Source organism: Dromiciops gliroides, chromosome 2 (assembly GCF_019393635.1).
Source record: "Dromiciops gliroides isolate mDroGli1 chromosome 2, mDroGli1.pri, whole genome shotgun sequence".
Taxonomy (NCBI): domain Eukaryota; kingdom Metazoa; phylum Chordata; class Mammalia; order Microbiotheria; family Microbiotheriidae; genus Dromiciops; species Dromiciops gliroides.
This window is the reverse complement of record NC_057862.1, coordinates 407,581,798-407,725,976: the sequence shown is the minus strand read 5'-3', so window position 1 is coordinate 407,725,976 and position 144,179 is coordinate 407,581,798.

Here is a 144,179-nt window from a genome sequence, read left to right as displayed (position 1 = left end):
CTCTAAAAAAATCAGTTTTAATTTCTAATGTAATAAATATTGATGGATATAATACAAATAAACAAAAGCTCTTAAAATAGTTCTCTGTTATATGGCAGTAAAAATACTTCCAGGAATGCCATCCTTGGGTGTTATGAGGTTAAAGAAATATATAACAATTACAGAGAAAGTATTCTTCATTGTATTTTTTATTTTGAGCATATCCTGAGGCTCTGAGTTGTGGATGGACTGGAAGTGGTGGTGGTTCTTGATAAAAGGTTTGAGAATTGCTGCTGTAGCTGAACCCAGACCTGCCTGCCTCTTAGCCCCATACTCTATCCATTACACCACCTTGGCTATGCACTTTCCAAAAGTCACTTAACCTCTGTCTACCTCAGTTACCTCATCTGTAAGATGGGCACAAAAATAGCACTTACCTCCTAGGGTTATTGTGAGGTTAAATGAGATATTTGTCATGCACCATGTGAACTTCAAAATGTTGTATAAATTCCCGTTATAATAATAATAATAATAATAAACACCATCATAATCATATCTGTGTGCTTGTTTTATTTCTTTTACTTGATTGCAAATTCTATGAGAACAGTGACCACATCTATCAATTCAACAGGAATATGTTAAATATTATCTGTCACTCACGGCAGTAGGTCCTTGACATTCAACCCCCAAAAGAAACAGTTCTGTATTCTCGTTTCATGCAGTCTATATGACTATTCATCTTAGATGAATAGGTTTTTTTTTTTAACTCAGGGTTTGGGAACCTTAAAAATACATATATTTTGGGGCAGCTAGGTGGCGTGGTTGATAGAGCACCGGTCCTCCTGGATTCAAGAGGATGTGAGTTCAAATCCGGCCTCAGACACTTACTAGCTGTGTGACCCTGGGCAAGTCACTTAACCCCAATTGCCCTGATAGATATATATAAATATATATATATATACACACACATATACATATATTTTGATAACTATTTTAATATAATTGGTTTCTTTTGTAATCATGTGTGTGCATTTAAAATTGTTATTCTGAAAAGGTACAGATAGACTTCCTGAGACTTCCAAAGAGTTATTACATTAAAAAAAGAGGTCAAGAACTTCTGAGTACAATCCCTTACATTGTAATAGGTAGTGAATAAAATGTTTTTTTGAATGCAAGTCTCTAGGAGACCCTGAGACATTATTCTAATGCTGAGAATTTCAGGCTCTCTGATTGGGTCGGGGAAATAGTCTAGTCAGGGATTATCCCATGGCCTCTAAAATCAAATAATGTATGTAGCCACTTTTGCTGCCTGCCTTAAGGTTAGTCTTGAGGACCAAGAAGCTGGGAGTGTCGGGGATCCCAAGGTATCCAGTACATGCCAATCTGCTGAAGTAGTTAGAAATGGAGGTGGGGCAGAAAGGGGCAGGTGGCCTGGAGGAAATTGTGTGGTTTCACCAAGCACAGCACCTGTCATATCTCGTCTTCTTTTCATAACTTCAAAGATATGAAAGTCATAAAACTAAACCCGAGTGGGGTCAGAAGTCGCTGGCTCTTTGGATTGATGTTTAGTCATGTTTTGCTTCATTACCCTCGCACACATCTCTTTGGCCCCATTGGAGCTCTCCCCAAATTAATATTATTCAAATGAGACAAATGAGACAGAGCTGGAAGAGATGACAACTGGCAGTCCTCTCGCCCACAGCTCAGAGCCTCAGGACACACTCAAAATAAAAAGTACAATGGAGATTACCTTCTCTGTAATTGTTATATATTTCTTTGGCCTCACAATAGCAGAAGAAGGCATTCCTGGAAATATTTTTTTTACTGCCATGTACCAGAGAACTGTTTTAATGAACACCACAGGGTTTACTGATCACTCTTAATGAGTGAGGACCAAGTGTCCTGCAGGTAAATTGCTACCTATCTTTAGGAACAAGCCGATGGATGATGGTGAGGTGGGGAATGATGGAGGTATATGTACTTCTGCAAACTAGAGAACAAATATATCAATGTCCTTAATGTTATCTATAATGGACACTTCAGGAGCCGGCCAAGACTCTGCTGTACCACTGTTTCAGTTCTTTCCAATCAATAACCTCAGTTACACTGAGATTTACTGGCTCCTATAAACAGTTGCAGGAGCAATATTCAAAGAAACTAATGTCATCTCAGCAAACAAAACAAAACAAAACCAGAAAAGTAACGCTCCCTCCCCCCCCAGTTGTGCACACTTTCAATTTCTCCTGGCTTCTTTCTCTAGGACATTATGACGCAACTTGTTTGAGATGTTGCAATGTTCCATCTCAGTGTATGTATGTGTGACCTTATACATATGTATTTTTGTGTACACACACACACACACACACACACACACATACACTGAACACACACTGTAAATTGGGAATGAGGAACTATTTTTTAAAAATCAAGGACCAGTGACCCAAGGGAAAAATTAAAGACTAGTAGGCTAATAATAATAACAATAACAACAACAATAGGTCTGCAAAGTGCTTTGTACCTATTATCTCATTTGAACCTCACAACATTCCTGCTATTTTTCAACCCTTGTATTTCTGATTACTAGACATGTTTCTGAAGAAAATGTTTGTGTTTTTGTCATTAGAATTTTGTCTTTGACATATTCCTTTTGTCTTAGCCTGACTTTCCCCATAGTCTTTTAGGCCATGTTATTCTACCTGACCTTTCTTCTAAATTCTTTATAATTTGCTCTTCCAAAAGCTATTGTGTATTATAGACTATTATCATTTTTCCTTTCCTGAATCACAAATTCTGAGGTGGTATGGTCCCCAAATTTCTTTTCATTTCTCTTTTAGAAAGTATTACTTCCTCAACAGGGCAGCTAGATGGTATAGTGGCTAGAGTATGGGGCCTGAAGCCAGGAAAATTCATCTTCCTGAGTTCAAATCCAGCCTCAGGCACTACCTGTGTGACTGACCCTGGGCAAGTCACTTAACCCTGTTTGCCTCAGTTTCTTCATCTGTAAAATGAGCTGGATTCGGAAATGGCAAACCACTCCAGTATCTCTGCCAAGAAAACCCCAAATGGGGTCACAAGGAGTCAGGCACACAACTGAAATGACTACACAAAAGTAACAACAACAAATTCTTCAATGGACAGAATCATCATGGAAGGGTAGTTGCTCTCATCATTTTCTTTACATTTTGAAGAATAAAATTCTTTTTAAAGGAAAGTAAAAAAAAATTACTATCTTCTTTGTCTTAGTAGAGAGAATTTTAGCATATATGTCCAGCTAGTTGAATCCCCCATTACTATTGTATCATGTTTCAGTACAAGATTTGTGCTCTATTTTGTGCTGGTTAGGTAGACAGAATCACACAGATGGAGTGTGGGAAGGAGGGAGCTCAAAGACCATGTAGTTCAAGTTATAATGGGCAAATAATCCCCTTTAAAACATCACTAACAAGTAGTCATTCAGAGAACCTAGGGTATAGGGAAACCTCCTACCTCCAGAGGCCGACCATTCAGCTTTGGAATAGTTTGAATTGTTAGTTAGTTTTTCCTTACCTCAAGTCTAAATTTCTTGTATGTGTCTTTAAGACCATTATTTCTTTTTCTCCCTCTCTTAACATACTCAAACGCCCTTTATCAAATTCAAGTTGTATATTTCCTCACATGAATATGTCTTCTTGATACGCAATGCTACTCAAATTCTCCTTTAATTTAATCTGTGCCTTTAAGAAAAAATGCCTTGTTTCAAACAAAATACCTTTCCATAGCCATATGTTCATCAAGAATCACATCTGGGGCAGCTAGGTGGCGCAGTAGATAGAGCACCGGCCCTGGAGTCAGGACTGTACCTGGGTTCAAATCCATCCTCAGACACTTAACACTTACTAGCTGTGTGACCCTGGGCAAGTCACTTAATCCCAATTGCCTCACTAAAAAAAAAAAAAAAAAAAAAGAATCACATCTTATCACATTTCAACAAAACCTATGAAACCTCTAGTTCACTTTGTTTATTACCTATGATTTACAATTTGTGTATTTCTATCTGAAGTCATGAATTCATTACAGCTTCTCTTCTTGGATATTGAGCAACCACAGGATCATAGATCTAGAACTGAATGGAACTTCGGTGACCTTCTTATCTAACACACTAATTTTACAGATGAAGAAAATAAAGGAGAAACTTCCCAAATGTCACACAGATAGTATCACAGATGGGGTTTGAACCCAGGCACTGTGAATCAAGTGCTTTTCCCATTGCCTCCCATTCTTCTTGTGAATTACTGGATGATCTTTTTCCTTTGTCATACCTTCCAATCTTTATGGTACTTGGCCTGATTGGCAAATGTGTAGTTTTCTCCATCCCCACTATTCTCGGTTTAAGGCCCTCTTCAGCAGATTCACAAGTCTCCAGACAATTATATTAAATTAAACAATGATTTATTACACATCTACTATGCAACAAGTTCAAGGGGATACAAAGAAAAGATGGAAGAGGGACTTCCCTCAATAAGCTTATATTTTATTGGGGGAAAACATGGTAATGGATAAGAAACTATTATATATGTATATGTGTATGTGTATGTGTGTATATATATATATATATATGTATATATGAAATACAAAATAATTTTGGAAGGGGGCAAGGGACACTAAAACCTGAGAGAAGCAGGAAAGTTCCTATATAGGAAGTGACACTTATTGTTGTTGTTTGTCCTTTGTTCCAAAGAGGACCATGACATCAGGGTGATATTATGACTTGCAATGAATTGGATTTAAGTGAGGGAGGACTATGCAAGGTCACCAACCATACTTTCTACTCTAGAGCCATCTGGGTGCAGTGGTGACATATACATATACATTACACAAACATGTAAAAATACACACACACATATATACACACATGCACATATGTGTATATATGAATACATGTTATATGTGTGTATAAATGCATATGTTTATATATCAGGATGACTGGAGATGGCCCTAGATGTTTAAGGCAATTGGAGTTAAGTGACTTGCCCAGGGTAATGCAGCTAGTAAGTGTCCCAAGTGAGATTTGAGCTCAGGTCCTCCCAACTTCAGTGCCAGTCAGTGCTCTATCTATTTTGCCACCTAACTGGCCCACAAGTGACCCTTAAGTTTGTCCTTGAAGGAACATGGCAGATGGTCTGGGCAAATGAGTGGAGACAGGAGATGGAATGTCACATATAGAGACTAGAAAACAAGTCAGAACCTAAAATGAATAAAGTGGACCGTCAGACAGTCAGCCTGAAAAGATATGGTGGAGACATATTTTGGAGAGCGTTAAATGTTAAAGGGAGTAGTTTGCATTTTATCCTAAAGGCAATGAGGAACCACTGAAATTTTTTGAGCTGGGAAGTGATATGGTCAGACTCTGTGCTTCAGAGATGGCCATCTGACAGCTGTACAGAGGATAGATTAGAGAAGGGAGAGGCCAGATGTGAGGAATCTAAATAAGAGACTATTGCAGTCCTTGAAGTGAGAGTTGATGAGGTCTTGAACTAAGATCTTTTGATATTTCTTTGTATTATTCATACTTATGGGTCTTAATTTCATCATATTATTCACTTTCATAAATGTACCTAAATATACTTAAGCATTCCTCTGTTGTTTAACATTTAGCTTGCTTTTCAGGTTTCTTTGGTTTTGTTCTGTTTTTTTTTCCAATTGTTAAGTAATGCTTTTTTTGGTGAAAATCTCTGAATAAATATCTCATTTTTATTTTTTGTGGGGCAATGAGGGTTAAGTGACTTGCCCAGGGTCACATAGCTAGTAAGTGTCAAGTGCCTGAGGTCAGATTTGAACTCAGGTCCTCCTGAATCCAGGGCTGGTGCTTTATCCACTGCACCACCTAGCTGCCCCCAAGAATATATATTTTTTAAACCAGACCTCATTAGCTATAGCCCACCTCGGCCAAGAGCCCACCATACCTATATCTCAAGCTATGGTCTTAGGTAGCCTTCACTTTTTTTTGAGCATTGGAATGAAATTATGAAAGCAATAGTTTTGGGAAATTAATCTGGCTATGATGAATAGAATAGAGTGGAGAGAGGAAATTCTGGAGTCAAGGAGATCAGTGATAAATCTATATTGAGATGTCCATCAAGTAGTTGGAAATGCAGGCTTGGAACTCAGGGGAGAGATTAGGGTTGGATATATAGATTTGGTGGGCAATTGAGTGGTGGAGTGGATAGAGCACTGGGCCTGGAGTTAGGAAGAATCATCTTCCCGTGTTCAAATCTAGCCTTAGACACTTACCCTGGGCAAATCACTTAGCCCTCTTTGCCTCAGTTTCCTCATCTGTACAATGAGCTAGAGAAGGAACTGTATATAAAACTACTTCAGTATTAATTCCCAAAATTTCATGGTCAGACATGACTGAACAACAATCAAATATGGATTTGGAAGTAATGTACATTTTGAGGTAATAATTGAAATCTTGGGAGTAGATAAGATCACGAAAGGGGAGAATGTAGAAAAAGAAGAGGGTAGGACTGAGGATGAATCTTGGGGATACCAACACCAAGGAGGAAGAACAGGACTTCTTACCTGTTTTTGTGTCATGGACCCCTTTGGCAGTCTGGTTAAGGCTATGGATTCTTTAGAATAATGTTTTAGATGCATAAAACCACAAAGGATTACAAAAGAAACCAAAGATTAGTGAAAATAAAAAAGGTAATTTTTTCTTCATCCAAATTAATGGACTCCATGAAATCTACCCACATTAAACATCCTGAGGTAGAGGATGATGAATAAGGGAAGATTAGAAGGCACAGTGAGAAAGGTTTGGGGGTGGGGTGGAGAACCAGCAGTGAGGGGTGGGGTGATCAATAGTATTATGTCCTGTAAGAAGGTTAAGGAGGAGAAGAAAGGAGAAGAGGTCATTGGTCTTAGCAATTAAGAAGACATTGGTGACCTTGAAAAGATGAATTTCAGTAGAGTGTTGGGGTCAGAAGTAGGTGACTACTGGGGATCTCTAGGAGGAAGGAGGTAGGGAAGAAGTGTATGCACTAAGTGTAGATTAATCTTTCCAGAAATCTAGCAGTAAAGGGAAGATAGGAGAGACACAGCAATAGCTCAAGGGTATGACAGGTTCAAGAGAAGGTCTTGTTTGTTTGTTTTACGGAAAGAAGAGATAGAGCATGTTTGTGGGCATTGGGGAAAGAGCCAGTAGAAAGGGAGAGATTAATGATGAGAGAGGAAAAACAGAAACAGAGAATGATTGACAGAACAAAGTCTTAGGGAAGGAGGAGACAACAAAAGCAATAATAATAATAATGGATGTTTGCATACTGTTTTAAAGTTTGCAAAGTGCTTGACATAATTACCTTATTATCTTCTTGAACATCCTAACAACCTTATAAAGCAGGTATCACAGGCATTCTTTTTCTCATTTTACACAAGAGGAAAGTAAGATTGAGAGATGTTAAAAGACCTCTTGGTCATATGATGATCAAGCCCAGTATTTTATCTACTGTGCCACACTGTCTGGAATGGTCAGTCTTGTCATTTGCTGAGATTGGATCAAAGTAAGAGAATATATGCAAGGGTAGGGGAAATTGTTAAGGGATGAGCGATATGTTCAGAGGGAGCTCAGAGCAGATAACTGAAAACTACTAAATTAGTTAAAATATGAAGTTAGCCAATTCTCTGAGACAGACTGGTATGAGAGTAGAAGTGGAGACCTGAGAAATTTTGGAAAAACTACCATGAAGAATATGATAGAGTCAATCAGAAATTACAAAGTAATATAATTCAATGAAGGTCATTTTTAGTGGATCTACTTAACACTGTTTTATTATTTCCTTCAACAGTACTCAGCAGTTAGGGAATAAGAAGGAAGGTTGATGGTGGAGGGACTCAAAATGAGCAGGGGAAGAAGAGCAAAAGGATAAGGGAGTCACAGGTGAAGGACAACTCCATACTGAAATATCTAAGAAGGGGGTCAAGATTATGAAAGAAAGGAGTAAAGGCACCACAAGGGTGATGAACTGGGAGAAAAAATCACAGACCTGGGTATCATGAAAGTGAAGAACAGGTTCAGGAGGAATGAACCATAAAGCAGAAGGACAGAGAAGGGGATTTCAGAGTTCCAACTTCAGGAGGAGCTTGGTGGACTAGCACTAGGAAGCCAGTTATTAAATAATTGTAGAAATCCTTGGGTCTCCACTTCCAGTGAAATTCTGGTACAACAGCCTCCTGGCTTCTGTCATTGGCCCCATCCCACAGCTTTCTCCAGTTATCAGGCTCAGGAAGTCAGTCCTGGACAAGACCCCACCAGACACCTCTTGGCTTTCATGGGCCCTACTGAGGGTCTTCTCTATATCTGCTAGGTAGTTAGACACCATCAGTTCTGGACCTGGCTCCTATACCTCCTCCTGCTCCTGCCTGATGTGAGGCAGGCCTCCCAGGACACAGACCACCTCCTGCCATGAAGTTGGACTTCAAGAGAGAACCTTGAACAATCTGCTCCCAACCTCATCATTCAACTGAAACTTTCTCTACCAAATTAACAATCAACTCAATTTCCAAATCTAATGGCCTTTTCTCAATCCTCATCCCCTACTGTCATGCCTCAAAGCTCTGTCCTTGGCCCTCTTCTCTTTTTCTTTATATACTCTCACTTGGTGAGCTCATTAGCTCCTATGAATTCCATGATCATATCTATCCAGATGATTCCCACATTTCTGTATCTAGCCCTAATCTCTGTCCTGAGCTAGTCATATATCACCAATTACTTTTTGTATATCTAGACCCAGATATCATATAGGCATCTCAAATTCAATATGTTTAAAACAGAACCCTTTAGTTTTCTCCCTAAACATCTCCTTTCTTTTTGTGGGGGGGGGCAGGGCAATGAGGGTTAAGTGACTTGCTCAGGGTCACACAGCTAGTAAGTTTCAAGTGTCTGAGATCGAATTTGAACTCAGGTACTCCTGAATCCAGGGCTGTGCTTTATCCACTGCGCCACCTAGCTGCCCCACAAACCCTCCTTTCTTATGAAATTTACAATTATTGATGGTCTACCATTATTCTTCAAGTACACAGACTCACAATCTTGGGAACATCTTCAACTTATTCCATACAATTTATACACTCCCAAACCTTGTCATTTCTGCCTTCACAATAGCTTTCATGCATATACAGAGAAACGTGTATATATATGCATGTAGGAATACATATAGCAATATATATATGTATGTGCATGCATGAACATATGTATATATAATATAATATGTATATATGTACTGGACACTGATGTCCTCTCTCAAGTTGAAATGCCAAGCATCCAAATTCTACTGCAGAGAGTGTGATTCCAATGGGCTGGCCACATTATTCAAATACCAAAAGTACATTTGCCTAAGAGACTATTTTATGGAGAATTCACTCAAGGCAAGTGTTCAGAGGTCAGAAGTCATACAAGGACACTATTGAGGTTTCTCTGAAGAACTTTAGTATTGACTGTGCAACATGGGAGATGCTGGCATAGGACAACTCAAAATGGCATGCCCACATCAAAGAAGGCATTGTACTGCAAAATGGCAGTAGCAAAAAGGAAACATGAGATGAACAAATCTAGAGATATCTCCATCCCAAATATTCAAATGTACTATTTATGCTCATATTGGTCTGATCAGCCATCGTCAAACACACTGTGTCTTCATCTCAAAATTGTGATGTCATTGGTTCTTGTTCAATATGAAGGACAAACGACAACATATATGTATGTAAATGTTTGAGAATATGCACACACATATGTATTTTGTCTAGATATATAGGAATATATGTCTATGTATATATGTATGTATATATATGTATTTGTGTGTATATACACACTATATATGCACAAGGGCTAATGTGAACTTAGTAGTAAGGTTTAGGAATGGATTGTGTTGAGTAAGATGTATATGTATACATGTAAATATATAAACTTCATATCCATTTTTATATCTACATCTATATCTCACAGCACAAATCAGGCTCTTATCATTTCTCATCTGGGCTGTTAAGTTTTAATTTGCCTTTTTATCTCAATATCTCAACTCTCTCCCTACTCCAATCCATCCTCCATTTAACTGCCAAAGGAATCTTCTTAAAGCACAGGCAGGTGGACAGGTAACAAGTATTTATTATGTACTTCCTATGTGCCATGCACTGTGCTTAAGCACTAGGGATGCAAATGTAGTCAGTTTGGCCATTCGCTTGTGGCAAAAACATGAATTTGTTCCAACAAAAATGATATATTAGGGAATAATTTGAGCAGAACTCTTATTCCCAAATTTACTTATGCCCAATTTCATCTGTGAGAAACCAGAAGACAATGAGCCATACCTAACCACGTCTGCTATTATAACTTTCTATCAGATTTCGGATAACCCTTCTTCCACCATTTCACATTAACTCACAAGTTATGACTTTGCTGAGGTCCACTTCTACGAGAAAATTTTAGGTTTTTTCAAGGTAAAGTGCCATATTTGTTATATATCTCCTGGGTCAGGAGCTTTGGGAGGAGGAGGCTTGGCCCATACCCATACAGTCCACCTGTTAAATCTCTGCTCCATTTTCCACCATAGTGCTTTAGTAGGAACTGGGGCATTTGCCAAGCTGTAGCCTAGGTGGTGAATTCTGCCACTACTTATTATAGTAGTTATGTATTTCTTAACCATTTAACATATATAAAATTATGTTTTCTTTTTTTGGGAGGGGCAGGGCAATGGGGATTAAGTGACTTGCCCAGGGTCACACAGCTAGTAAGTGTCAAGTGTCTGAGACTGGATTTGAATTCAGGTCATCCTGAATCCAGGGCCGGTGCTTTATCCACCATGCCACCTAGCTGCCCCCTATGTTATCATTTTAATAGGTTCCTATCTTTTAAAAATACTTTATTTTCTCCAATTACTTGTAAAAATAAATTTTAACACTTGTTTCTTAAAATTTTGAGTTCCAAATTCTCTCTCTCCCTCCTTCCCCTTTCTGCTAATTAAGAAGGCAAGCAATTTGACATAAGTTATACATGTACAGTAATGAAAAACATATTCCAATATTAGTCATGTTGTGAAAGAAAACACAAACCCCCAAAATCTAATAAAAATAAAGTGGAAAAGTATGCTTTGATCTTCATCCAAACTCCATCAGTTCTTTCTCTGGAGATGGATGACATTTTTCATCATGGGTCCTTAGGAATTGTCTTGGATCATTGTATTGCTGAGAATAGTTAAGTCATTCACAGCTGATCATTGTACAATATTGCTGTTACTATGCATAATGTCCTCTGGGTTCTGCTCATTTCCCTTTGCATCAGTTCATGTAAGTCTTCTCAGGTTTTTCTAAAAACACTCTACTCATCATTTTGTATAGCACAATAGTGTTCCATCACAATCATATACCACAACTTGGTTAGCCATTCCTCAATTGATGGGCATCTCTTCAATCTCCATTTCTTTGCCACCACTAAAAGACCTGCTATAAATATTTTTGTACAAATTGATCCTTTTCCTTTTGGTTTGTTTGGTTTTAAAAATCTCTTTGTGACATTGACCTAGTAATGGTATTTCTGGGCCAAAGAGTATGCATGGTTTTATATCTCTTTGGGCATAGTTACAAATTACTCTGCAGAATGGCTGAATCAGTTCACAACTTCACCAAGGGTGCATTAGTATCTCAATTTCCCCATATAGCTTTCAACATTTCTCATTTTCGTTTTCTGTCATATTAGCCAATCTGATAGGTATGGTATGACATCTCAGAGTTATTTTAATTTGCATTTCTCTAATGAATAGTAATTTAGAGCATTTTTTTCACATGAGTATAGATAGGTTTGATTTCTTTGTCTGAAAACTGCCTCTTCATATCCTTTGACCATTTATCAATTGGGAAATTACTTGTATTCTTATAAATTTGACTCAGTTCTCTATATATTTGAGAAATAAGGCCTTTATTAGAGATAATTGCTATAATTTTTTTCACAGTTTAGATTACTGTGTATTTCCCTACACCCTATCCCCCATTTATCCTGCTTTTTCTTTTTTCACCCTGTCTTTCCTCAAAAGTGTTTTGTTTCTGACTCCTGTTTCCCCCAATCTTCCCTCCCTTCTATCAGCACCACCCACCTTATCCTCTTCCTTTCCTACTTTCCTATAGTATAAGATAGATTTCTATGCCCAATTGAGTGTGTATATTATTCCCTCTTTGAGCCAATTCCAGTGAAAGTCAGGTTCAAATGGTCTCACCTACCTCTCCCCCTCCACTGTAAAAGCTCTTTTGTGCTTCTTTTATGTGAGATAACTTACCCCATTCTACCTCTTCCTTCGCCCTTCTCCCAGTTCATTCTTCTTTCTCACTCCTTAATTTTATTTTTTAGAGAGCACCCCATCATATTAACCTCATATCCATGCCCTCTGTTTATGTATAATACTTCTAATGGCCCAAATCATGAGAAAGTTTTTAGGAGACCCAACTATCATCTTCCTATGTAGGAATGTAAACAATTTAACTTTATTGAATTTCTTATGATTTCTCCTTTTTATGCTTCTCTTGTGCCTTTTATTTGAAAGTCAAAATGTCTATTCAGCTTTGGACTTTTCATCAGGAATGTTTGAAAGTCATCTGTTTCTTTGAATATCAATTTCCACCCTCAAGTATTAAACTCAGTTTTGCTGGGTAGGTGATTCTTGACTGTAATCCTAGCTCCTTTGCCCTTCTGAATATCATATTCCAAGCCCTCTGATCCTTTCATGTAGAAACTACTAAATTTTGTGTTATCCTGACTGCTGCTCCCAGATATTTGAATTGTTTCTTTCTGGCTGCTTGCAATATTTTCTCCTTGACCTGGAAGTTCTGGAATTTGGCTATAATATTCCTGGGAGTTTCCATTTTGGGCTCTCTTTCAGGAGTTGATCAGTGTATTTTTTTCAAAGTCTATTTTAGCTTCTTGTTCTAGAATATCAGGACAGTTTTCCTTGATACAAGATGATGTCTAGGTTCTTATTTTGATCATAGATTTGAGGCAGTACAGATACCTGCACCCAGTGCCAGCAAAGGGACCCCTATAATATGAGTGAGTAAGAGTGAGATGTTTTCAGTTGCTGAGAGAAGTTCTCCCACTAGGGGATGACAGTCTTCACTCTCTTTTCTTCTCTCCTTATCCAGTTATTTTGGCCTTCCTTCTCTGCCTCCAACACAACATTCCATTTCCCATCTCTGAGGCTATTTATTCACTGCTAGAATGCTCTCTCTTCACCCCCAAGCTTCTCTGGCTTCCATCAGGATTCAACTCAAACAACATTTTTTGACAGATTTATTTCCTTATTTCATTTTCAGTTCCAAATTCTCTTCTTCTCTACTCCCCCTCCTCCAACCATTGAGAAGGCAGAGCAATAAAACTCATTACAAACATGTATAGGCAAAACAAATTTCTACATTAGCTATCTTCCCCCCCCCAAAAAAAAAGGTAAGAAAAAGAAAGAAATAGAAGGAGATATGCTTCTGTCTGCACTCTGAGTGCACGAGTGCTCTATCTAGAGGGGAATGATATTTTTCGTTATGAGTTCTTTCAAATTATAGTGGATAATTGATCAGAGTTACTAAGTCTTTAAAAGCTGACTATCCTTACAATATTTTTATTACTGTATAAATTATTCTCCTGTGTATCTACTCCACTTTACATCAGTTCATACAAGTTTTTCTGAAATCATCCCCCTTCATCTTGTCTTAGAGCACAATATTGTTGTCACATTCATTTTCCATAACTTGTTCATTCCAATATTTTCCAATTATTTGCTACCATACTCCCCACCCCCCAAAAACCTTGTTATGATTAATTTTGTCCATATGGGTTCTTTTCCTTTTCCTTTGATTTCTTTGGGGGTATAGACCTAGTAGTGGTATCATTGCATACAGTTTAAGAACTTTTGGGGCATAGTTCTATATTGCTGTGGACCAGTTCACAGTTTTGCCAGCAGAGCACGAGTGTATTTGTTTCCTCAAATTCTTGCTCAGGCATTTGTCATTTTCTTTTTTTTAATCATCCAGACTGGTCAGTCTGATGTATATGAGGTGATACCACAGAGTTATATAATTTACGTTTCTCTGATATTAGTGACAAATACTACTTTCTACAAGAGGTCTTTCCTAGTCCTTCTTCCCATAACCCCAGTACTTTCTGTCTGAGATTATCTCCCATTTATTTTTTATATATAGTTTATGTACATAGTTATTTTCATGTTGTCTCCTCCATTAGAATGTGAGGTCTTTGAGGATAATAACAGTCTTTTTGTTCCTCCCTGTATCCCCAATACTTAGTACAGTGTCTGGCTCATAGTGCTTAATACATGCTTGTTAACTTACCTACTTATTTACCTGTAGTCTTCCTATTAGAATGTAAGGTCCTTGGGAATAGGAACTGTTTTCATCTTTTTTTTCTTATCTTTTTCTCTTTGTATACTCAACACAACATAATTGCTTAAATATGCTTTTTGGTTGACTGATTTTACCTGGATTTCCTAGGTTGTAGTTATTCCCCTTTCTTTCCTTGCATGGAAGGAAACATGTGAGTAAGGAATCTCATCCAAAAAAAGATGAACATTAACTTCCAAAGCCCAAGACATTGTGGAGGCAATTGTTGACACATCAAATTTAATGAGCTGGTGGTAGATTTTAGAATGTACTTTTATTAACACAGCCCCCTACCTCCCCTTCCCCACCCCCCACTCCTCAGACCATGTTCAGCATCCCAAGTCAATATGATTTGTTTAAGCTTGTTAAGATGACTGACAGTCTGGTTATTACTTCTGCCCTCCAGTGACTGGCCTTCAAGAGGATATTATTAGACCCTCACACTGGCTAGTTTGGGCCTGAAAAACACCCCTCCTTGAGGAAGGTTTATAGATTATGTTTTCCTTTCTGGAAATAATGGACACTTTTATTGTTTTTGAAGAAAAAAAATATCCCATAATTGGAGTGCCAATGGAATGTGCATTTGGCTTTTTAAAAGAATGTTTCTATGAAGTAAGGGGAATAATCCAGCACCTTTTAAACTGTACTTATGAATCAGACTCTGTATCAGAATCCAGAGGTTTTCACTCATGAGCAGAGTAATGGCTTCTGAAACCATGGCTTGGCTTATTCACCTAATGGTTATGGAAGCTGGAACTGCAGATTGATGCCTCACTGAGTTAAACAGCTCTTTAAATTGTGGGATGTCATCAAAATCTGGGAGTTTCTCTTAATATCATAATGCTTAACCAAAAAAAAAAAAAGCAGGAGCGGGAGGAGGGGAAGCCCTTTTACTACAAGGCAAAGTTGTGATCTGTGCAGAAAATCAAATCAAAATGGTTTTCAGAAAATTGACAAACTGAGCTAAACTTTATTTAATTTAATTTCAAAAAGGATAGCTCTGGAAATAACATTGTTGGCTATGTGTGCTGGAAAAATCAATGATACAATTTTTGCCTTCTTCCTTTTTACTCCCTTGCCATCCAGCCCCATAATAAGTCATTTTGACTGGCCAAACAACTGGCACTCCTGCTGGCCCCCTTCTGTCTTGTCAGACCTGGCCCCGGAGGTATGAGAGAAGAACCTGTAAACTCCTTCTCCTCTACTTGCTGCTGCCTTTGCTTGATTTGCCACTTTTTCTTTACAAATTTGTGACAGGCTTGTACACTTTTCCATTCCCTCCTCCAAGCTCCTTTTGGTTTGAGAGGCCCAGGCAGAAAATGTCCCATTCTTTCCTCCTTATTGGAAGAAGACACAGTCAAAACTGTTTCCTGGAAAGAAAAGTCATTAGAAAGTTAACTCCCTGAGGGCAGAGAGTGTCTGGTATGTGTAGCTCCACAACTTAGCACAGTGCCTGGTGCATAGTAAGTACTTTACCGTTCATTCATGCAATAACTCACATATCTAAAGCTCTTTAAGGTTTGTGAAGAATAAGACAATATGGTAGAGGAGTAGCTAGATGGCGCAGTGGTTAAAGCACCGGCCCTGAATTCAGGAGTACCTGAGTTCAAATCCGGCCTCAGACACTTGACACTTACTAGCTGTGTGATCCTGGGCAAGTCACTTAACCCCCATTGCCTGCAAAAAAAAAAAAAAAAAAAAAAGACAATATGGTAGAATGGATGGGGCACTGATGCTCGAGTTGGAGGACCTGGGTTCTAATCCCACACCTGAAGCTTACTATCTTTATAATTTTGATCAAATCATTTAACCTTCCTGGGCCTCAGTTTCCTCCTCTGTAAAACAAGGGCATTGTGCTTAACAACATCTGAGATCCCTTCCATCCATGCCCAGATCTGTGATTATAAATTCTTTCCTTATGATGATTCTGTGAGAAAGGCAGGATAATACTTGTGAGAAATGGGTAGTTGTCTCCTCTCAATGTGGATATAACAGTCAGTCATACTCCCCCTGACCTGTTTGTAGGACAAAGGTCTCAGATCCCCTCCTCCCCCTCAGGTGAGCAAGGTCACATGGTTCAAAGAGCCCTGGTCTCAATAAGGTCTGCTCCAGAGTTGTGTCCATATTAGGAAGTATAAGGTCCACTCCTGAGTCATGCCCATACAAGGAAGAGGGGTGGGAACCCGATTAGCTAGTTTTTGCGTGTAGATTGTAACCCTTGAGTAATTGGACCATTGATGAAAAAGGGGAGGGTCCATTCGCGTTAGGGACTAGGGTATAAAACAGGGCCTGTGAGCCCCCTTTCTGGGCACCCACTAGCTGCACACTAGGGTGCCTCCTTCTCATGAGAATGAAATAAAGAGCCTTTGTCACCTCGTTGCTGAGTTCCTGAGAATTATTGAGAAGAGGAAGGATTTTTCCCTCACAATACTTCTTTTCACAAAGGAGGAGACCAAGACAGATGGATGGGTAAAGCCCAGTGTCGAAATACTAGAAAGTTCTAGAGTTGGCATCTGATGTCACTTTTCAAACCCTGGACCAAAACCTATTGACTTAACTATAGGCTCCCAGGGTAGGTCCCATTCCATGCATGCTTTTCCACTGACCACCTCTTCCCCTCACTTGAGGCTTTGAGAGCAGGGAAAGAAAGAGGAGGCATGGTAGAAGAGGAAGGAGGAAGGTCCCTAGAGTACTTGGGGTGGGAGGCTAAACTGAACTTGCTAAAAGGAAGAGGTGACACACTCCAACCTGTCTTGCCTTCTGCCTTCATAGCCTGCCTGAAAAAGACAAGTTTGCTTGGATGTATGTGTATGTGTATGTGTATGTGTACGTGTATGTGTGTGTACATGCATGTGCTTATGCATATGTGCATGTGTGTATATGTGTATATGTATGTGTTTTGATCACAGAATATTTGATCACAGAAGGACCCTTAGAGATCTAGTAACTTAACCTCTTCATTTTGCCAGGGTGAAGGAGGGATGGGGAAGTGGGGGGAAGGAAATAAATTACAGACAAGTAAAGTGACTTGCCCAGGGTCATGGTTGAGTTGATATTCAAAGCCTAGTGCTTGGACTTGAAATCCTCCACTCAACTGTGCTGGTGAATGAAAGCCTTGTTTGTTCTGAGGGCAAAGGCAAGGAGCCTCTCTTTTTTTTCCAGAAGTAGCTACAGCCGTCCCTCTGGGAAACCCCAAGAGACTTCTCAGGTGTCCCTTTTCTCTCCTAGCCTAATGATTTCCTAGACAACTGGCCAGGAAGAGCGAGGCCTCACAGAGTAATAAGTTAACCACATTCCAAATAAAAATGGAAACCCTTCCTGAGGTAGGGCTGGGCATCTTCACTGAGAAACTTCCCAATCTCTGGCTAGAATTTTCCATGGAGACTTCCTTCTGTGAGTGTAAGGTCTCTTCTACTTCTAAATCTTCGATCTTATGATCCTTGAAGAGAGGCAACTATAGTATATTGAATGGAGATCTAGCTGTGGAGGCAGAAAGACCTGGGTTCAAGGTCTGACTCTAATACACACTGGCTCTGTGACCCTCAGCAAGTGTCCCATGAAATTCTCTAAGACTGTAAGTTGCAGAATTGAGTTTCCTTACCTGGAATTTTCTTTACTCATGAAATTGAATATCTGGGTCTTTTAATGGATAGCTGGGATTTATTCAGAAGCACAGAATCATATTGGCCAAGGGGTAGGATAGAGCATGTACCTATTAGCTTTGGCAAGTCACTTGAATTCTTGGGGGGGGGTGGTCTCACTTTCCTTACCTGTAAAATAGGAATAATACTTGAACTACTTTTCTCATAGAGCTATGGTGACAGTGCTCTGTAAAGATTAAAGCAATAAATAAATGAAAAGTATTTTTTAAAATGAGAAGGTTGAACTAAATGATCTCTTAGGTCCTGGTTGAGTCAAATCATTTGCTGCTTAGCTTGGAGATAATCTATTCTAGCCCCTTCATTTTGCAGATGAGAAGACTGAGTGAGGTCCAAAGAATTTATAGGATTTGTCCAGGGTCACATAGGTAGCAGGCCCTAAATTTAAACCCAGTTTTATTGGCTCTAAATTAAGTGACATTGATTTTTTTCCCATTTCTGCTCCATACATTTGGTGGTAGAGTGAGAAAGATGAGAAAAGTACTGTATTTGTAACAAATTGTGTCCTATGAAACAATAAAGTCTGAGAGGGGGAACCTAAGATAACTTATGGAATCTGAAAAAGCGATTTCCCTCTCCTGGCCTCAAAATATCCAAGTGTAAAATGAAGAGAACAAGCCCTGAAAATTCTTTATCTCTTAGGCATGGTAGCTAGAATGGCAATGCCCATGTTAGAAGAGAAACAAGACAAGGTAGAAAGAATGAAGATTTGAGTTAATTGTGTTCCTAAGAAACATGTGATGGAATCAATGTGGTGTACGGCAAAGAATGTTTTCTAGTGGAGTGAGTTAGATGACTTAGGCTCATTTTTCATTTACTAGTTGAGCGACCTCAGCAAATTATGGCAAGTTTATCTGTAAAATGAGGGATTTGGAAGAGGTGATCTTTAAGCTTCCTTCTGGCACCAAATTCCATGATTCTAAACAGTCAGGAAGTGTTAGAGGTTCTAGACCAAGCTGAATTCAATTCACCAAGCATTTGTTGTTGTTGTTTCAGTCACTGTGTTTGGGGTTTTCTTGGCAAATATCCCGGAGTGATTTTCCATTTCTTTCTCCAGTTCATTTAACAGATGAGCAAACTGATGCAAACAGGGTTAAATGACTTGCCTAGGGTCACACCGCTAGTATGTATCTGAGACTGGATTTGAACTCAGGAAGATGGGTCTTCTCCATTCCAGGGCTGCCACACTATCCATTGCACCACCTAGCTGCCCACCAAGCACTTATGAAGCCCAGAGAGCCCTAACCTAAAAGTCAGAAGAAACCCAGAGCTTAGCACAGTGCCTTGCACAGCTCTGGATTTCTTCTGACTCAACCTAGGGCTCTTTCCACTCTTCTCCTGAGAGCATTGCACTAGGTGATCTCTAAGGTTCTTCCCAATCCTAACAGTCCAGGTTGAATAAAACATTTCTGGAAATGTTTTGTGGAGGGAAAAAATGTAAATTGTGTATACCATGTCAATTTCTTTGTAATTTAAAAACCTTATGAGAATAAATTGAATAAATTAAAATTAAACTGTCTTTACTCAACCACACAAGACATTGTGTTGATGCTGGGAATACAAAGACAAAAATGAACAATCCCTGCTCTCAAGGAGCTTATATTGTACTTGAGATGGCTAAAGGTATGGTATGAACATAGGTAAGAATAATGCCGCCTTGTGGGGGGGGGTGTAAAAGAGAGATGAAGTCAAAGTGCTCGAGGAAAATTTGAGGAGGGAAAGAACACTTTTAGCTGGGGGAAACAGTTTTTAACCTGGGATCCATCAACCCCCAACTTTTCTGTAAACTTGGATGGGAAAATTGCATCCTTATTTCAGTGTAATTGGTTTCCTTTGTAATCCTATGCATTTTATTTGATATGTTTAAACATATTATTCTGAGAAGGGGTCTATAGGCTTCACCAGATTGCCAAAGGAGTCCATAATGCACAAAAAGTTAAGAACTTTGACAGAGGAGTGGAATCTGGGAAGATTTTGTGGAGGAACTGGCATCTGGCCTAAGCCTGGAGGGACTATCAGGATTGTGGAGATGAAGGAATTATACATTCCAAGCGTGGCCTAACTGAATGTATGGAATCAAGAGATGGCATGTTAGGTGTAGGAAATAGCTTACTAGACCAGTTTGACTGAAACAATGAATAAAGGGGAATGAGGATGATCATGATGATTATATGACATCAGCCAGAAATGGTAGTTTAAAGCCAAATTTCAGAAGACTTTTGATGTTAGATTAAGGAATTTGCATCTTATCTAAGAGATGATGGGGAGCCATCAAAGTTTTTGGAGATGTGATATGATCGAACTCAGACTGTAGCATATTATCTTGACAGCCATGCCAAATCTCCAAGTCTCCATGGATTGGAGACGGGGAAGACCAATTAGGAGGGCAGTATAATAGTCTAGATGAGAAATGATGAAGGTCGGAACTAGGCTGTTGGCAGAATCATATAATTGCATAGTTGGAAATAACTTCAGAAAATGAGTCCAACCCACTAACCTCAAAGAATCTTTTTCATAACATCACAGCTTATAAATCAGTAAGATACTAAGCTATCTTTCTTTATCTTTCACTTGAAAGTTTTGAGTTACTAAACAAACTGTATGAACCATTACACATTTTTATATATTTACAGTATCTTCTTCAAGCTTTCCAGTGAAGAGGCACTCACAGCTTCATAAGGCAGTCTATTTAATTGTAAGGAAGTATTTCTTTATATCAAGACAAAAATCTGTCTCTGAAATGTCTTTCCAGTGCTTCTAGTTCTGCCTTCTGGGATTTAAGTTTAATCTCTCTTCCATATAATGGTTTTTTAAATACTTGAAGTCAGTGATGATGTTCCATATCCATTCCACCCCTCTTTTTTCCTCTTTCCTCTTCAGTGGTTCTTCATTGCCTTCTTATTAAAATTCAAACTACTTTGCCTAGCATTCAAAGCCAAGGAAGCTTGAGAACTGTTTGTTGCTAGCTGTGTGACCCTGGGCAAGTCACTTAACCCTCATTGCCCTGCAAAAACAAACAAACAAACAAAAAACAAGAGGACACTGGTCTACAGCCAAGCCTGTAAGTCTGAGTTCATCCTGGGCCTACTGGGTGCAGGTCACCCTGCTCTCCTTCTTGGGAGTGGGTGAATTTGGGGGATGTGCGATTAAACGTTTGGAGGAGAGGAAGATGAAGTTATACCTCTAAAGTAGCCAATCAAAGGGCTTACCTTCAATGCAATCACATTTACCCTTGTCCCTAACATTGCTCCACTTGGTCCCTTCCTTCTACCATGTAAACCTATTTCCCCCTTTCTGTCTCTGGCTTCAGCTCCCCAGGGTGGTTATAATCTAAGCACTATCTGGGAATTCATAGTGATAATAGTGCAGTGGCCTTTGGGAAAATGCTTATGCCTCTCCTTCCCATCAGCAAATCTACTTCTTTCCCCCCTCAACCTCCCCAATTGGCCCCTAGCTGCCACAGGTGGTCTTCAAAATGGCAGGCCCTCCAAATAAGTAAGAATTCTCCTTTCCTCCTCTACCTTTTATTTGGAATAGGACAGAGTGAGTCTTGAAGGAGGAATATGCACGGATGGATTGTGATTTGTATTGCAGATTTCTTTTTTGCCCCCTCTTCCTCCAGAGGTGAAAAAAATGTACTTTTGAATACTCAACAGTTCTGTAAGTCAAGCAGTACAGAATGCAAAGCAAAGGCCAGAGAAATTGCCATGTTCAGACACCGGACCTTGGTTTCAATTTAGGTCAAGACTAAGCATCTCTCTCAACTTGAATCTTGGGCCCTTAAAACCAAAAAGAAAAAAAAAAGAATCACCAATGGTGTATTTGGGGGAGCTTTCAGCAAGACAATCAATGATTCCCCAGCTAGGAAGGGCACCATCCCCAAATGATTTGGGAGTGTTATGGAAGATGCCTTTCTCACTGTAATTCACAGGGAATGTGAATCACCTGAAATGCAACAGGATTGAGTAAGAGGAAGCTTGGTACAGTGAATATACAGCATTGAACTTCAGTTCAGGAAGACCTGTACTCATGTCTTGCTTCAGATACTAACTGTGTGACCTTGGGCAAGTCATCCTATCTGTGCCTTAGTCTCCTCATCATTACAGATTTCTTTACATTACCTCTACCCTCCCAATGTACCCCTCTTTTAAACTTGCTTATATACTTATATTCAGGCTCAGTGCTGGGGTGCAATATTTGACTCCTCAAATTTTAATTGTTTCTATCTCCTCAATATCTTTTACATCTTTCCCCTTCTCTCCACTCACACAGTCATCCTCCTAGTATAGAGATCATCTCTCACCTGGACTATTACTATGACCTCCTAATTGGTCTTCCTGTTTTCAATCTCTCCTCTCCAATCTATCTTCTACATGACTTTCCTAGAGTACAGGTCTGACTGTGTCACTCCCATACTCATTAAATGCCACTGGCTCCCTATTGACTCTGGGATCAAATATGATTTAACCTGTATTTTATTCTTTTTAAAATTTCCACTTTTTTTTTGCTTAAGTTGTATAATAAGATGGGGATAGGAATAATGTGATTTTATTAATATAAGGAACTCTTGGCCTTAGGAACAACCTGTCCACAATCTACCATTCTACTTTTTAGGTGTGTTATACATTTCTCCACTCCATATGCATTTCACCCACTCCCAAGGAGGAGAGTAGGGTGACCTGCACCCAGTAGGCCCAGGATGAACTTAGACTTACAGGCTTGGCTGTAGACCAGTGTCTTCTTGTTTTTTGTTTGTTTTTGCAGGGCAATGAGGGTTAAGTGACTTGCCCAGGGTCACACAGCTAGCAAGTGTTAAGTGTCTGAGGTAAAATTTGAACTCAGGTCCTCCTGAATTCATAGCCAGTGCTTTATCTACCGCACAACCTAGTTGCTCCTCCAGTGTCCTCTTTAATCAGGAGACCACTATTCATTCTTTTCCTCCAGCTCTTTACTCTCCTATACCAGCTTTCCAGGTAAAGGAGCAGACACAGACCCAGCCCCCTATGGCTTCTTCTGTTTCTCTCCATATCCCTGTAATAATGAATCACCTGCCATTTAGGACAAAACTGTCTCATTTACCCTCCTCATGTTCTCTCATCCTCATTCCCCTCAACCCAATCACATACATGTCCCAAGCCAAATCTGCCTACCACTTCCACTGGGCCCTCTGGAATTTTTATTCCATAGTAAACAAACTCCCTATTCATCATGGACCTCTTCCTCTCACACTCTCCATTTATTAGGCCTCACTGACACCTGGCTCTTTTCTGATGACAATGCATGCCCAGCTATCCTCCTCAGTACTGGTTGTACCTTCTCTTATCACCAGCCCCCTTCCTTTCAGTGGTCTCAGAAAGGCAGTTGAAATACTCTTTGCTCTCCACCATCAGTTCCAGACTTTACTTTGTCTCCTTTGCTCAGTAATCTTTCCTATTTTTAAGTTTCCATGATTTAAAAAAATTCACTTATTCAAAATTATAGTAGGTACAGTAGCATAATGTCCTACTCATCATTTTCCCTTCTTTCTTAAGGAGTTTGGTATCTAGCTTAACATCTTTCACTCTTCCATAACAAGTGCTTTTTTATTAGGGACTTTAATATCCATGCAGATGTTCCCTCAAACTCCTTAACATTGCATTTCCTCAACCTCCTTAAGTTTTATAACCTACTCCTTTACTCTACTTCAGACACACATAGGGATAGTCACATATTTAGAGCACGGCATTACCACAAGTGTTACACTTCCTTAATTAGAAACTCTGACATACCCCTATCTGACCTTTCATCATTCTACTTCTCTGTGTGTCTTCTCCTTCCTATACCTGTTCTTTGCCCTCATGGACACTTCTATTCCTTTTCTCTCACAGTCCTTTCTCAAGATATTACATCTGCTCTGATTTCTTCTTCCTTTGGAACTTCAATCCAATAGTTAGCCATTTTAATTTGACACTATCCTTTGTCCTTGATCTCTTGCTTCTCATTCTATCACTGCTCTTCTCTTGTCAAATTGTTCTCACCATCAGTTTCCTCTGCTCATATTCACAAGATGCTAAAGAAAGTTGGAAGAATTCTCACAAGTTTGCTGACTGGGTACATTACAAAATCATGTTATCCAACTTTGAGAGACTTAAGAACTCTGATTGAGACAATGATCAACCATCATTCCTTGAGAACTGTTGAAGAATGATACATACTTCCTGACAGAGGGTTAATGAACTAATTTAAAGAATGAGATACACATTTTTGGACATGGCCAATGTGGGAATTTGTTTTACTTGAATATATATATGTATATGTATATGTATGTATATATTTATGTGTATATGTAGATAGATAGATAGATAGATAGATACACACATATATCTTTGTTACTTTGTTTTTTCTTTTTTGGAAGAAGTAAGAGGAAAAAATGATGGCCAATTTTGAAAAATTCAATGAAAAAATCCCCAAATTCTTGAAATAAAACCTCAACTGGTCCTTCACTAGAGTAAGATAATTCTTTATTCCTCTCTAATGGATTCCCTATCTTACTCACCACAAAAATTATACCATGCTTCTCTTCCCTCCTCAAGCCTCCCCACATCTCTTTCTCTCACTGCTCTGTTCATCTGAGTACCTTCATACTTGCTTTACTGAAAACATTGAGGCTATTTAGCATAAGCTCTCTCTTCTTCCATTATCTTTATCTCGAAACCCCTTGATGTCATCTCCCACTCTCTCCTCCTTTCTTCTAGTCTCTGACAAAGCATTTGGCCTGGTCACTTCTTTTCTTTTCTTTTCTTTTCTTTTCTTTTCTTTTCTTTTCTTTTCTTTTCTTTTCTTTTCTTTTCTTTTCTTTCCTTTTCTTTTCTTTTCTTTTCTTTTCTTTTCTTTTCTTTTCTTTTCTTTTCTTTTCTTTTCTTTTCTTTTCTTTTCTGGAGCAATGAGGGTTAAGTGACTTGCCCAGAGTCACACAACTAGTAAATGTCAAGTGTCTGAAGCTGGATTTGAACTCAGGTCCTCCTGAATCCAGGGCCCGTGGCTGCCCCAAGTTTTGTCATTTCTAAGGCTAGACTCTCTACATGTCACTTGATCTGTCCCTTTCTATCTTCTCCAATAGATTGTGTTTTCAATTATCCTTCCTTGTTGTAGAATCGTCAGACTATCCCTATTAAAATTTTCCTTCCCTCTTGCCTTCAAACATGCCCAAGTCTTCTCCATCCTTAAGGAACTTTCACTTAACTCCATTGTCCTTTCAAGCTATCATATTATAGCTCTTCTCTCTTCTCAGCCAAACCCCTAGAAAAAACTGTTGACACTCATTGCTTTTGCTTCGTCTCTTCTTACTTACTCTGTAGCCCTTTGTAATCTACCCTTTGACTTCATCATTCAAATGAAACTGCTCTCTGCAAAGTTATCAATGATTGGTTAATTGACAAATGTAATGGTATTTCTTCAGTCTTTATCTTTCTCAATTTACCTACTGCATTTGACGCTGTTGACCACTCTCTCCTTCTGGATACTCTCTCCTCTTTTTTATGTCACTACCCTCTCCTCATTTACCTTCCACCTCTCTGACCCCTTTTCAGTTGCCTTTGCTGGCTCATCATCTACCTCACTTCCCCTAACTGGGATGTGTTACCCGAGGTTCTTTTCTGGGCTCTTTTATCTTCTCTATCTATAATCTGTCTCTTTTGGTAATGTCATCATTTCCCATGAATTAAACTATGTGTGCAGATGATATATCTAGTCACACTCTAATCCAAGCTTCAATATCAGGTCACCAATTTCCTAGTGAGCAATACAAACTAGGTGTCCTACTATGCATATTTGTTCCAAGACGTGTTTTTGTTTTTCTAAGAGAGGTGAGAGGGAGAAAAAACACATTTTTGTTAATTGAAAAAATATGTAGAAAGGAAATTAATAAAAGGCATCATTTCCTATGCGCAAAATGGATAACCCGAGGACATTTAACTTCTACATGTCTAAAAATGAACTCAATATCTTTTCCCTAAAGCCTCTACTCTTCCAAACCTCCCTATTTTTGTTGAACCAGTACCATTCGTTCAGTGCCTCAGGACTATAATCTTAGCATAATCCTGGACTCCTCATTCTGCTTCACCCCACATTTATACTCAGTTGCCATATCTTGTCCTCTCTACCATCACAGCATCTCTCCACTCACAAAGCAATCACTGTGTAATGGACTCTAGTCCATTCTACATACTGTTGCCAAAGTAATTTTCCTTAAATGCAGATCTAATCATGTGACTCCCCATCTCAATCAACTCCACTGCCTTCCTATTGACTCTAGAATAAAAGGGAAGGAAAAGAAACAAGTGTCTGTTAAGTGCCCACTACATGCCAGGCACTGTGCTAAGCAATTTACAAAATATTATTATAAAACATAAACTCCTCTGTTTACTTTTAAAGTCATACACAACTCTTCCCTAACCTATCTTTCCAGCCTTATTGGATATTATTGTCCTTGCTACACCTTGTGATCCAGCATATTGACCACCCTTCTCCTTTTGCACTCACAATACTCCATCTCTCCCTTACGAGCCTTTGTATTGACTGTCCCCCATTTCTGGAAGGCACTCCTTTCTTAACTCTGCCTCCCTTCAAGATTAAGCTCATTAATCATCTGCATAAAGCTTTTCCTGATTCTCCCAACTGCTAGAGTATTTCCAAACTACCTTATGTTGAACTACTTTGTCTATGTATGTATTGACTAACTTTGTTGTGACAAAAGCCCTTTGGTATGGGACTCTGTTCTCTTTGGTAGAGATGATGTTCTGTGCCTGTGCGAGGGGTGAGGTGGGCTTAGTGAGGGAATGAGAGGGGAGGGTGCCAGGTTCTTTGAGTCCCTTGAGTCATTTCAGCCTCTTCAAGTCTCTTTGTGCTCAGGAGCTTCTTCAGCTGCTTCTGGTTTCCTGTTTTGAGAGACTTGGGAGATGCCAACCCCTATTCAGGGTGCTGAAGAGAAAATAAGACTCTGGGAGGAGACTGACATGAAAAGAGCTGGCATTTTCCACTGTTCCTCTAGTCCCAGATTGCTACACTAAAGACTTCAGGGTATTTTCCCCTATGGGTGAGTTCTGGTACATTCTCAGTTGTGATGAGTTACCTTGTTGCCAATGTGAGAGCTCCTTCACTTTATATTGTCAGGTACATATTCTGATAGATATAGATATAGATACACATATACACACAGATATATATGTTTAAACATATACATACATGCATACACATAAACATATACATTTATGTATAAAATGTATATAGATATGCACATATATACATACATACTTTCTCTGATTTCTGTTTTACTATTCCATTGGATAAATGGTGTTTTTTGTTACTGGCTATGTGTGTTCATTGTGGAATTGGTACTTGGTAGGAAAGGGAAACCCTGGATATAAAGATTTGAATTCTGCTTCCAGCAATTAATTAAGAGTAATCAGAAACTTAGATTGAAACTGAAAACCACAAATTCTAGATCAATAACCCCCTCTTTCTGAGGAAAGCAGAGTGACCAAGCTTTTATTTCCAACCTCCTACTTCCCCTTGTGGCAGGAAATCGTCTCCCTAGAAAAAAAGGTAGAGAGAGAAGAGGCTACAGATGACTATTTTGCCTCTCTTTGACTCATACAATAACATTCCCATGCTACTACATCATATTTATGGTACATACATACTTTATATGTACTTGCTTCCCCCATTAGAATGTAAGTCCATTGTGAGTAGGAGTTATTCCATCCTTTGTATTTTTATTGCTAGTGACTAAGGATACAGGTGCCTCAAACATACTAGGCACTTAATAAGTACTTGTTGATTAATTAATTGATTCAATCCAACCCGAGGGGTTGTGTTCCTCATACACAACATTCTGCCTCCTATATCTTTGCTTCTATACTGGCTTGCCTTCATCCAAGGTACATACTCTCCACTCTTCAATGTCAGAAATCTCTTGTTTCCTTTATAGCCTTAGAGACTTACTTAGAGGACTGAGGGATTAAGTCACTTACCTGGAGTCATGTAGCCAATATGTTCCATAGGTGAAACTTGAACCCAAGTCTTGCTTCTTTTTACGTATAGCTCTCTATCTACCATGCCATGCTCTATAAAGTACATAATTATTAGTATTGTAGTTGTACATTCACATAATTTATAATCAGTATATATAAGTATACCTGAACATAATATATATAATTATATTTGTATATATACACACATATATAGAGAGAATTTGAGTATGTGGATAAATATACACACACACATGTATGTATAATGATAAAAAATAAAGTTTGGAGATCTTTGCTTTAGGTTGGTTCTGCTCCAGCTCTGATACTTCTACAACAGCAATGGATATTTTGCATCTTCAGACTTCTGTCTAGGCTCTTTTTATTGTGATGAATTCAATGATGGGATAAGAAGGTAAGAGGAAAAAAAAAGAAAAAGAACACATTTAACATTTCTCAGCATCCTTGCTTACATCCCTCATCATTGTCTGATGAGCTTTCCATCAATATCAATCCATCCTGGAACAGAATAAACATCATCAGTTAAGATTATTGATGTTTGACCCAGTTCTAATGGACAGTTTAGTGAGCCAGTAACATTGGTGAAACAAGGAGAGAGTAATATTATCTTCTGCTGACATTTTGCTGTGTCTTATAACTACAGAGGAAACTGAACTAGTACAAAACTTGTGCATATGTCCATCTATTATATCCTCTAGAGGAAATATTTTACCCATCCTTAAATTCTTATTTGGGGATAGATTTATGATAGGTACCATTAAAATATGTTTCTTGATTTCTTTTGTTTTTACATATTTTGTTTTCCATTTCTCTATATATCCTTCTACTTTGTACACCCAGAAAGGTACCTTTACAAGAAAGAATAAAAAAAGAGACAGAGAGAAATTGTAGAAAAAACTAACCAATCAACAAGTCTGACAGTATGTGCCAGCTTTTGGGTCTATGGAAGCCTGAGGGGCATATAAGTATATTTCATAGGGTCAATAAACTTGGATGGGAGAAAATCACAAATTTATTTTCACTAACCACTAACTGAAAATTAGCATTTCCTTTAATTATTAATTTTAAAAATTATTCTGAGAAAGGAGACATAGCCTTCACCAGGTTACCAAAGGGTTTCCTGACATGAAAAGGTTAAGAATCTTATGTTTATACAAATAATGCACACTTGTAATTCAGGTTCCTCCCACCTTCTGCAAAGAAGCGAGGGAGGTACATTTTCATGTCTCTTCTTTGAGGCTAAACTTGGTCATTATGGTTAAATAGTCAAAAAATATTTATTAAATACTTACTATGTTCCAAGAACTGTGCTAAGTGCCGGGGATATAAAAAGAGGCAAAAGATAGTACCTGCCCTCAAGGAGCTCATAATCTAATGGGGGAGATAATAAGCAAATATATACAACAAACTAAATATGGGATAAATGGGAAATAATGAGAAAAGGGAAGGCATTAGAAGTAAGAGGAGTTGGGAAAGTCTTCCTGTAGAAGGTGGGATTTTAGTTGGTATTTGAAAGAAGCCAGAGAAATCAGGAGGTAGAGTTAAGGGAGAATATCAAAGGCATGGGGGACAAGCAAAGCAAATGCCAGGAATGAAGAGATAAAGTCTTTATTGTGGAACACTGAGTAGGCTAATGTCATTGTATCTTAGAGCAAGGCTTCTTAAACTTTTTCTAGTCATGGCCCCCTTTTGCCCAAGAAATTTTTACATGATCCCTGGTACATAGGTATATAAAAGAGGTATACAAATAAAACATTTTTTGTGACCCATACATTCAATTATTCGACCCCATGTGGGGTTTAAGAAGCTTTTTCTTAGAGTAAGTGGTAATGAGGAAGGTGTAAGAAAACAGGAAAGGTAGGAGGGGAGTAGGTTATGAAAAATTTTTAATACCAAACAAATGATTTTGTATTTCATCCTGAAGGTGATAGGGAGACAATGGAGTTTATTGAGTAGAGTAATGACATAGTCACTACTACTTTGGTGACTGAATGGAGGATAGATAAGAAAGGAAGAGACTTGAAGTTGGCAGACCCATCAGTAGGCTAAGCATAAGGTGATGAGGTCTTGTACCAGAGTGATACCAATATCAGAGGAAAGAAGGGGGCATATTAGAATGATGTTCAAAGGTAAAATTGACAAGCTTTGGTAACAGGTCAGATATGGAGGGTAAGAGATAGGGAGGAGTCTAGGATGACACCCGGATTATAAACCAGAGAGATTAGGAGAATGATGTTGCCCTTTAAAGTAATTCAGAAGGCAGGAGGTGGGGCGGGGTTATGGAGAAAGACAATGAATTCAGGTTTTGGACATCTTGAGTTTAAGATGTCTACTGGACATCTGGTTTGAGATGTCTGAAAGGACATTGAAAATGTGAGATTGGAGGTTAGGGCAGAAGAGGTGGATTTGAGAATCCTCAGTCTAGAGAAGGTAATTAAATCTATGGGAACTAAGGGGATCACCAAGTGAAGTAGTATAGAGGGAGAAGTGAGGAGGGTCCAAGATAGACTCCCAAGGGACACCTACAGTTAGAGTAAATGACCCACATTATAAACCAGCAAAGGAGACTGAGGAAGTGATCTAATAGGTAGGAGGAGAAGCAGAAAAGAATGGTGCTGAGGGACAGCTAGGTGGCTCGGTGGATAGAGCACAGGCCCTAGAGTCAGGAGGACCTGAGTTCAAATCTGGACTCAGACACTTAAGTGACCCTGGGCAAGTCGCTTAACCCCAATTGCCTCACCAAAATAAATTAAATTAAATTAAAATTTAAGAAAAGAATGGTGACTTGAAAACCTAGAGATAAGAGGCCGATTAGCACTGTCAAAGGCTATAGAGAGGTTGAGGAGAAAGAACACTGAGAAAAGGTCCTTGAATTTGTCAATTAAGAGATCCCTGGTAACTTTGGAGAGAGGAGTTTTGGTTAAATAAAGAGCTCAAGAGCTGAATTGTAAGGGGTTAAGAAGTGAGAGAAAAGAAGAGAAATTTGAGGAACCTATTGTATGCAGATTTCTCAAGGTGTTTAACTACAAAGGGCAAGAAATATATAGGATGTTAGTGGAAATGGAAGAATCAAGTAAGGGGTTTTTTGAGAATGAGGGACATGTGGATATGTTTGTAGGCAGTAGGGAAGGAGCTGGTAGACAGGAGAGATTGAAAATAAGTGATAAAGTGAGGATGACAGGGGGGACAATATGTTGAAGGAGGTAAGATAGAATGGGATCACAGGTAGAGGGACTGGCCTTGGGAAGGAATAAGATGACCTCTTCTTCTCAGATGGGGATGAAGGAGGAGAAAGTGGCAGAAGTTATCTCAGTGATATGAGATGAGGTAGAAGGGATAAGGGGGAGGGAACTCTTGGTGAATGGCTCCAATTTTTCTTGTAAAATTGAGGCAAGTTTCTCAGCTAAAAGGGTTGGGGTGGTGGTCCATGGGAAGTTTGAAGAAGGGTGAAAAGGTTTGGAAAAGCCACTGTGGAGAGTGGGATAGTGAATTGATAAAAGAGGAGTAGATTACCTAGCAGTAGTGAGGGCCCAGTAGAAGTTGGGTGGACCCATTCAGAATGGTTTCATGATTTTCTCAATCATTACTCAGTAGCATGTGTATAAGAGTGAAGCCAAAAGTGGTGGATGGTAGAAGAGAACCAAAGCTGAGGCTTGGCAGGGAACCATTGGTAATATGATAAGGAACCAGAGGCTCAGGAGAAGAAGTCAGTGAAAACTGAACTGATTCACTAAGGGGTTCAAGAAGGGGGGTGGAGAGGAGAGAGTGGCTAGTACATAGGTGATGGACTGGAGTAGGTTTTGGTACAGGAAGACAGAGGGAAGGATGGAAAGCCAAAAGATTGTGGTAGGATGAGGGAATTTCAGAGTTCTTTAACATGGAGGTGGTGCATCTGTGAGGAATAGGATTAGATGATTTCCTATAGGAGTTCAGAATCACTGGGATGTATAGGATATTGACAAGTGTGAGAATGCTTATCAGAGAGTTAAAAATGCTACTCCTAGGGGGGCAGCTAGGTGGCACAGTGGATAAAACACCAGCCCTGGATTCAGGAGGACCTGAGTTCAAATCCAGCCTCAGACACTTGACACTTCCCAGCTGTGTGACCCTGGGCAAGTCACTTAACCCCCATTGCCTCACCGAAAAAATAAGCTACTCCTCTTCCCAAAGGAGGCCAGATATCAGGCATGAGGCAAGTAAAACAGAAAGGAAAGATACTTGGTCAGCTGGTCAGATGGGAGGACCCTTTCCCTACTCTTCTTCCCTCTGAATGCTGGAGATTAAGCACGAGACAAAAGTCCTACTCCCCACCAACTTTCCTCTTCCCCATCCCTCAGAGGACAGGAAGAAAAAAGTTCTGAGGTCAAAGATAAGGTCACTTCTCTTCCAACCTATAAGGCAGGAGTTCAGAATGGCAGTAGGAGGTGGACATTGCTTTGTGTTGGCACAGTTGGAAGTCACCCAGTCAACCTCTTGCAGCCTTTCCCTCCAGTGACATGTGCAGCAGGAAAAGGAAGGTGTGGCAGAGATCAGAGGAAGGTATCAATTCTTTTCTTATCTTAGACTGGAGATGAGGCAAGTTCAAGAGCACATGGAGGTCTCTGGCATAGGGGAAATTGGAGTTGGGGCAGTCAGCCTGGCTCCTTTCCATTTACCAGCAGGGCTCACACTCAGTAGGAGATGGAAGGTGCACTGTAGTGGTCAGAGAAACACAGAATATGAATTTTCAATTTTTTCATTCTTTCCACTTATGTTTGTATACTGTTCTTAATGGTTCTGTCTCTTCCCTTTTTTATTACTTCCTATAAATCTCCCCATTCTTCTTTGTATTCCTCACATTTCTTTTGGCATTGTTATATTTTATTACATTCATTTACTACAATTTATTTATCCATTCCTCCATCATTGGGAAACACCAGTGGTTTTGAACTCACCGGACCAGGGTTCAAATCACAATTTTAACCTTTACAAGTGAGAGAAATAATTAATAACCAATAATTTGGGGGGCAGCTAGGTGGCAAAGTGGATAGAGCACCAGTCCTGGATTCAGAAGGACCTGAGTTCAAATCTGACCTCAGATACCTGATACTTACTAGCTGTGTGACTTTGGGCAAGTCACTTAACCCTCATTGCCCTGCCTCCCCCCAAAATAACCAATAATTTGGAGGGAGATTCAGAGCTCTCTCTTTCTTCTGAAGTTCTGATTTTAAAAGTTCAGTCTCTTGAAGGACGTTGTTGATAATGAGATTGGACTAACTTTCTTGTTCAAGACTCCACCCTGGTAGTAGCTATCCTGTTCTTCTTAGGCTTGCCTAGGTAACCCAAAGCTGTGGGTGGTCTTGTATAAAGATAGTTTCTCTGTCCAAGGGTGACATGATGTCACTCTTAACCCTTCATTTTAACATAGCTCACCTTCTACTGTGTTATCCAATCAAAATTGATTGCCAGCCCTCAGGAACATCTACTCTTTGAAGGGCATGTAAACTGTGAGCCCACCACCATGATTGTCTTTGTTTTAAGAGAAACAGCCAAATTACCATCCTTTTATTAATAATGTGCAGGCCTTATTAATGATTAAATTACCCAGAAACTATGTCTCTAGCTATGTTACCTATCTGTTACCTTGGGCAAGTCACTTAACCTAGGACTGAGTTTCTCTATATGTAAAATGAAGGGTTGAACTAGAGCTCTGAAACCCCTTCCAGTATTAACTCTACCATCCGATGCCCTTATGATCCTAATTTGTTTCTATTTCTTTGAAAGTACAAAAAACAAAGTGCCGCCACAAATATTTTGGGATATATGGGGACTTTCTCTCTTTGACCTCCTCAGGGCACATAGCAGCCACATTGTTATTACCTCATTCTGAATTGCTTTGTCTCTATTGTCCAGTATCTATCCTCGTTTCTGCCCACAGAATTCACCTTCAGCAGGAATAGGGACAGAAGGAGCCCAATTCTCCTCCTTTTCTCTTCTTTCCTTCTCATTATAATCCTATCCTAATCTCTTTATGTACTCAGAACCTGAGGGAGAATCAAAACTATTGATCCATCTGATTTTTGCCTCCTGGATGTGAAGTTCTGACAATGCTCTATGCTCCTCTCCATCCACAAAGCCAGATTATTTGCAGGCAACAGCATGAAACCTCTTCTGTGTGAGAAGCCACTTTATGAACTAATACAAGGCAGGATTTTATTTAGTTTCACATTAATTTGGTGGCAGAAGAAAGGAAGTCACAATTTTTCCTGATTCACAAATATCAATAAAAACCACCTAGTGCTCTGGGAAATTTTCATCACCCAGCTTTTCAAAGGAACCAGCTAAGCTACATATATTCAGGAGAGCTGCCCTGTTACTATTATATTCTGCTATTATTGAAACAGACCAGAGACCATGTTTGCCACCACTTAAGGAGTTCCATGATGAGGTGCTAAAAATGAGAAGTAACATTTACCTTTAAGGTGATTTAAATCCATGTTAGGATAGTGTCATAAGTCTACACTGCCCTAAATGAAGGTAGTCATAAAATCGGTACCTAATTGATTTATGTCAGCCCTTGCTTTTAGGAGAAGGATGGTTCTGGGTGGAAAATACAATATGGGAAGCAGTTTAATTTTTTTTTGATTAACCTTTCTCTGGTAGCATGTAATTGTATTAGTAATCGGAGTCCTTCGAGCAGAATCTCAAACAAAGGATTAGTAAGATAGAAGATGGAAGAATGCTGACTTCACAATAACTCACTGCCTTCCTAAAGTGATTATATAAATAAATTCAAGCAATATTTTCCAAGACGCTGGAGTCTGATCGTAAAGGCGCGAGGGGGCCATGGGCCTCCACATAGTCTCTGGTTGGCCTGCAGTAACTGATTGCCTGTGGTTGAGAAGGGCAGTCCCCGGGTGGTGAAATATCCAATCTTTCTGAATTATCTGTCAATGTTCAGAAATTATTGAAGATAGGCTAGCTTCTCCAGCAGGGAGCAGGGACATATTTGCTTCATCTAGCTAAGCAGTGTGGTTAAAATGGAAACATTTCTGCTATGACCTTACACTGAAACCCAGCTGGTTTGTTTAGGTCACTTGGTGGTAAGGGACAGGGAGATATGCACAGGGCTGTCTGAAGACTGTGACAACTTCATAGGTTCTGTGGAATCATAGAAAGCAGGAATAAAGCACCAACTTTTGAACTCCTCTCTTATGGCTAGAATGGGAATCCTGCCACAATTCCTGCTTAAACTAATGAAATAGAGGCAGCGGCAACACATAATGGTGCTGGGAAAATGCCATCTGTATTGTTTTCTGGAAATCCTTTGGCTCGTCTACCAAATGCAAGAGAATATGCCCTCAAGTTAATGCCACTGGAGTTACCATAATTAGCAAGGCATGATCATTCAGCTATGGGAGCAGGATGGCTGTTGCAATTGCCAATCGCCTGAACAGGGGCATTGCCTCTCTCCCACTCTGAAGGGATGCCTGCAGACAACAGATAAAAGCAAGGATAGCCCAGGGCTCTGGATTGGTGTTTCCTTAACTGAACTCTAAGTTGGGTTTTTAAGGCTACTTGTATAGGAAGGAGGGAGGGCTGGCTTGGAAAGTAGAGTTCTCCATCACTTCCGTGGGAGCTACATGACCATTTCTTAGGAACATTGTAGAGGGGATTCTTGTTCAGATGTTGATTGGATTAGACGACTTCCAAGGTCCCTTAGAACTTGGAGAGTCTGTGATTCTGAGACCCAAGTGAGTTCTATTCATGACAGAGCAGTGTAACTCTGGGGAAGCTGGTTACCTGGTGGTTTTCACCATATGTCTCTCTGTGTAGTGTATGATCCTGGCACAAATCTGGTTTACTCTGTTGTTCTTGGAGCTTCTTGGAATTTTGGGTGCAGTATTGATCAATGATAACTCTGTGTCACAAGATCAATAGTAGCTGTGCTTTCATGAATTCCCTATTCACTTGAGTTTGCCTGGGTCAGAATTTGTGGGACCCTGGGAGTATCTGTAAAATCTGACTGAAGGAATATACTTAAGGGGAGGAATAAAAATACCAAAGCCTCATAGATACCATTGAAAAGAATCTTCCAACACTGGGTAACTTCTGGTCCAAGACTACTCCACATGAATCATGATCATGATGATAAGTAGCACTTCCACAGTGTTTTAAGGTACACAAAGCTCTTTACATATGTTTTCTCATTTGGTCTTCACAATAATTCAAGTAGGTCAACAAGCATTTATTAAGCACCTACTTTGTGACAGGCACTGTGCTAAGAACTGGGGATATAAAGAACCAGTCCCTGGCAAAAACCAGTCCCTGCTCACAAGGAGTTTGCAGTCTAATGGGAAAGACTACATGGAAACAACTATGTACAAATAAGACACATATAGGATAAATTGTAGATAATCACAGAGGGAAGGAATTAGCATTACGAGGGATTGGAGGGGTCAGCTAGGTGGCATAGTGGATAGAACACTGGCTCTGGATTCAGGAGGACCTGAGTTCAAATCTGGCTTCAGACACTTGACACTAGCTGTGTGACCCTGGGCAAGTCACTTAACCCTCATTGCCCTGCCCCCCCCCCCCCAAAAAAAAGAGGGGTTGTAAAAGACTTCTTGTAGAAGGCAGGATTTTAGCTGGGACTGGAAGGAAACTAGGGAGACCAATTGGAGGAGATGAGGAAATCCCAGGCCTGAGGGACAGCCAGGGAAAATGCAAGGAGTTGGAAAATGAGAGCCTTATGTGAAGAACATCAGGGAGAGCAGTGTCACTGGATAGCAGATTATGTGAAAGGGTTCAAGGTATAAGAAGACTAGAAAAATAGGAATAGGACAATTGATTTATTGCAATTATTCTTTTATATTTAATATTCTGTGCACTATTGTGGCAGCAGATGAATAATTGATTTTTAAAACTGAATAGAGATGTTGGATTATGTTCATCTCCTGTAGGTTCATGGAACACTTCTTTGGAACAACTCCAGAAGGGTTATAATGGGATAATAAGTGTTTCATCCTGTTCCCAAGTGGTTTGATTTCTTGCATTAGGCCTCTAAATTTTGAACACTTTTAATTTATGTAGTTTAAGGTTTATGACTAGTCAATATGGCAATACCAATGAAAAACACTGTTCTTAAAGTTTTATAGATCACTATTATATCTAGAATCCTCTGACTCCAAATCCCTTTCCAATATACTATGTTGTTATTTTTAAAAAATTACTTGGTGATTCCAAGTCATAGACAGACTAAATGCTACCTTCTCCATCAAGTCATTCCTGATCCCTCAAACAGGCCATCGACTTTCTTGGCACAGTAGCCAGGGTACTGAAGCTGGAGCCAGGAAAACGGGTTTAAATGGGCAATCGTTTTGTTCATTATGATGTTCTAGTACAGCAAAGTTTATTTGTTGAATTCTCAAGAATATCTTTGGTTCTATGTTTATAATATGAGATTTGTCATTTGTTAGTTATTAATAAAAAAGAACAAGCTTCTGGTGTATAATTCTGGTCACTTGATCATGCATTTCTAGATAATGACGATGATGAGAAAGAGGAAGAGGAAGAGGAAGAGGAGGAGTGCCAGTATTTATATAGAATTTTAAGGTTTGCAAAACATTTTACAAAAATTATCTCGGGGCAGCTAGGTGGCGCAGTGGATAGAGCACCGGCCTTGGATTCAGGAGTACCTGAGTTCAAATCCGGCCTCAGACACTTAACACTTACTAGCTGTGTGACCCTAGGCAAGTCACTTAACCACAATTGCCTCACCAAAAAAAAAAATTATCTTATTTTATGCCCACAACAACTCTGGAAGGTACGTGCTATTATGATTTCCATTTTACAAATGAGGAAATGGAAGCTCAGAGAGGTTAAGTAACTTGCCCAGGGACACAGAGCCTGTAAGGGTCTGAGATTGGATTTGGAGTAAGGTGCATCATTCTAACCACTATACCAAAGCTGCCTCTAATGTTTGGTAGATGCCAGCTTTCTGCAACCTGAAGCAATATGTTATGCACTTTCCATCATCTTGTTGTGTAAACTGAATTGATTAGTATATCCAGGCTCCTTAAAGATAAGAGGCAGTAAGTGGCACAGTAGAGAGAGTGCCGGGTCTGTGGTAAGGAAGACCTGGGTTCAAATCTGGCCTTAGACAATACCTGTGTGACCCTGGGCAAGTCACTTAACCCTCTGCTTCTATGATTTTTTTTTTGTTCACTCTTTTTTGGAGGGGTTCTGATAGAAATGGTCCTCAGATAAGTCTCTATCCTGCTATTATTTTATTTTTTTTTAGTGAGGCAATTGGGGTTAAGTGACTTGCCCAGGGTCACACAGCTAGTAAGTGTTAAGTGTCTGAGGCCAGATTTGAACTCAGGTCCTCCTGATTCCAGGGCCAGTGCTCTATCCACCGCACCACCTAGCTGTCCCCTGCTATTATTTTTAAAATTTACTCTTCTATAGACTTGTCTAAGTCAACAATAACTGATTTTTGTAGTTAAATGAAGGCATTAGGATATAAGCTCACTGAAAGCACCTTCAGTACAATTCCAGTAGCAGACAGGAGAATGGGGATATGTATTGTATCTCATCCTATTCCTACATGATATTCATTGCTTTGTAGAGGTTTCTGAGCATCTGGGATGGAAATATCCTTCTTAAATTTTTATGGATTAATTTTATGTCAGGTTTCAAAAAGACATGGAAAACCATATGAACTGATACAGAGTGAAGTAAGCAGAACCATAAAAACAAATCATCCTATAAAGTCAGTATTATAAAAAATGAACAATTTTGGAGACTTTTATAAATTGATGAAAAGTAAAATGAGTAGAACCAGGAGAACAATTAATATAGTAACAACTATACTGTGAAAACAAATTTGATGAAGACATCCAAAAAAAAAGAGAGAAAAGGACCTATTTGTACAAAGTTATTTATAGCAACTCTTTTTTGTGGTGGCTAAGAACCGAAAATCAAAGGAATGCCCATCAATTGGGAAATGGCTAAAGAAGCTGTGGCATATGATGGTGATGGAATAGTATTGTGCTATAAAAAATGGCAAGCAGGATGATTTCAGAAAGGTCTGGGAAGACATGAATTGATGTATAGTGAAGTGGCCAGAACCAGGAGAACATTGTACACAGTAACAGCTATATTGTTTGATGAAGAACTGTGAATGACCTAGCTGTTCTCAGCAATGCAAAGATCCAAGACAATCCCAAGGGACTAGTGAAGCATGCCATTTGTCAGTTTCTTTCTTTTTTTAAATTTTATTCCAGTTTTCTTATAAAAAAAAAGACTAATATGGGGCAGCTAGGTGGTGCGGTGGATAGAGCACTGGCCCTGGAGTCAGGAGGACCTGAGTTCAAATCCGGCCTCAGACACTTAACACTTACTAGCTGTGTGACCCTGGGAAAGTCATTTAACCCCAATTGCCTCACCCCCCCCCCAAAAAAAAGACTAATATGGAAATCTTCTACATAATTGCATATGTATAACCTACATCTTATTGCTTACTGTCTCAGGGAGGGTGGAGGGGAAGGAGGTATAGAATTTGAAGCTCAACGCTTTAAGTAAAAATACCTATTAAAAAACCCAATCATTTTGAGAGCTGAAAGAACTATGATTGATATAATGACCATGCGTGCTTATACAGGTCTGATAAAGTGCTATCCATGACAGAAAGATGTCATGACAGAAAGATTTAGGGGGCAGATGATACATAGTACATATACACATATGAACACACCTGTATATACATATATTCATATACAGCCATTGAGTTAATTTGTTTTGCTGGACTGTATTGTTACAAGAAATTAGTTTTTCTTTTTTCCCCAATAGAGTAGGAGGATCGGAGAGAGAAAACAGATTTGTGTCAATTAAAAGATAGAGAAATGTGGAGGGGGAGGTTTGCTACAGATATGAAATATTGCATGAACTTCCAGATGATATCAATGTATTATTAGTTTTACTAAAATGTTTTACTTTGTTATAAGAGACCTCTCATGAAGCTAGAGTAACTTGTAAATATTTCTAAAATAAAAACAAAACACATAAATAAACTTTTAAAAATTGCAATGTCTAAGTAATTGTGAGCAACACCTTGTTCTTAGGTAATGGACAAGTTTCTGTGTTTTGTTGGTTGTGTTCTCCAGGATATTTTGAGGTGTGTGTTTGTATAATTCTAGTCACCTTGTTATGTCTTGATAAATTTTGACAGGCTACAGTGATGTATTATACTCTACTAATTCCTTGAATAATCTATATTGATTACTGAGTCCAGGCTCCTTAAGGATAATTCTTCTGTAACTTTTAGTGGCAGTGACCTGGTCCCGAGTGCCATTATAAATCCTACATTTCCACAAATGAAATTTCATGACAGCCATTTTAAAAACTTTTTTTGTCAATAAGGTGGTGACTGAGTTGATATGGATGTCAACTATGAAAGGCCTTTAAATTTATTTTTTGGATTATTAGAATTTTTTAGATTTTGGGGACTTAGCCAACTTCATCCATAGGCAAACCACTTTTGGTTACAATCTATATGTCCAGTGTCATATGCCTATTATCATTGCTTGGTGAAGTGATGTCTGCTGATTTCAAAAGAATTTCTGTAGATTTTTCATCTGTGTAATATGTGTTCTAAGAGGGTATCTCAAATCTCTTCCTCGTTTTTGGCAAGAAAGTGTTAATCTTTCTACAACTGGCTTAGGGTAACAGACTTTGTGATTCATTAATATTGTATAGATTTTGTTAGGATACTTTCCAAGTCTGTTTATAGTCCATTTAACAGTTTTGCAAATGTTCATTAAGGCTGCTATTGTGTGGATGTTAATTGCTTTAAATGCATTTTTCCTATTCAGCTGTGATTTTAGGATTCCAGTAAATCTCTTACCAGATTAATCCACAAGCTTCTCTTTGATATCTTTACCCTTGATGTAACTGCACCAGAGGATAGCAAGATATTGGCAGCTTTTTTTTGTAGTATTTGTCATCTGCCTCCTCTTCTTCTTCCTCTTCCTCCTCTTTATCATCGTGTTGTCATTTCATTCTTTCCATCTTGGTTTGATAGAATTTAGATAGAAATGGTCTTGGGATAGGTCAATATCCTTCTATCATTTGTTTTGTTTTGTTTAATGTTAGGTAGACTATTTCACAGGTGGATAAAATGACTGCTTTTAAAATTGTTATTATCTCATTTCTTTTCACAGTAATTTCCATTCTTTTTTCATTTTTATACTTTCAGTTTTATTGATGTGCTCTCTTTTTACATTATAAATGTTTATAGATTAACCCCACTCTACTTTTGTGTTAGATGACTCTTGTAATAAAGTATAATAGCTAAGTAAAACTAAAAATAGTGACCTTATCTGAAAAAGTATGTAAAATTTCATATCTGAAGCATCCTCTACCTCTCCAGTTTTGAAAAGAATTAACCAAAATCTATTTTCTCTCCATCTCTCACCAAACCCACTGGAAAAAAAAGGAGGAAAGGACATTTCTTGTAACATATATGCATAGTCAAGGAAAACAAATTCTCCCAATGGTTTCACACACCCATGTGTGTATTTATATTTATATATTCCATTCTGTGCATTAAATCATCTCTGTCATGGATAGCATTTTTCATTATTAATATTCTAAAATCATGAATGGTCATTGTATTGATTGTACATCCTATAGAAAAAGAAAACTATAGCTGAATATCCTAATGAATATAAATGCAAAAATCAATTTTTACAGATTTTAAATATTTTGAATAAAATATTAGCAAAGAGGCTAAAATAGCATATCACAAAGATTATGTGCTATGACCAGGTTGTATTTATACCAAGAATTCAGGGTTGGTTTAATAGTAGGAAAATGATAAACTTACTTAAACATATTAGTAATAAACTCAACAAAAAACATTCAGTTATATCAATAGATGTAGAAAAGCTTTTCACAAATTCAACACCAACCAACAAAAACACCAGAAAAATGAGAATAAATGGACCTTTCCTTAAAGTGATAAATAATCAACATCATCATCATTAATAATTATAATGATAATCTCATTTTCATCTTTTTTATCCCTGGAGTTCAGAGTTAAATAGTCCAGGGACAAGACACTAGCCTTTTATTATTCTTTTATATTTAATGCTCTGTGGGCTCTTGCATGGGTATATAAAATAACTGCTGTTAGTAATTAAATTAAAAAAAATTAGAATGGGACATCATCTTCTCTAGAGGCTCACTAAATGCAGCTTCAGAATAACTCCAATAACAAACAGGATAACAGGAAGGGAATAAGCATTTATTAAGCACCTACTATTTGCCAGGCACTGTGCCAAGTCATTTACAAATATTATATCATTTTATTCTCACAACAGCCTTGAGAGGTAGGTGTTATTGTATATATATGCATATATACATATATATGTGTGTATATATATGTGTGTGTATATTCTAGTTAAGGAAACTGAGGCAGGCAGAGGTTAAGTGACTTACTCAGAGTCACCTAGCTAGGAAGTATCTGAGGCTAAATTTGAACCCAATTCTCTCCAACTCCAGGCCCAGTGCTCTATCCACTGTGCCACCTAGGACACATACCTCATCTTGATTCTACTTGGTTTTGCTTTCTTCTGCTCAATATCTATATTTTTCAAGCTTTTTATTCTTTGTTTCTTAGAGATGATGAGTTTTTAGTATGATAACATTTATTAAAAATGCTGTTCTTAATTTTTTTATGGATCGGTGGCATATCTAGGGACCCCAATTTTGTCTGTGACAATAGTGCAGGTTTAGTATATTTTTTGTTGACTTCTCATTGATATTTCATTGTGGTTCTTGTTGCTGCTTATTACAGTATCAAATCCACACTGGGCCTAAGGCCTGCCCATGATGGTGATGATGATGATGGTGCGCCCCCTTATTTTACCAATGATTTTAAACACTGCCTCCCCTATCCCGAGTCCACAGTCCTTTGTCCCTTGAAGCTGCCTGCTATCAGACACAGGTGAGCTATGGCTCCTCATAAGAAAAATATAGATTTTTTTTTTCAGGCTTCAGGAAACCATATCTGAATCAACGTTACAGTATTGACTCCGTGAACACCATCGCAGGCTGGGACGTGTGGTTGCCACGGGAAATGCAATCAACTTCTTGGCCAACTCTCCTTTACAGCAGATCACGCAGGCTCCATTGCTCATGGCTCTGTTCTTTTTTTTTTTTTTTACCCCTTTTGAAGACAGGAACTCCTGGAGATCATGCTGCAGATGAAGATCAGGCTGAATGTTTCAGAGTTGAATTCTGACAAGGACTGGTAAAGATACGTTTAACAGCGGAGATTATAGTGGAGCCATACTAGGGCCCCCTCTTTCTATGTCTGTAGCCCATGTTTGCCCAAGAATCTGATTTGAGGGGAACTCTCCCCCATTAAGTACTTTGTCACTTTGACTTCAGTACCTAATATTCCCACCATTAGGTGTTTTAAAAAATTACTTCGAGTTATGTTGAGACAGCATGGCATATGTGGAAAGAGCCTTGGTTAGGGAGTGACGATATCTGAGTTCCAGTTCCAGATCTCAGTTTCTTCATCTATAAAATATGGATGCTTAGGAAATAATGCCCTGGCATTCCATGTGGCTTTTTGAAAAATGCAAATATCTCAGAAAGGGAAGGTGTAACAATTATGTGGTTAAATTTTTCACACCTTACAGTCATTGACTGATATCAGATCATTTTCTTCACAGCTAAGTGGTGAGGGAAGAGAAAAGAATGGTCATTGGGAAGCATTATTTCCAAGGTCAGTCTCAGACAGCTGAGAGGCACACTATGTCCCCAGAACCCCCAATCAACAAATTCTATGTCCTAATTTCTCTTAGAGAAATATCCTAACCTCTAGATTTCAGATAAATCATAGAAATGCAAGATTTGAAAGCTGAATCTCAGAAGCCACCTAGCCTAATCCATCCCTGAAAATGAATCCTCACCATATCATACCCAATAAATGCTTGTCCAGTCTCTGTTTAAAAACCTCCAAAGGGGAAGATACGCTACCTCTCAAAGTAACCCATTAAGCTTAGCTCTAACTTGCTTCTAGATTGTTTTTCTTCTTGGCCTAGTTCCTAGGAAGAAGGTGTCAACCAGAGGTACCAGACATGCTTCTCAAATATGAACCAGATTGAAATGTAATGGGGAAATATTTAACAAAATAAATAAAAATGCAACAGAACCTAGATAATGTTAATATATGGTTTTCTCAGTCACTATGTGGCCCACAGGGATCCTTATGAATTTAACGGACCCAGTTCTATTTGAGTTCAGCACCACTGGTGCAAACACTGAGTCAATGTGGTATGATGGAAAGAGTTAGCACTGTCTCTGGAGACGAGGATGTGGACAGAGGACAATCCTTCCTCTTGGCCATAGTTTCATCAAGTGCAAAATGAGGGAATTAGAGATGGCCTTGGAGGTATGTCTCTTTCAGCTCAAGATCCGTGATCCACCCAGCTTTGCCAACTTTATCTCACATAATTTCTTGACACTTCACTGTTCTTTAATTCCATCTAAATTGGAATATATATTCTGTCTCACCAGTCACTGGACTTGAGTTTGAATCCTAACACTGTCACCACCTGTATGTCCTTGGGCAAGAATCTCTGGTCTTGGTTTCCTCACCTCTAAAACAAAGGGGTCTAACTATATGATCTATAAGGTCCCTTACAGCTTTAGATCTAGGTAGCTGTGGTTATTGTTTGGTCGTTTTCAGTCATGTCTGATTCTTTCATGACCCCATTTGGAGTTTTCTTAGCAAAGATACTAGAGTGGTTTGCCATTTCCTTCTCCAGCTTATTTTACAGATAAGGAAACTGAAGCAAATAGGGTTAAATGACTTGCCCAGGGTCATACAGATAGTAAATGTCTGAGGCTGGGTTTGAACTCAGGTCTTCCTAATTCTAGGCCCTGCCCTTTATCCACTGTGCAGCCTAGCTCCCCCCATAGCTGATCTATGATCTCATGATAAGCATGCCCTGCGCTCTCCTGACTCTGTTTATGCTAACCTTTATGATTGGAATGTTGTTCCTTTCCATCTTTACCTAGTGGATTTTTTCTTTGACCTTTAAAATCTAGCTCAAATGTCAGCTTCTCCAGGAAACTTTCCTTTGGCCCCCATTTATAATGTCCTTTCCCCTCAAATATTACAAAGTACTTTGTGTCATACCTCTCTCCTGAAATTGTCTCATAATTCTGTGCATTAAAGTTATCTATGTTTGTACTTTTATCCCCTACTAGCCTATAGAGACAAGTCTTATCTGAACTTCGCATCCTCCACCAGAACAAAGGTAAGTGCCATGTGTAAGCACTAGGTGCTTAATACATCTTGGTTGAGTTGAACTGGCTTCAGCCCAATTGAGCTTCAGCTCAGCTTCATCCACTGCAGACATAGTCTTTAATGGATTCACAGAATGTCAGAGCCTAGGAAGATTCACTGACTTGGAACTAAGCAGGATTTTAGAAATCATCTACTCCAACTCTTTTTACAAATGGGGGAACTTAGAGCCAGAGAGGGGAAGTGGCATGCTTTAATGCATGGAGCTTGTAAGTGGCAGAGCTAGAAACACTGTCCCCTAAAGTCTCTGTGCTGTGCATTCATTCAGAGTTCTGAATCTCTGGGGCTCTGAAGGACCATCCTGGGGCTTGGCCGTGGCTGTGAATGGATTGCTATTCAAACCTAGGTCACAGAACAGAAGCCATTTAAATGGGCTAACTCCAATGTTCACTTAGTGGAGATTTAAGTCCTCACCATCTCACTTTAATTAAGTGCCAAGTGATTATTAAACAATACATTTACAGAATTTTGACAACCGGGTAAGAGCTTTGCTTCTCCTACAGTGAATATTCCCCAGTAAATATGCTCATAATACTCGGCTGGCTTTTAATTAACACAACTTGCCCATAAACCTATTTATCTTTTGGGGAGAGATAGTTGTTTTGTGTGAGATGAGTGTCAATAGATAATTAAAATGTTTTTCCTTGAAAATGTGTAACTAGCTGGGATCTATGCATCTTGGAAGTGATTTTTATAAAGGACCTTATTGAGACTTAAAACTTGTTACCCTATTATTATAGAAACTCCCTATCCTTTTAATGAGGCAGCTGGGTGGTGCAATGGATAGAACATTGAACTTGGAGACAGAAAGACCTGAATTCAAATCCAGCCTCAGATAATTACTAGCTGTGTGACCTTGGGCAAGTTAGTTAACCCTGTTTGCCTTAGTTGCCTCATCTGTAAGATAAGATGGAGAAGTAAAGGTCAAACCACCCCAGTATCTTTGTCAAGAAAACCCCAAATGGGGTCATGAAGAGTTGGACACAATTGAACAAAAACATCCTTTTAATATCAAAATTAAACAAACACTGAAGATGTAATCTAAAATGTCACTGAGTCTCTTGGGTCACAATTATGTGGTGCATCTGACAAAATGCTTGCTATTTATTTGGATGACATTGACATGTCTTTCCTCCATCAGTCCTCATTAGAATGGACTGCTTTTCTCTGTTTCATTGAGGGACTCCTTGCTTTTATCTTGGGCTGAAAGATTGTTTTCCTTGGTCACCCTTTCATTCAGAAGAGACCCCAGGCAAGTGTTTTGAGGACCTTGGCCTGAATGATGATGTATGTGAAAGGGCTTCTGTGGAACTGGAGAGGACAAGAGCTTTTCTGGGGTAGAAAACAAATTGTTTCCTTTCCCTTCCCTTCCCTTCCCTTCCCTTCCCTTCCCTTCCCTTCCCTTCCCTTCCCTTCCCTTCCCTTCCCTTCCCTTCCCTTCCCTTCCCTTCCCTTCCCTTCCCTTCCCTTCCCTTCCCTTCCCTTCCCTTCCCTTCCCTTCCCTTCCCTTCCCTTCCCTTCCCTTCCCTTCCCTTCCCTTCCCTTCCCTTCCCTTCCCTTCCCTTCCCTTCCCTTCCCTTCCCTTCCCTTCCCTTCCCTTCCCTTCCCTTCCCTTCCCTTCCCTTCCCTTCCCTTCCCTTCCCTTCCCTTCCCTTCCATTTTTTCTTCTTCTCTCTCTCTTCCTTCCTTCCTTCCTTCCTTCCTTCCTTCCTTTTTTTCCTTCCTTCCTCCCTCTCCCTCTCTTTCTCTTTTTGAAGAAGAGGAAGAGGGGTTAAGAGAGTAAGGAGGAGGGAAATTACTGACTGGGAATGAAGAAAGAAAGTCTTTTGGAGCTACCCTCCTGAGTCCAGGAGAGTATGATCTCTTAAGTGAGAATCAATGGCTATCGGTCAAAGTAAAGAGAAATGCTGTCACTGAGGCCACAGATCAAAAATGGCCCTCTATATCTTGATATACCATAATAATAGCTAGTATTTCATAGTACTTTAATGTTTGCAAAGTGCTTCACATTCTATCTCATTTGATTTGCACAACGATACTGTGAAGTGGGTGCTATTATCCCCCTTTTACAGATAAGGAAACTGAGTCTGAGAAAGGTTCAAGTAACTTTCCCAGGGTCACAAAACTATTAAGTGTCTGAAGAATTGAACTCCAGTCTTCCTTATTGTAAATCTATTACTGTATCCATGATATCACTTGTTTGCTACCATAGCATACATCTTTCTCATTGCCCATGCTTGTAGGAATCCTCTTGCAAATATGAAGGGCCAGGGCCAGCAGTGCCTTGATAAACAGACTGCATGCCTGCTCTGATACTTAAATAATTGAGTAATCTCAGGCAAATCACTCCATTTTTCTTAACTTCAAATTCTTTATCTGAAAAATGGGGGAAGTGTCATTTTTTTCTCACTAGTGTCTTCCAAGTAGAGACAAAGACCTCTTTTAGAGGACATTGTATAAGGGATTCCTATTTAGGTGCAGGTTGGGTTAATTAGCTTCTGAATGAGACCCTGGGATTGGAATGGTCACACCTGTTAAGTGAAACATTGAGCTTCCAATGGTCCTTGAACGACTTACACTTTTTTTTTTGTGGTGAGGCAATTGGGGTTAAGTGACTTGCCCAGGGTCACACAGTTAGTAAGTGTCAAGTGTCTGGTGCTGGATTTGAACTCAGGTCCTTCTGAATCCAGGGCTGGTGCTTTACCCATTGTGCCACCTAGCTGCCCCAATGAATGACTTACTCTTAAAGTGTGGCTGTGGTGGGAGTACTTTGTAAATCTTACGGAAATGTGAGTTATTAAATTTTAGTACTTTGGAATTATTAACTTTCAGAGAGCCTGCCTAGATTGAGCTTCTTTTCTAGAAAATAGAGGTGGTTAGCTATATAAGACTAGGATTAGGCTAGAGATTGTGGATGTTTCTGTGCTACCCTTCTCTACCTTCTCCATTGAGAACACAGCCCCTGATGCTATGATAGTGAGTAGATGACATCCCCTTTTTAATAAAAGGACAGAATATTCCCTTGGATCTTTTCAAACAATTCTCTCTGTTGTAGGCCTTCTAGAAAGAAATCTTCTGAATTTCCTATCATCTGGGCCAACTGGTCTGGCTTTATTATGAGGTTTCAAAGAAACATGGTTCTAAAAAAAAAAGAAAAGAAACAAAAACAAAAACAAAAGAAAGAAACATCGTGCTAAATATGAAGTTAAGTCCTGGAAAGCTGCACCTGTTTGATAGAATATTCTGGTATTGCCCATGGATTCAAGTTTAAATCCATTAACCAATGTAACTGTTTACTAATCAGAGCTGTCTGAAAGTGGAGTGAGCTGTTTCAGGAAGTCGTAGATTTCCCATCAATGCAGATCTGCAATTCAGAGGCTGAATCTCTGTTTTGTGGGATGTCTTGGTGGGAAGGGGATTCTGTTCAAGTATAGCCTGGATTAGATGATCTTTTATGTCCTTCCCAACTCTAAGATTCTATGATTCAACCCCCTCTTCCCCTCATTAATCTGGTACCACTCTATCTTTCTAGCCTAATGTCCTATTATTATCCTCCATATACTTTGAACTCAGTGGAGTCCTCTTGACCTCAGCCTGGTGCCCGTATCCTTCCAGCCTTAAATGATATTACTACCCTTCACACACATTGAACCCATGTTAAAATGGGCTCTTCCCCCATCCCCAAATCTGGTGCACTGTATCTTTCCAGCCTTCTCTTTCTATACCTTAGATACATCCTATGCTCTTCCATCTTTGCACTTTAGTTTATGCTGTTCCCAGTGACTAGAATTTCCCCTTTCTCCATCTTCACCTATTGAATTCCTATCTGTTTTGTAAAGACTAACTCAGCTATCAGCTCTTTTAGAAAGTCTTCCATGATTCTCTCCCCATGTCCCTTGCTAATAACTTTTCAACCCATGGACTTCACTTTCTTTTGCACATCTCTAACCCACCTATCTTATATTATCTTCTACTACTTATGCTATTTCCCCCTTTCAACCTGAAAGTTCCAATAAGAAGTGACTATGTCTTATCTAAACTTTGTAGCTGCCCTAGTATTTAGAAGAATGCTCTATGAACAGAAGTTGTTAAGAAATATTTGTTAAATTGAATTTAATATGAGCCTCATAGACATGTAAAGGTGTGGGGAATGGGGGTAGCTAGGTAGCACAGTGGATAAAGCACCAGCCCTGGATTCAGGAGGACCTGAGTTCAAATCCGGCCTCAGACACTCTACACTTACCAGCTGTGTGACCCTGGGCAAGTCACTTAACCCTCATTGCCCCACCAAAAAAAAAAAAAAGAAAGAAAGAAGAAACTGTGAGGAAGACCCAGCTCCCTCCAGTTTCTTCCAATTCTTTACTCAAATTGAGCTTATTGGCAGAAGAATACATATTCTATTTCTTGTATTAGATAACAAGCCACTTGAGGATAAGGTACGTGTCTTTTTGCTCCTAATACCCAGCACATGGTCTTTCACAAAGAAAACACTTATTGAATTGAATGGAATCTGTCACTTCATGAGCATCCCACCAACCATGGGAAATATATGGCAGAGATGAGGGCCCTAGAAATTCTCTTTGGATGCAGGAAACCTTTCAGAACTTAGGAGGCAGACAAACTTACAAAATATGCCACGTGAAATAATGGTTTTAAGGGGGCTTGAATACATAGATCTTGAGTAAATAGATGCTGGGTGGAGAGGTGACTTGAGGAAAGTACAGAGGAGTCACTTCTTCAATCAGTCTGTTGTGCCAGGCAAATAGGGCCTGGGGATAAAAAGACAGAAGTTAACTAATCCCTGCTCTCATTTTAGTAACGGAGAGAGCATATAAAACATATGTATATTCAAAATAGATACAAGTAACTTGGGGAGGGGGCTTGAAGGCACTGGTGCCTGGGGAAGAGGAGGGCACACTCAGAAAGGCCTCAGGTATAAAGTGGCTCTTGATCTGAGCCCTGAAGAAACCAGAGATTCCAAGAAGAGAAGGTGAAGGAGGGGTGAGTTTCCAAGGTGGGGCACTGCCAGTTCAAAGATGTGGAGACAGAAAAACTCCTCCATTCCCAAACTGTAGAATTTGTGTGTGTGTGTGTGTGTGTGTGTGTGTGTGTGTGTGTGTGTGTGTATAATGTGTAATAAAACTAGAAAGGGGGGCAGCTAGGTGGCGCAGTGGATAAAGCACTGGCCCTGGATTCAGGAGGACCTGAGTTCAAATCCAGATTCAGACACCTGACACTTAGTAGCTGTGTGGCACTGGGCAAGTCATTTAACCCCCATTGCCTTGCAAAAAATAAAATAAAATAAAATAAATAAAACTAGAAAGGTAGGAAGAGACCAGATTGTGAAGAGCTTCACATGTCAAACATGCAAAGATCCCAGAAGAGATCCTATATCAAACAGATCCCAGAGGGAATAGGGAACCACTGGAGTTTCTAAAATATCAGAATGAAAGGATCAGTCCTATTCTTTAGGAAAATACCAGATGTGATGTTGGCAAGTTGGGGCACTGGGAAGTTGAGTTGGGAGGGAGGTAGAAGATGGGGCTTGGTGTCAGTTCTCTTTTAAAGGAGTGGGGCATAATTTTACATACATATACACATACATACAAACACACACACATACACACATAATACACACATACACATAATGTGCATAAACACATACACATATATACACATACGTTCATACATATGTATACATACACACATGCATGCATGCATATACACACATATACCTATTTGTCCCTAATCATATTCATCTCTAGTGTGGGGCAGGAGAAAGAAGAAAAAAAATAAAAACATTTTACATGATAATTTTGTTGTATATTTGAAAGGAATAGCAAGTCGTGCACAGTAGATTTGTAGTTTCATGTACAATCACCTTTTTCTTGCCCTACATTATGAAACTGCTTGTTTTGTTCCATAAATTAAAAAATAAAATAAAAAAATAAAGGAGTGGGACAGACTTTATTTGAGGGAGAGGAACCAAAGTGAGGGACCATTTATACGCTTAGGATGTGGTGTGATTTGTTATCGGCCAGGGAGAGAGAGCTGATTTCCAAAGGAGCTAGGGTGGGAGGCCCAAGGCCTACCTGTGATTTGGTGTCATGGTTTTTTGGAGAAAGAGCTTTAGAAGCACTCTCCCCTTCCCCCACCAGCTGCATCCTTCTCCATAAAACAAGGAAGTTGGACGAGATGGTCGCTAAGGTCCCTACCAGCTTTTGCATTTCTCAGATCTCATTGGAGGTTCTCATTGTCCCGGTGGTTGCTTTCACTTCAGGGAGAGCTAGGAGAGAGCAACACCCCCCCTTACCCGCCCCCCCCCCCCAGTGTCTGAAGAAGCAGGATTATGGAATACCTACTTTTCTTTTCTCCCCTAGTTACCATAGTATCCCGTTTCCTTGGTTACCAGTGACCAAGGAGAGGACAGGATTTTGATGGAGCTTTCTAAAGAGAGATGTCAGCGAGGACCTTGTCTCTTTTTAAAGAACACTCGTTCTGAGGAGGCTGCTGGAGAAGAGGGGGCCAGGACACTTTCTGTATGAAGATGGAATTTTAAAATTCCATCTTCATGAGCTGAACTGAAGCACTTAAAAGAAGGCCTGTGAGAAAGCAAAGCCCTGGAGCAGTAAGTAGCTAGGCGAGGGCATCACTGCAGAGCATGGATGAAGGTGAAGGCCCACATGCTAATTAAGAAATAATTTCTGAGAGTACTGTAGCCAAAAAAATATGCATCCAGCTATGCCCATTGTAGACTGCTTCAGTAATTATGGGCTATGGTTTTGTTACGGTGGGAAGACCATTAGACTTGGAAACAGACAATCGAGACTCCCATCCCAGCTCTGCTATTTGCTAGCTGTGTGACCTTGGGCAAATCGCTTCACATCTCTGAGCCCCCATGTCCTCGTCTGGAAAATCAATACAATAATGGCTTGTCATTTCCATATCACAGAGTTACTGTGAGGATAAAATGAGCACTTTCTTAGCTGAAAGGCTGTATATAAAAATATCAAATGTCATATCAAATGAGAGGGTATAGGTTAAATACTTTGTAACAATAAGGTGCTATGTTATAGCACAGTAATAATCAATACTATGTTATGACTTCAGAGATCTTTGATTTTGTGGAAGTGGCTATTCACTTCACTGACATAGATCCTAATCCTCTATGAGTTATTAGATAATCTACATTAATTTCTGTTGTCAAAATTCATCATAGCCAACTAGGCAAGAGAGTTCTTTGAATTTTACTAGGTTGACTGATGATTGGCCAACAGACACACTTCACTGGGATCATATTGGACACTTTTTTAGCTTGTTAGACCCTACCAGAGCTTGAGCTTTGCTGACATAATCTTTGAGAACCCAGATTTCCCTCTGGATCATTAGGGCTCATTGAAATAGGTCTTCATAATAGTTATATATTATCAGGGCACTGAGTTGAGTGGCCTTCATGGGGGAAAAGGTAGCTGACTCTAAGGTTTTGTTTTTCCAAACTTAGGGGCTTCTATTTTAGTGGGTTAGTGAACAAGTGAGATTAGTATAGAATAGTCAGGACTAAGTTGCACCCCTCTCTAAGATGGAAATAAATAATAATAATAATAATAATAATAATAATAATAATCCTTCAGGAATAGAAATAGGCAATATGAACCTCTAGGTACTATTCCTGAGAGTGATATCCATTGTTATTCCAGTACATTCATGCTCTGATCTTGAAGTGTCATGTCCTAGACTTTTGGGGGAACATTCTGATCATGCCTCCTGCTCTCAGGGCCTGTTTCTCTCTCTAGCTGGGTACAACAATAGCATGGACTAGACTTCAGAACTTAGAATATATAGTGACAGCTCACAGTCATATAAGTAGTTTTGTTGTCGTTTAGTCATTTTTCAGTTGTCTCTGACTCTTTCTGACCCCTTTTGGGGTTTTCTTGGCAAAGTACTGGAGTTGTTTGCAATTTCTTTTTCCAGCTCATTTTACATGTAAGAACTGAGACAAACAGGATTAAATGACTTGCCCAGGGTCACACAATTAGTGTCAGAAGCTGCAGTTTACAAAATTAGATCTCTCACAATGGAAATGGGTAATGAGAGGATTATTATCTCCATCTTCCAAGTGAGGAAACTGAGGCTCAGAACAGGAAAGACAGATAATTGGGTTATACCACTAATTAGAGGCAACTTTGATTTGGAATCAGAGCACCAATGTTCAAGTACTAACTGCTATTTACTATCCTTGTAAGTGTGAATAACTTACATTGCCTCTCTGAATCTGTTTCTTCATCTGTTCAGAGTAATTTGGACTAGCAGATCTCTAAGGTCCTTTCTAGGTCAGACATTTCCTGGCAATGGGGATGGACAAACCTCTGGGGCAGGGACAGATATTTGTTGACTGGTTTCAGTCTAAGTGACCACATGAAAACTTGGGGTAAGCCTGTGACTAAGGGATTGATTTTATGTGATACTGAAAGTCTAATTGGCTTCAAAGGAGCTCAGGGATGGCTGAGCCAGAGCTGAGTGGGTATACAAATGGGTTGATCTACCCCTTTGAAGCTCTCTTTACTTTAGGACTTTCAAGGGGGTAAGACTACTTTGAGAGCCAACTCCGAGAGCTAAGTGGAAGGAAAAATGGCTACTCTTTCTCCCATCTGCCCAGTTGTGGCCACGAGCACATAGCCTCATCTGTCTCTTTTGTGTTTGCTCCTTTGAGCAGTTGACTGATTATGTGGTGGGGAGGTCAAGAAGTCCAATCAGAGGATCCATCAGCAGCTAGAGCTAAATATTGGTGGTAGAAGTGGCCCCATAGTAGTAGTGGCTGATGGCAGTGGTTGTGGTCATATCAGGGACATAGACCCAACAACAAAGTGATATGGAGTACTAGAAGAAAGGAAGTTTCAGGGATCTTGACCCCTTGTAGTAGAGAGGACCCTTAGAACTCATTATAGAGTTACACCTAAAGGGAACTTTATTAGATTCCCAGAAGGAAGAGAAGGATTTGCAGGGCCAGAAGTTTGGAGGTGCTGCCACATGTGACTTTTGTGGCCTCAGCCCTGGCTCGGCAACTCCTGGGCCATCAGCTCTTTTGCACCTTGTCACCAGTTAGAAGACTTTTCATCATCACACAATTGCCACAGGTGTTCTCCTCGCATTAGCCTCACTACCATTGTCTTCCAAGTCTAAGCCCATTATGCTGGATAGTGCGTATTTGTGGGACAGCATCCCTCAGGTTTGGAGGAAGTGTTTTGTTCAAACTGTTCTTACTCTAGCTTCTTAGTTAATACCTTTTCTAAAAGCTAATTGAGGCTACTCATGAGTATTCATGGGGAACGCACTGATGGGAATTTTGTGAGTGACAATATTAGGAGCCTAGCCTCTTATGGAGGTGCTGGAGAAAACTTTTGAAAGTCCTCTGGACAGCAAGGAGATCAAATCAGTCAATACTTAAAGAAATGAACTTAGACTATTCACTGGAAGGTCAAATACTGAAGCTGAGGCTTAAATACTTTGGCCACTTAATAAGAAGATGGGACTCATTGGAAAAGACCCTGATATTGGGAAAGATTCAAGGCAAAAGGACAAAGGGGGCAGCAGAAGATGGGATGGATTGATAGTGCCATGGAAAAAAAAATGAACGTGAAATTGGGCAGACTTCGAGAGATAGTGGAGGATAGAAAGGCCTGGCATGCCATGGTTCATGGAGTCATGAGGAGTCAGACACAACTGAATAACTGAACAATAACACCAAGCCTCTTAGCATTGCTCCTAGAACCCTGAGAACATTATTCACCCCACTGGGGACCCAGCCTATCACTGTAATCCAAGCTGGGGCCTTAAGCCCCGGAGAAGAGGGCTATGTCTGTTCTAAGTTAAATCCCTGCTCTTGTATTCTATGTTCCAAGGTCCCTTTCAGCTCTGAATTTCTCTTTCCTAAGGTCCCTTCCAGTTTTAACTCTGATAATCCTATGACTCTTTCCCATTATATGAATCAGAAGGAAATCTGCATCTCATGCAAATGTAAATCAGGGTCTTGAAGAAAGCCCAGCCAACTTCAAGGGGGGAGGGGAGTGGAATCTGTGCTGAGAAGGGCAGTTCTCACAATTCAATCAGAGGCATTGGGAAGGGAGGGAGAGGAGGAGGAGGGGGATGATTTTATTTTGCTTCACTTGCATAACCGGTAATTTAATTTTCTGTTGTTTTGCTGTGATCTTGCTCTCTGCCCCCAACCCCCAAATGTCAGTCAGGGCTTGTTTGTTCTATTGACCTTCAGTTCAGTCATGAAGGCAGCAGCATATCATGAAATCAGCCTCTGGCTCTCCCCTTACAATAACACTACCTGGGCTGAGTCTCCGAGACCGAGCACTGTTCCGTGTGCTAGCTGAGGAGCAGGGCTAATCATTCATTGTAGAGAGCTTTAGGGTGGGGTGAGTGGGCCTTTCCCTGGGCAGTCAATGGGACACAGGGGGCAGACTGACCAGCAATATTTTCCATGCAAGACTGTGAGCTTTGTTTTCCTGAAAGCCTTTGGGAGATTAATGAAACCCAGAAAGAGACCAGCAAGGGCAGAGACAAGCCCTTCCAGGCCCAAGGGACTTAGGGGGGGGAATTCATGAGGACACAGTGTGTGAAGGGCCTCATGAACCACGAAGCTGCAGAACTCATATTATTACAGCACCTAAGGATTGGGATAACTTTAAATCTAAGTGGTTCAACTTCAGTCATCCCCAGACAAGCTCCATGGGAGATACATACCTCCTGATGTTGAATGTCAAAGATGAAATGTGACGGTCATCCCAGCAATGGTGATGGAGGACAACAACATCTACACTAGGAAGGGAAGGAGTGGCACTGATATGTTCTCTAAAGAGAGATTCTTGGGGCCAGAAACCTGGGTACTTCGATCCTAATGACTTTGAGGAACCTAAGAAGAAAGCTAGTCTGATGACTAGATGCATTTCTTCTTTTCTCTGAGAAGTATTTACAAGGATGAGCACTATCAATGATCCAGGAGAGGGCCAGTTTGTTCAGTGATTGTTTAGAACAGAATGCTTGTGAGGGCAAGGTCCCAGGTTTTAGCTTCCTAAGGCTCAGGGAGGTTTTTTTTCTCTGATCCCATAATTCCAGGATGCTTTTTTACTGATATCTACAGCTAATCACAACAGTGACAAGTTGAGAATGTGGGTAGTTGTTAGCAAATTCATCCTACCTTACTTGACATATGTTTCAGAGGTCATGCCCCTCAAATAATGGGCCAGTCAGAATATCTCTGTGTGTTATATCCAGTATAACATGGAATGCCTGTGTGGGATATGGAATTTCTGTATGTTATAGCCTATGTAATGTGGAATTCCTGGGTGGAATCCTGTCTGTGTTCATTTGCCAGGAATTGATGAAGGACCTACTTTGAAAATAGCATTTTTTTGATGACTCTCGTTCTCACCTGCTATTTTCCAGCCAAATTGGCCCACTACTAATCTCAAAACTCAGAATGCCATCTCTTGCCTTGAACACAGGCTGTCTACTATGCCTGGGATGCACTCTCCCTTCAGCTGTGCTTTAGAAGTCCCAGCTTCTTTGGAGGGAATACTCAAGTGCCCCCTTTACATGGAGTCTTTGATGATTCTCCTGGTCATTAATATTCTCTCCCTCCTCAATTTTTCTCATATTAATTTCTCTGTGCACTCTATCCTCCTCAATAGAATATAAGCTTCTTGAGGGCAGGACTGTGTCTTTTTTTTTTTTTTTGGTCTTCATCTCCTCAGTACCTTGCAAAGTGATTTACATATAGTAGCTACTTAAATATTATCCATTGAGTTAAGAGTGGGGCATGGGAGTTCTCTGTCTTTGTTAAAGGGTTGGCATACATCCTGACTTTTTTTCAGACTTGGCCTAAGTTTTTAGAGGCCTTGGTCCTGTGCTAGTTTGCATGGCTGACTTAAAGATGTGGTAACCATGGTGACAGGAACCCTGTCTGTCTATAAAGAACAAAAGGGATGGAAAAGAAGTCTCACAGGAGTCAGTGGAAGGGATTAAACTGTTAGACTGGAGAACAGGATAATAGATTAATAGAATATTCCTGAGGACCCCATATAGTATTTGGCTTGATCCTATTATAGAAAGTAAGAGGCCACATACAATGTTAGGAAGAGCAGTGGATCTGAAATCAGAAAACAAGGGTTCAAATTTTGGTTCTGCCCCTTACTACCTTTATGACCTTGGGCAAGACATTTAACTTCTTATTGATTTCAAAACTCATTAATTCTAGGATGCCCATAACCTTTCCTTTAATCTACTAACCCACAAATGCCTAAAAGGTGTTCAGTTCTATGCTTACAGGCAAGTATCATATTAACCCAAATAGAAACCTTGCATTTAAAGTGGATTTTCTTTGTGGGGCAACTAAGTGGTATAGTAGATAGAGCATCAGCCCTGGATTCCGGAAGACTTGAGTTCAAATTTGGCCTCAGAAACTTACTAGCTGTGTGATCTTGGGCAAATCACTTGACTGTGAGGGGATCTCTTTGGAAAGAAAAAAACCATGAAATTACACACTGAAAAATGATACTTGTTTTAGGCTGTGTTCATATTTTAATCAATCCAGACTTGGGGGAAATGTGTGACCTTGGTTTGGACTGATTTGGTGTGTGACATAGTCCTTTGCTGAAAGGAGCTCACTCATGTTCTAGTTGGGGAGTCAAGATACATACACACTAAAATTAGAGAACTAGGTAAGGTAGGCTCTACCCAGTGTTCCCTCACTTGGTCTGCACTGCCAACAAAGGGAAGGGAGTGAAAATACCCCCTCCTAGCATAGTCAGGGAACACTTGAAGGGAGAGATAGGCTTGCGATGAGCCCTAAAGGACAAACTGGATTTAGATAGGCAAAGAGGAGGGGAGCACACCCTTGGTGACACAAAGACATGGAGGCTGGAGCAAGTATGATGTATATGGGAGTTGTGGGGGAAAGGGGTAAGGAACAAGGGTGGAGGAGCATGGGTGGAAGGGACCTCAAAGGACATTCCAGGCAGAGACAAGAGAAAACATCATGTTTATCCTAGGATCAGAGATTCAGAGCTGAAAGGGACCTTAGTCCAGTCTTTCCCATTTACATATAAGGAACTGAGGCCCAGAGAGTTTAAATGACTTTTCTAAGGTCATAAAAATAGTAAATAACAGACTCATGTCCCTCCACTCAAAATCCAGTATTCTTTCCACCTCTTTCCATTGTGTCCCTTAGATCAGTCAGGGTCTAGTGACCACCAACTTGGGCCATGGCCAAAATATGGGAGTGTGGGTTCTCTCAGCCCATTCCCATCAACAGGGTTTGGAATTAAGGGAACTTAGTTCACATTCTGTCTCTTCTATTTGGCCCTGTGTAACCCTGGGGAAGTCACTTAACATCCGTGGGCCTCAGTTTCCTTTATCTGTTCTGGTTCTTCTTGACTCCAATAGATGGGTCTTTTGTTCTGTCTTTTCAGGAACCAGGCTTCCATACCACTGCCACTTCCTGTAGTCTTTTTTGGTCTGTTCTTACCCCACCTCCATTTTCCCATGATGTGCTGTTTTCCCCTATTAGAGTGTCAACTTTTCAAGGGCAAGGACTATGTCTCTAGTGCTTAACATAGTGCCTAGCACAGAGTAAGCATTTGATAAATGACCTATCTGTCTGTCTGTCTGTCTGCCTATCTATCTTTTATTATCTACCTATCTACCTATCTACCATCCATCCATCTACCCATCCATCCATCTATTTTTTATTATCTACTTATCTACCACCTACCTACCATCCATCCATCCATCCATCTATCTATCTATCTATCTATCTATCTATCTATCTATCTATCTATCTATCTATCTATCTATCTATCATGTATTTACCATCTAACCATCATCTATCTTCCATCCATCCATCCATCCATCTGTCCATCCATCTATCCACCTGTCTGCCTGCCCACCCATCCATCTGTCTGCCTGTCTATCTGTCATCTATTTATCTATCACCTATCTTGCTATCTATCTGTAAAATGAGGAGTTTGGGCTCCATGACCTCTAAGGTCCCCTCCAGTTCTAGATTCAACGATGCCTCACTGTGCCCCCAGTCCTTACAGAATAATAATAAAGATGTTTTTTAGAAGTACATGTCCTCCAGCTCCAAAGACTGCAGCACTAACTGCTTAGAACAGGCCAGGCGAGAAATCAGAAAAGTCACAGCAGTACGGCTGGGAAAGCTGTTGAGTCTGTCACCTCCTCGGGAGCTGAGAAGTGCCAGACCCTGTGATTGGGAACTGCAGCCACTGTTGTCTAATAAAGAATCCCTACAGACAGGCACGCCCTGCCCACACTAGGCTGGGAACAGAGGTCATCATCTCTCAAACTTGGAAAGCTTAAGGCTGCTCAGTCAGTAACCCTCTGTATTCTCCTCATGTCCTTTCACACACGTGGGCCCCAACTGAAAGACCCATCTGGAATCACTGTCCTTGAGAAGGGTTGAATTCTGGAAATCATAAATACAGAGGCTTGGGAGGGACATCAGAAGGAGTCTGGTCCCAAGAATATATCCCCGAGAAGTGATGTTCTCTGCTCGAAAACTTACATTGATGTAGCACTAACCACCTTCTCAGGTAGCCCATTCCACTGCTGGACAGCTCTAGTTGCTAAGAGGTTTATCCTTATAGCGTCAAAAAATGCTTTTCTCTAACTTCCACCCATTGATCCTACTTCTGCCCCCTGAGCTCACGAAAAATAAGTCTAATGCCTCTTCTTTCACATGACAGCCCTGCAGAGATCTAAAGGTAAGCTATCATGTCCCCCTCAAGTCTTCCTTCCTCCAGGCTAAACATCCATAATTCTTACAATTGCTCCTCATATGGCAGGGTTGGACAGCCTTTCACATTCTCAGCCATCCTTTATAGGACATTCTTGTGATTATCATTATCCTTCCTAAAAAACGGGGTGCCTAGAACTGAATACAGTGGGACTGTCACTTTGTTCCCTTTTGACATTATGCCTCTATGAATACATCCTAAAATCTTGGTAGAATTGGGGGTTTTGAGGCATATTGTCTGATCAGCAAGCATTTAGTAAGTGCTTACTAGGTGTTGGTCACAGTGCTCAGTGTTACAAAAAAAGAGGCATTGTCTGACCTCAAAAAGCTTATATTCTACTAATAATAGCTTACATTTATTTGGTGCTTAATAAACATCAACTCATTTGAGCCTCATGGCAATCTTTTTTTTAAATAAAAAATATTTATTTTTTTCTGAACTTAAGAGCTAAAACAAGCATTTCCATAACATGAGCCCCATGGCAATCTTTCAGTGTAGGTGCTATTTTTTTTGTGGGGTGGGTGAGGCAATTGGGGTTAAGTGACTTGCCCAGGGTCACACAGCTAGTAAGTGTTAAGTGTCTGAGGCCAGACTTGAACTCAGGTCCTCCTGAATCCAGGGCTGGTGCTCTATTCACTGTGCCACCTAGCTGCCCCTGGAGGTGCTATTTTTAAGCCCCATTTTACAAATGAGAAAACTGGGGGTCAGTGAAGTTAAATAATATGCCCTGGGTCCAACACCTAGTTAAGTATCTATTGAATTGTATTGAGCTTGCAGAGTTATCTTCTTTTAGTGCATAGCATACACTAAAAGCCCCAAGTCTCCTTTTCATCTTTCCTTATTCTGTAAATCTGTAACTCATTTTCTGAACCCAGATATAGGTCTTTTCATTTGTCCCTATTACATTTTTAATTTTTTTTTAATTTAAAAAATTGTTTTAAATTAAAAAAAAAAATTTGCAGGGCAATGAGGGTTAAGTGCCTTGCTTACAAGTCGCACAGCTAGTAACTGTCAAGTATGTGAGGCTGGATTTGAACTCAAGTCCTCCTGAATCCAGGGCCAGTGCTTTATCCACTGTTCCGCCTAGCTGCCCCATCCCTATTAAATTTAATCTTATTAGACTTGGTGCATTGTTATAGCCTATTTAGGGATTTTTTCCAGTCTCTATTTCATTGTCCTTCCCTGTACACAACCATTTAAAATAGATACAGCTCAAATCCCACCTCTTCCTTGAAGCTTTCTGGGAGTAACATAGACTTCCTGAACAATCCTGGAATCACCCCTCCCTTTCAACACTCTTCTGAAATTACCCTTTGCTGGGTTTGCTTCTATCCGCCCTCTCCCGACATGGTTCAATCCTGTAGTCATGTTCCCAAAAGCTCTCTGAGGGCAGGCATGAGTCAACACTCTTTGTTCCAATAATTAAAACCATTTGATAGCTCCTTGGATTAGGCAAGCATTTTTAGCTACTTATATAATTGAAATCTGTAGCTTATCTAAAATGGCCTGCTTTTGAGTCCTAGAGGGGTGGGGGAAGGGAGGTGGCAGACTCAGTTTCTTCCTGGTCTCAATCCTTCAGTTTCCTTGCTTGAGGCATATCTCAATATTATAACATGATAAGGAGTCTTGGAAACATTTTCTTCTTATAGTCTCACTTTGAGATCTTGGATAATTTTCTTCCTGTGTCTCAGCCTTAGTTTCCTCCTCTGTACAATGAGAGAGCTAGATTAAACTATTTCTAGGTTCCCTTCCAACTCCTACATATTTCGATTATCTAAAATGCTCTCCAGAGGCCTGAGAGCTAAGAAAGGGCATATTTCTTTTCTCCCTGGGATAATCCCTGCCCCAAGGCATAGGCAATCAAGGCTCTAGGAGTATGTGGAATTAAATATCACAGGGGCATGAGATACAATACAACAGAAACTTTAAGTAGTAGACGGAAAAATGTGTCAACATCTCTTTTGACAAGCTTTCAAGTGTAGGGAATTAATACCAGCACTGACATCACAGCAGGATTTTTTTTTAAAGTCACCACCTCCTCTTGTTTTATTCCAAGCAGTAGGATCTTGGGAAAGGCCAGTGTGACCTAACTGTGGGCTCTGTTTTGTTCAAATATCAGGAGGGAAGAGGATTCCTTGGTGGGGCTTCTGGTTGTTATGGCATTAGAGGACTTAGAGCAATAGTTGGCAGGTTTGCCTTCACCTAAATGAAGTTAAATAAGCATCTGCTTTTCTTATCCAATTATTTATTCTGAAACCTTCTGAGTAGACAAGAGATAAAGCCATATTGAGTGAAAGGTCCAAGTTCATGGCAAATTAATAAACTGAAGACTATTGAGGGGAAGACAAGAAGAGTAGGTAAGGACTTTAAGTCCATGCACATAAAGATTGGCTTAAAGAACTGGGGACTTTTAACTTAAAGAATAGACTTTAGGGGAATGTGACAGGGCAGCTCTAGGTGGTGCAGTGGATAGAGTGCTGGGCCTGAAGTCGGGAAGACCTGAATGCAAATCCAGTCTCAGATACTCACTGGCGGTATGGGCAAGTCACTTAACCCTGTTTGTCTCATCCGTAAAATGATCTGGAGAAGGAAATGGCAAATCACTCCAGTATCTTTGCCAAGAAAACCCCAAATGAGGTCACAAAGGGTCATATGCGACCGAAAAAATAACTCAACAACAACAACAACAACAACAACAACAACAACAACAACAACAACAACAATTACTTGTATAGTTTCTCTGTGTAGACTCATAATTTGCACTTACAAGCTGCGTTCCCTGTGGAATGACTACCTAGCTTCAAGTCACTCTATTGGTCCTTCCTTCCCAAAATGTAGCTCACAAGTCCCTAAGCGTATGCATAAATTATCCAGAAAACATAAGTAGCTCAAATCAAAGGCATTAATCGGAATAGCATAACAACAAAATATAAACCCCACAAACTTCACAAATATCCATAATATCAAGATTGGAAGGAAATGGGAAATGGTTTGGGGAACAGCTAGTAGCCCAGTTTGTCTGGAATGCACAACGCACAAAGAAGAGTTAAGTGAAATGTTTGGAGCCAGAAATATAGAGGGGTTTAGATGCCAGACTGAAGAATTTGTATTTTATCCTTGGGGCAGACAGATGAGAGAGAAAGAAAGAAAGAGAGAGAGAGAGAGAGAGAGAGACAGAGAGAGAGAGAGAGACAGAGACAGAGAGAGACAGAGACAGAGACAGAGACAGAGAGAGACAGAGAGACAGAGAGAGACAGAGACAGAGACACAGAGAGACACAGAGAGACACAGAGAGACAGAGACACAGAGACACAGAGACAGAGGCAAAGAGAGACACAGAGAGACAGAGGCAAAGACACAGAGACACAGAGGCAGAGACAGAGACAGAGAGAAACAGAAACAGAGAGAAACAGACAGAGACAGAGAAAAGCAGAGAGACAGAGACAGAGAGACAAAGAGATAGAGAGAGACAGAGACACACAGAGAAAGAGACAGAAAGACAGAGAGACAGGTAGAGACACAGAGAGACAGAGAAAGAAACAGATGTAAAGAAGAGAGGGGTAGGAGTGGAGGTCGGGACAGAGAGAAGGATAGAAATAGGAGATAGAACAGAGAGGAGAAAGATAAAGGAAACACAGAGACAGAACGCTTACTATGTGTCAGGCAGGGTGCTAAGACCTGGGTATGCAGTCCCTGTCTTTAAAGAGCTTATATTCTAATGGGGAAAGATGACACCTCTCAGGGAGCTGAAAAGCAGGGGGTGGGTGTTGGGGAAGGGATCCTGGAGGGAGAAAGGTGGAAAAGCAGCCCAGAGAGTCAGGAGCTGAGTCAGGTCAGGCACGAGCTGGCCTGGCATGGGCATTTCTTCAAACGAGGGCTCATGGAGAGAATCCATGATCAGAGGAAACAGCAGCAGGACTGAAGGCATCGCTAGAGTGAGGAGACTACCGGAATGAAGGTAGAAAAATAGTCTCAAATCAGAGGACTGAGCTGGGTTAGGAGCAGGGAACCATTGAACCTTTTTGAACAGGAGAGAGCCATGGCCAAATCTGTTCCTTAAGGAAAGAGCCAGAAGCAGGGAGTACAGCTAGTGTAGCCAAGCTTCAAACCAGGGAAAACCCCAAGGAGGAGTTTTTGCTCCTGGGGTAATAATACCTCAAATAATTCTGTGGGAAAGTGACGGAAGAGCATCCTCGTTTGAGTGTATGTGGGGGGTGGAATTGGGAGTGTGGGACATGAGGTCATCAATGGTGGGGTGGGAGCAGGCAGCTCACTGCATCCTGTCATCTGGCCGCTTACTATTTTAGCTTTTTTTTTTTTTTTTTTTTTTTTTTTTTTACTAACTAGGTGCTAAGCTCTCTTGTTTCTACACCCGCCGCTGCTGAAGGAAGAACAAGAGCTATTAATGTGCTCTAAGCTGGGCTCCCTCGTGTTCCCCAGTTGCCTTGCCCTAGTTACTGCTCTGGAACCAGGCCTTCTGACTACAAATCCAGTGTCCATCCCCTAAACGACGTAGCCTCCTAGAAAGAGAAGGCAGCTTTTGTGCTCAAGGAGCTTATGTAGACTTATTAGAGACACATGACAGATGTTGCAATACAGTAGGTGCTCAATGATATTGTGCAAAGGTACTTGGGCAAGTAATTTCTTTCTGAGCCTCAGTTTACTCAACTGTAAAATGAGGGGCAGGCTGGAGTAGACTGGTTTTGAAGGTTCCTTCTAGATCTAACATCTTGTGACCTTAAAAATTTGAGGTGGGGTTAGAGAACAGTTGGATGGGTCAGATGTGTGAGAGGTGAGTTTTGAGGGAACAGGGTCTGTGAGAAGAAGCTCATGGTCTGATGGAAGTGCAGATGGCAAGGTTTGGGGCACTGTATGCAAAGGCAGATTTATAGATGAGTGTGTGCACCCACATGAATGTCTGTGCATGTGTATATGTGTTATACATGCATATGTGTACGTGTATGTGTATGTGAATGTATATATGGGGGGGCATGTGCATATGTGTATCCATGTGTGTGCATGTGTGTAGGTAGATATTCCTGGGAGGAGTAGGAAGAGGAGCACAACAAAGAGAAGGACATCTCTGCTCTTTCTGACTCCCTTCTCTGTTCCATTGCCTTGTATTGACTTCTGCTTGAGCATTTTGCTGTTTTGATGGGAGTTCCCCAAGGCTTATTTAATGAAACCATGAGGTTGGGTGGGAGGTGGCTGCTTGAGGAAGGAGGGTGGCTGCCATTTCCAGGTGGCCCCGGGACAGGAAAATCATCAGTAGTGGGCCCACAGCACCTGTCATCTCCGCCTCCCCCTCCTTCCTCCTCCTTCCCCCTTCTCTCCCCAGCCAAGCCTGCCTGTGTGATTGGCCTCCACTAAAGGACTTGACATTTATCCAAAGCAGACTTGAGATTTCCAATTTCGGGCTCCTGGAAACTCTTTAATCCACACAGAAAACATGCAGGAAATCTTCTACAAATATACTGCCAAGGTGTATTTCTGCCCTCATTTGAACAGTCGACTGTTATTTATAGGACACTCAAGGCACTTTTCTAAGCACTCTCTCTCAGCTACCCTCTGTCTTTGTCTCTGTCTCCAGTTGGGTCTCTACAGGACTGTTGGATTAACCCACGCTGGTTAGTGAACTGTAACATTGCATGTAGCTGACCGTGGACCATGTTTGGTGACCCAGCCAACCAGCTACCATGAAAGCGGGGCCCATCCAAGCCTCTGCTACAAGTATACCCGAATCTCTCCTCTTCCCCCTTCACTACCTTGCCACCTCTCACTCTGGGAATTGCTACTGCGGCTGGGAGGGGGTATGACAAGCTGATTGCCTAGCATCTCTAGTCACCATCCCTATGACTCGCCAGACCAAAACTCCCTCCCAGGACACCACTTCCTAATAACCTCACAGGGCCATTGGGAGGAGCAAATTAGATAAAAGATGTGAAAATGCCTTGATATCTTGGGCTCCTGGACATGGTAGTTCAATAACTTATCCAAGCTAGCAGGTGCCTTCAAAGTCCAACCCCATCATTTTACCTCGGGCTTAGAGAAAAGTGAAGTGACTTGCTCAGTGCCACACAGAGTGCTGGCACTACGCATTTTGTCTCCAAATGTAACACTCCCTATGCCACCCTGAAATATAAGGGGTTATTTTATTTGCCCACTGAAGAACCTGCTAATCACTTAGTGGGGTTGTTGTTTTGTTTTTGTTTTTGACCATAACAATGAATGTTTTGGATAGCATTTGACTACAAGGGACACTGAGAGGTCATCCTATTCCTCTTCTGCCAAGTAGGACTGCATTTAATTCATACCAAGCAACCAGTTTCCAGTCCTTTTCCCTACATAAACTCCTTTGGCAAAGGGTTCTAGAATATAATAATTTTAATAATTGGGAAGTTTCTTCTAATATCATTTTCTCTAGCTGTGGTACATCCCTGCACCCCTTTTTCCTTGGTAGAAATGGAGCCCAGCCACTCACCACCAACCTGTATCTAAGCATGAGCTGGAACAGGAATAAAAGAGAACCAAAATAGCTTTTAGTCAGCAGAGTGCTGCTGAACCGCTTACAGCCAGTTTGAAGTGTTTGCCCAGAGCAATCTCTTCGTTTGAGTATCCTGCAGTGACTTGGAGACCTGAGTTGATACAGCTTCTCACATTAGCTTCCCCTTTATCCCATGTCACCAGGGGCAGGAATTGAGACCAACACAGACATTTGTTTGAAGGTTCAGAGGCTCTCTTTGGGACCCCAATGGACATTAAAAGACTTTGGGGGGAAATCATTGTCCTTCCTTCAACTGCTGGAAAAGATCCCTGAGAGGGACTTCTTCCGGGGTAACTGAATGTGGACGTTTATGAATAGTAATGCATCTTATCTTAGGTATATTTTATTGGATAGACACTTGGGCACCAACAAAGCAGACCTAGGATGGGACATATTTGCCATGAAATGGTGAAGAGAAAGGGGATGGCTGTGGATTTAGCATATTGTGCCAGATCCCAGCATATTAGATTGTAAGCTCTTTGAAGGCAGGCACTCTTTTGCCTCATTTTGTTTCCCCAGAACTTAGCACAGTGTCTGTAAATAAATGTTTATTGAATTGAATTATAAAGACTTCTCTGTAAAACCTCAGGTATCTCCTTTCTGAGGTAGGAAGACAACATGGTGTCATGGGAAGAGTTCTAGAACTGGAGCAAGAGAGCCTGGGTCTCTGTTACTACCTTCTGACATTTCTCCAAAGCAGACTTGAGATTTCCAGTTTGGGGCTCCTGGAAACTTTAAACACAGAAAACGTGGGAAAATTTCATCAAATAGAGAGGCAAGACATACTTCTCTCATGTTATTTACATAGCCCTGAAGGAGCTGTTCTAGGTATTCTCTGTCCCTACTGCCTTTTAACTCTGGCTAGGTCTACATCTATAAGGTAAGAGGGATGCTGGCCACATCCTAAGTGTTGGTTGACTAGCTGACTGACTAGATATCTATTTCAGCTATAAATCCTGTGATCATTTGCTATTGAGGTTGGTTAGGCTTTTGATATAAATGGGCTGGATCTACATATTGGACTGACTGACAGAGCATGGCCCTTCATTCCCACCAGTACAGCTGGGCATCTATGGAGTCAGACCCTCAGACCAAACCCAGGTAATCCCGGTCTCTAGCTGAATGTGGCTATGGATAGAGAATTAAAGAATCTCCATGCTGTAGGGAAACTTGAATCAGTTGGTCCAGTTTCCTTCCATCAGTCCTGTGTCTAAAACATCCTAATTAGATAGATTTTTCTCTTCTCTTCTTAGATTTACAGGGATGGAAATTGATACTCTCCCCTGCTTGTTAATTTTTGGTCTGGTTTTACCCCTTTGACATTCTGTGTGACAGACAAAAGGAAGGACCATTTCTGTCTAACCTGACACAATGCCCTCCAGAACCCTAAGGAGTTACCATCTAACTTGCCAATGAATCCTAGGGGCCAATAGGCCTTCCCATCTACCTTACAGTGACACTTTCTATATGTGTTGTCCCCCTCAATTAAATGTGAGCTCCTCTGGACTAGGAATTGCCTTAATTTTCTGTTTGTATTCTCAGTGATTAGCATGGTACATAATAAAGGCTTAGCAAATACTTTTTTTTTTTTTTTAGGCAATGGGGGTTAAGTGACTTGCCCATGGTCACACAGCTAGTAAGTGTCAAGTGTCTGAGGCCGGATTTGAACTCAGGTACTCCTGAATCCAGGGCCGGTGCTTTAACCACTGCGCCACCTAGCTGCCCCCAGCAAATACTTTTAAAATCAATTAATACAGTTCAAAGAGCTCTGGATTTGGAGTCAGAAGACCTGGGTTGGAGGCCCAGATTTGCCACATACTCACGGTGTGCTTTTGGGCAAGTCCTTTCACTTCTCTAAGCTTCAGTTTCCTTATCTGTAAAATGGGGATAATAATACCCACACTGCCTCTCTTATAGAGCTGTTATGAAGATCAAATGAAATGATGTGGGAAAGAACTTTGTAAACTTGAAAGTTCTATATCAATGTCAGCTATTATACTTCAATGGATCTTTGATCTCCTTGATGTGGGTATCCCTTCAATGATTCATCTCTGGTCACTCTGGCAAATCCCAAGTAGAGGGGTGCAGCAATTTTGGAGTCAATTCAGGTTCCCAACCTATCTTCTATCTAAATGATCCATGCAACTATAACTATATGCCTGATTGCAGTCAAATTGGAAGGAATGAGAACTGGGGTATGAGCAAACAGTTCTCAAAAGAAGAATTGCAAACTATTAACAACCATATGAAAGATCAGTCCAAATTGCTAATAAGAAAAACAAAAATCAAAACAACCCTGAGGTTTTACTGCACACCTAGTAAATTAGAGAAGATGATAAAAGAAGGGAAGAGTCAATTTGAGAGGAAAGATCGACTAATACACCATTGGTGGACCTGTAAATTGGTCCAACCATTATGGAAAGCAATTTGGAATTAAGCTAAGAAAATGATTAAAATGCTCATCACTTTTGACCCAGAGGTCCCAGTGCTAGACACAAACCCTAAGGAAGTCAAATATAGAAAGAAAGGTCCCATATACACCAAATTATTTATAGCAGCTGGAAACAAAGTAGATGCTCATCGATCAGGGGATGATTAAATAAACTGTGGCACATGAATAAATAGAATATTACTGTATCATAAGAAATGATGAATATAAAGAATATAAGGAGAAATAGGAAGCCTTATACCAAAGGGAAATAAGCAGAATTAAGAAAACAATGACTACAATAGTGTAAATGGAAGGAAGAATGGCAATAAAAATAAAAACTGAACACGTTGTAATTATAATGTCCAACCATAGCCCCTAAAGAAGAGATATAAGAATTCACCTACTTTTCATCTTTGCAGAGGTAGGGCAGAGGGAGGAGGAACTAAAAGGGTGGAATATAGTGTCAGACTATTGGGGATGGATGGTACCTCAGAGTTCATCAATCCCCTCATGTCATAGGTAAGGAAACTCATGCCCCTTGAGGGAGAGACCTTTGACTAAGGTCATATGACTAGTCTGTGACAGAGCAAAGACTTGAACCCTAGGAATCTTCAGATTTCTATGCTGGAATTCCTTTCACAGCAGTATGCTGTCTCCTAATGGAAACACTTAGGACTGATGAAATGTTTCACTCACCCATTCTTCAATATCTGGGTCAACATTCAAAGGAAGTCTGCATAAAGAGGCCCCCTGCAATAGAGTAAGGTGAATGGAGATTCCATTCAATCAGCTCTAATTCAGTTAGAATACAGATGGCTCTTCTGCAAATGAGTGCATTTTCATCCCTTCATCAACACTTCAGATCATAAGCTCTAGGTATGGAATATGAGAAAATGTTGTTTTTAAAAGCACCCCTATCCTCCTAATCCTTACAAAACTAGCCCAAAACCACAAACAGATTGGAGAGTAGGGATGGAAATTATCTTAAGTTATGTCTGTCAGGAGCTATGAAGGCTAAAGAAATTTGATGTAAGAGGGATGAGAATGACAACTCAATGACACACAGGCTGATTGGGGTGGCTACAAAGTTCCAGAAATCCTTGGAACCAAAGTTTTGTTCCATTTCTTTCTCCTTTAGGTAGACAACTCCTCCCTCTAAGCAGACAGAAGGCTCAGAGAGCTGCAGGTGTAGGGATTTGCACAAGGTTATACAAGGGGTTAGGAGCAAAGTCAAGAGTAGGCCTTTGTCTTCTGGCTCCATATCTAGTTCTTTTTTAATGTCCTCGGTTTTCTTACCCTGTCTCTTTCTGCTACCCTCCCATACACCACAGCTCCCCAGCTCTAATTCCAGTCAAAACATATATCCCTAACTAGTAGATTCAAGATAGGAACTAGATCTATGATTCCATTGGTTGGGGGGACCCCCAGATCAGGAAACCTCATCTACCAATGCTTGTAAGCATCTTCTCTGCAACTTATATTGTAGAAAGTTGCTTAGAGCACTGAAAGGTTAAGTGAATTGCCTAGGGTCACGCTGCCAGTACTTGTCAGAGGTTAGACTTGAACCCATGTCTTCTAGCCTATTCTTTAGCTTCCAGATCATGTTACTTCCAGTAAAAAATAGGAACCCAAATGCTCAAAGAGGTTGTGACTTGACCAAGGTCACACAGATAGTAAGTGAAAGAATTGAGATTAAAACTCAGGTCCCATGACTCCAAGTTCAGATGTCTATATTCAGTAATCTTTCCTTTGCATTATGCTATAGCCAATGAATATTAGAACACTAGATTCAAGTCTTGGCTGGGCCTGTGTGACTTTCACCCTCTCTGAATCTGAGTTTTGTCATCTGTAAAACGTTGAATTCAAATATCTCTAAGGCCCCTTCCTGCTGTAAATTTCATGATCCTACCAGTGGCAGAACATTTATAAATACAACAGTCATTTGGTAAGAAGCAGACAGAGAAAGGGCACCTGCATTCTGAGAGATGGAGCCTTAGCCTGCTCAGCCAGATGAATCCTTTCAGAAAACATTCCATGGATGGAATCCTAATCATTCACTAATCCTGCAGTGGACTTAAAGCACATTAAATGGCATCTTCCTTCATTGTCTGCTCCTTCCAGACTTGCCCCCCCCCCATCTCTCCCTAGTTCAACTCAGTTCATAGATCTAGAGGTAGAAAGGAAATTAAAGGCCATTTTGTTCAAGGCCTTCATTTTTCAGATGAGGAAACTGAGGCACAGAGAGGTTAGGCGACTTGCCTAAACAGCTAGTAAGAATATGAGCCAGGATCCAAAAGCAGTCCTTTCTTCTATCCAAGGTGCTACCTAGCTCCACCCAGCTTGATGAAGCTCCCCTTATACCAAATTCAGCACTCCAATTTTGGCTTCATTTCCACAGTACCATTCTGCCAAGTCAATTAGAAAAAATAACCACTAAAGGATTGCTGGAGTGCAATGTTCTATACCTAATAGGGACATGATGATGAAAAATGACATAATCCCTGCTCTCAAGTGGTTTACCCTCTATTGGGTTCAAAGAGTCCAAAATGGTCTGATGGAAGACCAACTATGGGAATCTACATGAATCACAATCCTGGTGAGAAATAGCCAATGGGAATCAGAGGCAAAGGACATTCTCTACCTCCTCTAGGCCATTGTTGGTTTGGGGAGATAATGAGCAGGTGTTAGGCTGGGCAGAGGCTGCCTGTCACTTACTATGTGTGTCACATGACCTTTCGAAACTGTCATTTCCCCATAGCTAAAATGGGGATAGTAATGTTTGTAGAAACTGCTTCACAGGATTGTTATGAGGCTTAAAGGAGATAATGTATGGGAAGCGCTTTGAAAACTTTATAGTACTATATAAATGTCAGTGATTATTTCTGTGCTGGGCTTGATTTATTTTAGGTACATGGGCTAGTGTTTATTTTCAAGGCTACAGGTTCTACAAGGACAGGAGTGGGAGGGAACTAGTGCTTCTCCCATGAGGTCTCAAAGCCTGGTTGGGGGAGAAGGAACAAAGGAGAGGGGTGGTGCTTCCAGGAGGGGAACTGGGGTAGGAGTCAGAAGACTACGATGAAAGAAAGAAGGAAAGAAGGAAGGGAGGGAGGAAAGGAAAAAGGAAGGAAGGAGGAAGGAAGGAAGGAGGGAGGGATGAAAAGAAGAATATGAATGAACCAATGTCCCTATTTCTACCATCTCAGTTTCTAGACTTCTGGCTTATAGCAAATCAGGCTAAGCCCTTTCCCACTCACACCCATTGGCCATATCTTGGCACTGAATTCAACCACCCCTAGTTTTCATTCCCCTTTCTTCTGGCAAAGAAAACAGGAGTCTGATTTTTCCACCCAGGTCACTAGCTGAGCTCCTTCTGACTCCCTGCTTCAAGCCCTTAACCTGTCTTTAAATAGCCTCTTCATTGAGGACTGCTGCTTTTCTCTAACATGTAGAGTTGCTTCAACCTGCCTTGCTAGTGTTCCTTCTAATGCAAAAACACAAAAGAAAACAAAAAAAAAACCCAACCTCTCCTTTCCTCTGCCTTTTGTAACCCATAGTTGAGTCTCTGCCCAGTGATCATAGCCTCCTTGCACATAAAGCAGATTTAGAAGTCCTGGGGAGAGGAAAAGGTGAGGTGGAAGGGGCCAACCAATTATTTCCCTCTCTTGTTCAGGCATAAATTCTTTCAAAAATACATTTTATTGATATCTTCTGTTCTTAGATCACTTGCATTTTGCACTATATCCCTCCTCTCCACAACTCACCTACTGTACCTTAAAACAAAGAATTAAAATAGAAAAAAAATCATTTGAGCAAAACCAAGCAACACAATGAAAAAAGTCTGACATTATATGTGATACTTCATACCTGTAATCCCTCACCTCTGACCACTTTGGGGAGGGGGAGGCTCAGGCATAAATTCTTCCCCAGACATTAATAAATGCCTTACTTGAGCCAATTCACTTGGTAGGTTATGGCCAAGATTCTAAGTTTGCTACCTACAACTTCATAGCTTTGTAGATCGTCACAAGAAGAAACAGGAGAGAATGCAAATGGTACCATGTAACTCATCTGCCTACATTAATAATTCAAAAGAGCTGTTATTTTATAGGGTCACAGTTTTAGGGCTAGAAGTGACCTGAGAGGACATCTAGTCCAACTCTCCTTATTTTACAGAAAAGGAAACTAAAGAACAAAGAAGTTAAGTGACTTGTCCAGGGTCACACAGTTAATGAATGTCTAAGGCAGGATATGAACCCAGGTCTACCTGGGACCAAGCCAAACCTTCTATCCACTTCAATGGGTAATTCCTCTAATGATACCCCCTTCTCACTCTTATGGATAGCCTTACTGCATGACTGTCCCCTCCCTCCCCCAATTTACCACCTGGTGGCCAGCCTTCTGATGTTGAACCTCTCTGGATCTAACTAGTACCTTGCTTTGACAACGGAGACACTTTCCATCACAAGGCCTACAACTAAATACTGTCTGGCTTGCTTGAACCTTCCCAAGTTTGTGCTTTGTTTGCATAGCCTTCTGGCAGTTGGTGATGCAGTAGAGAAAGTACTGGGCCTGGAATCGGGAAGACCTGAGTTCAAATCCTGCCTCAGACATTTACTAGCTGTGTGACCCTGGGCAAGTTACTTAACCTTTGTCTGCCTCAGTTTTTTCAGCTGTTCAATGGGGATGATAATACTAGCACCTACTTCTCACAGTCCTTATGAAGACCAAATGAGATAATATTTGTAAAACACAGTGCTTGGCACATGGCAAGCACTAAATAAATGCAAGCTATTAATATTCTAAAACCCAAAACAAAGGGTGCACTCAAGGGAGATTTTATTATACCCCAGCCCTCTATTCACTGTGCCATGCTGTCTAAAGAACATTCAGAAACAAAGCAGTAATGGCCCCTCTGGGCTCTGTCCTCATCAGAACATATTTGGAGTATTGTGTTCTATCCTTTACAGTCCAAAGATGATTTTCCTTGGCAGAGAAAAACAGAAATAAAGTAACAGTAACAGTTCAGCCTTCTCTCCATCACTGGTTATTAGTCCCACATCCATACTGAGCAGTGGGCCAATTCCTTTTCTGAGCCTCCTCTTTTCCTTTATAAGATCAAAAACATCTTTTTTTATTTCTCAATTTAGATGTCTTTGCTAGACTCAGCTGAAAGGGCAGATGTAGGCTTTATGTAAAGATGAATTTCCTGGTAATTAGGGGCATCTATCAATAATTAGAGACATCCCAAAGTAAAGTGGAGCGCCTTGGGAGGTGGTAAATTCGACCTCACCAGAGATCTTCTTCTTGTGGCCAGATGAACAGTTGTTGGAGATGCTGTTGAGAAGATTCTTGTTCAGATCTAAATTGGTCCTCTGGGGGCCTTTCTAGTTCCAAGATCCTACAAGATTCTGTGATTTTCTTTTCTTTTGGATAAGTCCTGGGATTTCATCATTTTAAGGAACTCTTAATGAGGAACACCCCTTTGCCAGTGTAGATCGGTACATACCCTGCAACTTTAGTGAATTTTAGAGTGGTCTGGGGCATTGAGTTGTTGCTCTCCCAGAGAAATATGACTAGTAGATGACAGGGGTGGTACTTGAAGGCAAGTATTCCTGACTCCAAGGCTAGCTCCCTGCTCACTACCCTGTGACACCTCTTTCTAGGATTCTTGCCCCTATTTGCTTCTTTGCTCAGCTCTAATTGCTCTCCAAGTTACAGAGACCAGACCAATTCAATTGCTAATCATTCATTATGTGGACCGTGAACATTCTTTATTCATTTGGGTTTTCCTATGTGGAATGTTAGGCTGAAGTCTTTTGACTAATCGGCAGGCTTAGGATGTCTTAGACTTTGCTGTGTACTGGTCAGAATAAATCAGTACACTGTCATCTGCCAGTGGGAACACCTAGAATACCTCATTATCTACAGGAGATTCCTCTCTCCTTTGGACTCTGTGTTGGACATCACCCATGACTTCCTCTAGTGGCAAGCACCTTTAAAGACTGTGTGCCTTTCTGTTTTCTGCAAACATCCCCATTAATGGAAAGCACCTCAAAGAAAAAACACCCAGATATTTGGTCAGGAGCATGATTTTTCTATGAGAAGGCCCAGTACCTGAGATCAAAGTTTTGCCTCTTTTTCTGTTGGGAAAACATCTTAGAACTTCTTTTCAGAAGGGGAAATGAATGAACCAAGTTTTCTTTCACACGGAAATGACTTTAGAAAGTCTTCCCCTAGGGAAGGCATTTTATTTAGCAAAGATAAAAAGCCATTAAATATTTTATAACAAATTGGGGCTCCTTCCAGCCTATATCCAAACTAGATCCCTGTAGGATAAAATGCCAGCTCTTCCAACTGGCATTTAAAACTCTCCACAATCTCATTCCAGCCTGTCTTTCCAGGCAATTTGTACATTTATCCTCTTCCCATAATCTATGTTCCAGTCAAATTGGCCTATTTGCTGTTCCCTGTACATGGCATTTAATTTCTCACCACCATGTCTTTGCATGAGCTACTCCCCAGTACATAAAATACTCTTGCTCATCACCTTTGCCTCTTAGAAGCCCTAGATCCCTTCAAGGCTTAGTTCAAGTGTCACTTCTTCCCCTCCTGCTTCCCTTAGGCATTAGTGGTCTCTTGTCCCTGATATTACCTTGTATTTTATTCATTATTCAATCCATCCATCTGTCCATCTGTCCATCCGTCTGTCCATCCTTCCATCCCTCCGTCCATCCGTCTGCCTTTCTGTCTGTCTGTCTATCACTTTTTGTCTGTAAGTGTTACAACAGTCCCCTTACCCTGAGGAGTTTTATTTTTGTCTTTGTAACCTCAACACCTACTAGAGTACAAGGCACATAGTAGGTGCAAGATAAAAAATTGTCATGGTTTGGCTTAGAGTGGATTGTTCTACCCTGGTCAGCCAGGTCCCTCATAGCTTTGTCAGAGCCAGCACCCTGACTGCTTGCTGGGAGACAGAGCTTTCCTCTAATCGCCATTGAGTCCTCACCTATGGGGTTATTGGCTTGTTCATGCTGCTTGATGATTCCAGGTTGTTAGAGAGAGTGGATGATTAGCTCTTCTCCCCAGGAAGCTCTAGATTTCACAGAAGAAAAACCGCTAGTACTCTCTCACAACTTTTTCCTCTGACCTGTAACACTGAGTCTCTTCTGGGATTGGGAGGAGAATTACTGCCTTGACATGGAATTGCAGCTTTAAAGACATCTGTGAGCCTATTTGTCTAGTGGAGTACTCTGAGATCATTGTACTTCACAGAAAGTTAGTCATAATGGGAGCCAGAAATGGGACCATCTTTGAATGGATTTATGCTGGACCCAATTTGGAAGTGTCCATTAGCACCACAAAACAATAAAGAATTTATTACTTCTGTTCTAGTCAGGCAATCTTCCCAAAAGGGGTGGGGGAAGGTTTGGAACCCATTCTGTAAATAATTTGTGCCTTACTTAATAGTGTCCTAGCTTTTAGAGAATATTTGTAAAGTTGGCGCTACTTTCTTGCTAGTTGGGATCAATGCTGCCCATTCATGATTCCCTCATATATATATATATATATATATATATATATATATATATATATAAATATATATATATATATGTGTGTGTGTGTGTGTGTGTGTGTGTGTGTGTGTATGGTGGTAGATTTCTTCAGCTCATATGTAAGTACCAGGCATGGATGGGACAGGGTAGGGAAAAGCCAAAATAATATAAGGGCATTAGGGGGCAGCTAGGTGATGCAGTGGATAGAGCACCGGCCCTGGATTCAGGAGGTCCTGAGTCCAAATCCAGACTCAGACACTTAACACTTACTAGCAGTGTGACCCTGAGCAAGTCACTTAACCCCAATTGCCTCACTAAAAGAAATATAGGGGCATTAGCAGGGTCTCTTCAGAGACTGCTCTTGGCAACCAGTTTTAGTTACCTTCACATGTCTGACTTTTGCATCCCTAACTTCGAATATTTCTTTCTACCTCTTTCTTCTCATTTATTCCTATCCTTGCTCCACTGAAGTCACCTTTGTGGAAGGGCACCAACTCTATAAGTGAGCTTTCTGAGTTCTGGAGTCTAGAGTAGAACTATTGTAAATGTCTGAATCTAGAATGCGTAACAAAGATAGGAGGCTGGATGATGTGGTGGCAAGAGTGCTGTTTTTTAAAGTCCAAAGATGTGGTGTTCAAATTCCAGCTCTGCTCCTTCCTCTGTGTGCATCCTTGGACAAACCACCCCGCCTCTCCAGACTGTACTTTCCCTACCTATAAAATGAAGGTGTTTGATGAGGTGGTCTCTAAGATCAGGGAAAGCAGGACAAGGATTGAAGTGTTGAGCTGAGAGTCAAGGGACCCATCTTTACCAGTCACCAGTTGTGAAACCTTAGGCAAATCATTTAACATATCTGGGTCTTATTTTCCTCATCAGTAAAATAAAAGGGTTGCATTAGATAACCTCTAAAGTTCCTTCCAATTCTAAAGCTAAGATCCATTGAGAGTGAAAGGCTCTTCTGCCTCTAAACTCTACAATACTAAGGTGTTTGGGTAGAATATTATCAGACAAATGGGTGAGGGCAAATTTCCTCTTGTTTCTTTCTTCTCTAGATGAACTCTCCCCCCACCCCAATAACTAGTACCATTCAGTGGAGTGAATTAGTGGCCAGTCACAATAAAAGCTATTCAAGAGGGAGGATCATTATTTTAATTCTCTCTGTTCTTGCCCAGAAGGGAACTTTCATCATTTTTCCCATTGTGGAAATGTCTTCTCTGGCTCCTTGATGCAGTCATATGTCATTGACCTGGAAGATTAGTTTTAGATGGAGCAGAAGGTCAATCTCTTGACACTCTCTTTTCTCACTGGTCCCTGGTAGCCCTAGGCTCCCCATTCCCCCAGTTTTCACCTTTGCATTTATAGGCAACATTTTACATTTATCTCCATTGACCTTCTCCTCTGACATATTTGTACACTCACTTAATCTCTCTGGGGGCACTGGGATCCAAGAAGGCAATGGGGTCACTTTGTGTTGAGGAGAGTTTGTGGGCAGGCAGGGAGCCAGGCTTATGGCACTCCCTATTTTTCAGTCGCCTATAAATTCTAGGTTCCTGGTCTCCTTGCTGGCCCCATGGGCCATATTCTTCTTCCCAGGCAGCTCAGGATAAATGATTGCCTAAAGGCTTCCTACCCATGCTAACTAGGGAGCAGAGAGCTTAGTCAACAAACATTTATTAAACCCTTACTATGTGCCAGGCACTGTGTTCTGGGGAGGGGGGTGGGTTACAAAAAGGGCAAAACATAGTTCCTGCCCTCAAAGAGCTCACATTCTAGTGGGGGATATGACTCAATCACAGTTATAAGGAAGATAAGAATTTTTTTTAACTTTTGGTCAAAGGATTTCAAAGAAGCTAAACCCTAAACTGAAATTAGAAGGGGCAGTTGGGGACTGATTTTTTTTTAGGAGAGAGGTAGTATGGGACAGTGGTGGGAGAGAGAGCCTCTGAGCCAGGAAGACCTGGTTTTCAGTCGCACCTCTAACCCATACTCAATGTATGATGGTAGGCAATTACTTTAGGCAGCTTTTAAGACTTTAAGTTGCAGAGAAGGTGCCAATCAGCATTGGTAGAAGGACTTTGCTCATCTTGGAGTTTCCTATACTCCCTTCCCTCCCTCCCCCAATCACACATTCAGTCTCTATCCCCTTACTCGTTTAAAGAACTGCAAACTAAGCTGTTGTTTATGGTTTTGAAAATATTTTAAGATACCTGGTGAACAGCTTAAACTGGGAATGAGTTTCTGTATTGTCTCTGAGCTGAGAAGTTATTTTCCTACTAGATAGCAAGCTACATGAGGGAAATGCCTTTTTTAGCCTCTGTTATCTCTCCTAGTTTATAGCTCAGAGCTCTGAACACAGTAGCTACTTACTGAATGTCATGGTATTATTGAATCATGAATTCATGCAATAAGACTAGAACCTTGTAATTTTATCTGAGCTGAATGTTTAAAAAATCAATATTTCATTTCGTTTCAGTACTGATTTTGCCTTTGACTCACTTTGACTATAAACCCCCAAGTGAAAAGGACCTGCCCTAATTAGTCTCCCTACCCCCACCTCTTTACCATTTTGACCTCATCACTTCTGCCTGCTGTTTCCAAATTCGAAGATTCTTGGATTCTATGAATCAAGTGCTGAGTTGGAAGGGACCTTAGAAGCCATCCAGTCTGTCTACATCCTCCATGAAAGCATTCCTTCTGTGGCATCCCTGACTGATCACCTCCCCTCCAGTTGTGCCCTTACCTTTTCATGGAGGATACTAAAGAAAACAAAGTAGGTAAAATACTGTGTAAATTGCCATGCACGGGAAACATTGTGATGCAGTGGAGAGAGAGTGAGACGAAGAACTAGGTTCAAATCCTCTGAAGCATACTGGCTGTGTGAGCCTGAGCAACTCACTTAACCTCTCTAAGGTCATCCAAACAGCTTTCTCATACTACTCAATTGCAGAGAAAATGCTGACTCCCATTGTTAATAATGAAACCACAGGACTAGTTCCTAACTTTATAAACCCGTTGGCCAGTTTTTTAATGGCACAGTACATAGAATATTGTTCCTGAAGTCAAAAAGACCAGAGCTCAAACCTTCCCTAAAACACTTACCCACTATGTGACCCTAGGCAAGTCACTTAACCTTTCTGTGCCTCAGTTTCCTCATCTGTAAAAAATGAGGATAACAATAGCCCCTCACTCCCAGGTTGTTTGAGGCCCATATGTAAAACACATTGCAAACTGTAAAGCTGTGTTGTAAGTGCTAGTTGTTGTTGTTGTTGTTGTTGTTGTTGTTGTTGAGCCCAATCCATTTCTGGACAGGCATAAATGTGAATAAGCTGGAATCTTTCTATAAAGTCTGCTTTCCGGTCTTACCTTGGCTATTCTTCACTCCATTCTGCATTGTTTGTTATTGATGAATTATTTTCCAGTTGTGTCTGACTCTTCATGACCCCATTTGGGGTTTTCTTGGCAAATATACTGGAGTGGTTTGCCGTTTCCTTTTCCAGCTGATTTTATAGATGAGGAAACTGAGGTAAACAGGGTGAAGTGACTTTCCCAGGGTCACACAAACTACAAAGTATCTGAGGCCAGATTTGAAATCAGGAAGATGAGTATTCCTGATTTCAGGTCTGGCACTCTATCCACTGAGACAACAGATACCTACTATATACAAGATACTCTACTAGATGCTAAGAATACAATGGAAACATGTTAGTGCCTTAGCTCAAGAAATATGTAAACTATTGGGGGTGGAAGTAGCTTCATACAACATGTTCATAGAGTAACCCAATACAAGGCAGAATGTAGTGAAATCAAAGAAGAGATCTGACCATCGTATATAAGAAAATGCAAAGAGGAGAAACCATTTTCAGCTCCTGTGCTGGGGATGGGAGTGGGGCAGCAGGATCAGAGGAGGCCATGAAATCAGGGGAGGGTCACATCTTACAGAAGCTTTCAGTCTTTTCCAAGGTCTGGCACAATGCTTTACATACAGGAAATGCTTACCAACTCTTTATTAATTTGATTTGGGGGAGGGGCAAACAGGGTTAAGTGACTTGCCCAGGGTCACACAGCTAGTAATTGTATCATGTCTGATGCTGGATTTGAACTCATGTCCTCCTGAATCCAGGGCCGGTGCTTTATCCACTGCTAACCTAGCTGCCCCTGAATTTGTTTTTACAGCTCTAGATCTACCACTAATTTCTATTATTATTATCATTTTTTTTTTTTAGTGAGGAAATTGGGGTTAAATGACTTGCCCAGGGTCACACAACTAGTAAGTGTTAAGTGTCTGAGGCTGGATTTGAACTCAGGTACTCCTGACTCTAGGGCCAGTGTTCTATCCACTGCGCCACCTAGCTGCCCCATTACCACTAATTTCTAAATGGAGATTAGATAACAGGAGCAAGTGCAAATTCCAGGTGTATAATGGACCCACTGGCAAAGCTGAAACCCAGAAACTGGGCAAACAAGTCATGTTATTTCCATACTGCTAGGTCAAGCTTATTACTAGGAGGGGCACGGTACAGGTGAGATAACCTGGGCTGCATCAGATGAGCTCCTGGTATGGGTCAGGTACTTCTAGTTGCTGCTGGCTCTTCCAACCTTGTCTTGTCTACAGGGAATCCTGATCAAGTGCTTTCCTCAAGCTATGAAATCATGCTCCCTACTTCCCTAGAATCTGACCCTCCTGACCCAGGCATCTATCTGGTGAAACCTGCTCTTCAGGACAGTAAGAGACTGGAGTGGTGATCTCAGATACCTTTTCTAACTGAGCACTCCAGGACCCTTCCACACCATTATGAAGGGATTAACATTTAAAGGCATTTCCTAGAGTCTGTTTAGTTCCTCCCAATTGTCTGGTTTTGCCATTGGTATCTGACACCAGGTGGTGAGAGGCACCTCGATATAGTACCTGTAGTACTTGGGCTTCTACTTCCTGCTGAGACACAGACCAGTTGTGACCCCCTGGAAGGTTACTTCTGCTTTCTGGGAAATAAAGGGATTGAATGAGATGTTCTCTAAAGTCCCTTCCAGCTCTAATATTCTATGATTATGGTAATATAGGAGACTTGGAGGAGGGGAAAACACCTTTACAAAATGGGAATATATTCATCTTCCTACTCACAATGCTGCTTTTCATGAAGAAGTGTTTTAGCCTAAAACAGAAGTGTAGTAAATATACCTTAGAAATGTGTGTATACATATACACACACACATACATACTTATACACAAACCATGTAAGACCACACCAAATGTGGGGAGGAAGCACTTCTAAGTACAAAGAGTGCGTGTATGAATGCATGCATGCATGAATGTGTATATATACACACACACACACACAGTGTGTATATATATATATATATATACACACACACTGTGTGTGACTGTATATATACACACATATATACACACACACCTTATACAATATATATACAATACACAGTATATGTATATGCATATATACACAATGTACCTGCATGTACATGCACACATGTATGTATCCACATGGGTGTGTGAACATGCATTGCATGTGGATGTATGGATAAATACATGTACACAGGTACACATGTACAAACATGTGTGTATCCTTTTTTTTTTTTTTTTGCAGGGCAATGAGGGTTAAGTGACTTGCCCACGGTCATAAAGCTAGTAAGTGTCAAGTGTCTGAGGCTGGATTTGAACTCAGGTCCTCCTGAATCCAGGGCCAGTGCTTTATCCACTGTGCCATCTAGCTGCCCCGTGTATGTGTATTCTTGACCATTATAAAGCTAAATTCTTGCCAGGTACTTTGTTTAATACTGCTCCTGTCTATCCCAGGGCTCTGGTTCTATCTTTCCCTGCTTATTTTCAGCTCAGCAGTAGTTGGAGTCCAATTGTTAAATGCCACATTAACATTTCCTTATTATTATTAGGAACTACAATGTTTCAACTAACTCTCAAGTTATCTGAGGCCTCATTTCTTTCTCCTATCTTGCAGAGCAATCAGCTTCTGCTCAGCTCTTCCCATTTTCTATTCTCTGGGCTAAGCTGCCTTCTATACTTAACTCGAGGCACATGATATCACTAGGTCTGACCTCTCAGTTACTTCTAATTCTTTCTAAATCTCTCTGTGAGGGCATGGCTCACAATAGGTCAGCATTTTCTCACTGTACAACTCAACCTTTCTCTTTATTCTAAGGGAATTCTATATAGATGGTGATGTCTTTTCAAACACCTGCCCTCAGCCTCCCCTGACCTTCATCCTCATCAAAGCCACAAAGGAGGATGATCATACCCTAGATCTCATTATCTCCCACAAGTGTTTAATTTCTGTTTTCAAAGGCTCTCAAATTTTTCTCTTTGACTATCGTCTCCTATCATTACATCTCTGTGCGAGCCTCGCTCCACCTAAACCTATTTGTTGTCATTGCTGCTAATCACTAGCATTTATATAGTGCTTTAAGGACCTCAAAATACATTACGAATTTTATCCTATTTGATCCTCAAAATTCCCCTGAGAGATAGATGCTATTATTATCCCCATTTTACAGAAGAAGAAACAGAGACAGATAGAGGTTAAGAGACTTGCCCGAGGTCACACAACTAGTAAATATCTGAGGTCACATGATCTCAGGTCCTCTTGATTCCAAGTCCAGTGACCTCCAGTCCCTTCATCCTTCAGTGTTATTCTAGGTCACTTCTAGTTCTAGACTTTCTTTTCTCTTCCCATTCTTGACCTGATAGTTTGCTAGTTTCACTTCATACTGCCCCCTGCTCTCAAATCCCCTGCTTCCTTGTCCTACTACTTTCAATGCCTTGCTAAACCCCAACCTGGGATGACTCCTGTAGTCTGTTTTCTCTGCTCCTCCTCATGAGCTGCTGAACCGTGGTGGAGTCACATAGCCTTGCCATCTATGTCCACTAGAAATTTGTCTAATTTAATATTAACTGAGCCTTTGTTACCACAAGGGAATATTTTTACTCTTCCCTAATAGACTTTTTTTTTTTTTTGCTTTTCTCACAGCAGCTGTTCTAAAACTTTTCTTCTCTCAACCTGTTCTGCCTCCTTTCACCCTGCCCTCTCAGCAAATGATCTCCCATAATACTTTACCAGAAAAAAAATGAGCTAATTTGCTCTAAACATCCTCTTCTCTACTCCACATCTCAAAAATCCCGAGGCATGGTCTTCCATTCTCTCTTCCTGTCCTTCAGTCTCTGATGAAAGGGTGGCTCTTTCCCCCGCCAAAGCTGACCTCTTTACGTGTATTCTCTCAAGCCCATCCCTTTTTGTCTCCTCTGGCAGACTGTCTCAGTGACCATTCCTTTCCCCATCTTGAATCTTCCTTTCTTTCTACTAGCTCCTTCTCTGCTGCTTAAAAAATTTCTCATTTCCCCCATCCTTAAAAAGCCTTTATTTGGCCCTGCCAAAAAATAAGTCCATGGAAGACTAAACTTATTTCTATTTTTTTGGACAGGTTAACTGTGAGAAGATTGTGGGCGAGGTACTAAGAAGGAACCTAAGCCTTCAAAGGATCAGAAGTCAGGCAACTTTTTACACGGGTATGCAAACATGTAGTTCTTCAGCCCTATGGGAGTTGGGCATGGACATCCAGTGGGATGTGTCACCCAGTCAAGAAAGGAGATCTCTGTGTCTCTGCCTTCATGTATCTGATCATTGTTGCTGGTTAGATTGACAGTTACTGAATAGGAGGGGGACTTTAGGGACAGTCGATTAATGCATGGTCTGGACCCAAACCTTAATTCTGCCCTCCCCCTCATGGACCATAAGGGCACTGTGATTAGGAACTATTGCTAACCTTGCATACCTGGATTAGATGGAGATTGCTAAACTGATTAAGATCAGTAGAGCAGTGCATTCTTTGCCTAAATACAGCTGACTTAACTGATACTGGGTACACAGGAACTTCCTGGTATGTATGTAGGCAGGTCAGTTGGTGGTCACTTCTGTTAGCTAGGGCCTAGTAATAGGGCAATCCTCAGTTATTAAACTAGTAGGTGAGAAAGGCAAATAAAATTTATCTAGATTTTAGTAAATCATTTGATGCAGTATCTCATACTACTACTGTGAAGAAGATGGAGAAATGTAGAATAGGTAATAATTCAATATAGGGATTTGGACCTAGGTAAGTAGTCAAGCTCAAAGAGTATCTCTAATGGCATAATATCACCTTGGCAGAAGGTCTCCAGTAGAGAGCCCCAGGTATTTGTGCTTGGTCCTGCATATATTAAATTTGTATCCATGCCTTGGGAAATGACATTGATGATATGTTCATCAAATCTACAGATGAATGAAACAAAGCTGGGAGATAAAGATAGCACAATGGATGACAGATTTAGGATTCAGAATGATCTCAACAGGCTAGCACATTGAGATAAATCTAATGAGATAAAATCCAGTAGGGTTGAATGTAAAGTCTTACACTTGGTTTAAAAAAATCCACTTCAGAAGTACAGTGTGGCGGAAGCAAGGCTGGATAGCAATTTGCCTGGAAAAAAAAAGATCTAGGAGTTTTAGTGGACTGCAAACTCAATATAAACCAGAAGTACAATGTGGAAGCCAAAACGTTTATGTAATCTTGGGCTATATTAAGAGGGATATAGCTTGCAGGAGTAAGAAGATCATAGTCCTTCTGTACTCTGCCCTAGTCAGCCCACATTTGAAGTATTATGTTCAGTTTTGGTTACCACAGTTGAAGACAAGATAGAGAGAGCCCAGAGAACACCCAGGATGGTGATCGACCTTGACTCCATATCATATGAAGACTGTTTGGGATATTTAGCCTGAAGAGTAGAAGATTCAAGGATGGGGTAGAGATGATAACTGTCTTTAAGTATTTAAAGGGAAGTCATGTGGAAGAGAAATTAGCTTATTCTGTTTGAACCCACAGGGGTGAACCAGGAGCGAAGGGTGGAAGAAGATGCAAGGAGGTGAATTTAGGGACATATCAAGAAAAAACTTACTAATAATTAGAGCTATTCAAAAGAGGGGGAAAGTTATCACCTCAAGAAATAGTAGATTCTCTCTCATTGGAAGTCTTCAAGCAAAGGTTGGTGACTACTTGTCAGGTTTGTTGTTGTTGTAGGAATTCTATTCAGGTATAGGTGTAACTAGCTAGCCTCTGGGGTCCCTTCCAGTTCTCAACAGCTATGAATCAACCATCCCTTCAGGCTATTGTCCCTTATCTAGACTCTCATAACCAATCTTCTGGAAAAAGCTGTTCTTTTTTTTTTTTTTTTTTTTTTGGCAATGAGGGTTAAGTGACTTGCTCAGTCACACAGCTATTAAGTGTCAAGTATCTGAGGCTGGATTTGAACTCAGGTCCTCCTGAATCCAGGGCCAGTGCTTTATCCACTGTACCACCTAACTTTCCCCAAAAGCTGTCTATTCTTGTTACCTCCTCTTACTCTCCTCTTCCTCACTTCTCAGTTGCAATCTGGCTTCCAACTGCACGATTCAATTGCAGCTTCTACATCTAAAGTCACCAATGATCTGTCTCTTCATTGTTAAATTCAATGGTCTTTTCCCAATTCACATTCTTTTTGACTTCCTTATAGCATTTAACTTTGTTATCCATCTTCCCCTCCCAAACACTCCCTCCTTTTGAGGTTTGTGTGACACTGCTGTCTTTTTCTCCTACTTATCTGGCTGATCCTTCAGTCTCCTTTGCTAGATCAGCATCTATGCCCAATCCCTAAATTGTAGATATGTTCCAAGGCTCTATCCTGGACCCTCTGCTGTTTTTTCCCCATACCCTGTCTCTCTATATTATCACCTCCCCTGGGTTTAATTATTATCGCTCTGCTGATGACCACTACATGTATATATCCAGCTCTGTTCTTTCTTCTGAGTTCCATTTCCACATCTCCAACTGCTTACTTGGCATTTCAATCTTATACTCTTTAGTCATCTCAAACTAAATATGTCTAAAATAGAACTAAATCTATTTCCTCCAAAGCCTATACCTCCTCTTACCTTTCTCATTTCTGTTAAGGGCACCACCATCCTTCTAATCATCCCTGTTCAGATCCTCAGAACTGTTATCAATTCTTCATTTCTTCCTCACATTCTCATATCTAATCAGCTGCCTTATCTAATTTTATTTGTCCCATAGATATCTTAAACTCAGCATGTTCAAAACTGAATTAATGATCTTCTACTTCAAATGCTTTCCTATTCCTAACATCTCTATTACTGTTGAGGGCACTACCATCCTTACAGTCATTTAGGCTTCATCCTTGTTTCTCCCCCACCCCTGCAATCAATCTGTTGTCACATCCTGTTGATTTTTACCTTCACAACATTTCTTATATAAGTCCCATTTTCTCCTTTCACACTGACACAATGCCTTGATTACTTCAAGTCTTTCCATACTCCAGTCCATCCTTCACTCCTTTCACTTCTCAAAATCCCCAATTCTCTTTCAACTCAGTTCAGTTGCCACTTCTTACATGCACCCTTTCTTTTTTTTAATTTAATTTAATTTATTTATTTAGAATTTTCCCTATTACATGTAAAAACAGATTTTCACATCGATGTTTAAAATTTTGTGTTCCAAATTCTCTTCCTCCCTCCCTTCCCACTGCTTTTTAAGATCTTAAGCAAATAAGTTATATATGTGTAGTCATGCAAAACATTTCCACATTACTCAAGTTGTAAAAGAAAACAGACAAAAAAAACTTTAGAAAGAGGAACTAACAAAAATTATACTTCAATCTGTATTCAGATACCATCAGTTCTTTCTCTGTAGATGGATTGCATTTTTCATAAGTCCTTCTGATAGCATCCTACTCATCATTTCTTACAGAACAATAGTGTTCCATCCTAATCTCATCCCACAGTTTGTTAAGCCATTCCCCAATTGATGGGCATCACACACACCCTTTCTTAATCACTCTGATTTCATCTATCTCTGTCATCTCTCTCTGGACAGCTAGGTGGCACAGTGGATAGAGCACTGGGCCTTTAGTCAGGAAGTCCTGAGTTCAAATTTGATCTTAGACCCTTCCTACCTGTGTAATCTTGAAGGAATCACTTTACTTCTTTCCATCTTAGTTCCTTAACTACAAAATGGGAGCAATAGAAAGGTTGTTGTGAGAATCAATTGAGATAATATTTGGAAAATGCTTAGAACAGTGCCTGGCACATAGTATATACTCCATAAATGATTTTTCCCTTCCCTCCCCACCCACCCCTTATCAATCTATCCGGCCCTGTGAGTGTTATTTTCTAATGCTGCCCTCATCAATCATTTGTCCCTTCCCTAGTACTCATAGTAAGTGTGCTTAGGCTCTGAGACTGGGAGTGGGCAAAAGATACAGCTGACATTCTGATTCATACACTCCTGCCCTTGGCCTCTGGAACTATAGAAGGAAAAATTCTTCTGTTTGAGGGAGAGTAGACAATTTCCTTTCTGCTAGCCCCTTTTCCCTGGGGCAGCAAGGTGGCACAGTGGGTAGAGCACAGGCTTTGAAGTTGAGAGGACCTGAGTTCAAATCACTTCAGGCACTTATGAGCTGTGTGACCCTGGACAAGTCTCTTAACCCCAATTGCCTTAAAAACATCCAGGGCCAACTCCACTTGTCCTGATATATATCTTGCCATGGAACCCAGATGACTGTGGAGGAGAGAGTAAGGTTGGTGACCTTGAATAGCCCTCCCTCACTTAAAATCCAATTCAGCGCAAGTCATGACATCACCCTGATGTCATGGTCCTCTTTAAGAATGAAGGACAGGGCAGCTAAGTGGCGCAGTGGATAGAGCACCAGCCCTGGAATCAGGAGTAACTGAGTTCAAATCCGGCCTCAGACACTTAATACTTACTAGCTGTGTGACCCTGGGCAAGTCACTTAACCCCAATTGCCTCACTAAAAAAAAAAAAAGAATGAAGGACAAAACAACAACAACAACCACCATTCCCCCCATACCCATGGGGAACTCTTAGGATATGCTAACTATGCCTATGTTATTATCTGACTTTGAAATACCTGTTCTTCCACACCCCTGTCCTATCTGTTCTCAGAAAAGCAGAAAACCTAGTGACTAAAAGTCATCCACTAACCTAACCCTGGGGCTGCTGGCTAGAATTTTCTTTATCTGTCAGTCCATATGTATCTCTCAGGACTCAGACATCCTGATGGAGACAGACAAATTGCCCCACCCAGGAAAAAGAGACTACCTGGTCCCCTCCTGCCTGAAATACCACAACCCCCTGCCATGCTCAGAGGCAGAATTTTTCTCTCTCTAGTAACTCCTCAGCTTAACAGTTAATAATGGTACTGAACATGCACATAACAGTTTTCGTCGTCTGGGCACTTTCCAGCTATTATGAAGCTAATCACCATATCTGTTACTTTCTATAAACATATCACAATTGTGTATACACACCCATCATGCAGGGAACAAAAGCTCATTATGGGACTTGGGAAGAAATAGCCGTGTCAAGCCAGGCTTCTCCTTCTAGCACTTCATTTCTTCATTCATTTATTTATTTGTTTTTAAATAGATACTATGGAGAGATAGTAAAGCGGGAACAAAACAAACTCGGGCCAGAGAACTAGAGCAGTCACCAAACCTGAGTGCAAAATAAAGCAGGATGAAAGTGAAAGAGGGATCAACAAAGAGAGATGAGAGTTCACAGAAGAGAGAGAACAGATAGCAGGGAGCATCAGAGAAGACTTCTCAGAAGAGGCAGCCTTTGAACCAGACCTTGCAGGATGGATAGAACTTCCACATTCTACTTTGGAATTGAAGACAAGTAGTAGTCAAGCAAAGTGACACCTCAGATACCACGTTTAGATTGGTCAGAGCATTTTAATAGTCCACCCCACTGTAAAATATTGCCTCTGTACTCTGGGGCAGCGAGTGGATACAGTGGATACAGCACTGGGCCTGGAGTCAGAAGACTCACCTTCCTGAGTTAAAATATGGCCGCAGACACTTACTAGCTGTGTGACACTGGGCAAATCACTTAACCCTGGTACCCTGGTGCCTCAGCTTCTTCATCTGTAAAAGGAGCAGAAGGAAATGGCAAACCACTCCAGTATGTTTGCCAAAAAAAAAAAAAATCCAAACAGGGTCATGGAGAGTCAGACATGACTGAAATGACTGAACAACAATACTAATTTGAAGTCAAAGATTTAGTTCCACTTGGTTTCTATGCTTTTAGAGGTAGAAAAGATTAGTGTAAAGAACTCCAGATTTGGAGCCAAAGTACTTAACATTCAAAACAAAGAGAGTAAACTACTTGTGTAACTGTGCAAATCACTTTATCTCCCTGGGCTTTAGTTTCCTCATCTATAAAATAAGGGTTTTGAAATAAACAGCCTATGAGTTCCCTTCAGGTTCTATATCTATGACTCTAAGTCACTTCTCTCTAGGCTTCATTTTTCTCTTTTGTAAAATAAAAGGGCTGGAATGAATGACTTCCAAGGTTCATTTCAACTCTGAATCTTATGAGCCCATGGTAAACTCTCAGGTAAGGGTAGGTCTCTACAGGCAGATGGCCCCAATCTAATGCTTCATACAATAACAAAATAAATGAAGTGCTATTGGATCAACAAAGAGGATAAACTAGTCACCAAATATTTATTAAGCATATACTACATGCTAGAAACTGTGCTAGGTACTGAGAATACAAAGCCAAAATTGAAAGAGTCCCTGACCTTAAAGAATTTACATTTTAACTCTCTCTCTTTCTCTCTTTTTGGTAGGGCAATGAGGGTTAAGTGACTTGCCCAGGGTCACACAGCCAGCAAGTGTCAAGTGTCTGAGGCCAGACTTGAACTCAGGTCCTCCTGAATCCAGGGCTGGTGCTCTATCCACTGTGCCACCTAGCTGCTCCCAAAGAATTTACATTTTAATGGAAGAGCCAGCATGAAGAGCTAGATAGTGTGATGAAATAATGGGATTTAGCAGATACTCAAAGACCCACCTGGAAATTAATCTATACTGATTGAATCAAGTGAGAGTGATTGACTGCTGATTAAGCATACTTCAAGTTAATTGGATTGTAATCACACCTGGCTATCCCTTAAGAAGGTATTGTTCTCAGAAACTAGACTGTGAACTCAACTTGAGAACACCTTCAAAGACAATGGATTTGGATGACGCCAACCAATCACCTTGAAGCAGTGTGTAAGGACTGCCTCTGTTCCAGATCTATAAAAAAGCTTCCACAAACAGCTTGCAGGGGGGTCCTGATTAAAGCAGGCTCATGGAGGAGGACTTCAGGAAGAACCCAACCAGGCTGGAACTCTAGACTAGACTGGAGCTGAAGCTTCTGATTTAAGGCGACCACAATTTAGATTTTAAACTTCACAATAGATAGATGGATGGATGAGTAAGTGGATATACAGACAGATTGATAGTTGCAAATAGATACATGCAAAATAAAGAAAAGTAATTTTGAGAGGGAAGGCACTAGGAGGTGGGAGAACAGGAAAGGCATTGTGAAGACCATGAAGCTTGAACTGAAATGTTTAAGGAAACTAGGGATTCTAAAAGATGTAGTTGAGGAAGGAGAGCATCCTTGGCAAAAGAGGACAGTCTGTTCAAAAAAGTATGGAGATGAGGGATGGATATTTTTGCATGAGGAACAGTAACAGCTTTCCAAGTCACAGTCAAGCCTCAAGCACACTACCAAGCTTCTACAACAGTTTACCAGATCCCTTCCCGCATCTCCCCCAACCCCCTGCCTTATGGGAAATAATGGAACCCAAGAGTGGGAAAGCAACTAAAAGGTTCTTTAGTCCAAATCATACCTGAACAATAACAGATATAATCAACAAATGAGTAATCACCTGCACTGCTCAAAGACATCCAATAAGGGGAAAACCTCCCAAGGCAGTTCCTTCCAGTTTTTGGATCCTCTAAGGCTTCATTTTGAAATCTCCAATGGCCAGGAAGATCTCCCTTATGTCAAGACATGAAACATTTATTGAATGGGTAAAGCCTTGGTAAGGGTAGTGTGATGATTATGTTAATGAATAAGGCATAATTCCTGCTCTCAATGAGTTTACAGTATAGTGGTGATGGTTGTTTTTAAATAATGACATATGCCCCTTATAGCAGAGCCTGTGCCCTCAACAATCCCAATGAAACTTTTCTCTCTAAGGTCCTCCATGACCTAAGGTTAATCCACTGGTCTTTGCTTCATTCTTCACCCTCTTTTATCTCTCTGGAGCTCTTGACACTACTGATCACGCCTCCTACTGGACATTTTATTTTCCCTAAGCTATACAGACAGCATCCTCTCTTCATTTTTTTCTAAGTTCCCCAAGTCCTTCCTCTTTTTTTTCATTGGCACATCATCCTCTTCCCCCTTGGGTATTTCCCAAGGGATTATCCTTGACTCGCTTTTCTTTTTTTTCTATAGATATTCTCCCTTGGCAATCTTACTCATTCCCCCTAGCTTCACTTTTCATTTCTCCATAAAGAGCTCTCAAAATTATATTTCTAGTCCCAAACTCTATTTTAAACTTAAGACCAATCTCTCCAACTGTTTATATATTATCTCTACCTAAAATTTCTGGATGTACAAAAGTATCTCAAATTCAACCTGCTTAAAACCAGAAATATAAGCAAGAATTTCTTCACTTGGTGTAAAAGTAATGTGGAGGTGGGGAGCAGGGAAGTAGTGACAGTGACACACAGGATAGTCAGGAATAGGGGAGAGAAGGTGGACATTAAACAGTGTGATGAGCTACAGGTGCACTGGGAGAAGGGTTGGCCCATTTCCCACAACTTCCATATTCTCCAATACCTGTGATTCTATTTCTTTGTCCTCTTGTAGAGTATACCTTCTCTCACAACTCCTGTAGGAATACAGGTGGGAAGTCTATGAGGCATGAAGTATGAAGATCTCTTACCTGTTGGAGAAGGATCTCTAGCCTCCATGTTGGTGGTTGGGAAAAAAACAAAACACCTTGGCTACCCTACCCTAATTATAGCTCTGCCAAAAACCAAATTTATTAACTTTATCCTTAATCCTGTACTTCCTGACTTCATTATTTCTGTTTATGAAACCACCATTTACCAATTCTCCTCTATTTATATCTTTGACACCTTCCTCTTCCTTATTTTTCTTTTAAAAATGTTTTAGGGGCAGCTAGGTGGTGCAGTAGATAAAGCACTGGCCTTGAATTCAGGAGGACATGAGTTAAAATCTGGCCTCAGACACTTGACACTTACTAGTTGTGTGACCCTGGGCAAGTCACTTAACCCCCATTGCCCTCCTGAAAAAATGTTTTTATTGATATCTTTGGGTTTTTTACATCATCGTAGTTCTCCCAAGTTTTTTTTTTTATATCTCTTCATTCAAGTCCTACTTGATCTTTATATTTTTCTTACATTATTTTTTAATTTTTTGACATGTAGTTGTTCTTTCCACTTACATTGTTATAGTTACCAAATATATTATTTTCTTGACTGTTTACTTTTTTGAGCCTCAGTTCATATAGATATTTCCATATTTCTACATTAATCACACATACTTATTTATAGCATAGTGATATTCTAGTACATTAATGTACCACAATTTTTGAACCATTACCACAATGATAAACATCTACTTTGTTTATATTTCTCAGTTATCACAAAAAGTGCTGCTATTAATATTTTGTAGTACATGGGGACTTTTTTTTTTCTTATCAATAGCTTCCTTAGTATATAAGTCCAGTAATAGAGTCTCTGCTTCAAGAGGTATGGTTTTAAAAAAAGAGGTAAAGAGGTATGGTCATTTTAGTCACTTTATTTGGACAATTCGGAGTTCCAGGGGCAGAGCCAAGATGGTGGAGAGAAGCTAGGAACTTGCCTGAACTTTCCTATATTTCCCTCAAAAACAACATTAAATCAAGCCTCTAAACAGATTCTGGAGCTACTGAACCTACAAAGAGAGAGCTACTTGAGATAATTTAGAAGACTTCAGGAAAGGTCTGTCTCACCTGGGTGAAAGGGGAGGGTGGCTCAGCACTACTTGTCTCAGCTGGCAGCTCACTTCAGCAAAGCTCAGCTCAGTGGGCAGCTCAACACTGAGGCAACTTGATACAGATGAGATTGGGGCAGCTGAGAGGAGTAAGAAGTTTGCAGCAGTGAACCCTGTGCCCCAGGAACAGACTTCAACTTTACCGATTTAAAAATAGCCTACAACATGAGCAAGAAACAAAAAAGAACCCTTACCATTGACAACTTCTATGGTGAAAGGGAAGACCAAAACTCAAACTCAGATGAGTTGGTCAAAACACCTACAAATGAAGATTCAACTGGGAACATGATCTTGTCTCAGGACCAAAAAGCCTTCTTTGTAAAGCTCAAAAAGCCTTTTAAAAACCAAATAAGAGAGGTAGAAGAAAAAATGGAAAAAGAAATGAGAGAAATGAGAGTTACACTGCAAAAAGAAGCACAAAAATTGACTGAGGAAAACAATTCCTTAAAAAATACAATTGGCCAAATGAGAGGAAAAAATGGCTAAATGGGAGGAAAAAAAATTGGCCAAATGGAAAAAGAAGTGCAAAAGCTTATTGAGGAAAATAAAGCCTTAAAAATTAAAATTGAGCCAAGAATATGTCAAATGGAATAACAAAAAGAAACTGAAAAAATAGAAGAAAATGTGAAATACCTCATTGGAAAATAGATCCAGGAGAGATAATCTGAGAATTATTGGACTACCTGAAAGCCATGATCAAGAAAAGAGTCTAGACAATATATTCCAGGAAATTATCAAGGAGAACTGCCTTGAAATTATTGTGATGAAATAATGGGATTTAGCAGATACTCAAAGACCCACCTGGAGATTAATCAAGACTGATAATATTAGACATTATTACATAATCTTTTAGCAAGTAAACACATTATCTTATACATGAATTCTCTATCTAGTATGACAGTAACAGATACACCTTAGTGTCCTTGTTCCAGTGTCCACATGGCTGACTAGGAATCGCTGGTGCCAGAATGCTCTGTTTAGGGTGATCTGGATCTTCCTCACGTGAGTCAAAGACATAATTTGCAAGTTCCTTAATTCTATCTACTGAGAGATTTCTCCAGTCTGGACATTGTTTCAGAAAGTATCTGCGTATTTCTGGCAGTGAATTATAAACAAATGTGTTGAGAACGATATAGGAATCTCTTAAATCTACTGGATCCAATCTGGTGTACTGTCTAGCGGCCTCACAAAGTCTATCATAAAATCTGTTTGGTCTTTCATCAAGGAACACCTCTTCCTAGAAGAAACAAAGGGGGGAATGTGATGAAATAATGGGATTTAGCAGATACTCAAAGACCCACCTGGAGATTAATCAAGACTGATTAAATCAAGTGAGAGTGATTGACTGCTGATTAAGCCTACTTCAAGTTAATTGGATTGTATCAAGTTAATTGGATTGTGATCATACCTGGCTATCCCTTAAGAAGGTGTAATTCTCAGAAACTAGACTGTGAACTCAACTTGAGAACACCTTCAAAGACAATGGATTTGGATGATGCCAACCAATAACCTTGAAGCAGTGTGTAAGGACCGCCTCTGTTCCAGATCTATAAATAAGCTTCCAAAAACAGCTTGAGGAGGAGTAGCTTTTTTTTTACCGGCTTGGCGGGACTCCTGGTAGCGCGGCACAGACGGTCTGACTCACTCCAAAGGTGGCCTAAATCGGTTTGGTGAGTTTTTATAAGGAATATAGACTAAGCCTACATTTAAGACGATTTGTACTGTATATAAAGGCTCTATCTAGAAAACCAGAAGCTTCTTCCATTTACTAGTCTGGGAGATAAATTAAGGGAAGGGTTAAGTAGGGGAGATTTATGATCTAATATCCAATTTTAAATCTCACATTATAGAATCAGAGGATAAAATCATCATTGAAAGAATCTACCAATCAACTCCTGAAAGAGACCCCAAAAGGAACACTTCAAGGAATATTGTAGCCAAACTCTAGAATTATCAGGTGAAGGAGAAAATACTCCAAGCAGCCAGAAAAAAAAAAAAATTTAAATATCATGTAGCCACAGTCAGCATTGTGCAGGACCTGGCAGCTTCAACATTAAAGGATCACAGGGCTTGGAATATGATATTCAGCAAGGCAAAGGAGCTTGGATTATAACCCATGATCAACTACCCAGAAAAACCGAACATTCTCTTTCAGAGGAAAAGATGGACATTCAATGAATTAGGGGACTTCCAAGGCTTCCTGAGAAAAATACCAGAACTGAACAGAAAATTTGATTTCCAAATATAAGACTCTAGAGAAATATAAAGAGGTAAACAAGCAGGGGGAGGTTGTTCAATGATATTAAACTGCTTGTGTCCCTGTGAGGGAGAATAATACTTTTAACTCTTGGGATCTGTATCTCTGTTAAGGCATTGTTATTAAATCAACTTTGATGTGATGATATAAAGAAACTTAAGGGGAAGAATAAAAGACTAGCGGGAGGAGAGGAAGGGGGAGGTGGAATGGTGTTAATTACATCATATGAAGAGGCACAAAAAAGAACTCATTACAACAGAGAGAAAGAAGGGAGGGGTGGGAATTGTTACAACCTTACTCTCATCAGATTTGGTTCAGGGAGGGAATAAAATACACTCCCATTTGTATAAAGAAGCTTAGCTTACTCTTTAAGGAAACAAAAGGGGAAGGGAAAAAAAGGTGGTATTGATAGAAGGGAGGGCACAAGTGGGGGAAAAAGGGGCAAGAAAAAGAAGGGCAGCTGATAAAAGGGAGGGCAGATTGAGGGAGGCAGTGGTCAGAAGAAAAACACTGATCAAGTGGAATAAGATGAAAGAAGGGAAAAAAGAGTACAAAGGGGAAAAGAAGATGGAGGAAAATAAACAGTTAACTTTAACTGTGAATGTGAATGGGATGAACTCTCTCATAAAACAGAAGCAAATAGCAGAGCAGATTAAAAACCAGAATCCTACAATGTGTTGTTTACAAGAAACACATTTGAAGCAGAGAGATGCACACAGAATAAAGGTAAAAGGTTGGAGCAAAATATGTTATGCTTCAGCTGAAGTAAAAAAAAAGGGGGGGGTAGGAATTCTTATCTCAGACAAAGCAAAAGCAAAAATAGATAAATGGATCTAATTAAAAGAGATAAGGAGGGAAACTGCATTTTGTTAAAAGGTACTATAGATAATGAAGTAATATCAATACTAAACATGTATGCACCAAGTGGAATAGCATCCAAATTCTTAGGGGAGAAGTTAAATGAGTTATGAGAAGAAATAGACAGCAATACTATATTAGTGGGAGATCTGAATCTTCCCCTCTCAGAATTAGATAAATCTAACTGAAAAAAATAAATAATTAAGAAGTTAAAGAGGCAAATAGAATACTAGAAAAGTTAGACATGGTAGATGTCTGGAGAAAATTGAATGGGGATAGAAAGGAATATACCTTTTTCTCAGCAGTATATGGCACATTTTCAAAAATTGACCATGTATTAGGGCACAAAAATGTCATAGTCAAATGTAGAAAGGCAGAAATAGTAAATGCATCCTTCTCATATCATGATGCAATAAAAATTACATGTAATAAAGAGCCATGGAAAGGTAGACTGAAAATTAATTGGAAACTAAGTAATCTGGTCCTAAAGAATGAGTGGGTCAAACAACAAATCATAGAAACAATCAATAACTTCATCAAAGAGAACGACAATAATGAGACAACATACCAAAATCTGTGGGATGCAACCAAAGCAGTGCTTTGGGGAAATTTTATATCTCTAAATGTTTAGATGAATAATTAAAAATTTGTTGATATTTTAGGATTTTCCAGGTAAACCATCAAAATATCAGCAAACAGGAATAATTGTATCTATTTTTATCTATCTTTATATTTAATTTCTTTCTCTTATTGCTGTTGACAGCATTTTCAGAATTATATCAAATAATAGTGAGAAGAATAGGCATCCTTGCTTTACTCCTGTATTTACTGGGAAAGATTCTGGCATATCTCCATTGCATATGATACTTGAATTTGGTTTTAGATAGATGCTTTTAAAGATATTTTAAAAGTTCCTTCTATGCCTGTACTTTGTTGTTTTTTTTCTTTTAAATTGTATTTAATTTTTTCCAATTACATGTAAAATTTTTTAACATTCATTTTAAATAACGTTTTAAGTTCCAAATTTTCCCTCCCCTCTCTCCTCCCTAATATGGTGAGCAATTTGATATAGGTTATATATGTAATCATGTAAAACATATTTTCATATTTGTCATGTTGTGAAAGAAGAAATAGAACAAAAGGGAAAAAAACTATGAAAAAATACAGTGAAAAGAGTGTTTTATCTGAATTCAGACTCCATCAGTTCTTTCTCTGGATGTGGATAGCATTTTCTGTCATGAGTCTTTTGGAATTGTCTTAGATCATTGCATTTCTAGGAAGAGTTAAGTCACTCATACTTGATCATCGCACAATGGTTTTTTGTTTTGTTTTTTTTTTGCAGGGCAATGAGGGTTAAGTGACTTGCCCAGGGTTACACAGCTAATGAGTGTCAAGTGTCTGAGGCCAGATTTGAACTCAGGTCCTCCTGAATCCAGGGCTGGTGCTTTATCCACTGTGCCACCTAGCTGCCCCCCATCACCCAATGCTACTATTACTGTGTACAATGTTCTCCTGGTTCTGCTTGCTTCACTTAGCTAATGTAAGTCTTTCTAGGTTTTTCTGAAATCATACTCCTCATCATTTCTTATAGCTCAATAGTATTCCATTGCATTCATACACTACAACTTGTTTGACCATTCCTCTATTGATGCGCATGCCCCCAACTTCCAATTTTTTTTCCACCAAAAAAAGCCTACTATAAATATTTTTGTACATATAGGTCCTTTCCCTTTTTTATGATTTCTTTGGGATACAGACCTAGTTGTAGTATTGCTGTATCAAAGGATATCCACAGTTTGATTGCTCTTTGGGCATAGTTCCAAATTGCTCCCCAAAATAGTTGGATTAGTTCACAATTTTTGTGCATTAGTGTTCCAATTTTCCCACATCTTTTCCAACATTTGTCATTTCTCTTTTCTGTCACATTAGCCAATCTGATAAACTTGACATGATACCTCAGAGTTGTTTTAATTTGCATTTTTCTAATCAATAGCTATTCAGAACATTTTTTTCATATGACCATAGATAAATTTGATTTGATTTCTTCATCTGTAAATTCCTTGTTCATATCCTTTGATCATTTATCAATTGGGGAATGACATATCCTTTGGGTTTTTTTCTTTTCTCTGGATTTATTTTAATTACAGACAGACCTTTTCTTTTTCTTTTTAAAAAAATCATTTCAGTGGTGAACAGAAGAAGGTATGCTAGATATGTGTGTGATTCACAATAGCTTAAAGGAACTTGTCCTTCTAAATCCTTAGATCAACACACAAAACTCATCTGCCCAGGCTGGGAAATAATACAACAAAGGGATTTTCTTTTCAATCACCTCTTTGGGTTGTTCTGAACTTCTCCTTTAAGGAACCTCCTCCTCCTTCACTGTCTGTACCCAAGTTGAGGTCTGGCCTGACTGTACTATTGTAAAACCTAATATTCTTCATCTTGCTCCAAGATCTTGCTGCAATTCTCGTCCCAGCAGTCCAGCTTCTATTTGGCATTTTGCATGATGAGGGTGTGGAATGGGCAAGGAATAATCCAATCTAATCCCTCTCAAATCCAGTCTGGGAGGGGGGTACAGGTGGGATTATGAACCTGTGATTCCCCTCCCTTTTGGGGGTCACCCAGCCAAAATGAATTTTGAGTAGGAACAAGGACAGTTTTCAAGGCTAAATGTCATTGCTATTTGGGGTGCCTAATGGCTTCTCTAATTGCCAACACAGATCCTGTGCTACCCTGCTATAATTCATGGTTTTGTAAAGCTCTTTAGACGGCTACAAGCTGTTGAGGTAACTTGGTCTATCACTGTGCTTTTTTGTTTTAGTTTTTTAGTTTTTAACATTTGTTTTTATAAGATTTCTAGTTCTAATTGTTTTTCTCTCTCTCCCTTCCCTCCCCCTTCCCAGGAATGACATATTCTTATAAATGTGACTCAGTTCTCTAAATATTTCTGAAATGAGGACTTTATCAGAGATACTTTCCGTAAAAAAAAAGCTTCCCAGATTTCTGCTTTCCTTCTAATCTCTAATTGATTTTGTTTGTGCAAATTCTTTTATATTTAACGTAATCAAAATTATCCTTTTTACATCTTGTAATGCTAGCTCTTGTTTGGTCATACATTCTTCCCTTCTCCATAGATCTGACAGGTAAATTATTCCTTGCTCTCCTAATTTGCTTATGGTATTACTCTTTATGTCTAAATCATGTATCCATTTTGACCTTATCTTCCTATAGGGTGTAAGATGTTGGTCTATGCCTACTTTCCGCCATACTGTTTTCCAGTTTTCCCAGTAGTTTTTCTCAAATAGTGAATTCTTATTCCAGAAGCTGGGGACTTTGACTTTATCACACAGTAGATTACTATAATCATTTACTCCTGTGTCTTGTGTACCTAATCCGTTCCATCGATCCACCACTCTATTTCTTAGCCAGTAACAGTTTTGATGATTGCTACTTTATAATATTATGCCTATACTTTGTAAAATTTCTAGCATTAAGGAGTGTTATACTTTTTCAAATGTCTTTTCTCCATCTACTGAGGTGATCATGAGGTTTTGGATATCTTGGTTTTTAAACCAAGTTTAATTGTTTAATTAATATTAAAATAACATTTTAAATATTTTTATTGATTTCATTGATTCTTTTCCTAATTTTGAACTGTTGTTGTCTATCTGGTATGAATCCTACTTGATCATAATAAATGATTTCTAGCATAAACCTTTGTAGTTTGTTTGACAGGATTTGGTTTAAAATTTTTGAGTCAATGTTTATTAATGATATTGATCTATAATTTTTTCTGTGTTTTACCTTTCCCTGTTTTAGACATAAGGATCATATTTGTCCCATAAAAAGATTCTGATAGAATGCTTTCTTTCTAAATTTTTGAGAACAATTTGTGAAGTATTGGTACTAACTGTTCTTTCAAATTTTGATAGAATCTTCTTGTAAATCCATCAGAACCAGAAGTCCTCCCCACCCCCTTTGGTAATTGCTTTATAGCTAGATCTAATTCCTTTTCTGAGACTGGGTTATCTATGCTCTGGATGGTCTTTTGAGAGTTTGGGTATTTTATATTTTTGAAGATTCCCTCTATTTATTTTGTGTTCTCAGTTTTATTAACATATAACTGTATAATATGTTCTGATTATTCTTTTTATTTCTTCTGGTTTTGTTGTGATTTCACCTTGCCCATTTGCAAATTTATTGGTTTTCTTTTCTTTTTAAAAAATATCAGATTAGTCAAATGTTTACCAATTTTATTGGTCTTTTAAATAAGTAATTTTTAGTTTTATTCATCATTTCTGATTTTTGTTCCCAATTCATCTATTTCTCCTCTAATTTTTAATATATCTTATTTTGTGCTATTTTTGAAAAATACATATTCAGTTCATTAATCCTCTCTTTTTCTATTTTGTTAATATATGCTTGTAAGGATATGATTCCCCCCCCCCACCCCGGGGTACTTTAGCTGCACTCCAGAAATTTTGGTTTGTTGTTTCATTGTTATAATTTTTCTTTTACATATTTATTATTTCTATGATTTTTTTGACTCATTCATTACTTAAGATTTCATTGTTAAACTTTCATTTGAGTCTGTATCTTTTGTTCATGGTCTCTGAATGAATTATTATTTTTATTGTGTTATGACCTATAAATGATATAAATAACTCTTTTGCTTTTTGCATTTGTTTGCAACATTTCTCTGCCCTAGTACATGGTCAATTTTTGTAAATGTTCTACATGGTGCTGAGAAACACATATATTCTTTTGCTGTCTCATTTAGAATATTCCATAAGTCTTTTAACTCTAGTTTCTCCAGGAATTTGTTCAGTTCCATATTTTTCCCTTTTGTTCATCTTTTTGTTAGATTCATTCAAAATTAAGAGAAAGATATTGAAGTCTCCCATTACTATTGTGTTACTATCAATGTAATTTTGTAACTCAGATGTTTCCTTCAATAATTTAAATGCTAAGGCATTTGTAGTATATGCTTATTACTGATATTGGTTTGTTGTCTATGTTTTTTTTTTCAGCATAATATAGTTTCCTTGTTTATTTTTTTATTTTTTGAATATTTCTTTAGGCTTTGTTAGCAAGAAAGTTACTTGTGGTTTTTTTTTTATTCACTTAATCCATAATGATTTTTCCATCCCCTAAATTTTATATTGTGTATGTCTTTGCCTTTTAAATATATTTCTTCAAAGCAACAGATTGTAGGTTTTTGTTTTCTTATCCAATCTGCCATTCTTTTTTGTTTTATTGGATTGTTTAATCCATTCACATTTAAAGTTATGAGAGTTAGGTTTATATTTCCTCCATCTGTCTCTAACATTTTTTCAAGTTACGTTTTTTTCCCTCTTCTGTTGTAAACCCAGTACTATTTTCTTTTAGTTACTTTACCTTAATCTTTTTTTTTAAGGTGACCCTGTTCCCATTGACTCTTTCCCTCTCACTCCTGATCCCCTCCTTGCATTTGTTACCCTTTTTCCTTTGAGGTTTTGCTTATTCATTCTTTTTTATCTCCTGATTTTATCTGGTTGTATAATTCTTCCTCCTCCTTTCTTTCCCTCTGAGTCAAGTAGATTCCCACTTACCAGGACTAAGAGAGGCAGAGTTTTCTCACCTAGAGGGTTACTCTATTTCCATACATCTGTGGGTAGCAAGATTCACACTGAACTGGGACCCAATACTTTCCTTAGAAAAGAATTTTGGCTTTTCTTCAAGCTTCGCACAAGAACTTACAGAATGATAGGTTTAGAGCTGTGAAAGGACTTTAAGGACTAGCTGAGATGACCCCCTTCTCTGCTCATCTCACCAGCCATCTCTTTTACTGAGGAGGCAGTACAGATGGCTAAAGTAAACTCTTCCACACTATATCAGTAGTGGATGTTTATCTTAACATTCAAAACTTACCATCACAAACAACCTTGGGAAGTACAGGTGAAGAAACTGAGGCCCAAGATGGAGAAATGAATTACTCAAGGTCACACAGTAAGTAGCAGAGCTGGGATTTATCCCCAGATCTTCTGACTCCAAAATCAGAGGCATGTGGTATGGTACAATGGAATGAGCTTTAGACTTAAGAGTCAGGAGATCTTGATTTGAATCACAGTCCTATTATTTTACTAGATGTATGTTTGTGTGACCCTGGGTAAGTCATTTAATCTCTCTATAACTCAGTTTTCTCTTCTTGCCTCCTTGATGTACCTTACATATATACGCCATCTCTTAAATCTCTGCATTTTCACTAGCTGTCCCCCATGCCTGGAATTCTCTCTTCCTCATCTCTTCATTGTGCTTTCTCTGTAATGATTTTCTCCATTTTATTCCATAAATCTCTTGTTTGTATATATATGTTTGCACTTTGTCTCTCCCATTCAGTTGTGAGTTCCTTGAGAGAAGGGATTGTTTTTGCCATTCTTTGTATCCTCAGAGCTTAGTGCAGTGTTTGTCATATATTAGATACTTGATAAACACTTTGTCACTTGTCTGGTTGACTTCTGTATTACCCATTTCACAGGATTGTTGTGAGGAGAACACTGAATCTTAAATGGTTATTGAAATGTCAGCTACTATGACATAACATGGAATAAGATGACATTGTCCTGATAGATACTTTAGGGCAAGAGTTACTGACTAACCCACTTGTTCAAAAGAAATCCAAAAGATGGTCGATGCAGAATGTCAGCTTTTAAGTAGAATTATATCTTGATGGGCCCATCAGGGTGAATTAATTGCTGAATGTGCCTCCAAGTAGCTAAATGAGTTGATTTGTTGGATGGAGTGACTTTACGATTGCCCATTTAAATGTTGGGAACTGTCTGACAAATAAGACAATTTTCATTTTGGTATAATTGATGCTCAACTGCTTTCCTTTGGGCAGTAAGGAACCAAATATTCTTAAGGCAACTCCCAGTTAAAGAGAAAAAAAACTATGCCATCCTCAGGGGGAAGGACACTTGTCTTCTTGCTTGTTAAACAGAAAGATATACATCTAGTTAATTTAATAGCTCTAAAGTGAGCAGAACCAGCAAAACATTGTACACAGTAACAGTAACATTGTGCGATGATCAACTATTGACTTAGCTCTTCTCAGCAATACAACAATCCAAGGCAATTCCAAAAGACTCATGATGGAAAATGTTGTCCACATCCAGAGAAAGAACTGATGGAGTCTGAATGCAGATAAAAGCATACTATTTTCACTTTGGTTTTTTTTTCCCTTTTTTTCCTTTTGTTCTATTTCTTCTTTCACAACATGGCTAATGTGGACATATGTTTTACATGATTGCACATATATAACCTATATCAGATTGCTTGCAGTCTTGGGAAATGAGGAGAGAGGAAGAGAAGGAGAAAAATAGCAACTTAAAATCTTTCAAAAAATGAATGTTGAAAATTGTCTTTACATGTAAGTGGAAAAATAAAATACTATTAAATAAAAATTTTAAAATAATTTAATAGCTCTACCAAGTTATACAGTCAAAAGTTTTTCCAAAGGATCCATGAGACCCACCCTCATTCTGAAACATAGGATCATAGATTAGAACTGGAAGAGACCTTAGGAGCTATTGAGTCTAACCCCCTCTTTTTTAAGATGAGATCATTGAGGTTGAAAGAAGCTAAGTGACATAACTAGTAAGTGTTTGAAGGAGGATTCAAACTCAGGTCCGTCTTGACTCCAAGCCCAGTGCTCTATCCACTACACCCCCTAGCACTCACTAACTACAGGTTAGGTTATGTTGAATCTTGTTTTGTCGAATTTGGTTTTCCCAAATCTCCACTTAAGATCATAAGGAGATCTACCATCCCCCTGCTTTCTCTTCAGGTCCTATTGAACTTACCTTCAAATCCAAAGTACTCTCCTGTTGCTTCCCTAGGAGACTCTCTCCAAAACTGTCATTCTGTCTTCTTTTAATCCTAGTTTCAAACTGTCTCAGCTTTCTGTCCTCATCAATCTACCCCTACTATTCTACTATCAATGTCATGTAGTGCCTGTCAATCCTTCTCTAAAGTAGGGCTCCAGCAGAACCCAGCTATGATGGCTCATAATATCATGGTGGCAATAGGGTCTTGAAGGCTCTGCAATGGAGTATAAACACTAACAGGTCCTACTCAGTAGGAAAGAATTTGAGTATGGATCAGTGAGGTATGTACGTCTGCTGTCCAAAGAGCAGCTTAATTAAGTTTGAAAAAGCTCATAACCTCTCCAGAGATGGCCTCTGGGTGAAAATTTTTTTTCACACACATAAATTCATGAAATCATCTAGGGTGGTATGGAGGGGTTGTGATCTGTAATGGCAGCTGGAGTAGTCACACTTGTGATAACAAAAATTCTTGAAGCAAGTATGTGTGTGTGTGTGTGTGTGTGTGTGTGTATGGATGTATATCTATCATCTGTCTATTCAAATTCATCAAATATTTATTAAGCACTGGATTTACATGTACTAGACAATGTACTAGGCAAGGCACATATGAAGACAGGAATGAAGCAGTCCCTGCCTATTTACTATGGGGATATAACATTTATTCAAGTAAATAAACTACACACACACATATATACACATGTATGTGTATGTATATGTATATATAGTATACATGATATGTACTGTTATATACACATACACACACATACGCATGCACAATTGGTGGTGGTGGTGGGGTTAATCAGGAAAGGCTTATATAGGAGGCTTTTCCTGAACGGAGCTTTGAAAGATTTTAGGGATTATTTGAGGTTGAAGTGAGTTCCAGAAGAGGGGAATTGTGCAAAGACACAGTGACAGGAAAATGGAACATTGTGTGTGGGCAACAACTAGGAACATCTTTGATTAAACAGAAAGTGTATGAAAAAGAAGAATAGGAAATAAGCCTCCATTTGGTGAGTGCCTAAAATATTAGGCTATTTTGTTGTTGTTGTTTGCCCTTTGTTTTTGAAGAGGACCATGACATCAAGAAGGTGATGTCATAACTTGCAGTGAACTGGATTTAAGTGAGGGAGGGCTGTGCAAAGTCACCAACCTGTCTCTCCTCCAGAGCAATCTGGGTCCAGTAGCAAAATATACATCAGGATGACTGGAGATGGCTCTGGATGTTTGAGGCAATCGGAGTTAAGTGGCTTGCCTGGCATCACACAGCTGATAACTGTGAAATGTCTGAGGTCAGATTTGAACTCAAATCCTCCTGACTCCAGGACCACTGTGCCACCTAACTGCCCTGGACTATTTTGCATTTTATCCTAGAATCAGCAGTAGGGAGCCACTGAAGAGTTTTGAGTAGGGTAGTGGCACTACTAGAGCTCATGGCCTAGCCATGTGACACTATAATAAAAGCTTCTCTCGCTCTCGCTCTCAAACCTGTCTCTCCCTTTCTCTATTTCAGTCTCTGTCTCTCCCCCATCTGCCTCTTAATCTTTCTCCTTTAGTCTCTCTTTCTTTGACCCTCTGTCTCTGTCTCACTCTATTTCTCTCTCTTTATCTATGTCCCTCTCTGTCTCTGTGTCTCTCTTGCTCTCCTCCCCATCTACCAATCTAATCCCAGAAAGGTTCCATGGATGGTTATGCAAGTTAATAACTATAACATATCATAAAATAGGTAACCTGAGAGTTTTTTATATAGTATGCATATCCTATAGATTAACAATTTTCAAAAAATGAGTATTAAAAGTATTTAACATGAAAATTATACAAAAGACCATTTCATCCTCTTTTATCAGGATCCTTTTGATTCAGGAAACTCCTTCAGGACCTTTCAAAGCTACTTTATGAACAGCAATTCATAAAAGGTAAAAATCCTTCTGATCATTTCAGCTTTCTGTTTCTTTAGATTCTAGAGAAATAGAATCACAGGATTTAAACCTAATGGCGCTCTCGGAAATCATCAGAAGCCAAGGGACTTGCCCAAAATCACATGGCAGGTAACAAAGGCAAGATTTGAACCTAGATTCTCTGGCCTTAAATCCAATTTTCTGTCCACTCCCTCAGAAAGCAACATACCACCCCTTCTTGACTGCATATGCGTGTATGTATTTGTAATTATGTAAAACATTTTCATATTAGTCACTTTGTATAAGAACACTCAAAAGAAAAAAAATGAAAGTGAAAAATAGCATGCTTCAGTCTATGTTTAACCAATATCAGTTTTTTCTTTGGAGGTGAATAGTATGCTTCATCATTAGTCCTTTGGGATTGTCTTGGATCATTGTATTGCTGAGAATAGTTAAATCATTCACAGTTCTTCATTGAACAATATTGTCGTCACTATGCACAACTTTCTCCTGGTTCTCACTTCCCTGTACATCAGTTCATCATGATAAATAGATAGATAGATAGATAGATAGATAGATAGATAGATAGATAGATAGATAGATAGATAGATAGATAGATGGGTAGATAGATACACACATACATTATCTATCTATCTATCTATCTATCTATCTATCTATCTATCTATCTATCTATCTATCTATCTATCTATCTATCTATATTCAAATCTTTAGTCAGATCCTCCTCTTGAATGGTGACCTTGTATGTATTCTCAAAGGTGATTCTAGCACAGCACAAGCTTTGGCAGGTCCTGGGCCCACTAATAGGTTGTGTCTATCATCTATGGGCCAGTCAGGTGGGGTTGCTTGCCATCACAAGGTTCCTTTGGAGGTGAATAGAACACCTGAAATAAATTTATACCTATTGATGGTAGAGAATCATAGACTTCCCTCACTGTAACGTATCAGGCAAGAGACTATCCAGACTTCAGTGAGGAGGAACTCATTCTCTCCCTAGGCAGTCCCTTCTAGTTTTTGATAGCTCTAATTCTTAAGGAAATATGGGTAATGTCAAGCCTACATTATGGGAACCTAGATAGTAAAGTGGATAGATTGCTGGGTCTGGAATCAGGAAGATCTGAGTTCAAATCTAGCCTCAGATTCTTATTGTGTGATCCTGGACAAGTCACTGTTGCTTCCCTAGGAGACTCTCTCCAAAACTGTCATTCTGTCTTCTTTTAATCCTAGTTTCAAACTGTCTCAGCTTTCTGTCCTCATCAATCTACCCCTACTATTCTACTATCAATGTCATGTAGTGCCTGTCAATCCTTCTCTAAAGTAGGGCTCCAGCAGAACCCAGCTATGATGGCTCCTAATGTCATGGTGGCAATAGGGTCTTGAAGGCTTTGCAATGGAGTATAAACACTAACAGGAACACTCAGTAGGAAAGAATTTGAGTATGGATCAGTGAGGTATGTACGTCTGCTGTCCAAAGAGCAGCTTAATTAAGTTTGAAAAGGCTCATAACCTCTCCAGAGATGGCCTCTGGGTGAAATTTTTTTTTCACACACATAAATTCATGAAATCATCTAGGGTGGTATGGAGGGGTTGTGATCTGTAATGGCAGCTGGAGTAGTCACACTTGTGATAACAAAATTTCTTGAAGCAAGTGTGTGTGTGTGTGTGTGTGTGTGTGTGTATGGATGTATATCTATCATCTGTCTATTCAAATTCATCAAATATTTATTAAGCACTGGATTTACATGTACTAGACAATGTACTAGGCACGGCACATATGAAGACAGGAATGAAGCAGTGAGGTTTGCCTCAGTTTCCTGACCTGTAAAATGAATGGGAAAAGGAAATGGCTAACCACTACATTATGTTTGCCAAGAAAATCCCTCCCAAGACCCTTGCATGTCCTGGCTGCTCTCCCCTGTACACTCTCCATCTTCTTAACGTATTTTCTAAACTGTTGCACCCAGAACTGAACACAAATCTACAGAGTAGTTTTGACCAGATCAGAGTATGTAGGAGTGATCACATATTTGTTCCTAGAAGTTATGCCTCTTTTTCTTTTATGTGTGAGGCAATTGGGGTTAAGTGACTTGCCCAGGGTCACACAGCTAGTAAGTGTCAAGGGTCTAAGGCCGGATTTGAACCCAGGTCCTCCTGGTGGTGCTCTATCCACTGCACCACCTAGCTGCCCCTATGCCTCTTTTAATAAAACCCAAGATCCCATCAACTTTTTTGGCTGCACCATGACATTGCTGACTGTTACTGAGCCTGCCATCCATTAAAACTCGCTAGATTTTTTTTCAGGCCAACTACCATATACCAGTACCTTCCCATCCTGTGCTTGTGGATACATTTCCTTTTCCTGGGATAAACTAGAGATCAGAACTATTGCAGTCATGGAATGACCGCCTAACTCCAGGCCAGTTTAGAAGTCAAGCTCACCTATATCCCATGACTTCGATGTGTGAGGCAATTGTATATACCTTGTAAAATGCATAAGAAGGGAAGTAGAGAAATGGGAAAGAGAAATTTTCATGTAAGGGATTTATATCAAAGACACACATATATGTATAGGTGTATCTGTATGCAAGTGCATGTGTACATATACATGTGTGAATATGTGTATGTATATGTATGGAAATATGTATCACCAAAAGCCATTTCAGAGTAGATAAGTAATCCCAAAAATATGAGCAAACCATTCTCAAAAGGACTATAAACTATTAAAAACTACATAAAGGAATGTTCCAAATCACTAATTATAAGAGAAATGCAAATCAAAACAACCCTAAGATTTTATTTCACACCCACCAAATTAGCAAGTCACAAAAGATGGGGATAGTTGATGTTAAAAGGGTGGTGGGAAGATAAACACATGAATGCATCCTTGGTAGAACTGTGAATTGGAATGATCATTTTGGAAAGCAATTTGGAATGAAACAAATGACTAAACTGTTCATACTCTTTGATGCAGAGATTCTATATTACTTGGCATATACCCCAAGGAGGTCATTGATAAGAAAACATCCCCATAATATTTAAAGCAGCACTTTTTGTGGTAGCCAGACACTGAAAACAAAGTAGTTTTCCTTCACTTGGGGAATGCTAAACAAATTGTGATCCATGAATGTAATGGAATATTACTGTTGTTTTTTGTTTGTTTTGGTAATTTTTTGTGTGTGTGTGGGGAGCAATGAGGGATAAGTGACTTTCCCAGGGTCACACAGCTAGTAAGTGTCAAGTATCTGAGGCTGGATTTGAACTCAGGTCCTCCTGAATACAGGGTCAGTGCTTTATCCACTGTGCCACCTAGCTGCCCCCAGAATATTACTATTGTAACACCTGACCCAAAGCCCATTGGTATGGGGCTCTTTCTTTGTTGGTGAAAGTAAATGTCCTGTCCTATATGAGGGGTGGGGCAGAGTTGACAAGAACCAGAGACCTCCAGACTTTGGTTCTCTTCAGACTCATCAAGCTTCAAGTCTTCTTCAAGCTTTGAGATGCTTCCGGCTTTTCTGGCTTCCAGCTTTGAGAAGGAAAATAGATAAAGCAAAAAAGACAATGGAAAGACATGGGAGGAGCTGGCAGTCTCCTTTCCCTAGCTTGTTATTCTAGAGACTTCAGGGAGTTTCCCCTTGAATGAGATCTCTCTCTCTCTCTGTCTCTCTGTCTCTGTCTCTCTCTCTGTCTCTCTGTCTCTCTCTCTGTCTCTGTCTCTCTCTGTCTCTCTGTCTCTCTCTGTCTCTCTCTGTCTCTCTCTGTCTCTGTCTCTGTCTCTCTGTCTCTCTGTCTCTCTCTCTCTCTCTCTCTCTCTCTCTCTCTCTCTCTCTGTGTGTGTCTCAGTTGAGTTGAGTTACCTTGCTTCCAATGGGAGAGCTCTTTTGCTCTGCATTGTCTGGTATATATTGTTCTATGTATCTCTTCTTTGATTTCTGTTTTGCTACTGATTTGAATGAAGTTTTCTTGGCTAAGTACTATGTATGTTTATTGTGAAACTGGTATTAAGTGGGAAAGGGATCAAGCTTTGGTTTATAGGACTTGGGGTCTGCCTTTGCCCCAAATAATGACAGTGATTAGAAGTTATATCATATATCATATTATTATTATTAATATCTAGGGGATCAGATAGATATAATTCTAACCTGGTATTCCTTCTCTTTGAGGAGAACAGAGTGGCCTCTGACCCTGACTTTTTGCTTCTCCTTCTGGCAGGAGTGAAAGTTTCCCTTGGAAAAGAGTGGGGAGAGAAGAGGCTAGAGATGTCTATATTGCCTCCCTTTGAGACACACAATGACACCCCATGCTGCAGGTGAGGGAACAGCCTTCTCCCCTCTACATTTGGGACTCTCCCTATACTGTGTTGTAATGACTGATTAATATGAGAAATAGAGAAGCATGGAAAAACATGATCTGATGCAGAATGAATTAAGTAGAATTAAGATAACATTACACAGAAAAACTATAATAATGTAAATGGGAAGAACAACCACCACAAAATAATTAAAAGAACAAAATTACAAAGAACAAGTATAGCTCCAAAAAATAAATATGTGTATATGCTCCCTGCTTCCCCCTCACCTCCACCGAATTCCTTTGCAGAGGTGGGAAGTCCCTTGGTGTGGAGCATTGCATATATTTTCTGTCTTTTTCTATGTATTCATTGGTTTTGCTGATTTTTCCCTCCCATTTTTTTCTTTAAAAATATTTGTTTTTATACTGATGGCTTTCTGAGAAAAGAGGTAGGGGAAGAATACTGTAAGAATTTTTGCTATGTAAAACCAAAAGTTATCAGTAAAATTTTATTCTTAAAAAATAAAAATTAATGTTGTGGAAATTTGAAGCTTTTAGAGAACTTTTGTGTTCAGAAGGTGAATAAGGGATGAGATGTTTCTCCATTTCTTCTAAGGCACCTTCTGGCAGCTGGTTATAAGCTACCTAATCCATCAATCAATAAGCATTTATTAAGTGCCAATAGTGTGCCACACATGGTCCCAGGTGATTGGGGTACAAAGACAAAAAACAATACAAAATCAAACAGTACCACCTTGGATCTCAAGGAGCTTACATTTTGTTAAGGGTACACAATCTGAACCAATACAAATGTACACAGAGCAAATACCAAATAAATACAAGTTCATGAGACATAAGGTAGTTAGGAGAGAGAGGGCACTTGCAGTTGGGGAGGTTAGGAAAGGCTGCCTTTCAGAGAGAAGGAAGAATGAAATACCTGCATTTAAAGCAGGATGGTGATTGCCCTTGACATTGCTTTTAGACAATTGGCTATAATCTCTGGGAACAGGGATATACAAAGCAAGAAAACCACAGGCGGGACAACTTTAGACTGACTAATAAATATAAATGTGGTATAAAATATTTTAATAAATATAAAATAATTTTTACAACCTGATAAAATATCTTCATCAGCTTCTCTGGTGTCCTTCACTCCATTAATTGCACTGTCCTTTGATGGCTCTGGAAGCTAGACTGAAAACAGTGATGGCTTGGAGTCGGATGACCTGGGTTCAAATCCTATCTTGGTCATTTATTAGCTATGAGACCTTGAGCAAATCACTTCACCTCTGTGGACCTTGCTTTTCTCCATCCTTAAAATGTGGATGTTAGACAAGATGCCCTTTAAGGGGGCAGCTCGGTGGCACAGTGGATAGAGCACTGGCCCTGGATTCAGGAAGACCTGAGTTCAAATCTGACCTCAGACACTAAACACTTACTAGTTGTGTGACCCTGGTCAAGTCACTTAACCCCAATTGCCCCGCAAAAAATAAAGATGCCCTTTAAGGTCCTTTCTAGATCCAAATATATGATCTTATGATTTTTTTGTTTTGTTTTATTTTGTTTTGACCACTGCAACTTGTGACTGTCTACCGAGACCTGGAAGAATTGCTTTGTGCATAAAAAGAGGGGCTGGGCAACTAGGTAGCACAGTGGATCGAGTGCTGGGCTTGGAGTCAGGAAAACTCATCTTCTTGAGTTCAAATCTGGCCTCAGACACTTGCTAGCTGTGTGACCATAGGTGAGTCACTGTTTGCCTCAGTTTCTTCATCTGTAAAATGAACTGGAGAAGAAAACAACAAATGACTCCAGTATATTTGCCAAGAAACCCCTAACTGGGGTCATGAAGAGTAGGACTTGTCCAAAGAATGACTGAATAACAAGAGGGGGTAGTAACATACATGAAATCACAGATTCTTGAAAGAACATTGTATACATTTTCATATCTTAAGATACTGAGAGAAACTGAGGAAGGCTTATGGTGCCTTGTGTAGGTCCATGAAGAAGGATGTGTAGAATCAGACAGAGCAAGAAGGTGTTGAAGGGGTTACCACCCATACCGGTCTAGAAAAATATCCAAACTAGAAGATCATCAAAGCAACCCATCCATAGAGATATGTTTACTGTGTGTGGTAAGGAAGGTAAACTCTGCTTGCCTGTGCCATTAATCATATGACTTAGCTAATGTGTCCTAAATTAACACCATTACTGGGCTCTCATAATAACCACTGGCACGCTTCATTGCGATCAAAATAAGACTGTTGATGAAACTGAAGCCTGGTGCGGGAACGTTGGGAGACTAGAGACGAGATTGATTTTAATTAACTTCTTTCTCATATTACAAAGGTGAGAAAAGACCTATTCTCAATAGCTCTGGATGAAAAAAAAAAGGCAGAGACTGATGAAAATCATTGCTACAAGGTGTTTTTGTTCTTCTGTTCACCCAGTGAGTTTTATTACTAGGGCTGACAGACATCCAGCACAGTGAGTTGAGATAGCCATATGTTTTCTCATTAAAGGGCTCCTGTTTGGGGAGGGTCTGGGCCTCCCCTTTTATTTGCTCTGGGCTAAAGTGTGGCATAGTGATCCTTAGGACCATAGCAATACTCTTCTTCCCCTACTTTTCTTCCAGTATTTCATTAAACACATTTCACCATCAAATAGGTGGGGGGAGGGAGCTTTTTGCTATTTAATAAGAGCTAGCATTTCTATAGCGGTTTGCAAAGCCCGTTAGGTAAGCTACTTCATTTAATCCTCTTAACTACTCTGGGAGCTCAGTGCTATTATTATCGCCATTTTAGAGATGAGGAAACTGAGGCTGACAGATGTTAAGGAACTTGCCTAAGGTGGTCACAACACCTGGGAAGCTTCTGAGGCAAGATTCAAAGTGAGATCTGATTGCAAGCCTAACACACTACCAACACACCACTTCACTGCCTTATCTCCCATTTGATGGCTTTGTATTCTGCTCCTATTAAAACAATTTGACTTTAAAACTTCAAATAATAAAAACTGGGATTCATAGAGAGCCTTAAGGCTTGTAAAGTACTTTTATAAGCATTATTTCATTTGTACTTCACAACAATCCTGCAAGGTGTTTTGTTTTTTGGTGGATTTTTTTTTGCTTTTGTTTTTTGTCTTGACCTATGATTTCCTGATGAGGAACCTCCTTTTGTCAATTCCACTGGGTAACTGTTCAGCAATATCTGGTCTTAAAATGTTGCCTGAAGACACTTGGAAATTAAGTGACTTGCCCAGGGTCATACAATCAGAATGTGCCAGAGATGAGACTTCAACCTAAGGCTCACTCTGATATATTCTTTCTTTCTTTCTTTCTTTCTTTCTTTCTTTCTTTCTTTCTTTCTTTCTTTCTTTCTTTCTTTCTTTCTTTCTTTCTTTCTTTCTTTCTTTCTTTCTTTCATCTATCATCTATTTATCTACACACATATATCTGTTGTATACATTCCATTATATATACTAATATACCATGCCAGAATGTCTTTAAAGGTACATACTACTGTTGTTATTAATCCCATGTCAAAGAGAACAATTAAGGTTCAGAGAAGATTTGTTTATGATCACACAGGTGAGAGAGAGAAACAAGATTTGAAGCCAAGCATCTCCTATGTTCAAGGACAACATGCTTTCCAATATACTCCACACTGTCTCAAAGCTCCGTCCTGGGTTCTATTACAACCAGACCTGAGTTTCTTTACATGTATTTGACTTGGTCTTTTCTCAATAGATGTTTGCATTCAGTAGAGTTGGCTTTAAGTTCTTAGTTCCTAGGTACTTGGGAGGGCAGCAGATGAAGACTGGACTATCTGGGCTATCTCTCCAGATCTTGGCTCCTGATTTATTTTACAGAGGCATATGTGGATGCATGCTAGGCCCCAAAGGCTCATAGTGCCATCTGAAAAGAGGGTCTCACATAGATATTCATTTGGTCATTTCAGCCAAATTGATTAGTTAATTTATCCAGACCAATACCCATTCAACTAGTCATTCCACAGTTACTGGTGAAATTTCCATTCTGGACTGTGCATAAGAACCAGTCTCCAAAGTGTGGGGCTCCTAGGTAACTTAGTGCAGAGATGTCAAGCTAGCAGCTGCAAAACTCCTGAGGGAGGCCTGAACCAGATTAAAATGTAATTGGAAAATGTTTAACAAAATAAATAAAAATACAATACAACATAATGTTAATTCATGGTTTTCGAAGTCAATATTCGGCCATCAGGGATCAGTTTCAAATTGAGTTTGAAACCACTGGCTTAGTGGGTAGAACTCTGGACGTGGAGTAAGAAAGAATGGAATTAAAATCTGGCTTCAAATACTTATCAGCTGTGTGACCATAGGCAAGTTACTTAACCTCTGTCTGACTTAGTTTCCTCATCTATTAAATACAGATAATAGTGCCAACCTGCCAAGGTTGTTGTGAAGATAAAATGAGATATTGTTTGTAAAGTGTTTTGCAAAACCTTAAAACACTACATAAATGTTAGCTGTTACTTGTTAATGTTATTATTATAATATCAAATTCCCCTTAAGAGGTTTCTCTCAAATCACAAGCAAGTAGATGAGAAAGGGCCTGATGTGGGAGTCAGGGGACAAATGTCTTAGGTCTGATTCTGCTACCAGCTTGCTGTGTTACCTTGGGCAAGTCTCCTCATTTCTCTGGTTCTTGGTCCTTCATCTGTAAAATGAGAGCAGTAGCCCAGATGTCTCCTTTCATCTCTAGCATCTCTTTCTGCTCTAAATCTGTGATCCTTTGAATTACAGCATCCCAGAAAGTATGAGCTGGAGGGGACTTCAGAGGCTATTTAATCCAACCTATTCCTGACCAAGAATATTGTGGGGGCAGCTAGGTGGTGCAGTGGATAGAGCACCGGCCCTGGAGTCAGGAGTACCTGAGTTCAAATCCGGCCTCAGACACTTAACACTTACTAGCTGTGTGACCCTGGGTAAGTCACTTAACCCCAATTGCCTCACTAAAAAAAAACAACAAAGAATATTGTGTACAACTTTCACAGGCTTTCCACCATTGCCCCAAAATCTCCCTTAAACTTCTGCTAATTTCATTTCACTTCTGGGTACCTCTAATTATTAGGAAGTTTTCTTTTATTTTTTACTTTAATCAAGCCTTAATTTACCTCCCTGCACTTTTTACTCATCATTTTTATCTGACTCCAGGGGTCAAAAGAGAACAAATCTAATTCCTTTCCCAAGGCTGCCCTACAAATACTCGACACTATCTCTCAGGTACCCTCTAGGTTTTCTCTAAATATTCCCAAGTAGCTTCAACAGATACTCATGTATATGTGCTCCAATCCTCTCACCATCCTTGTCACCTGCTTCTGGTTATGCTGTAGCTTGTCTAGTTCTTTCCTGAAATTTGGGGCTCAGAATTGAATGCAGTACTCCAGCTGTGGTCTATCAGGGTGAAGGGTAACCCAATGGTTCCCTCTCTCCAGTTTTGGATGCGACAAATGCCTTTCTTTTTAATTAATAAACATTTTTATTTATACTTTTGCGTTCCAATTTTTATCCCTTCTTCCCTTTCTCTCCTCCCCCTTCCTTGAGGCAGTAAGCAATCAGATATGGGTTATGTATGTAGGATTATATTAGTCATTTTGTATAAGAAAATTTGAATAAAAGGGAAAAAATAAAAGAAAGTGAAAAATAGCATGCTTCAGTCTGTGTTCCATCAATATCAGTCCTTTCTTTGGAAGTGGATAGTATGTTTTATCAATAATCCTTTGGAATTGTCTTGGATCATTGCATTGTCGAGAATAGTTAAGTCATTCTTCATCAAACAATATTGCTGCCTCTGTGCACAGCATTCTCTTGGTTCTGTTCACTTTACCATACATCAGTTCATACAAGTCTTTCCAGGCATTTCTGAAATCATCCTACTTGTCATTTCTTATAGCACAATAATATTCCATCATCATCATATACCACAGCTTGTTTAGCCATTCCCCAATTGATGGGCATTCCTTTAATTTCCAATTCTCAGCCACCACAAAAAGAGCTATTAGAAATATTTTTGTACAAATAGGCCTTGTTCTCTCTTTGGAGATGTCTTTGGGGTATAAACCTAGCAGTGTTATTGTTGGATCAAAGGCTATGCATAGTTCTATAGCCCTTTGGGCATGGTTCCGAATTGCTCTCCAAAATTGTTGGATCTTTTCACAACTCCACCAACAGTGGATTAGCATCCCAGCTTTCCCACATCCCCTCCAACATCCAGTATTTTCCATTAACAAATGCCTTTCTTAATGGATCCAAGAATAGGGTGGTGGTATTTGCTGCTGTTGCTTTTATGGCTTCCATATCACTCTGTTGAATCTCAGTAACTGAACCTCAGTCTACTAAAATATTTAGATTCTTTTCACAGAAATATTTGTCCAGTCATCCTTCCTTTATTCTGGATTTTTTAAAAATTGATTTTTGGAATCCAAGTATAGAACTTTGTATTTATTCTTATTAAATTTCACCCAAGTCAATTTGGCTTATCATTCCAACCTTTCGGGGCCTTTTTTTTTTTGGTATACAGACCATGTCAACTAATGAGATAGTCATCCCTCCAAGATTTCATCCACGTGAAAATTTGACAAGCATTCCATTGCATTCATTGACATTGATGATGAATCAGTTTAGAGATTTTGAGAAGAAGAAAAATGGAAGGAGAAGAAAGAAATAAGGGATGTTCTTCTAGTGAAGTAGTGACAAGCCCACATGGGACATCTGAGGAAACACATTGTCAAAAGAAGCAATGTGAGATAATGAAAAGAGCTTGGCACTTGAGGTTAGAAGACCTGGTTTTAAATCTTGGCTCCATCACTTATTTGGTGTGTGATTTTAGACAAGTTGCTTCATATTCCTAAGACTCAGAGAGAAGAAGAATTTCCTCATTTGTAAAATGGGAATAGTAATACACACACATATACACAAATCTATACATGTATGTGTATATAAATACACACATGTACACATATGTATATATGTGTGTGTATATATACACATATATACTGACTACCTCACTGGGTTATTATGAAGATAAAATCAAGAAAATGCACATAAAATATTCTGTAAAGTTTAAAGCAATATATATAATATGCAATCTATTATTAAGAGGGACTATACACACACATATATATACATACATACATACATATATATATATATATACGCACATATGTAATCTATTATTAAGAGAGGCAGGGCTATATGATACATTGTATAATCCTTGCTGCTGGGGGAAGCTGATCCTGGTGGATAACTTGAGCTCAGGAGCTTTGAGCTGCATGAAGTAGAAATAAAACCAATCAGGCATTCACAATCTGTCTGGCACCAATATGGTGAGCCCCCCAAGAGCAAGGGGCTGCCAGGCTTTCTAAGGAGGGATGGACTGGCCTGGGTCTAAAATAGAGGTCAAAGGGTCAAAGCTTCTGTGCTGATCAGCAATAGGATTGGCCCCTGAGTGGTCACTGTACTACCAGCCTGGATGAGATAGGGAGACATACTCTCAACACACACAGGCACACACACACACACACACACACACACACACAGAGGGAGAGAGAGAGAGAGAGAGAGAGAGAGAGAGAGAGAGAGAGAGAGAGAGAGAGAGAGAGAAAGAGCAAGCGAGCGAGTGCCAGGATACAAGATTGTAGCCATTTAGTGCTGGATGACTAGATGCAGATTGACCAGCATTGCTGCCCAGGTAACTCTTTATGAATTTATTTGAATTAATTTCAAATTAATTTATTAATTTATTTGAATTATTATGAATTTATATGAATTAAGTTACTCTTCCTGGAGAATCCTGACATTCTGCTTGGCTTTCACACTCTGACATCTCTGTGTGCTCTGACTCCTGGGCTGAGAAAAGCATATGCCACAGAACAGTGCTTGGCTCTGAGTCAAGGATCCCAGGACATGGCAACTTTATATGAGTTCACAGCTGCCAGTCCTGGGAGACATGGTTCTACCAGTGTAGCAGAGAAGGCCAGTCCTATAACTAAGCCATCTCAGCCTTAGTTAACACTCCAGAGAGTCTCTATCTTATAATCATTGAAATGAAGGATTAATACTTCTCACAGTGATGCCCAAGATAAACTCTTTAATATCTCCCTAATCTGGGATGATTTGTCAGAACAAACAAAAGGGATCTCTGAAAGATGAATTAGCTCTTAAGTTTTTCTTTTCTAAACCTCAGTTGGAAGCCCTTGCCATCCCCTAGGAGCCTGGTGATGCCACAGGCAGTGCATACGGATCTTTCTTGGCAAAGCTCTCAAACTTCCTTAAAACCTCTCAGTGAGGTTTGATACAGAGGTGCCTTGGCCTAAGAAATGAGGAATAAAGTGACAGTCATCTGTACTCTATTATTAACTCACCAGGGAGTGAGTCTCTCATCATGAAAGGTGCTGAAGTGGAGGCAGAATGACCATTTGTCATTGCAGAGCAGATAGATGTTGCAAAGGAGATTCATGGTTTAGAAAGAGTTTGTATAAGGCGCCCTCTACGTGGCATCCATTGGTAAGCAGCACTTCTCTAGAGACCATCTAGTTCAATAGCCTCACGTTACAGTGCAGGAAACAGAGACCAAGGGAAGGTAAGTGACAGCCCCAAGGCCATTGTAGAAAATGTTTCTTTGCAACCCTCTACCTTCCCTTTCACTTATTCTCTCCACAGTATTGGTGCCCATCTATCCTTCTAGGAATCCAGTGCCCTGGATACACAGGACTTCCCATTTAGACTGTCCCTCTTGGGTAGTGCTTCAATATTTCTTTCCTCCTCCCCTCCCAAGCAAAACCTATTTCCCTCCAAAACCCATGGGGAAAGATATGATCAATTAATTCCCTCTCTAATCAAGGTCAAAGGAACTGGAAACTCAATACCTCTGGGAAATGTTCGCCAGCACACATTCCAGGTCAGTGATTCTCTCTACTATTGGTTGTCCTGAGTGTTCAGGAGGATCATGCCTATTTAAACTATTGATTTATTTAGGGCCAGATTATAAAATGGTGTGAGTTTGATTAAACCTAGTGGATGTGAAAGAAAAAGATTTGGAGAAAGCCTAGATATCACTGTGAGTACAAGGTTTTGCTGATTCCTACCCCCTCTATAGTGATCACAGATCACATTTATAGAGCACTTTAAGGTTGACAGAGCAAGTCCCAAATCAGCAACCACGTCAGATAAGGCACTAATTATAATCCTTATTTTTTACAGATGGGTAGATTAAGGCTCTGAGAAAAATAACGAGACCAGAAAGGGGAGCAGGTTTATCAGAAAAGAAGAAAGGAAGCAAGGAAGGAAGGAAAGGAGGGAGGGAGTGAAGAGGGAGGAAGGGACAAAGGAAGAAGCCAAATAACTATTTGTTAAGAGTCTGCTATGTGCCATGCAGGGTGCTAAGAGTTTTACTATTGTCTACATCCTCACAACATCCCTAGGTTGTAGATGCTACTATGATTCTCATTTTATAGTTGAGGAAATTGAAGCAGACAGAGGTTAAGTGACTTGCCCAAGGTCACTTAACTAGTAAGTATCTGAGACTAGATTTGGACTCAGGTTTTCCTGACTCTGACTAGAGTGCTGGACCTAAATTCAGGAAAGACCTGGTTCAGTAACCTCCCCCCACCTAATTCAGTAACCTCCTTACTATCCGTTTGCTGTGCAATCAAGTCATTGAACTTCTCTGAATCTCAGTTACATGGGAATAATTATGCCTGTAGCACCTATCTCACAGGATTTTTGTGAGGCTCAAATGAGATTTTATGCACACACATGTAAATATATGCACATGTGTGTGTAAAAATATGTGTATGTACATCTGTATATGTATGTGTGTATATATATACATATATATACACTTTGCAAATTTTAAGGAGCTTTAAAGTCAGTTATTATTATAGCAGGCTTGGTTTTGAATATGTTAGCTTTGAGGTGCTGATAAGACATACGGATAGAAATATCCTTGTTGACAATGTGGGTCCAGAGCTCAGGTGAGAGATCAGGACTGGGGAGCTCCTTTTTGGGGGGATTATCTGCATAATGGAAATATTCAAAATTGTAGGAGTAAAATAAGAAAGAAAATGCAATAAGAGAGTGCTTAGAAAAAGGCTAAAAGATAAACTCTTGAGGAATATACATATTAAAAGGTCAGGAAGAGGATCAGGAACCTGTTTGAAAAAAGCTAGAGAAGGGATACTTAGAAGGAGAACTGAGAGACTGTGGTATCCTTGTCTAGAAGAGAAGAGAGATCATCCCCTAGTGTAGAACCAAGATTCTAAACCTATTATTTTGTGGCTCTGTTTCTAGAAGCTTGACACTGCTGCAAAGGATTGTGGGTAGTTATGGTAGACTGAGTCTAGGCCTAAACACATTTCAAGGGAGAAAGCAGGTCCAAGGGAGCAACTAAGATTTCAAGGCAGAAGTTCCCTATCTGTCGTTTGGATAGGATTTCCCTAACCTATAGAATAGATAGGATTATAGAGTAGTGGTAATTGAGAGATGCTAATGGATGATTACCCCTGACACATAGAACTTGGAGGTTTCTTTATTTCATACATAATGGAAGGCTTTGCACTGGAGACATGGTATCTCATAGTCCTCCCCTCAAACTCCCCAACCCTGACTTATAAACCACCTAGTCCATTGGACACAGTACCTTCTCAGACCTGGTGTATGCCTGACTTCTTGACTGCATTTGCCATCACCCAATCCCCATTTCTGTGAAGGAAAAGAGAGGCAAGGGAGTGTTCAGTGGAACCACACCATTTCTATCACTGTATATCCTTGCTCTTTATTCAGTATTGTAAGCCTAGTCTTTTCTAATTCCCTTGCTAGTGCTGTATCAGTCATTGTGTCTTCAAAATATAAGGTTTTAGGATGGCTTTCTGAACTTCCTAGCTTAGTATTCTAGACATGGCTACCCTGAAGAATGCTGGATAAAGTGTTCTCATTTCCTGGAATATGCCATCTAGACTCTTTTTTTGATAATGGCTTTCAGGTAGTCCAGTAATTCTTAGATTATCTCTCCTGGATCTATCTTCCAGGTCAGTTGTTTTTCCAATGAGGTATTACACATTTTTTTCTATTTTTTCAGTCTCTTGATTCTGCTTGACAGATTCTTGGTGTCTCATGGAGTCATTACCTTCCATCTGCCCAATTTTAATTTTGAAGGCCTTATTTTCCTCAGTAAGCTTTTGCACCTCCTTTTCTATTTGGCCTTTTTTTCCTCCCATTTGACCAATTGTGTTTTTAAGGAATTGCTTTCTTCAGTCAATTTTTGTGCTTCTTTTTCCAGCATAACTCATTTCTCTTATTTCTTTTTCCATTTTTTTCTTCTACCTCTCTCATTTGGTTTTTAAAAGCCTTTTTGATCTCTTCAAAGAAGGATGTTTGGTCTTGAGAAAAGATCATCTTCCCACTTGAGTCTTCACTTGTAGGCATTTTGACAAACTCATCTGAGTTTGAGTTTTGGTCTTCCCTTTCACCATAGAAGTTGTCGATGGTAAAGGTCCTTTTTTGTTTCTTGCTCATATTGTAGCCTATTTTTAAACTTATAAAGTTGAAGTCTGCTCCTGGGGCACAGGGTTCACTGTTGCAAGCTTCTTATCACTCTTAGCTGCACCACTGTCAGCTGAGTTGAGCTGCCTGCTGTGTTGAGCTGTGCTGAGCCTCCCTCCCCTTTTGCCCAGGTGAGGAAGAACTTTCTTGAAGTCTTCTAAATTATCTCAAGTAGGAAGATTGTGTCTCTCTGTCTTTTTGTAGGTTCTGTAGTTCCAAAATCTGTTTAGAGGCTTGATTTCATGTTGTTTTTGAGTGCTCAGGCAACTTCCTGGCTTCTCTCCACCATCTTGGCTCCACCCCTGTAAAGTGTTCTCATATGGGAAACCTTCCTGCTGTCAGAAGAATAGGAATGCGTGCTTAACTTGCTGTCATCAAATATCAGTATTTTACTCCTCAGATTAAAACAAACAGACCACTTATCTAGTTACCTTCATTGACTATTTTAATCTTCTGACATGATAGAACTTCATTTTTCTCCTACAATCTTGTGACTCTCATATGGTTGTTTTTGTTTTGGTATTCTCAAAAGATTCTTTATAAGTTCAGCCTTGCTCTAACTTGGGGAGGACCTTCTGCAATGTCCTAAGAGTCTGTTTGTGTTTGAAATGCTTTCTCCTTTACAGTTGTGAGTGGACAATAATGCCTTGGCCAAAAATTTTTAAATGCATAGTACTAAATCATTCTTTAGACACTATGAAGGTGTGGCCTATCATGTTAAAAACAGAGGAGCAGTGGAGGAGACTGAGGAATGGAAAGGGAAAAAAATCCCAAGGTTGTTGGAGCTGGAATTAGGAAGTCATTGGTAACTTTTAAGAAACCTACTGCAGAAGAGCAATGAAGGCAAAAGCCAGTGTCATTATTATTGCTATTTTTGAGAAGCTGAGGAAGGTGGGAGATGTGGGGAGTCATATATCTCTAATATGGGGACCTGCATTTCAGTCCCAGCACTGACATTCATTGTGTACTCATGGGTGAATGATTTCACCTCTGACCCTTAGATGTAAAATGGGCATGACCATCCCTGCATTTTCTAGCTTATGGAGGTTGTTATGGGAGAAAAAGTGACCCCTCTTCCTTTTATCTGAAGGGGCATCATAGTATCATGGTTAGGTCATTGGTCTTAGAGGTGTTATGGGGTTAAGACTATTAAAGTTTAGACCGGCCAACTGACACAGGTCTTCTCCTTGAGAAGACAGACACACCTTGAAGCAAGAGAGATAATCCCATTACATGTGGCTGCTTCCCGAGTGGCAACAGGGGGACAGAGATGGCTCCAGAGATCTGAGCCACCTCTTGCCCATAGACTGAAAATAGGTGAAATCATAGGTTAGTCATAGGTTATTTCACACAGGCTGGCACAGTTTCCCTTTAAGAAAGAAAGGAAGCTGTTGCCAAGATTTGTTTGGTCCTAAGGATGAGAGGTATAAAAAAACCAGCCAATAGGGAACTAGTGTTCTTTGATTTGTCACTTTCCACCACCTTGATGGATGATGTCTTCCCAATCCAGTATTAATTCCCCATCAAATGCAGAGTGCTGGTTTATAGTAAGATTTGTATTTATTATTTCATTGGGAGAGGGAATTCCCTGATAAGGAGAATCCCTCTCCAGAATGTAGATTGAGATCTTCTCTACAACCTATAGTTTCAGAGAGCTGCTGACATCACTGAGAAGTTAAGTGACTTGCCCAGGGTCACACAACCATTTTGTATTAACCACACTCAGACCTTCCTGCCTCAGAGGCCAGCATCCTCTTCACTTTGTCTAGCTTCCTCTTAGCACATTGGTTTTAGCAATTGTATCTTCTTAACACTTTGTTAAAAGCGAAGTATTTTTATTTGTATCTTAAGTTCCATTGCATTCTAATCCTAAACCTGAATCTGCGTCCTAGCTTGAGTTAGGTTTGGCCCATAATACCAGATATCCTGGTGTTAAGAGGCATGTGTGCCCCATAGGTTGTTTAACCATGGCTTATGCATTGCATGAATAGATCTCTCTGGAATCTGACCCATCGGTTCTAAGGTAGACTGCCTAGAGGGAAGCAGAAGGAGCCTGACTGCATACTTTTTTTTTTCCTCCAGTCTCCAAGAAGTATATTAAACTACAATTATTTCTATCCACCATTCCAGATATTGCTGCCCTAATGGCATGATTATTTTAGAGGTTCAAAACAAAAGCTACTTCCTTGGTTGCTTTTATGGGGGAAGGGTAGTCCCAATCTTACACCCACTGGGTTGGTCCCTTTCCACAAAATGTTGGTAACATAAAAGAGCATCATAAATAGCAAATAATGAAAAACCCATTTGTCGAGGGCAGAGGTTGGCAAATTACGGGCCTGTAGGCCAAATCAGACCTGCTGCCTATTTTTGTACAACCTGGGAACTAAGCTTTTGCATTTTCAAATAAAGCTTTATTATATAAAATTGCAAACACAAATCAGAGAAATTATACAGACTAGAATATACCCCCAAATGAACAAAGGTAAATGAGTTCTTTGTCGTGAGAATGATGAAATCTCAGCTGAAACCAAGAGAGAACTCTGATCTCACTCAAAGGAAAAGTGTCTTAAGTTGCTAGGGAGCCAAAGTAGACATTAGGGAAATGTTGAGAAGCCAGCTTCCCCTACATGTTTTCATCTTACAAAGTACTTCTTTCTCTCCTGAACCCCATGTGTCTCTCCTCAGTTAAGTTTTCCATCAATTCCACCCCTTATACAGGTACACAGCCTCACATCATCATCCTGTTCTAGAAGTAGGAGTCAAGTTAGGCAGGAGTCACATCTCCCTCCATAAAATGAGAAGCATGCAAAATGCCCCAGGCTTAGGGAAAGCCTGATTATACTAACAAAAGTCTCTAGGGGAGAATGATAGATTTTTCTTGGCCTTAGTAAATCATAAGGTGTAAATGACCCTTGTTCAACACAAGCACCAGGTGTGTGAAGGCTGGCTCTCTCTCTGGCTTTGGTATGGAAACTAGGCTATTTGGAAGATGTGGGAAGTACCATTCGTCACAGAAGGTGTATACACACACACACACACACACACACACACACATATATATATATTTGGAATACCATTCCTCTTTGGCCTACACAAACACATACACAGATGTGTCTGTGTATTCATACATATGGATGTGTGTGTGTGTGTATGTGTCTCTGGATAGGGCCTTATGTGTGTGTCTGGAGGTAAGAGATATTTCCTGGACACTTATGGGCTTGTAACGATTGGAATAACGCCACCTGCTGGATACTTACTGTAGAAAAGTTCTGCCCATGAAGTGAAGGTCTTTGAGGGCAAGACCAGGAGTCTTTTCTTTGGCGGGAGGAAGTGACGCGGACTAGTGGGAGGAGGAAGGAAGAGACTGGCGCGGACTCTGGGGCTCTTTCCTGAGGACGCTGGCGGAGAAGGGAGCTAAAAATGTGCTCTCCCTTTAATAGATAGAAATCTAGGCCTTTCTCTCTCTCTTTACCAAATTCTTATTCTCCTTAATAAATGCTTAAAAGTCTAACTCTTGCTAAAGCTTATAATTTATTGGCGACCACTCATTAGATATTTTAGACAGTTTAGCTAGAATTTTAGCCCTTAACAGATGGCTGACCACGAAGAGGAAAGCTAAACCTCAGTCTTCTTCTGATCTTCTGTTTGGGTAAGAAATTTCCCCTCCCTCTCCCTTTAACTGCTAAGTACTGGTGTACTGGCTGTGTTTTCCTTTAAATTTTTTCAAATGGACCTTTTAAACTCCCTAATTATCCTATTTTTGATTTTAGTCTGTTTAACCAGACAAATGGGAGATAAGATCATGTTAATGCTTTGTTTTTGTGGATTTTCTATTTTTCTTTTTCTTTTTGTTAAAAGAGCCAGCAACTTACTCACACAAGGAAATATCTCTCCCTCTCCCAACCATGCTTTTTCAGAGAAACCTGAAGAGATTCCCGCAGCTTTTCCCAGTTCTAACAGTAATTGTTGCTTTAATTTTGCATGCCTGGAGGCAATGACCCACCCTCTAGAAGCTTTTAATCCCCTAGCACCTGGAGGCAAAGTGGGGGAAGAGGAATCCAGGCCTGAGTTCAAAATCAAATCTGATTCAAATTGCTCTGGTCCCTCCCCTCCTCTCCAGACCCCACCCTCTACTCCTCCTATGGCCAAGCCCATAGCTTCCCCTGCCTGGGAAGTCCAGAGATCTGGTGCGCATGCTCAACTTTCTCTAACTACATTTGCAGCTTCAGGCTCAGCCCTTCCCCAGCCTGGATGTGCTTCTGAGACAACCTTAGAAAGCCCTTTAAATTCCACATATGCCTGTTTTGTTCATAATTTTGCTAACCTGCTTTTGTCTTTAATTAGTATTCTTATAAAGCATTTGTATGGTGAAAAGACTGACAGACAATATAGAGGGGTTAAAGAAGAAAACCTTAAGCTGAATAAGAATGACAATCATCACCATAGTTCAAGACTCTGCTTCTTTTGCCATGGAAGGGTATATATTGTACAGAAACGTAGAAGTAAGCAGCAAGGTATTGATATGAGTATTGGGGATTTTAGATACCGAAATCAGAAGTGTTCTGAATTCACTCAGAGTATTAATGTCAGTTCAGAGGTTACATAGGATTTCTATGCTATTACATCTACATTTTGAAATTAATGGTATGGGTTTATTTTCATAGAGATTTTAATGCTTTTGAGATTGTGTCTTATACTTAGTTTCTAAAACAAGGAGAATATTTGTAAAAGCTTTTTATAGTCATGCGATCAAGTTTATATTTTGTAATACTCTTATTAATATTAAGTTCATATTCATTTAGATTTCCCTAGTTTGAATTTCATTGTCTTTTATTATTCCACGTGTATTTTCTTCTATTCATTCATCTATCTAATTTTGAAACATGGTTTTGATTTCATAATACAATGTTAATTCTAGGAGTATTGTGCTCCCATATTCTGAGTTATTTGTTTTTGCTATTTTTTCTCAACTGATTATTTGATCAAACTCTTTAAAGCATTTCCCTGGCAAATTGTTTGCCATGGCAAGTGTAAATTGATTCTAGAAGTATTATTTTTGATAAGCATATTCCAAAAAAAAAAAAAGAGAGGAACATTTGTAAACGTTGTCTTTGAGATTGTGTTGTGCTTTAACTTGTATTCAAATATGTTCTGATTTTTCACAAAAGTAATTGTATACTAAGTAAAAAAAAGGGGTATTATTTGAAATTGTTGCATAATTATATATTGTGTTCTGAGTCAAGATGTATTCACATTTTTTGCAATCATTTATTATCCTCAATTTTTAAATCCATATGAGATTTTAAATTATGGGAATTTATCATTTAAGACATTAATTGCCGTTATTCTGAGTTATCAGATGCCAGTTGGCCAAGATGCCATCCAATCACAAGAGGAATACATGCAAGAGCAGACACTGAACTGTCACATGAGGGGAGACATGCATGAAGTCAAGGTATGGCCGAGGGAACGGCTTTTGACTAATGTTGAGGTTGGATTCTCTTGGTTTAATATTTTATTCTCTTTTTCCCCACAATATTGCACAGATGGCTGGAAGTATTCATCCCACCCATCTCACTTCTACACCTGGCTTCTATGCTCCCTCCTATATGCCTGATGCCATGGACATCTCAATCCCATGCATCTGATTAAGTCTGACTCAGTTTCCTCCAATATGTTCGGTGGCATGGACATATATTCCATCCACCTATTTTAAGCCTGGCATACTGTATGGGCAGTACATATTGCTCAAGTGTGGGAATGCTCATATCCCATCATTTCTCTGTTCTTTTATGGTAACCCCCATAATTATCTCAGGTGTCATGATAAATACAGTGTTGAATTTGGCCTTGACACCTGTTACCAATTATATTAGATTTTTTAATTTCTCATAATGGCATGAGGATAATTAGGCAGATGATGCAAAAAGTGATGAAACAAAGATAAAAATTATTTTAAAAAATTAATATCGCAGCAATTATCTTCTCAATTACCCTCCATAAGGGGGACTATAGTAATATTATAATTTTAAAGAATGTTTCAATTTTTGTTTTATTATATGTTTCATGTGTAACAACCAAGATTCTGAATTCCCTTAGACATGTTTTTGAGAACTTTCATTGTTTGATTTGATTATTGACAAAGCTATTTTAAAGTTGTGTTAAGCTCAATTTTGTAGGAAATTTTCCTGGCTGATTACCAGCATCCATACATCAACCCCTGAAAAGACTTCCATTCCATGACTACACCTAGAGGACATCTGAAAAAAGACTTTCAGAGACTTTAAATGAACAGTTTTGTTTTGTTTTTTTTCTCTTTTCTTTTTCGGTTATAATATACACCATCTGTAATATGTACTCTCTGCAGAGGCCCTCCCTTTGCAAGACCAATGTCAAAGCGTCGGTTCATGAGGACAAAAAATCGCCCCTCTGGACAAAACTTTCCTCTCTTTCTTTTCTATATTGTTGTTCACATATTATTAGTTAGCCATAGTTATTATATTCTTTTTACTGTTCCATCAAGGAAACATTTTGTTTCTTGAGGAACAACAGGGGGGACTGTAACGATTGGAATAACGCCACCTGCTGGATACTTACTGTAGAAGAGTTCTGCCCATGAAGCGAAGGTCTTTGAGGGCAAGACCAGGAGTCTTTTCTTTGGTATCAGGAAGTGACGCGGACTAGTGGGAGGAGGAAGGAAGAGACTGGCGCGGACTCTGGGGCTCTTTCCTGAGGACGCTGGCGGAGAAGGGAGCTAAAAATGTGCTCTCCCTTTAATAGATAGAAATCTAGGCCTTTCTCTCTCTCTTTACCAAATTCTTATTCTCCTTAATAAATGCTTAAAAGTCTAACTCTTGCTAAAGCTTATAATTTATTGGCGACCACTCATTAGATATTTTAGACAGTTTAGCTAGAATTTTAACCCTTAACAGGCTTAAATCATTAAGGCATGACAAACACACTCCCATAGTCAGGTCAGGGTAAGTGTGGTCTTCCTGAATGATTCACCAAAGATGAGAGAACTAAGTATAAAATAAGCTTAAAAGAATTTCTTACTTTTCCAATGCTTTCAGTTGTTTCAGTCGTATCTTACTCGTTATGATCTCATTTGAGGTTTTCTTGGCAAAGATACTGGAATCCTTTGCTGTTTCTCTCTCCAGTTCATTTTACAGATGAGGAACTGAGACAAGCAGGGTTAAGTGACTTGCCCAGGGTCACATAGCTAATAAGTGTCTGAGGCAGGATTTGAACTCAGGAAGATGAATCTTCCTGAATCCAGGACCAGCGCACTCCATCGACTGTACCACCTAGCTGCCCTAAGTGAGGTAATAAAAATTTACAATTGTGGTTTTGAAATATTAAAGCTAGAAAAGATTTTAAGGTCATATAGATAGGAATAGTAACAGGACAATGAGTGCGCCTTGATTTGGTGAGTTGCAGGGATAACTAGTCTTGAAAGCCAACCTCTCCAGTATACCTCTTTGAACAAGTCTTGGCAGGAAGGAGTCAAATTGTGGCTTGAGAAGGCAGGGCAGTACTCCCAATAACTCACTTCTCTCGTTGCCCGTCCCCAGCTACTGTGTTGGTCTGCCTTATCCCCTTGTTTCCTCCTCTTGGTTCTGGGAGCATCATTTACTCTGCAGCTTGGTCACACCTTTTTTTATGCCTCTTAAACTCAGTGGAAATAAAGTCATTGAGGAATTTGAAAGGCAGCCCAGCTGTCAGCTGTCTGCCAAGGGCTTTCCTGGGGGGCAGGGGTGGTGGTGGAGGGAGGGCGGCTTTAATCAATTAATTGACCAAGATTTATCAATGTGTCTGGAAGGAATTAGGATAGGGAGGCTCCTCTCTCCTGGCCCTAGCTCAGAACTGCAAAGGCAAAGAAACCCAAAGTGGCATTTCCAGTACTTTTTTAAACTAGGAGGCTGTGGGGCAAGGTTTGGGGTGGGGAAGAGAGGGCACAGAATCTTCCAGTTATAATTATAATATATTAGAACTACAAAAGACTTTAAAGGCCATATAGGCGAGGGGGCATGGATTTGTTCCTGGTTTTGCTATATTAGTTACTGCTCCCACCACATCCTGAACTTGCTTGCTGGAAAACATTGGCTTTTCCAATCTCTACTCAATCTCCCATCTCATTCTCTCCATTGTCTCCCCTCCCCGGAAACCTGGTCTGTGATGTAAGAAGTTCTATCATGGTGGAAATGGTGTAGGATAGATTGTTGGGCTTGTACCTCAGAAAACTTGAGCTCCGATCATCCTTCAGACACTTCATTTTGGTAAGACCCTAGACAAGTCTCTGACCTTCTCTCACACTCAATTTCCTTATTTGTAAGATGTGTACTTACTAGCTGTGTGACCCTGGGCAAGTCACTTAACCCTCATTGCTCTGCAAAAAAAAAAAGTTGTGTATACTTCCTAATAATAGCCACTTTCCAGGGGGTTTTATGAAGATCAAATGAGATGATTTGGAAAAGTTGGAAAATGGTATATAAATGTTAGATATTCTTATTATTCTCTATTTGGGTCTTGTCTCCAGGACTCTTTTAGTGTCCTGCTTCAAGCAGGGGCACTTGACTGAGCTCTCCATTTACTCTGGATGACAAGATTTGAATGTCACTTCCATCCACCTGGAAAATTTTTCTCCCAGTCCCTTTGTATTCTGGTGATCCCTGTCATCCTTGATGGACAACTCACTCTTCCCTCTTTCTGTATCCAAACACTTTGTTAAACCCTGTCTGGCCCCTGTTCCAATACAGAGATCCTATCCTACCTCCCCTGTATCTAATATTCCTCAAAAGATGTCCAAGACTGGAAAGGTCACCAAGCAGATATTCAGGATGACTCTGTGAATGATTTCAGCTCATTAATCAAGACCAGAGGCTCTGTCCATTTGAATAACATTTCCTTGTACTCTATGGCTAAGGTATCATTAGAATAAAGTAGAAAAAAATGGTGAAAGACTAACTCTCTCTCTCTCTCTCTCTCTCTCTCTCTCTCTCTCTCTCTCTCTCTCTCTCTCTCTCTCCCCCTCCTTCCCTCCCCCTCTCCCTCTCTTTCCCCCTCTCCCCTCTCCTCCTCTCTCCTCTCCCCCTCTCTCTCCTTATCTTCTTTCACTCTCAAACTGTTTCTGTCTCCCTCACTTCCCCCTTTCCTCTCCCTTCTCTATCTATCCCTACTTTTTTTTTTTTTTAATGAGACTTCATAGCCACTCATAGTAGGAAACCTCATCCACCCAGTTCTTGAAAGATCTGTCTGACAAAGGCGTGGGAGGATTTCACCTGATAAAAAGGAGAGCCAGGGAGAGAATTTCACAGGGAAATCTGTCAAGGAGCTTATGGAGTTGCCGAACCAATCCCACATGCCCTGTTGGCTGGGCTGTCAGTCTTTGGGAGAATAGAGAAAGAAAATCTTTAATTGCACTCACCACACAGATGACATTTTATGCCCAATCATTGCTGTCTGCAGAGCTTTCTTAGTTACTTGGGGGGGGGGCAGTTTCTAACTCTGTCAGGCCTAAGGTGAATTTGCCACTTAAAAGGGGCAATTTTTGCTTGGAGGCTTAAGAATAACCAATTACTAGAGGAAATAAGCCCGTAGTTATTGTTATTTAGTAAAGTTTTATAGGTATTTCAGATGCCACTAATTCTGAGGGAATTAACCTATAGATATGGATGGTAGCAGACATTTATCACCCAATCACAGAATCTCATAGATATAAGGGATGACAGAGACCAGCTAGTCTAAATCTTTACCTGAGTGAGATGCCCTTTTATAATCAATCAGCAAACATTTATAAAGCTCCTACTACGTGCTAAGCAATGAGGATATGAAGACAAAGCACAACATCACCAGCAGTTTTTTATTTGGCTCCTGCTAAAAGACCCTCAGTGAGGGAGCACACACTGCCTCCTGAGACAATGCATTCCATTTTTGGACACCTCCCATGGTTAGGGAAATTCCCCTCATTTTGAGTTAAGATCTGTCTCTTTGTCACTTTAATTTTTCCTTGCTTTCTTTTTTTGTTTTGTTTTTTTGTGGGGCAATGGGAGTTAAGTGACTTGCCCAGGGTCACACAGCCAATAAGTGTCAAGTGTCTGAGGCCAGATTTGAACTCAGGTACTCCTGAATCCAGGGCCAGTGCTTTATCCACTGCGCCACCTAGCCACCCCAATTTTTCCTTGCTTTCTATGGGAATAGATAACCTCTATGTGGGCACTGACCTCATCTTATCTAAATTATGCATCACAGCAAGCATTTTGTAAATGTTTGTATAATTGAATCAAATTGAAACAACAATCAGAATGGATAATACATGTGATGTCCTCATCAAACACCACTCCCTTAGATTCTCAGATTAGCAGAATCTTAAGAGAATGGAATGGAGAACTGTTAAGTTTTGATGGAAGTTGAGGAGTGATTAGTGGGCAACAGTCCCTGTTGCTATCTGTGGAGTGCCAGAATAAAGAACTGTGCAAGGAGAGGCATGAGAAGACAGAGGGCTTAAATAGAGGAGGGAGGCTGCAAACAGGAGAGGGACAGAAAGGGTCACTGGTGACAAACTTGGCTTACTTCACAATTATGAATAAGGCTAATGCTGATCGGCACCAGAATTCATGGTTTAAATTAAAGATTTTTGTGATTATGCACATATAACCTATATCAGATGGCTTTCTGTCTTGGGGAGGGGGGAGGAAAGGGAGGGAGAGAGAGAAAAATTTGGAACCAAAAATCCTATGAAAACAAAAAATTCAATAAATAAACAGATAATAAATAAATGATTGATTGATTAAAGAGTTTTATCAAATAGTTAATAATATCTTCCTTTTTTTAAAATTCAACTTTACTTTACTTTTTCTTTTTTTTTCAGGCAATGGGGGTTAAGTGACTTGCCCAGGGTCACACAGCTAGTAAGTGTCAAGTATCTGAGGTCGGATTTGAACTTGGGTACTCCTGAATCCAGGGCCGGTGCTTTAACCACTGCACTATCTAGCTGCCCCACAATAATATCTTCTTATAACACATACTGGCTGTGTGAATCTGGCTTTATTATTTACAAAATATTTTTGAACCAAACTGTGATTTTCCTGAGGAAAAGTGTTGTCTCTTATTTGCTGTATCCTTCATAAGCCTCACATAGGGCTGTTGAACAAACGCATGACCTACAGAAGTAAGGAAACAAATTCTTGACATGCCTGGGCCTCAGTTCCCTCATCTGTAAAATGGGGATACCAGCCAGAGGGTCAAAGTACTGCAGCAGGTTTTAGCCTGAAGTACGTTTTTCTCCTAATACCATAATCCTACTGTATTGTGCCTTAGGAAAGGGTAGGGCAAGGCTCCTTCATCTAATTTGCCATGAACTGACTGCTAATAGAGAAGAGAATACATTTCCCTTCATGTTCTGTATATTAATAAATGCTCCTGACAGGGCCTCCTTTCACATTAGTACCTTGGCTTGGACAATTGGAGCAAGATAAAAAGGACAGAGAGGTGAGACTGAGAGACTGCTTCTCTCTGGTCTGGGAAGCAGAGCCCACCTGACAAGATGAAAAAGCAGGCAAAGGAAAAGGCGGTTTATGCAGATGGAAGAGAAAAGGAAGACGACAAAGAAGAAGAGAAGCCATGTTTTCCATAGGCATAGAATGGCTTGACAGCTTTCTAGCTAGAAGCAAGAAAACTGGATGAGTTCAGTCTAGTGGGTGGTTTGTTTGCTAACAAAGCCAGAGGATAAATTAGCTGGGTGACAGAATTTTTTTTGAATCAGACATTTCAATCTGTGCCAATATAGCCTGGGAGTCATGGGGGTAGGGTAGTTTGGGTTGTGTGTGTTTATTTTTGAGGGGTTGATCTGTCCCATTATGATAACAATTCACATACACATCATCCATCACTTTGTAAAATGTTTCACATTCATTGTTGCATCTAATACTCACAATATCCCAGTGAGGTAGGCAGAGCAGGGTTTGTTACCCCCATGGATAACATGGATAAGGAAACTGAGACTTAGAGAAGGTATGTGACCTGCCAAATATCACATAAAGAGTAAGGAGTGGAGCTAAGGCTTGAACTCATGTTTCCAAGTCTCTGCCCACTACATCATGTTAGAGTATGAGATTCAAGAAACCTGGATCATACATTTATACTACTTAAAGCTGGGATGGATTTTAAAGACCATCTTCTAGTCCAACTTCTTCATTTGATCCATGAGGAAAAATAGGGCTAGAAAAGATGAAGTGGTTTGCTTGCTTCAGGAGATATAGCTATTAAGTAGCAGAACTGGAATACAAACTCCATTGGTATTTAGGAGAATGTTATAAAATGTGGCTGATTCTAGACATCCTGTCAAAAAGTGAAATAAGATCATTGTCCTATGAACTATTCCCAATGAAGGCATGATGGCTCTTTTCCTTTTCTTTTCTTATGTTCACTATTCATTTAAATTTTTCCAGGAATCCAAGTCAAATTCATCGACCCATAGTTTGTAGATGATATTTTCTTTCCATTTCCCCAAATTAGGACACCTGCCTTTCTGCAGTGCTCTCCCAATGATCACTGACAGTGGTTCACCAATCACATTAGTTAGTTTTTTTTAGTACCCAAGGAAGTATTTCATAGGTTATGTGACTGGAATTCGTCAAGAGCATCTGGGCACTGTCTTATCCTCATCTCACTTGGCTATCAGCTCCCCATTAGCCATTTTCATTCTCTACCATTGAGACCAAAGGTCATTTTCCTTGGCAGAAGAAACTGAAATAAAGTAAGAAATGAGCAGTTATATGGTCAGCTGATTGCCATCCCATCTACCCTAAGCAACGGAACCACTTCCTCGAATTTCTATTCTTCTTTCCAAATAGCTTAATGCAATCCTCCATTTGTTTGGGTAATTAACTTCCCTCTATAGTCTTAGCTTAGTTTTGAGATTTAGCACTTTTTTTTTTTTTTTTTTTTGGTGAGGCAATTGGGGTTAAGTGACTTGCCCAGGATCACACAGCTAGTAAATTGTCAAGTGCCTGAGGCTGGATTTGAACTCAGGTTCTCCTGACTCCAGGGCCGGTGCTCTATCCACTGCACCACCTAGCTGCCCCAAAGTTCTTTGCTGATCCTCAATAATTTTTTTTTTTTGGTGAGGCAATTGGGGTTAAGTGACTTGCCCAGAGTCACACAGCTAGTAAGTGTCAAGTGTCTGAGGCTGGATTTGAACTCAGGTCTTCCTGAATCCAGGGCCAGTGCTCTATCTACTTCACCACCTAAATGCCCCAAGATTTAGCACTCTTGACACTCATCTTACAGTATCTTAGCATGCTTATGTATTCACCCTCTATTATTGGCTATTTCTTCCATCCCTTGTACATATCTTTAAAAATAAACCTTGGCTGGTGAGTTCTCTGTGGGTTCATATTGGTCTTGTTAGGTAATTCCTACTTTTTTGTTCTCATTGATATTGTTTCCTTTATTGTCTTCAGAATATCATTCTTTTTTTTTTTTTTTTTTAGTGAGGCAATTGGGGTTAAGTGACTTGCCCAGGGTCACACAGCTAGTAAGTGTTAAGTGTCTGAGGCCGGATTTGAACTCAGGTAGTCCTGACTCCAGGGCCGGTGCTCTATCCACTGTGCCATCTAGCTGCCCCCAGAATATCATTCTTGAGAGTATTCCATCCCTCCTAGGGCTGACTTCCTTGAAAAATTCTCATCCATGGGATCCTATCTATCCTTCCTCTGATCACTTTGAAATTAAATGTTCTCCTAGTCTGGATTTCATGTCATTCTATACCCAGTTTTCCTTTTATACAACAAATTCTAGGAGGAACTAGTCACTTCTTCCCCAAATTCCCAGCATTCCTCCCTGAGCAACCAGTTCTTCATTTTTTTTTTTTTATTAAGTGAGGCAATTGGGGTTAAGTGACTTGCCCAGGGTCACACAGCTAGTAAGTGTTAAGTGTCTGAGGCCGGATTTGAACTCAGGTATTCCTGACTCCAGGGCCGGTGCTCTATCCACTGCGCCACCTAGCTGCCCCCAGTTCTTCATTTTTGATGAGAATAAGATCTAACATAGAATTTCTCTTCATTGGCTCCTCCACCTTGGAAGGATGAAATCATCCTTAAGACAACTCAAGAAGTTAGCTGCTCCAGTATATGAGTACATAATAGAAGTCTCTCATCAGTACTATATGATGCTTCTGGAAGTGGCAGGATTGTTGTGATCTCTTTCCCAAATTATTCCTTCCTTTCCCAAATTATTCCTTCCTTCCTTCCTTCCTTCCTTCCTTCCTTCCTTCCTTCCTTCCTTCCTTCCTTCCTTCCTTCCTTCCTTCCTTCCTTCCTTCTTTCCTTACTCATTCTTTCTCTTCCCTCTCACCTCAGGCTTAAAGTACAATGGTCAGTTGTGGACTAATCTCTTTGCCAATCATCATAGAAGCTTTGAATTGCTTCACTTCTGACCTGGACCAATTTGCCCCTTCCTAGGCAGCCTGGTGTCCCTCTGCTCTTGAGAGCTCACCATATTGGTATGGGACTTAGTGCAGCCACCAAATTGGCTTTAGCCCTTCTACAACTTAGAACTCCTCAACTCAAGTGATCCATCAGCTTCAGCTTCCCCAGCAGCAGGAATTTCAAACCTGCATCACCAATCCCAACTTCTGTAGAATATGTTGAGGATAGAACTACTTCTGTTTATTTCTCTATTGACTTCCCCTATGCTTTCTATTCTCACTCCTGGATTTTCTCATGTGAATATTCCTTCTTAATATATGCTATCCCACATTCTGGTTTTTTGTTTGTTTGGTTTGGTTTTTGCCCATCTTATTTGTTTTGAATAAGGTATATTCATTCAGATTATGTTCCAGACATAGGTATCATCCCACCATGTTTCCTAAGAGATCAAATTTGCCTTCTTGTGTTAGGACCCCTAAATTCATTTTCTTGTTGCCTAAACTTTATGCATTTGGGGCTATAGGTTTTGTTGCTGCCTCTTTTCTCAGATTTTAACTCCTGTATGCTTCTGTGCATCCCCAAAGTTATTTTTCTTTATTTTAACTCCTCTTTGTGGCATCTGGCTTGGTGAATACACAGTTTTCTTCTTCCTCCAGCTGGGCAAAAAGATCACAGGAACTGATGTTGGGCTGAGATCAGCTTATTTTCCTTTAAAAAATTATTGCTGCCTTTTGTCTTTTAACCAGTCCTTTTCTATCCCTTAACTGCCCAGGCTGAAACCTACATTAAACAAATTAAAAATCAAGTGCTCAAATTCTGCCCCTGCCCTTTAACTACTTGTGTTACCCTGGGCAAGTCATTTAACCTTTCTGGGCCTGAGTTTCCTCATGTGTAAAAGAAGAGAGTTGAGCTAAATGGCCTATAATGCATCTTCCAGGTCTACATGTTTAGTCTGATGCTATGAATATAAAATAGATTATTTTGCTTTTTGTTTGTCAGGAGGACCTGAGTTCAAATGTGGCCTCAGACACTAACTAGCTGTATGATCCTAGGCAAATCACTTAAACCCTGATTGCCTCCAAAACAAAAGAAATGCATGTTAGTTGGTTTGTCAACAATGTTTACACCATTCTGTTCTAGTGATCCCTCACATCTTTCTTGAGAGGAAGAAGGTATATTTCCTTCTTTCTTTTCTGGGACCTTCACTAATTTTTTCATTACTCATTGTTCCATTTCCTTATAGTGGTTTCTTCATTTACTTTGTTGTAGTCATTATACTTATTGTTTTCTTAGTTTTGTTTATTTCATTTTTATAAGTTCATACAAATCCTCCCATATTTCTCTGAATGGGCTATCTTCATCATTTCTTACTGCATAATAATATTTTGTTACATTCACATACCATACTTTTCTCAGCCATTTTCTATGATTAATATCTTATAGGTCCATAGAGTCATGATTCTATTTATTTCCCAGTGCTGGTTTGGTGGACTTAGTTTATGGAAAAGCAATGCCAGGTTGTGTTTTGGGTGTTCCCAGGACCCTTTCTACTCTCTTGCTCATTGCTGTAGCAAAATACTTCCCAACCCACTCAGGTGTGTTCTTTTTTAGTAGCTGTTTGATGCTGGGCAAATGACTTGACCTGTCTGCCTTAGTTTCTTCAACTACAAACCAGGCATAATAATAGTACCTGCTGCCCAAAGTTGTTAGTAAGATAAAAGTAGATATTTGTAAAGCATTTTGCAAATCTTAAAGTGCTGTGCAAATGCTGCTATTATTATTACTATTCCCAAAGTAGATAGCCTTGCCTCCTGGACTATTACTTATATATTAACACCCTTTCCTTCCCTTCCATGTTCTTAAGATCATCTCACAAAGGGTTCAGACACTCCCTCTCACTGCTGAGAACACAGCCTACTGATCTGAAGATCTACTTGTATTCTTGTCTCTTAAGTAACTAATACTCATATATTCTTGCTACCTTTTTATTTTCCTCCATCCAGGTTTACTCCACAGGTATCTCAACTTTGTGGGAGATAAAATGTGCCTAGGGGAAAACACCTGTTGCTTTTAGAATCCATGGCTCGGTGTGTCTCTTTTATGGAAATCCCTATGTCTCCCAAAGCAGCTGCAACAGAGTGGGATAGAAGATATCCACTCACAGCTGCAACACACCAAGATGAGGGTGCTCTTTATATTTTTTTCCTCTGAGGGATTTCATCTTGTTCAGCAAATCCTGGCCAGATATAAGGGGGCTTAGTAACTAATACCTTTCCCAGGTAGGCCCTGGGGAACCTAGTAAGTCTCCAAAGAATCAGGCAGCTTATTAAAGGCTGTCCTCCTTTTGAATGCCTTTCCCAGTATTGTACACCTTCCTGCCAATCTGTTGTCAATGCCTGTTGACTTCACCTTTGCAACATCTCTTGAATACACCTCCTTTTTCTCCTCTGACACTGCCACCTCTCTGGTGCAGACCTTCATCACCTTAAACCTGGACTATAGTAATAACCCACTGGTAAGTCTACCTGCCTTGTCTCTCCCCACTCCAATCTGTCTTCCATTCAGCTACCAAAGTGATTTTCCTAAAGCATAGTCCCACTCACATAATCCTTCTTCTTATTAAACTTCACTGGTTCCCAATCAACTCCAGGAACAAATATAAAACCCTCTATTTGTCATTCAAAATCTTTAATAACATTAATAACCCTCCTACCTTTCCAAACCTCTTTCACCTTACTCCATGAACCACCTCCTGGCTGTTCCATGAACAAGACACTTTATCCATCAGTTCTGGGAATTTCCCCTGGCTACTCCTATTCCTGGAATGCTCTTCCTCCTTATGTCTACCTAATAATAGCTTCTCTCACTTCCTTTAAGTCTCAACTAAAATCCCATCTTCTACATGAAGTCTTTACCAGCCCCTCTTAATTCCAGAGCCTTTCTTCTCTTATTTATTTCCTGTTTATCTTGTTTATAGCTTGTTTGTACACATTAGTTTGCTTGGTTTTCCTTCCAATAGATTGATTTGTGGGTTTTTTTGGGGGTGGGTGGGTAGTTTCAACTTTATTGGCACTGAAACCAAAAATGATGTAACCGTAGGATAAAGCCCTCCAGACAAATAACAAAAAAAATGCACATCAAAACACATGTACAAAGTCTAGCCTTCTGCCCTGTCTCCCATGGGGTGGATTACTGTCACCAGCTCTTCCCTTCATGGACACAACATCAAGTTAACCACTAGAGGCCAGGGACAGCATGAAGGCTGGTACACTTTACAGCAAAACATGAGACTTTGGAAGGAAGGCAGAGGACAGTTGTGGACCACCCTGACTCCATCCCTGCCCCACTGCCCACTGGGAAAAGGAGAGGTTGGCCAGGCCTAGCCAACCCAGAGAGAACAGACAGAAACAGAGAAAAAAAACTACAGAACAAATAATAATAATAATAAAACAAACTAGCATGGCCTATTGTGATGACGTCATCACTAATACAGAAAGCATTTGACATTAATTTCCAGCAAAATGTCTTCTTTATAATGTAGTATACACTTTCTTATTATTTCTTTTTTGGTGAGGCAGTTGGGGTTAAGTGACTTGCCCAGGGTCACATAGCTAGTAAGTGTTAAGTGTCTGAGGCCAGATTTGAACTCAGGTCCTCCTGACTCCAGGGCCGGTGCTCTATCCACTGCACCACCTAGCTGCCCCTAGTATACACTTTCAAGGGGTGGGAGGGGTGGGAGGCCCAAACGTGGCCCTGTTCCAAGAGGAGAACATCCCTCCATTAGATTGTAAACTCTGTGAGGGCATTTTTTACTCTTGGGGCTCTTTTTGAATCCTCATTTCTTGGCACAGTGCCTGACATATTGTAGGTATTTCAGAAATGTTTATTGACTGTTAATCTCCTAACTTATTTGCCCCCCACCTCCAAAGAGCACCCACAGCAGCATGCAACATCTTTTCAATGATATTCTTGTTCCATGGGAACACCTCTCCACCTTCCTGCCAAGTCAACAGTCCTTGATGAAGCTCCATACCCATCACCATCATCGGCCTTCTAGTAATTGTGCAGTCATGGTGGTTACTTACCCCCAGGACATAGGTGCACAATGCTTTTGGGGGTTGTTCCTGTCTTTGTACATTTGTTGATGGAGGGATCATGTGCCATTGCCTCAAGTACCATTGTTGCATAAAATGTAAATCCAACCAAAAAATCATAATCCTGGATGGTCCCTCTTCCCCGTGTAATTCATGTCAAATACTGACCTCTGATTCATGGACCAAATTTAACTTTTTCTTTTAAGTGAGGGAGCCCTTTTTATGTATGGTTCATGCCTCCAAACAGGGTCTCTGGGAATATCAGAATCTGACTCATGTCTCTAAAAGGATCCTTAACCCTGCTGCAAGCATCTAGGCTCACAGAGATATAAAATGTAGCACAGTTTTACTTGGTAACAGTAAAGAACTCAGATAGGACTCCTTCCTATCTGTGCCCTTAGTGAAATGATTGAGACAGTCCCTCTTGACAGACCGCTGCCCTCCCAAGGCATTCACTTCCTCCAAACTCTCAGCTCTAACCGGTGGAGTTCCTTCATTGCTGGTGGAACTGTAGTCCTGTTACCAACATAGGTTCAGAATGTCTGGCGCAAGCACATGCTGTGCCTCTCCTCTGTCTTTGGTGCGTTGGCATGGCTTCTGCTGGCCGTGGCAGGTCTCTGAATCTGATCCCCCAGTCTCTCAGGATGGCCATAGGAGACTGAGGATCCCTCACTGCAGTTAACACCCAACTTGACTTCTGTACTTTGTCAGCATGGCTTTCCATTGCTCTGCCGGTGTCTCTCTAATGGTGTCCCAAGTCACTTCAATCCATACCCAACCTCGTTCCTTCATGAAACTCTTTAGTGTTGTCCCTTCTTGAGCCCTTGGGCTTTCCATACACCTTTGTCTAAGGAGGGGAAGAGGGGCTGACTCATGTCCAACTGGACTGTTCCACTATATATTCCTGGGAGGTGCACATCCTATGAAGGGAAAGGGAGAACTGAACTGAATGATGAAAATGATCTTCTTTGACACACAAACAAATAGAATATTAGGGCTGGAAGGGACCTCAGAGAGCATTTAGTCCAACCTTGTTTGTCTCTAGGTCCTGATTAGTTTCTCTGTTCTGATTCTCAAGCACATCTTCTAAGCATTTAACTAAAAATCAGAGACAACCACAGAAGTTTCCACTTGCTTAAGGAACATGGGACTTGTTGGGTCATCTCAGGCCTGATGCTAGGGTACGATTCTCAAGGTTTCCAGATTGGGATGGCTCCTACTCCATTCCTGAGGCATCTACTCACCACCCCCACCTCCTCCCCACTTCCTACCCCCTGTTACACAACATACAGAAGAGGGAAGCTGAGAGGGAGTCCCTTTGATGCCTTGGGGCCTCTCTCTGTTCATGTGTTTGAAAAAAAATCCCTTCTCAACTATCTGACACAGGATCATAGATTTAGAGCTAAGAGGACCTCAAAAATCATCTAGTACAACCCCTTTGTTTGACAGATAAAGAAACTGAGGCCTATAGAGGTCAAGTGACTTGACAAAGCTTGCAGAGGTAATAAGTAGTAAAATAATCTGATTCCAGGTCTAACAAGCACCACCTGTGTTTTATATTTCAAAGACCATTTACACATATTATGTCCTTTTATCTTCAAAAACACAAGAAGCAACAACAATAATAATATTTAGCACTTACATAGTGTTTTTTTTTTTTTTTTTTTTGCAGGGCGATGAGGGTTAAGTGACTTGCCCAGGGTCACACAGCTAGTAAGTGTCAAGTGTCTGAGGCCGGATTTGAACTCAGGTACTCCTGAATCCAGGGCCGGTGCTTTACCACTGTGCCATCTAGCTGCCCCCACTTACATAGTGTTTTAAGGTTTGCAAAGAGCTTTACAATTTCAATTTCATTTGACCCTTACAACAGTCCTGGGAGGTAGTTGATAATATTATTCCCATTTTACAGATGAGGAAACTGACCTTGAGAGAGGTTAAGTGACTTGCTTGGGGTTTTAAAAACTAGCAAATATCTGAGGCTATATTTGAACTCAAGTCTTCCCAATGCCAAGTACAGAGGACTCCTAGCAAGATATAGAGCCTTTTATCTTTATTTTACAGAGAAGGCAGAGGGGAAGGAGCTTGTTCAAGGTCAAGTAGCTTGTTGATGGCAGAATAAAGGGAGAATCTAGGTCTCCAGATTCAGCCCAGTAATCTTGCTGCTAGATGTCACAAACTCTCACTTAAGATTTCCAAGGGATTATGGTTACATTTAGACTGACCGTACATACAAGAGTTCATTTCTGTTAGCCACTCACCTCCCCCCTTTTAAAATACCTTTAGATTCTCCTCAAGAGGTCATGAGAGATGTGATAAATCCTCTTGTCCCCTGGGGCCATGAGAGAATTACCTGATAGCCTAGCTATTCCCCGCCCCCCCCCCCCCCAAGAAGTCTCCCCTTGCTAACCAGCTACTACTGAAATACTTGGAAATGTTTCTAGTTGTTTGTAGTATACTTTCCTTCCATCACAGTGGGAAATCGGCGTCAGAACATTTTTCAACTTAGAGAACTGATAGAAGGGAGTTGTAGTGGGGCCATGAAAACAGATTTATCCATTTCACCCAGCGTTTGTGAAAGCTATCTCTGTGCTATATAACTCCCTCCTCACCCCTTACCCTCCATCTCCAGCATCCTCAGGACTCTTGCTCCCCTCTGTCTCAAATAAAATCGGTATTACAGAAAGGTAGAGTGGAGAGGGCACTGGATTGGGAGTCAGGAGACTTGGGTTAAACCTCAGCTCTGGCATTTATTAGCTGTGCGATCAAGTAGTAATCACTTCCTTTCTCTGGTCTCAATTTCTATATCTATAAAATGGGGGTCATAATATTTGTGCTGCTTACCTTGGGCATTATGAAGAAAGCACTTTGCAAACTCTAAAGTGCTATATAAATATGAGTTTTTATTATGAGAACAATGAATGGGAAAAGAGTGAATGAATAAGCACAAATGTCTCAACAATGTATAGAAAGCACTCCCTCTATTAGGTTTCTAATGTACATGAAAATATAATCAGGAAACTCTCTGTCCTGTGGTTTGTATAGTCATCACCTGCCCCAAAAGAGAGGGGGATGGGTCCAATGATCCCACTTGGTCCTTTCCATTTCTGGGATTCCATTTTGTTGTGAAATATGTTGC